The sequence below is a fragment of the Mustela putorius genome, unplaced genomic scaffold, assembly GCF_011764305.1.
Source record: "Mustela putorius furo isolate JIRA1106 unplaced genomic scaffold, ASM1176430v1.1 tig00000479_pilon_pilon_pilon, whole genome shotgun sequence".
NCBI classification, from domain to species: domain Eukaryota; kingdom Metazoa; phylum Chordata; class Mammalia; order Carnivora; family Mustelidae; genus Mustela; species Mustela putorius.
In genome coordinates this window covers 380-144,558 of record NW_025421396.1, presented here as the reverse complement: position 1 = coordinate 144,558, position 144,179 = coordinate 380, and the positions used below count along the sequence as shown (strand labels likewise).

At 41.1% G+C, this 144,179-nt stretch overlaps 1 protein-coding gene across 1 annotated transcript; it reads left to right on the top strand.

Moving 5' to 3' along the window:
• Positions 1–29,996: 29,996 nt before the first annotated feature.
• LOC123392248 lies at positions 29,997–96,464 on the top strand (the record flags this gene model as incomplete). The annotated part of the gene is made up of 4 exons (XM_045080620.1): positions 29,997–30,104; positions 75,418–75,744; positions 96,021–96,156; positions 96,247–96,464. Coding segments are annotated over exons 1-4 (727 nt in total), but the record flags the coding sequence as incomplete, so codon positions are not given.
• Positions 96,465–144,179: the final 47,715 nt, after the last annotated feature.

Genomic DNA, 144,179 nt, shown 5'->3' with positions numbered 1-144,179 from the left:
GCTGATAACTTAAAGACATGGGTAATCTTAGAATTAATTACTGACAAATTTAACTTAGTTTCCAATACTGATTTACGTTCCACCTGGGCCCTGCCCCACTCCACTTTGAATGTTTACCTGAGACATGGGTGGGAAATCTGGAGTGGGGGGTGTTAGGGAGGTCCAGGGGGCTTGATTTTCTTGCTCCTTGACAGTGAAGAGTAGAAGGAGCCATAGTGCAATGATCTAGAGGCTAGTCGTGCAGTCTTGCATGCACATTGGTCAGGAAACAAAAGGGGGAAACAGAGAAACAAAGTGCTGCCAGGAGGCAGAGAAAGGATTCCTGGTTTTTTTTGTGAGCTGATAAGTGTAAGCCCCAACAGAGGAGCAGACCCCATGCTTTCCCTCCAACAAGGGGGGAGGGGGTTAAGCAGTCCCAAGCCAGGCCACGAGAACCAACAGGGAAACTTCCCCGTAAACAAAGGAGAGTTTCGGCAGCTGCTCAGGAATATTCCTTACGGTCTCTGTCTCGAGTTAGATTAACCCCCAGTTGGCTTCCAGTTTAAATAGCCATTAACACGGGAAGTGAGTGAGGGAGAAGCCCCACATCTATTAGAGAAACAGAGAGAAATAAAGTCAGAGTCCCCCTTTTGCTAGAGATGGCCCAGCAACCTGGGTTTTTACTAACTGACTCATTTGGGCAAAACACATTCCGCAAAAAAACCCCCTTCGTCTGTGGTCCTGGTGTAGAGCAATGAAGGCCTAAGTATGATCAGTGAAGGTCCTAGGTCCATTTTCCCTGTTTCCTGCAGAGGAGACCTAACTGATAGATCCCACTGAGGCCATTCAGTGTTACAGGAGCTCAGTCCTTTCCTAAATTTTGAAATCCAAATTATTTCCAGTGGGTTAAAAGGCATCCCAAGGTAGAGTCCTTAGGAACTGAAAAAGCCTACCCAGGCCATGGTCCCAGAAACGTAAAGAAGGTCCATCACCAAATCCCCTCTGACTCCTGGGTGGCAACCCACACAGGATATGTCAGAGGTTCCAGTGTGTTAAAAGCGACCGGAGGCATCCCTCAAGATATCGCTATTGATCACCAACCTGCCTTCCCTAGGAAGGTTCGCGATTTCTGCCATAAAAGGCCCTGGAGGGGTTGCCGGTGTCCCTCCCCTTCCCTATCGCATCTAGGCTGCCAATGGGTGCCTGGTGAATGGACCAAAATACTTGTGCCATGCCATGCCAGTCTGTCCTGAAGACTGCATACTGTTTTGCCATTTTAACCCATGGAAATACTAGAACAGTTTGGCAAGGGGAAATTACCCAATTTTATAGCCTTAAGTAGTCTGTAGAAGACACTGACGAGAAACATCATGATCTATGCGACATTCCAACACATGTACTCCTTACAGGCAACTTCCCTAGGAAAAGGACCCCGGTTGAGTTTCAATTCAATCGGGTACTGGTTTTGGCCAGCTCCCGCAGCCAAAAGTGGCTAGACCAGGGATGTGGAGGGTATCACATTAGATCAATCAGGAGGAAACCTCACATGGGAGTCTTAAGACTGGCAGCCGTCCTGGTGACTTAGGTGGCTGTCCCGTGCCCAAGAGACAACTTTATGTAAGAACAGGAATAAAGAGAGGGTATCAAGTTTCTGGGTCTTATTGCCATTCCAGCCAGGGTACTAACTTACAGCCAAAAGGCAGACGCTCTCCTCCCCGTGAGTAGCCACGGGCTAGAGGATTACAGCCTGAGCAACTGACATACAAGTGGTCCAATAAGACCAAACTCCTTGAAAAGCCCTGAAATGAGAGTAAAGGAAAAGGAGAGAAAGTACTCACCAATTTTGCACCGAAGCTCAGAGTCCAAATGTAAAGACTCACAGCCCCACGTTTGGGCACCATATGATGAAGTTCTAGAACCTAAGTGAGGTTCGGTGGGCTGAGGTCCGGAGCTGATGACCAAGAAAGAACTCTTGAGACATCTTTCGTGCAAAATGGTGATTTATTAAAGCACGGGGACAGGACCCATGGGCAGGAAGAGCTACTGCCTTTTGGGAGGTTTTTTTATCACTGCTTCAATCTCGTTACTAGATATCAGTCTATATTTTCTTGCTTCAAAAAATGGTGTGATAAGTACCCAGTGCTTTATATATTCAGGCTCAAAATGGCATTCTGCTGCTTTATTTCAGAATATCTTACCTTATTTCCGTTCCTTCTCTGATCCAGTGATCCTATGAACCCAACTACTGTTTTAATGTGGAAAGCCCAGTGAATATTATTCAATAAGTATATCATTCTGCAGTAAGTGACTGTTGCCACTTGAGGTCCAGACACATACTCTCACCCAACAAGTCACAAGGAGAAGAAAGCATTTGTCAGCAATGAGACAGTCACATTGAGCAGGAAGTCAGAGGTGCTCCAAAAGGACGAGAAAAGCAGGGATATGGTCAGCAGCACTCAGTATCCCAGTGCAGTGGACATTGCTGCATTGTGAATGTTTTGGCTGGATGGCAGTGTTCTTGATGCACAGGATCCTTTCAGGAATGGAAACTCCTGGATCTGGAGACAGAACACAATCTCTTCTGCTCACCCTGTGGGGTCAAAGGGACTGATCTAAAAAATCTAAATTGAGGTTGATCAGAATTTGCACCTGAAACTGAATTCCTCCATCTTGTCATATTCTCTAAGATTCTACCTTCTTTTTTTTTTTTTTTTATTATTGTTTACAGCAGCATAACAGTATTCATTATTTTTGCACCACACCCCAGTGCTCCATGCAATCCGTGCCCATTCTAATACCCACCACCTGGTTCCCCCAACCTTCCACCTCCCCGCCACTCAAACCCCCTCAGATTGTTTTTCAGAGTCCATAGTCTCTCATGGTTCACCTCCCCTTCCAATTTCCCCCCCCAATTCCCTTCTCCTCTCTAACTCCCCTTGTCCTCCATGCTATTTGTTATGCTCCACAAATAAATGAAACCATATGATAATTGACTCCCTCTGCTTGCATTATTTCACTCAGCATAATCTCTTCCAGTCCCTTCCTTCTTTGGGTGTACTACAAAACGCAGTTATGTTGAGGGGTGGCGATTCAGAGAGATCTCTGGGTGTGTACTGGGTGTGTACTGTGTAGTGTTTTGTTCTCTGCTGTTCTGTTTTAGCAGGAATTGCCTTCAGGCCAGTTGTCTACAGAGCCCCTTCTAACCCGCAGTGGTCTGTGTTCAGTCCTTGGACAGAAACTGGGGACTTTTAAGTAGGTGTGCTCTGCTGGGCTTGTTAAATGAGAACTGATGCCACCACACATCCTTAGAACTGAGGCCCTGAAGAATTCCCTGGTTAGGAGATTTGGAGGGTGCAGGGTGCAGCCACTATGAAAAACAGTGTGTAGATTCCCCAAATACGTAAAAGTAGAACTACACTATGATCCAGCAATCACACGACTGGATATTTACCCAAAGAGTACAAAAAAGACTAGTTCACAGAGAACCTCACACCCCTTATAGTCACAGCAGCATTATTTATAATAGCCAAAGTATGGAAACAGCCCACGTGTGCACTCATTGATGAATGATAAAGAAGAGGTGGTATATGTAGAGACAGTGGAACGTTAATCACTCATACAAAGAATGAATCTTTGACATTTCTAATGACTGGGATGGAGCTGGAGAGTTTTATGCTATGTGTATTAGTCAGTGAGACAAATATTATATAATTTCACTCATATGTTGAATTTTAGAAACAAAATGAAAGAGAAGGGGGGAAGAAAGAGAGAAAACAAGAAACACACTTTTTAAAATTTTTTCAAGTTTTTATTTCTATTCAGCGTAACAGTATTCATTGTTTTAGCACCAAACCCAGTGCTCCATGCAATCCATGCCCTCTGCAGTTCCCACCACCTGGTTTCCCCAACCTCCCACCCCCGACCCTTCAAAACCCTCAGAATGTTTTTCAGAGTCCACAGTCTCTCATGGTTCACCTCCCCTTTCAATTTCCCTCAACTCCCATCTCCTCTCCATCTCCCCTTGTCCTCCATGCTATTTGTTATGCTTCACAAATAAGTGAAACCATATCATAATTGACGCTCTCTGCGTGATTAATTTCACTCAGCATCATCTCTTCCAGTCCCGTCCATGTTGCTACAAAAGTTGGGTATCGTCCTTTCTGATGGAGGCACAATACTCCATAGTGTATACAGACCACATCTTCCTTATCCATTCGTCCTTTGAAGGGCACCTTGGTTCTTTCCACAGTTTGGCCACCGTGGCCATTGCTGCTATAAACATTGGGATACAGATGGCCCTTCCTTCACTACATCTGTATCTTTGGGGTAAATACCCAGTAGTTCAATGGCAGGGTCATAGGGAAGCTCTATTTTTAATTTCTTGAGGAATCTCCACACTGTTCTACAAAGAGGTTGCACCAACCTGCATTCCCACCAACAGTGGAAGAGGGTTCCCCTTTCTCCTCATCCCCTCCAACACAAATTAACTGTCTTGTTAATTTTGGCCATTCTAACTGGTGTAAGGTGATATCTCAATGTGTTTTTAATTTGAATCTCCCTGATGGCTAGTGATGATGAACATTTTTTCATATGTCTGATGGCCATTTGCATGTCTTCATTGAAGAAGTGTCTATTCATATCTTCTGCCCATTTTTTAAAATTTATTTTTTATTTATTTTCGGCATAAAGTATTCATTATTTTTTCACCACACCCAGTGCTCCATGCAATCCGTGCCCTCCATAATACCCACCACCTGGTACCTCGACCTCCCACCCCCCGCCCCTTCAAAACCCTCAGATTGTTTTTCAGAGTCCATAGTCTCTCATGGTTCACCTCCCCTTCCAATTGATTGTCTCTTTTGTGTATGTTGATTTTGAGGAGTTCTTTAAAGATCCTGGATATCAACCTTTTGTCTGTACTGTCATTTGCAAATATCTTCTCCCGTTTCGTGGGTTGCCTCTCTGTTTTCTTGACTGTTTCCTTGGCTGTGCAGAAGCTTCTGATTTTGATGAAGTCCCAAAAGTTCATTTTCTCTTTTGTTCATTTTCACTTTTGTTTCCTTTGCCTTTGGAGATATATCTTGAAAGAAGTTGCTGTGGCTGATACCTAAGAGATAACTACCTATGTTCTCCTCTAGGATTCTGATGGACTCCTGTCTCATGTTGAGGTCTTTTATCCATTTTGAGTTTATCTTTGTGTATTTTTTAAATTTCCTTTCAGTTTTTTATTATGTTATGTTAGTCACTATGCAGCACATCATTAGTTTTGATGCAGTGTTCCAACACTCATTGTTTACATATAACACCCAGGGTTACATGCAATACATGACCTCCTTCCTGTCCATCATCGGGCTGAGCCATTCCCCTAACCCCTACCCTCTAAAACCCTCAGATTGTTTCCTGGAGTCCACAAATCGCATGATTCATCTCCCCTTCTGATCTGCGCTCCCTTCACTCGTACATTCCTTCTCCTAATGTCCACTATAACATTCATGATATTCCAAAAGTGAGTTAAACCATACAATAATTGACTTTCTCTGCTTGACTTATTTCATACAGTATAATCTCCTCCAGTCCCGACCCCATTGATACAAAAGTTGGGTATTCATACTTTCTGATGGTTAAGTAATATCCCATTCTATACATGGACCACATCTTCTTTATCCATACATCTTATCTCGTTCCACTCTGGACATTGCTGTTATGAACATTGGGGTACAGATACCCCTTCTTTTCGCTACATCTGTATCTTTGGTGTAAATACCTAGCAGAGCAATAAGAGTCACACAAATGGGATTGACTCCTTAATTTCCCTTTCTTCTGTCTTGCTGTTGGTGTAGAGAAATGCAACTGATTTCTGTGCATTGATTTTATATCCTGACACTTTACTGAATTCCTGTATAAGTTCTAGCAGTTTTGGAGTGGAGTCTTTTGGGTTTTCCACATATAGTATCATATCATCTGCGAAGAGTGATAATTTGACTTCTTCTTTGCCGATTTGGATGCCTTTAATTTCCTTTTGTTGTCTGATTGCTGAGGCTACGACCTCTAGTACTATGTTGAATAGCAGTGGTGATAATGGACATCCCTGCCGTGTTCCTGACCTTAGCGGAAAAGCTTTCAGTTTTTCTCCATTGAGAATGATATTTCCGGTGGGTTTTTCATAGATGGCTTTGATGATATTGAGGTACGTGCCCTCTATCCCTACACTTTGAAGAGTTTTGATCAGGAAGGGATGCTGTACTTTGTCAAATGCTTTTTCAGCATCTATTGAGAGTATCATATGGTTCTTGTTCTTACTTTTATTGATGTGTTGTATCACATTGACTGATTTGCGGATGTTGAACCAACCTTGCATCCCTGGAATAAATCCCACTTGGTCGTGGTGAATAATCTTTTTAATGTACTGTTGAATCCTATTGACTAGTATTTTGTTGAGTATTTTCGCATCTGTGTTCATCAAGGATATTGGTCTATAGCTCTCTTTTTTGGTGGGATCCTTGTCTGGTTTTGGGATCAAGGTGATGCTGGCCTCATAAAATGAGTTTGGAAGTTTTCCTTCCATTTCTATTTTTTGGAACAGTTTTAGGAGAATAGGAATTAGTTCTTCTTTAAATGTTTGGTAGAATTCCCCCGGGAAGCCGTCTGGCCCTGGGCTTTTGTTTGTTTGGAGATTTTTAATGACTGTTTCAATCTCCTTACTGGTTATGGGTCTGTTCAGGCTTTCTATTTCTTCCTGGTTCAGTTGTGGTAGTTTATATGTTTCTAGGAATGCATCCATTTCTTCCAGATTGTCAAATTTATTGCCGTAGAGTTGCTCATAGTATGTTCTTATAATAGTTTGTATTTCTTTGGTGTTAGTTGTGATCTCTCCTCTTTCATTCATGATTTTATTTATTTGGGTCCTTTCTCTTTTCTTTGATAAGTCGGGCAGGGGTTTATCAATTTTATTAATTCTTTCAAAGAACCAGCTCCTAGTTTCGTTGATTTGTTCTATTGTTTTTTTGGTTTCTATTTCATTGATTTCTGCTCTGATCTTTATGATTTCTCTTCTCCTGCTAGGCTTAGTGTTTCTTTCTTGTTCTTTCTCCAGCTCCTTTAGGTGTAGGGTTAGATTGTGTACCTGAGACCTTTCTTGTTTCTTGAGAAAGGCTTGTACCACTATATATTTTCCTCTCAGGACTGCCTTTTTTGTGTCCCACAGATTTTTGAGCCGTTGTATTTTCATTATCATTTGTTTCCATGATTTTTTTCCATTCTTCTTTAATTTCCCGGTTGACCCATTCATTCTTTAGAAGGATGCTGTTTAGTCTCCATGTATTTGGGTTCTTTCCAAACTTCCTTTTGTGGTTGAGTTCTAGCTTTAGAGCATTGTGGTCTGAAAATATGCAGGGAATGATCCCAATCTTTTGATACTGGTTGAGTCCTGATTTAGGACCGAGGATGTGATCTATTCTGGAGAATGTTCCATGTGCACTAGAGAAGAATGTGTATTCTGTTGCTTTGGGATGAAATGTTCTGAATATATCTGTGATGTCGATCTGGTCCAGTGTGTCGTTTAAGGCCTTTATTTCCTTGCTGATCTTTTGTTTGGATGATCTGTCCATTTCAGTGAGGGGAGTGTTAAAGTCCCCTACTATTATTGTATTATTGTTGATGTGTTTCTTTGATTTTGTTATTAATTGGTTTATATAGTTGGCTGCTCCCACGTTGGGGGCATAGTTATTTAAAATTGTTAAATCTTCTTGTTGGACAGACCCTTTGAGTATGATATAGTGTCCTTCCTCATCTCTTATTATAGTCTTTGGCTTAAAATCTAATTGATCTGATATAAGGATTGCCACTCCTGCTTTCTACTGATGTCCATTAGCATGGTAAATTCTTTTTACAATTGCACCCAAAACCATAAGATACCTAGTAATAAACCTAACCAAAGAGACACAGAATCTATACTCAGAAAACTATAAAGTACTCATGAAAGAAATTGAGGAAGACACAAAGAAATGGAAAAATGTTCCATGCTCCTGGATTGGAAGAATAAATATTGTGAAAATGTCTATGCTACCTAAAGCAATCTACACATTTAATGCAATTCCTATCAAAGTACCATCCATCTTTTTCAAAGAAATGGAACAAATAATGCTAAAATTTATATGGAACCAGAAAAGACCTCGAATAGCCAAAGGGATATTGAAAAAGAAAGCCAACGTTGGTGGCATCACAATTCCGGACTTCAAGCTCTATTACAAAGCTGTCATCATCAAGTCAGCATGGTACTGGCACAAAAACAGACCCATAGATCAATGGAACAGAATAGAGAGCCCAGAAATAGACTATCAACTCTATGGTCAACTAATCTTCGACAAAGCAGGAAAGAATGTCCAATGGAAAAAAGACAGCCTCTTCAATAAATGGTGCTGGGAAAATTGGACAGCCACATGCAGAAAAATGAAATTGTACCATTTCCTTACACCACACACGAAAATAGACTCAAAATGGTTGAAGGACCTCAATGTGCGAAAGGAATCCATCAAAATCCTTGAGGAGAACACAGGCAGCAACCTCTTTGACCTCAGCCGCAGCAACATCTTCGTAGGAACAACGCAAAAGGCAAGGGAAGCAAGGGCAAAAATGAACTATTGGGATTTCATCAAGATCAAAAGCTTTTGCACAGCAAAGGAAACAGTTAACAAAATCAAAAGGCAACTGACAGAATGGGAGAAGATATTTGCAAACGACATATCAGATAAAGGACTAGTGTCCAGAATCTATAACGAACTTAGCAAACTCAACACCCAAAGAACAAATAATCCAATCAAGAAATGGGCAGAGGACATGAACAGACATTTCTGCAAAGAAGACATCCAGATGGCCAACAGACACATGAAAAAGTGCTCCATATCACTCGGCATCAGGGAAATACAAATCAAAACCACAATGCGATATCACCTCACACCAGTCAAAATGGCTAAAATCAACAAGTCAGGAAATGACAGATGCTGGCGAGGATGCGGAGAAAGGGGAACCCTCCTACACTGTTGGTGGGAATGCAAGCTGGTGCAACCTCTCTGGAAAACAGCATAGAGGTTCCTCAAAATGTTGAAAATAGAACTGCCCTATGACCCAGCAATTGCACTATTGGGTATTTACCCTAAAGATACAAACGTAGTGATCCAAAGGGGCACGTGTACTCGAATGTTTATAGCAGCAATGTCCACAATAGCCAAACTATGGAAAGAACCTAGATGTCCATCAACAGATGAATGGATCAAGAAGAAGTGGTATATATACACAATGGAATACTATGCAGCCATCAAAAGAAATGAAATCTTGCCATTTGCGACAACATGGATGGAACTAGAGCGTATCATGCTTAGCGAAATAAGTCAAGCGAAGAAAGACAACTATCATATGATCTCCCTGATATGAGGAAGTGGTGATGCAACATGGGGGCTTAAGTGGGTACGAGAAGAATAAATGAAAGAAGATGGGATTGGGAGGGAGACAAACCATAAGTGACTTTTAATCTCACAAAACAAACTGAGGGTTGCTGGGGGGAGGGGGTTTGGGAGAAGGGGGTGGTATTATGGACATTGGGGAGAGTATGTGTTTTGGTGAGTGCTGTGAAGTGTGTAAACCTGGTGATTCACAGACCTGTACCCCTGGGGATAAAAATATATGTTTATAATATTCAAAAAAAAAAGAGTCACACAAATGTAAGACGCAAAGATGTGAGCAAAGCAGAAAACTCTGAAACCTTTGGAAAGATCAACAGTAAATTTGTGAAGAATGATAATAAAAAGAAGCATGGGTTTGTGGAAATAGATTAGTAAAGATATAAGGTTTGTTTGTAAAGTATCCGGGCTCTTAAAATCCTAATCTGGTGCTAAGGACATCTCTCTCTTTCTGGTACAGAGAGGGAGCCTTTCCCATTTGACACTTATCTTCAGGTTCAGGGTGATGGGCCATCTCAAGTAATTTAATTCCAGAGGCACATGTGGGGTGACATGTCCTGCTTCCCTTTGCCATGTAATATTGGAGTAGAAACACTGCAGTAAATACTCCATGAGCCAGGACAGCATCCTCCCTGCAGGACAGGGTGCACCTTGACTGCACACGATTAATACATCCAGCTACATCTGTTCAGTCATCTCCCACCAAAATGACTGAGAAGAGGAATGCCCAACAGAAGAAAAATAGAGTGGATGGATCTTCTGCAACAGAGCTAATGGCTATCAACATAGACAATATTTCAGAAAGAGAATTAAGGCTAACAATTATCCAGGCAATAACTAGGTTGGAGAAAGCCATGGATGACCAAACGGAATTGATTAGGGCCAAGCTGAAATGAAGAGAGATGATATTCACAATGTTAGGGCGGGGCTTAAAGCTACCAGGGAAGAGGTTCACAATCTCTCAATAAGTTCCAATCTAATCTAAACTCTCTCAAAGCTAGGGTAACTGAGACAGAAGATAGAATTAGTGATCCGGAAGACAAACAGATAGAGAGAAAGGATCAGGAGGAAACCTGGGCAAGCAGCTTATAAAATATGGAAACAGAATCAGGGAAATAAATGATGCCATAAAACGTTCCAACGTCAGAATTATTGGAATCCCTGAAGGGGAGGAGAAAGAAAGAAGTCTAGAAGATATAGTGGAACAAGTCCTTCATGAAAATTTCCCAATCTCGTGAATGGAACCAGCGTTCATGTACTAGAGGCTGAACGGACTCCACCCAAGATTATACATTCCAAAAAAACATCACGATACCTGATAGTCAAATTGAGGAATTTTAATTGTAGGTATAATCTCTTGAAAGCCGCCAGGGCAAAGAGGCTCCTTACTTACAGAGGGAAGCCCATCAGAATAAAGTCAGACCTGTCCACAGAAACCTGGAAAGCCAGAAGAGGCTAGCAAGATATATTCAAGGCACTAAATGAGAAGAACATGCAGCCAAGAATACTTTATCCAGCAAGACTGACATTCAAAATGGATGGAGAGATAAAGAGTTTCCAAGACAGGCAAGGCTTAAAAGACTATGCAACCACCAAGCCGACACTGCAGGAAATATTAAGGTGGGTTCTATAAAAGAGGAAAAATCCCAAGAATAGCATTGAACAGAAATATAGAGAAAGTCTACAGAAAGAAAGACTTCAAAGGTAACTCGATGTCAATAAAAACGTATCTATCAATAATCACTCTCAAAGTGAATGGCCTAAATGCACCCATAAAACAGCACAGGTTTGCAGATTGGATAAAACGACAAGACCCATCCATATGTTGTCTAAAAGAGACCCATTTTGAACCTAAAGATACACCCAGACTGAAAGTGAAGGCATGGAGAAGCATTTTTCACCCCAATGGGCCTCAAAAGAAGGCTGGGGTAGTGATTATCATATCAGATAAATTAGATTTTAAACTAAAGACTTTAGTCAGAGATACAGAAGGACACTACATAATCCTTAAAGGGATTATCCACCAAGATGATCTAACAATTTTAAATATCTATGTCCCCAATATGGGAGCAGCAAATTACTTCAGAAACTCTTAATCAAGATAAAGAGTCATTTTGATATGAATACACTAGTCGTAGGAGATCTTAACTCGTCTCTCTCAGAAATAGATCATTGAAGCAGAAAATCAAGAAAGAAACAAGAGCATTGAATGACACATTGGACCAGATGGACCTCATAGATATATACAGAACATTCAACCCTAAAACAACAGAATACTCATTCTTCTCAAGTGCACATGGAACCTTCTCCAGAATAGACCACATACTGGGTCACAAATCAGGACTCAACTGATACCAAAAGACTGAGATGATTCCCTGCATATTCTCAGATCACAATGCTTTGAAACTGGAACTCAATCATAATAAAAAGTTCAGAAGGGACTCAAACACCTGGAAGCTAAAGGCCACCTTGCTTAAGAATGCTTGGATCAACCAGGAGATCAAAGAAGAACTGAAACAATTCATGGAAACCAATGACAATGAAGACACTTCGGTCCAAAACCTATGGGACACAGGAAAGGCGGTCCTAAGGGGAAAATACACAGCCATCCAAGCCTGCCTCAAAAAAATGGAAAAATCCAGAACACGGCAGCTGTCTCTACACCTTAAAGAACTGGCGAAAATAAACTTTTGGGACTTCATCAAAATAAAAAGCTTCTGCACAGCAAAGGAAACAGTCGAGAAAACAAAGAGGCAACCCACGGAATGGGAGAAGATATTTGCAAATGACAGTACAGACAAAAGGTTGATATCCAGGATCTATAATGAACTCCTCAAACTCAACACACACGAAACAGGTAAACATATCAAAAAATGGGCAAAACATATGAAGAGACACTTCTCCAATGAAGACATACAAATGGCTATCAGACACATGAAAAAATGTTCATCATTTCTAGCCCTCAGGGAGATTCAAATTAAAACCACATTGAGATATCACCTTACACCAGTTAGAATGGCCAAAATTAGCAATACAGGAAACAACATGTGTTGGAGAGGATGTGGAGAAAGGGGAACCCTCTTCCACTGTTGTTGGGAATGCAAGTTGGTGCAGCCTCTTTGGAGAACAGTGTGGAGATTCCTCAAGAAATTAAAAATAGAACTTCTCTATGTCCCTGCCGTTGCACTACTGGGTATTTACCCCAAAGATACAGATGTAGTGAAAAGAAGGGCCATCTGTACCCCCATGTTTATAGCAGCAATGGCCATGGTCCCCAAACTATGGAAAGAACCAAGATGGCCTTCAATGGACAAATGGATAAGGAAGATGAGGTCCATATACACTATGAAAAATTTTTTTAAATGTGTATTCCAGGGTTGGCTGTTTTCCACTTTTCCACATCATCAATACTCGGTCCATTCTCATGTCCTTTGTTTTTGTTTTTTTGGTTTTTTTCATAGACTTGTTAAGAGTTGTGGGGTGCTATCTCACTGGTGTAGGGTTGGGTTTCACTGATGATTAGTGACGTTTATCACTGATAGACATTTGGTTGTATTCTTTCCCTAAGATTTTTTTTTTTTATATGAGGGACAGATATCATTTCATCAAGTGCTCAGAGGTACAGAGAGAGAGGGAGAAACAGATTCATAGGGGATGGCAGAGCCAATGTGCGACTCAATTCCAGGTCATAATTTGAGCTGAAGTCAGATAATTAATAAACTGAGTCACCTAGAAGCCACCATTTTTTAAATCTTCTATAGAGAAATGAATATGGAAGACCTTGGCCCAAGTTTTTTGAAATATATTATTTATATATGTGAAAGAAAGAAAGCATGAAAAGAGGAGCAGATGGAGAAGAGAGAAAATGTCCAATAGATTCCCAATGAACACAGAGCCTGTGACAGGGCGCAATCCCAGGACCTTTGTCATTACCTCATCAGAAATCAAAAGTTGGACTCATAATCTACTGAGTCATTCAGATGCCCCATCCTTGCCTGAATTTTTTAATCTTGTGATTTGTTAATTTTTATTTATGTGTTTTTGGTAGTTTCTGTTGAGGTTAAGGAGTCACTTCTGTATTTTGAATGTTAACTCATTCTCAATATTTGGTTGAGCACCGTCTCCCATTTCATAGGCTGCCTTCTTGCGCTGTCAACATTTTTCTGCACACTTTGTAGTTTGATGTAGTCCCACCTGTCTGTCTTTGCTTGTTTCCTGTGATTTCACTTTTATAACAAATAAACCATAGCTGAGCAAATGTCATGATGTTTGTTCCCCTTTGTTTTCTTTTCTTTATTTATTTATTTATTTATTTAAATTCAAGCTAGTTAACATAAGGATCCAATATCATGATTTTGCATGTGGATGTCCAACACCATTTGTTATAGACACTATCCTATCCCCATTGTGTTTTCTTAAATAACTTTTGGGGAATATGCTGGCTGTATATGAACACTTTCACTTCTTATCTCCATACAGTGAATTATTAATTTGAGGGGTGGTATTTAGTGATTCATTAGTTGTGTATAACACCCAGTGTTCATTACATGATATGTCCTCCCTAATGCCCATCACCCGGTTATCCATTCTCCCCACCCACATCCCCTCTAGCAACCCTCAGTTCTCTATAGTTGAGTCTCTTATGTTTTTGTTTTTTTCTTTTTTATTTCTTTTCAGCATAACAGTATTCATTGTTTTTTCACCACACCCAGTGCTCCATGCAATACGTGCCCTCCCCATTGTGGGGGTTTTGGGGTCAGGTTTTTTGCTTAAGTCTTTAATTCACTGTGAGATTTCCTTGATCTATATATCTGTATGTTATAAGATAAGGATCCAATATCATGATTTTGCATGTGGATGTCCAACACCATTTGTTATAGACACTATCCTATCCCCATTGTGTTTTCTTAAATAACTTTTGGGGAAAATGCTGGCTGTATATAAACACTTTCATTTCTTATCTCCATAATCCACTGCACTGCCTATGAGTATGATTGTATGCTAGTCATAGACCATTGTAGTTAATATACCTCTGCACTATATTTATAAAGAAGGAATATTATGTCCCCAGGAGTCTCATGATTGTGTTGTCATAGCCATGTACTTTGTATTTCTATATGTTTAAGGAATATTTTCTATTTCTGTAAAGACCATTGGTATTTTTAATGATTTAATTAATATGAAATTATTAGAAGAGAAAAAAACAAATTGAAACTATGCAAATACTAAATCAGGGAGATTGAAATTGGTATTTTGAAGAGACAAATGCAATTTAAAATCGTAGGTAGACTAGAAAAATAGGTAAACCTCAAATAAATACAAGAGTTCAAAGAGAAGAAGTAGCTGACACCAAATAATGAAAAGGAACAAGAAGAAAATACTAAGATATTTACAGAGCAACATTGGAAGAACAAAGGGCAAATTAGAAAATTTCTAGGTTTATCAATATGCCAAGATTGTTTCATGAAGAAATAGAAAACGAACAGAAAACAAACAAACAAACAAACAAAACTAATAAGAAGACCAAATTCATTGCTGCTATAAACATTGGGGTACAGATGGCCCTTCTTTTTACTACATCTGTATCTTTGGGGACTCTGAAAAACAATCTGAGGGGTTTGAAGCAGCAGGGGTTGGGAGGTTGGGGGAACCAGGTGGTGGGCATAAGGGCACGGATTGCATAGAGCACTGGGTGTGGTGCAAAAACAATGAATACTGTTATGCTGAAAATAAAATAAATATTAAATAAGACCAAATTCATAATCTAAAGCCTTCTGACTCAAAAACAAAACCAAATCAAAAGTGAAAAACAGATAAAGATCCGTCCAGGATCAGATTGTTTTACCTATGAATTACACCAAATATTTAACCAAGAATAAATGCCAATATTTCTCAGTCTCTTCCAAATAAAACTGACAGGAAACTAATATGTCCAAATTCATTCTATAAAGCCAGCATTACACCAACAACAAAGCCAGGCAAGGACTCCTCAAGACCTGAAAACTCAGGCCAATATCTCACATGAACACGCCTGTAAAAGTCCAGCCATACTGAATGCAAAGTACATTGAAAGATCATACATGATGACCTAGTTTCCGAATCATCCTTCAGAAACAAAGATCACTCAACATACATAGATCAATAAATGGGACACTCTGCATTAAGACAGGGAAGGATTGGATCTACATAATGCTCTCCGCTGATGCCTAAAACTACCTGAGAAATTTCAACGCATGTTCATTAGAATATCTCAACAATTGAGGAACAGATGGAAATTACTCCACTTGATCATGGTTATAGATGAAAAACCCACACTTTACATCATATTAAACAGTGAAAACCTGAAGCCTTTCCTGTCACATCAGGAGACAGGCAAGGATGCTCACTCCTACCATAAGTATTCAACATGGTATCATGAAGGAGAATAAGATGTACAATTCCAAATATCTCATCTGATCCCTGAGTTACTGTGAACTGAAGTCATTTGAGAACCTGCTAGTGGAAGGACATTCTGAGCCTTCTTTGTCCTCCTGACAGCAGGAAATCAGTCTCCTGTGGGAAAGCTCCCTTCCCTGTACAAGGAGGGGAGAACCATGCCCAGGACCAGAATATGGAACTTAGGGCCCAGAAGACTATGCAAACAAACGTTGTTGGTTCTTCACTAATTTACTGACCCAAATACTTGCCTTCAATCTTTGCAAATCCAATCTTTTGTTATCTAAGTGGCACAAGTGCTGTCTACTTTGGTCGTTTTCTGAGTTCATATTTTAGGGATCTGATGAATGTGCAAAATGAAATTCATTTTCCCCTTACATCTGTCCTGCATCTACTGAATATTTAGACCCAACAAAGAACCCAGAAGATAAGAAGGGAAACCCTTCTACACTGACAACTGGAAGACCTACCAAGAGAAATTAGCCAATAAAAAAATAAATATATTGAAATCAGTAACAGGAAGAATGATTCTTTGTTTGCATATGATATGTGTGTTTTTTTTCCATATTCATTATTTTTAATGTCCAGCGTTGATATGTGTGTTTTTTTAAAGATTTTATTTATTTATTTGTCAGAGAGAGATAGAACAAGAGAGCTAGCACAAGCAGGGAGAAAAGCAGGCAGAAGAAGAAGGGTCCCTGCTGAGCAAGGAACCTGATGTGGGACTCTATACCAGCACCCTGGGATCATGAGCTGAGCTGGAGGCAGAGGCTTAAGGATGGAGCCACCCAGGGGTCCCCGCATATGACATGTTCTTATACAAACACTACAAATGCCACACACAGAGAGACAAAAATCTTTGAACTAAACAACGATATCTGGGAAACTCCAGGATAGAAAATCAACGTACAAAATAAAGCTATGTCTCCACACAATAACAACAAATATATAAAAAAAAAATTAATAAAATCATTCTATATACACTGACACAGGAAATAAAATATTTTGGGTTAACATTCAACAAGGAGTTCAGATACTGTACACTAAAAATGACCTACATTGATGAAAGACTTTTAAAAGTGCATACAGAAATGGAAAGATAACTGTGTTCACAGATTAGAAAACTTCCTCTAGTCACAGTGCCATCCAAACAAAGTGATCTTCAAATGTAATGCAATCTTTGATTTATTAACTAGTAAAGGAATGAATCTAAGCCTGGAGATTGCTATATAGTCAGAAGACATGCAAATAGGGCCCTCCTTTGCTGATTAAAAGATCCCAGCCAGAAACCTGTAGCTGGGAGAGGAGACACTCCCCGGGATTCCCAGGTGTTCCCATTCAGTGATTAGGACAGAACATAGACAACTCATCATGGAGTTTGTGCTTGGCTGGCTTTTCCTTTTTGTTCTTTTTTTTAAAGTTTTATTATTTTTTAAATTATTTTATAAACATATAATGTATTTTTATCCCCAGGGGTACAGGTCTGTGAATTGCCAGGTTTACACTTTTCACAGCACTCACCATAGCACATACCCTCCCCAATGTCCATAACCCCACCACCCTCTCCCAAATCCCCTCCCCAGCAACCCTCAGTTTGTTTTGTGAGGTTAAAAGTCCCTTATGGTTTGTCTCCCTCCCAATCCCATCTTGTTTCATTTATTCTTTTCCTACCCCCCAAGTCCCCCAAGTTCCCTCACAACTTCCTTACATCAGGGAGATCATATATAATTGTCTTTCTCTGATTGGCTTATTTCACTAAGCATGATACCCTCTAGTTCCATCCACGTCATCACACATAGCAAGATTTCATTTCTTTTGATGGCTGCATAGTATTCCATTGTATATATATATACCACACCTTCTTTATCCATTCATCTGTTGATGGACATATAGGTTCTTCCCATAGTTCGGCTATTGTAGACATTGCTGCTATAAAAATTCAGGTGCATGTGTCCCTTCAGATCATTACATTTGTATCTTTAGTGTAAATACCCAGTAGTGCAATTCCTGGGTCATAGGGTAGCTCTATTTTCAGCTTTTTGAGGAATCTCCATGCTGTTTTCCAGAGTGGTTGCACCAGCTTGTATTCCCACCAACAGTGTAGGATGGTTCCCCTTTCTCCGCATCCTCGCCAGCATCTGTCACTTCCTTACTTGTTAATTTGAGCCATTCTGACTGGTGTGAGGTGATATCTCATTGTGGTTTTGATTTGTATTTCCCTGATGCCCAGGGATGTGGAGAATTTTTTCATGTGTCTGTTGGCCATCTGGATGTCTTCTTTGCAGAAATGTCTGTTCATGTCCTCTGTCCATTTCTTGATTGGATTATTTTTTCTTTGGGTGTTGAGTTTGCTGAGCCCTTTATAGATTTTGGATACTAGTCCTTTATCTGATATGTTGTTTGCAAATATTTTCTACCATTGTGTCAATTGTCTTTGAGGAAGACACAAAGAAATAGAAAAATGTTCCATGTGCATGGATTGGAAGAACAAATATTGTGAAAATGTCTATATTACCTAAAGCAAACTACACATTTAATGCAATCCCTATCAAAATCCAATCCTTTTTTTTTTTTTTTAAAGAAATGGAACAAATAATTCTAAAATGTCTTTGGAACCAGAAAAGACCTCAAATAGCCAAAGCAGTATTGAAAAAGAAGCAAGTGGGTGGCATCACAATTCCAGACTTCAAGCTCTATTACAAAGCTGTCATCATCAAGGCAGTGTTTCACTGGCACAAAAACAAACAATCGATCAATGGAACAGAATAGAAAGCCCAGAAATATATCCTCAACTCTATGGTTAACTAATCTTGAAAAAAGCAGGAATGAATGTCCAATGGAAAAAAGACAGTCTCTTCAAAAAATGGTGTTGGGAAAATTGGACAGCCACGTGAAGAAAAATGAAATTGGACCATTTCCTTACACCACACCTGAAAATAGACTCAAAATGGATGAAGGACCTCAATGTGACAAAGGAATCCTTCAAAATCCTTAAGAACACAGGCGGCAACCACTTCAGCCTCAGCCATAACAACTTCTTCCTAGGAACATCACCAAAGGCAAGGGAAGCAAGGGAAAAAATGAACTATTCAGACTTCATCAAGATCAAAAGCTTTTGCACAGCAAAGGAAACAGTTAACAAATCCATTTTGCTCTTTTAAAAGGTAATTTGTGGAGAATAATGGACATTAAGTATGCAAGTGAATGTGTGTGAGGGAAACAGTGGGTATGTGACAGTTTCCAAACTAGGATGTCTTCTGTCTGCAGGTGTCCAGTGTGAGGTGCAGCTGGTGGAGTCTGGAGGAGACCTGGTGAAGCCTGGGAGGATCCCTGAGTCTCTCTGTGCAGCCTCTGGATTCACCTTCAGTAGCTACTTTATGAACTGGGTCCGCCAGACTCCAAGGAAGGGGCTGCAGAGGGTCCCAGATATTAGCAATGATGGAAGTAGCACAAGCTACACAGACTTTGTGAAGGGCCGATTCACCATCCCCAGAAACAATGGCAAGAACATGTTGTATCTGCAGATGAACAGCCTGAGAGCTGAGGACACAGCTGTGTATTACTGGGTGAGAGACACAGGGAGGGGACCTCAGTTTGAGCCCAGAGACAAACCTCACTGTAGGACAGGATCTGGACCACCAGGGGGTGCACAACACTCACGAATTCTATCTTTAGAATTTAGCCAGGAGCAGCTGCAGATGGTGGTTATGAGCAGGTTTCCTGTCAGGGTCTGGGGCCTCCTCTCCATAGAGCAGTTTCCCCGCAGGAAGCCTCTCTGGACACATGATTCTGTGCTTACTTCTTCACTCTCTGACTTAGAAAATTTGTTCTAATGGGAAAACAACTACACACACACACACACACACACAAAGATATAAATACACAAAATACAGAATCAGTTACATTGTTTATTCCCATCCCTAAGTACCAAAGGATTACAAATATTCTGGTGCTCATCAACTGAACCTTTACAAGAATCCCAGCAGCACTCAGTATGCTTCCCATGTCCACCCAGCTCACAGTGCAAACTTGCTAGCAGGAACATCCATGCTGGACATGAGGATACAGAGACATTGAAAATACAAAGCAATACAAGAACGGCCGACCCGTAATAGGGTCACTGTCTTGAACCATGCTCACAGCATCAGTCTGATAAAACACAGATGGGGAGACAAGATGGCAGGGAAGTAGGAGGAGGCACCCATTCAACCTGCACCCTAAGTGAGCTGATTACCTTCCAAAGAACTCCAATCACCCTCGAAATCAGCCTGAGATCAGAATTATACACGTCTGGATATCTACTGGAGCAGAAGACGCCAGTGGGCCAGTAAAGCAGATTGGCAATGTCAGACTAATATCGGAAGATAAACAAAAGGGGGAGGGAGCAACCAGAGGCAACTGGTTGGAAAGTAATACCCCAATACAAGAGTGCCCTGCGTCTGGGAACCAGCATTAACTTGGAGTCTGGTTGAAAGCACTCAAAAAAAGCAAAGGATCGTGGGGAGAAATTGTGGGAATCAGGCCAGTAGGGTAAAGGGCTTAAGACCCCAGACCAAAAAGAGACACCCCTGGCCCTGAACTAGAGAGAGTGTGGTGGAGAAACCAGGTCTTGGTCCCTGAGCCTCCAGCACCCCCAAGAACATAGGGTGTCTGGCTCCCCTGAGGGGCTGTGATCCTGGACAGACAGCAGAAAACCTCACCTTGGTATCAGAGTCTGAGACGGGCAAGCCCCATACCCTCCCCTGAGAGAGGTGTGCTCAGGCACCACCAGCCTGGTGCTCTCGACCCAGAAAGACCAGGTACTCCCAGCCCAGGACATCGGGAAAATCTCAGTATGCGATCACTGCTTGGAACCTCCCTGGCGGTCTGGAGCTGACCAGACAGCCACCACTGCCCTGGTCTTGGGTACAAGCACTAGATCCTGTGTCCCCAAGGACTGCGACTTGGAACCTGCTCTGCCAGCAGTCCAAGGGGAACTTATGTACTCTGGGGCACCCAGAGGGGAACAGACTGAGGCTTCTCTTTTAGAGAGAGGTTGGGATGCAGTTTGCTTTCCTCTAAACCTCCAAAAACCATAAAAGCTGTCAAGGAGAGAGAAAACAAATGAACAAACATCAAAACCTCCAGAAAACAAGACCCTGAAAAACCGGTTTCCTCAGAGCCTACCCCCTTGAGGGGGGTGGGAGGACTTAACTCAGAGAACATCATTGACTGAAAACCCACGTGGCACGCCCCTCCCCCAGAAAACCAACCAGGTGGGGGAAAGATGACAAGAGAACAAACACCACTACTTCATAGATACAACTTTTATTTTAACTCGTTTCCACTATTTTGGTTCATTTTTTTATATAGATATTTTTTTAACCTATTTACCATCACAGTGAGATGTCCAGTACATCAAATTCCATAATAAACTTTTAACCTGAACATTTTGATACATATACCCGTGTTTTTCTTTTGCTTTTCTCTTTTTTTAAATTTTTTTAAATTTTTTATTTCTTTTCAGCATAACAGTATTCATTGTTTTTTCACCACACCCAGTGCTCCATGCAATCTGTGCCCTCTATAATACCCATGATCTGGTTCCCCCAACCTCCCACCCCCCACCCCTTCAAAACCCTCAGATTGTTTTTCAGAGTCCATAGTCTCTCATGATTTACCTCCCCTTCCAATTTACCCCAACTCCCTTCTCCTCTCTAACTCCCCATATCCTCAATGATATTTGTTATGCTACACAAATAAGTGAAACCATATGATAATTGACTCTCTCTGATTGACTTATTTCACTCAGCATAATCTCTTCCAGTCCCGTCCATGTTGCTATGAAAGTTGGGTATTCATCCTTTCATATGGAGGAATAATACTCCATAGTGTATATGGACCACATCTTCCTTATCTATTCATCCTTAAAGGGCATCTTGGTTCTTTCCACAGTTTGGCGACCGTGGCCATTGCTGCTATGAACATTGGGGTACATATGGCCCTTCTTTTCACTACATCTGTATCTTTGGGGTAAATACCCAGTAGTGCAATGGCAGGGTCATAGGGAAGTTCTATTTTTAATTTCTTGAGGAATCTCCACACTGTTCAAGGTTTTATAGCTTGTAGGGTTAGGGAGTTACTTGCCTATTTTTAAATTTTGCTTCTTGACTGTTCATTTACTTTATTTTAGTTTTTGTATAGTTGCCTTCTGTTTATGTCCTTTGTATATGACAGAAGAATAGAACAACACAACCAGTAAACATTAACATACTCTATGTATCTCAACTCTACTCAGTTAAACCAGTAACACCGGGAAGCTCTTGGAAAGGTGCAGATGACATCCTATGAGGGGCAAGACTAAGGTCCAGTCCTGAGGCCCTGAACATGGAAGGGCTGGTCCACGTGTCAGGTGTGGTAGAAGAAATGAGACTCTGTTGGAGATGCTACAGTGTGAAATCATGTGGTGTGTATGCTTGTCACCATTGCATTTTATATTTCAAAAATTTATGATTCTCTGTATTATGTGGTGTGTTGTATTTTTCTAAAATAAAAAAATTAAAGCAGGCATTTTTGACAGCTAATACAGAAAATCTACACTCACATGTTGAGTGAGTGTTTTTAAAGTTTCAGAATAATTTGAATAGTTTCTCTAATTTAGGTAGAAAGAGAGAAATTATGTCCCAAAGGTCATAACCATTGGGATCTAGAGTAATGACACTCAACTTTTTGGATTTATCCATTTTCTCCCTGACCGGTTGTGGACATAATTAACTAAAACAGTCATGACTCTCTGTGCGGTGTAGTATGGGTTGGCATTTCCTAACTTCTCTGTGCCCACACCTCACTGGCAGCTGTCCAAACACCCTGCATCCCACATCCTGCCCAAGTGTGGTCGTCCTGAGCTCTTGGGACAGGCTGGATCTCAGCGGTGCATCTCAGAACTCATGAAGCATGAACAATTGACAGCTGGCCTTCCCTTGCACCTCCCATTCCTCCACAGGGAACAAGCCCGAGCTTGAGGATGAATGTTTACGATGTTTTCCCTGGTCCTCACTGCCTGACACCACACATGTATTCCTGGACCTGCTGATTGTTTCTTATTATTTTTACTTTAAATTTTATTAGTTACCACACAGTGTAATATTGGTTTCTGGAGTATAATTCACTGATTCATCCTTATGTACAACACCTAGTGTCATCAAAACTGGTTCCTTCTTTCATGCTCATCATCCATCTCTCCAATCCTCACTCATCTCCCTCCAACAATCTGTGGTTTGTTCTCTATTACTAAGACTCACTTGTGGTTGTTTCCCTCCCACAGTTTTTTCTTTTCCCACTTCCCTCATGTTCATCTGTTTTCCTTCATAAATCCCACATATGAGTCATAATTGTGGGAAGATATTTGCACAAGACATATCTGATAAAGTTTAATATCCATAATCAATAAAGACTTTACTACAATCAATACCCAAGAAATGCAGTTAGGGAATGGTCAGAAGAAAGGAGTAAACACTTATTGAAAGAATACATCCAGATGACTATCAGATACATTAAAAGATGCTAAACATAAGTCATCATCAGGGAAGTACAAATCAAAACCATGGCAAGATGTCACCTCATACCTGCCTGAATGACTAAGATCCAATACCTTCTGAAGACAATTCTCAGATCAATGGCAACTTCATTAGTGATTCACATCAAATATAATTGGAAACATATGGAGACGTGGTTTATAGGACTAATCCTCCAAGAAAAACAGCTGACCCTCCCCTTACTGAGACAGGAGATGTTTCCCATACAATAGAAACTACAAATTTATACCAACAGAAGGGAAAGACCTCACGGTGTGCGGCCACCTTATAGATCACAGGGAATTGATCCAAGATTCCTGCTCACCTCTGAATACAATAAATATAGTTGGATGTTGTAGCCTAAGGAGCTGAGTGAGGAGCTCAAGTAAAGGAGGTAAGTATGAGGACATGTCATTTCAACAGGACAGTCTGTAGTAGTTACACTGAGAGAATAACTCCTCACATGCTGGATAAACAGAGAAGGGAAAAGAGGAGTCCCTGTATCTCTGCAAGGGTCTGTGACACCTGCTGCTGTACTAAGACCAACAGGGTGCACTCACAGTTCCTCTGACTCAAGAACCACAGAGCTCAAGATCCAGGACAAGAGGTTGTTTGATGGTTGGTCTCCTCTCTAGGGTTTCTAGCTAAATGTTCTGTTAACTTCTCCCAGACAGAAATGCAGCAAACAGTTTGTAAGTCTCTGGAAATAGAGAAGAGTCCTACATGTTTTGATTAAGCCATCAAAATGGCAATAATCAAACTTGCCAAGGGTGAAGAATTGGGATAAATACAATTGATATCATCATGGCAATAAATATGAATGTAGAAGTACGATGATCTCCATTTCAGAAATGAAGAATTGTCTTTAATTAGCAACATACTTTCTGATCTCAGGTGTTCTGATGTTAATTATTTAACAAATAATTCCATTATTTTATCTTTATTGAAGTTTTCCATTGATGTGTACAGAGAGAACAGGTGTAAATGCCCCTTGTGTTTGTTGGTAACCCACAGTGTCTTCAGCAGTTCTATAAGTCTCTGTCAAAGCTTCTCAGTGTCTCTATGTTTCTGTGACAGAAAGATCTGGTCTCCACACATCAGTCTACTGGGAATTCTGGAAATTAAGGAAGCCTGCAAATCTCATGTCCACCTCTGTCCTGCAGGATGTTTAAAGGAGCAAATAGATCCCATGGTGAGAAGCACAGACACAGACACTGGGGCTTAATTTCACTTGCTGTCCTCACCTGGAAATTCACACAACCATTCTGTGCTGCAGAGTGTACATACCCACCTGTAAAATACTGGTAAAATTGGTACCTACATCACGATGATGGGGTGCATATGTGAAAAAAGGAAGATTCTAAGCAGTTTCTAAAGGTTCTAAGCAGTTTCTCTAGCAAAATTACAAAATAAAAGGGTGTGGTTTCCTCAAAGATATCACGGTGACCAAACTCCCCCAGGACCTTCAGAACTGCTCTAGGTCTCTGCCATCATGAGGATGCTACCTTGAAAATTTGTTATATACTCAAAGAACATACAAATAGGGCCTTCCCTCTGTGGACTAAAAGAGCCCATCCCTGACTGTGTAGCTGGCAGAGGAGCCCCAGCACCAGGATTTCCAGCTGTTACAATCAGTAATCAAGACAACACAGACAACTCACTATGGAGTTGGTGCTTGGCTGTGTTTTTATTGTTGCTCTTTTAAAAGGTAATTCATGGTGAACAAAAGACCTTGAGTGTGAGAGTGAATATGAGTGGGAGAAACGGGTCTGCAACAATTTCCTAACCAGGATGTCTTGTGTCCTCAGGTGTTGAGTGTGAGGTGTAACTCAAGGAGTCTTGGGGAGACCTGGTGAAGTGGGGGGATCCTGAGACTCTCATGTGCCACTTCTGGATTCACCTTCAGGAGTTACCACATGAGCTGAGACCTCCAGGCTCCAGGGAAGGGGCTACAGTGGGTCACATGGATTAGCTATGATGGTAGTAGCAAAAGCTACACTGACTCTGTGAAGGGCCAATTCACTATCTCCAGAGACAATGGCAAAAATATACTGTTTCTGTAGATGAATGGCCTGAGAGCCAAGGACACATGCCATGTATTACTGTGCAATGACAGAGTGAGGAGACATCAGTGTGAGCCCAGACAGAAACCTCACTGTAGGAGAGGATAGGGACCACCAGAGGGTGCACACTCCTCACCAATTCCGTCTTTAGGCCCAGGAGAAGATGCAGATGGTGGTTATGGGCAAGTTTCCTGTCAGGATATGGTGATTCCTCTCCAGAGAACACTTTCTCTCAGGGCCTTCTCTGCACACATGATTCTGTGCTTAACTCTTCACCCTCTGACTTCGAAAATTTATTCTAATGGGAAAACAATTATACTAAAATGCACAAAATACAGAGTCACTCACGTTGTTTATTCCTGTCCCTAAATGCCAATGAATCACAAATATCCTGATGCTCATCAACTGAGATTTACAGGAATCCCAGAGGCACTCAGTATGCATCACAGTTCACCCAGCTCAATGTGAAAACTTGATAGAAGGAGCATGAAGTGCATGCTGCACATGAGGGCACAGAGACATCAACAATCCAAAGTAAAAGAGGAAAAGGTCTTTGGAAAAGAGTGTCACTGTCTTAAACAAATCTCAGAGCATCAATGTTAGTGACAACATCAGAAAGCAGTGAAACCCCACCAGGTGTGTTGTGGATGTGGAGACTGAACATTAAACACACACACACACACAAACTCACACAAAAGTATAAAACGTTCATCACTTCTACTTAATTAACAAGGGTGATCCTAAGACAGAAATACACAGAATACAAGAAGACCTCAAGAAGCAAGAAAAATCTAAAAGACACCACCTAACATTACATCTAAAGGAGCAGGAGAAAGTACAATGACTAAATACAGAAGAAGGAAGGAAATACTAAAGACTAGAGCAGAAATAAATAATATAAAAACCAAAAATTGACAGGACAGATTAAAAAAAACAAGGTCTATTTCTTTGGAAAAAAAATAAAATAAAATTTAGAAACCTCTGCCTAGATTTATCAAAAGATAAGAGAAAGCCCCAAATAAATAAAACCAGAGGGGTGTCTGGGTGGCTCCTTGGGTTAAGCCTCTGCCTTTGGCTCAGTTCATGATCTCAGGGTCCTGGGATTGAGCCTCGCATCAGGCTCTCAGCTCAGCGGGGAGTCTGCTTCCCTCTCTCTCTCTGTCTGTCTCTCTGCCTACTTGTGATCTCTGTCTGTCAAATAAATAAATAAAATCTTAAAAATAAATAAATAAATAAAACCAGAAATCAATATGTTTCTCTGTGAAACAAACATGGTTTTGGAGGGGTGGGGTCAGGGGATGGGGTAACTTGCGTATGGGAGATAAGGAGGGCACATGCTGGGAGGAGCAGTGGCCGTTATACACAAATAATGAATTGTTGAACATTACATTAAAAATTAATGATGTAAAAAAAACTAATGATGAACTATTTGGTAGCTAATTGAACATAATTTTAAAAATAATTTAAGCAAAAAAAGAAAGAATTTAAGCAGATAATGTTCTGATAAAATAAATAAATAAAGCTATAATTCCAGGATGGACATTCCCCAATCCAAATCCTGAAAGTATAATAAAAATTTTGTGTTTAAACTAGAGGTGGCTATGGGGGATGGGGTAACTGGTTGATGGACATTAAGGAGGGCACTTGAAGGAATGAGCACTCGGTGTTATATGCAACCAATGAATCACTAAATCTACCTCTGAAACCAGTAAAGCCCTGTGTGTTAACTGAATTGAATTTAAATTAAAATAATTTAAAGCATAATATAAGAAATCAGTCTGATCAAGTGTGTCATTCAAAGTCCTTGTATTGAAAAATGCCGGTGGAATTTTCATCGGGATGTCACTGAAAGTACAGATTGCTCCGGGCAGTATAGATATTTTAACAATGTTTACTCTTCCAATCCATGAGCATGGAACATTTTTCATTACTTTGTGCTGGAACAAAAAATTGCAAAAACTTGTATGGAATCAGACAACACCCTAAATTGCTAAGGAAACGTTGAAAAGAAAAAACAAGCTGGAGGCATCATGTTTCCTGATTTCAAGATATACTACAAACTTATTGTCACAAAGACATCATGGTACTGGCACAGACACAGAAACATAGACCAATGGAACAGAATAGAGAGCCCAGTAATGGACCTGCAATTCTACGATCAAATAAACATCAACAGACCAGGAAATGATATCCAGGGGAGCAGAAGGGAAACAGTCTCTTCAATAAATGGTGCTGGGGAAATTGGACAGCTGTGTAGAAGAATGAAACTTGGCCATGCTCTTACACAAAGATAAACTCAAAATGGATAAAAGGCCTCAATGTGAGGCAGGAATCTATCAAAATTCTAGAAGAGAACATAGGCTGTAACCTCTTCGACATCAGCCACTGCAACTTCTTTCAAGACATGTCTCTGAAGGCAAAGGAAACAAAAGTGAAAATGAACTCTTGGGACCTTTGTCAATTTCAAAATCTTTTGTACTTCAGAGAAAACAGTCAACAAAACAAAGAGGGAACCCATGGAATGGGAGAACATATTCACAAATGACGTTAGACAAAGGATTGATGTCCAAGATCTATAGAGAACTCCTCAAACTCAACACACACTAAATGGATAATGATGTCAAAAAATAATGGGCAGGAGACATGAACAAACGCTTCTCCAATAAAGACATACAAATGGCTAACAGACACATGAAAAAAGGTTCATCATCATTAGCAGTCAGGGAGATTCAAATCAAAACCACATTGAGATACTACCTCACACCTGTTAACACCAGTTTAACACCAGTTAAAGTGGACAAAATTAACAAGATAGTAAACAAGTGTTGGTGATGTGGAGAAAGGAGAACCCTCTTACACTGTTGGTGGGAATGCAAGTTGGTGCAGCCACTTTGGAAAACAGTGTAGAGATTCTTTATGAAACTAAAAATAGTTTCGCAGACCTGTACCCCTAGGTCTAAAAGTACATTTTATGTTAATAAGAAACAGAAATTTAAAATAGAGTTTCCCTATGACCTTGCAATTACACTCCCGGGCATTTACCCCAAATATACATATCAAGTGAGGAGAAGGGCCATCTGTACCCCAACGTTCATAGCAACAATGGCCACAGTTGCCAAACTGTGGAAAGAACCCAGATTCCCTTCAATGAAGGAATGGATAAGGAAGATGTGGTCCAGGTGTACATGGAGAATTGTGCCTCCATCAGAAAGGATGAATACCCAACTTTTGTATCAACATGGACGGGATTGGAAGAGATTATGCTGAGTGAAATAAATCAAGCAGAGATAGTTATCACATGGTTTTACTTACTTGTGGGGTTTAAGAAATAACACGGAGGACATGGGGAGATGGAGAGGAGAAGGGAGTTGGGAGAAAATGGAGGGGGAGATAAACCATGAGAGACTGTGGTCTCGGAGGAACTACTGAGTGTTTTGGAGGGGAGAGAGGTGGGAGGTTGGGTAAGCCTGGTGATGGGTACTAAGGGGGCACGTATTGCATGGACCACTGGGCGTGGTGCATAAACAGAGAAATCTGAACACTGAAAAGACATTTAAAATAAATAAAAGAAATTTAAAAATGAAAGAAAGAAAGCAAACAGGCAACTAAGCCACCTGGAGTCACCACACTCCAATTTCAAGCTAGATTACAAAGCTCTTGTAATCAAAACAGTATGGTGCTGGCATAAAAACAGACACACAGGACAATGGAATACAAGAGAAAACTTGGAAACTGATAATCCTAGTACTTTTACAAAGTTTATTCATTCATATTAAAGGTATATTTGAACTTGGCTCTGATGGAATTCTTAACATGAATGGGAATTTATAATATTGATGTCCTTTTCCAATATTTTCTACCAAAAAAATGCAGTTTTTAAAGATTGGATTTATTAGACAGACAGAGATCACAAGTAGGCAGAGAGGCAGGCAGAGAGAGGGGGGTGGTGATGCAGGTTCCTGGACAAATAGAAATACCGATGGGGGGCTTGATCCTAGGAATCTGGGATCATGACATGAGCCAAAGGCAGAGGCTTTAACCCACTGAGCTGCCCAGGCACCCAATAAATGCATTTTTTAAACAAACAACAAAGAAAGAATACTGCATATTGTCAAACGATACTGCATATTGTCAATCTAAACGAAGCGATCCAGAAACAATGCAATCTTTTTTTTTTTTAAGATTTTATCTATTTATTAGTCAGAGAGAGAGCGAGCGAGAGCAAGCACAGGAAGACAGAATGGAAGGCAGAGTCAGAGGGAGAAGCAGGCTCCCTGCAGAGCAAGGAGCCCGATGCGGGACTCGATCCCAGGACGCCGGGATCATGACCTGAGCCGAAGGCAGCTGCCTAACCAACTGAGCCACCCAGGCGTCCCCAATCTTTGTTTTTAACTTGTAAAGAATTGAACCTGAGTCTGGAGCTAACTATATACTCAGAGAACATGCAAATAGGATCTTCCCTCCACTGAATAAAACAGCCCAGCCCGGACCATGCAGCTGGGAGAGGAGCCCCAGGCCTGGGATTTCCAGGTGTCCACATTCACTGATCAGGGCAGAACACCAAGAACTCACCATGGAGTTTGTGCTTGGCTGGGTTTTCCTTGTTGCTCTTTTAAAAGGTAATTTATGGAGAACAAGAGACATTGAGTATGTGAGTGGATATGAGTGAGAGAAACCATCAGTTTGTGATGGATTCCTGACTAGGATGTCTTGTGTCTGCAGGTGTCCAGTGTGAGGTGCAGCTGGTGGAGTCTGGGGGAGACCTGGTGGAGCCTGGGGGGTCCCTGAGACTCTCCTGTGCAGCCTCTGGATTCACCTTCAGTAACTATGACATGAACTGGATCCACCAGGTTCCAGGGAAGGGGCTGCAGTGGGTCGCATGGATTAGGAGTGATGGAAATAGCATATACTATGCAGACTCTGTGAAGGACCGATTCACCATCTCCAGAGACAATGGCAAGAACACGCTGTATCTGCAGATGAACAGCCTGAGAACCGAGGACACGGCCATGTATTACTGTGCAACAGACACAGTGAGGGGATATCAGTGTGATCCCAGACACAAACCTTAGACTACAAAGGCATAAGACCAGCAGAGCGTGCACACTCCTCACCAATTCTGTCTTTGGTCCCAGGAGCAGGTGCACATGGAGTCTAGGGCATGTTTCCTGTCAGGGTCTGGGGTTTCCTCTCCATAGAGCAATTTTCCCAGGGGAGCCTCCTTGACATTATTCTGTGCTTACCTATTCACTCCCTGACTTAGAAACTTAGTTGTAACAGGAATAAAAATATACTAACATGCAAAAAAAAATCAGTTACATTACTTTCCTCTGGTCCTTAAATACTAATAAATTACAAATATCGTGATGCATGTCAACAAAACCTTTATAAGAATCTCATTGGCACTCACTGTGGATCACATGAACCTCCAACAGACCCAGAATATCACAGACGTGCACACACACACACACACACACACACTAAAAGACCCCGCTCCCTTTGCTAAAGGCTTGTTTAAGTAACCTGATGTCCCCAAAGCACCCCCTATCCCCTTGCTGAAGGCTTGATTGTTTCCATAGCCGGATGGCAACACATACCAGGATGTCTATTGTCTGTGATCACCCGGTCTGTCAAAAGAAAAGACAAATGAGGAATAGAGTGTACCTGGGACTTTCCAGAATGCTGAGCCAAGGCCCGCCAGAACAACCCTTGTGTCCTTGCCTTAAACCCAGTGCCTGACAATGCTTGATTTAAGTTAACCAATCAGATCCCTGTAACCAAGCATCTGCTTCTGTAAGCTCGCTTCCCGCCACCCCAACCCTTGCCCTATATAATCTGCTCCCCAGTCTATCCCAGCCCACAAGGGCTGATGCATCTGCAGGCACCTGTGTAACCAATAAACCTCTTGCAACTTGCATCCAGTGGAGGCTTGGTGTCTGCTTCTTGAGTGCGGATCGAGGGTCTTTCAACACACACACACACACACACACACACACACGAGTATAAAATCGCCACTGAAAAAATAAAATTAAATCGAAGAAAAGAGTAAAAAACCTTTATCACCATCCTGTAACTTCTCTGCAGCAAAGGTGGTCCCAGGACAGAAATACACAGCATACAGGATCACCTCCAGAAAGAAGAATCTTAAATAAACAACCTAACATTACACCTAAAGATGATTGAGAAAGAGCAACAGCTGAATCCTAAATACAGCAGAAGGAAGGAAATAGCAAGATTAGAGAAGAAAAAGATTATATAGAAACTAAGAAACACAGAACAGATCAAAGAAACCAGGAGCTGCATATGTTTTTTTTTTCTAATTCAATTGGCCAAGTTATAGTACATCATTGACTTTTGATATAATAATCAACGATCTATCTGTTCAGTATAAAACCCTGTGCTCATCATGTCACGTGATACTTCTGGGGGAACAAACGCAATACACCTGGGAATCCTCTACCTCCTTTCTCAAAATGAAAGAAAAAGGTCCCAAATAAATAACTAAGAAGTCTATTTGGTCCAGTGTGTCAAAGCCCTTATTTCCTTGGTGCATAAACAATGAATTCTGTAACACTGAAAAAAATTTAAAAATGTGAAAAAAAGTCTATATTCTCTTTTAATGTTTACTTAGCCAACATATAGTACATGATTAATTTTTGATGTAGTGTTCAAAGATTCATTATTTGTGTATAACACCCAGTGCTCATGACATCACCTGCCCTCCTTAATCCCCATCACCTGGCTGCCCATCCCCCACCACCCTCACTTCTGCAATCCTTGTTTGTTTCCCAGAATCCAGAGTCTCTCATGGTTTGTCTCCCTCTCTGATTTCTTTTTTATTTTATTTTATTTTTCAGTGTTCCAAGATTCATTGTTTATGCACGACACCTACAGCTCCATGCAATACGTGCCATCCTTAATGCCCAACACCAGGCTCACCCATCCCTCCACCCCCCTCCACTCCCAAACCCTCAGTTTGTTTCTCAGAGTCCACAGGCTCTCATGCTTCATATCCCTCTCCAAATTCCCCCAACTCACTTTTCCTTTCCCTCTCCTAATGTCCCTCATTTTATTCCTTTAATCCACAAGTAAGTGAAGCCGTATGATAATTGACTTTCTCTGTGGTCCTCCACACTATTCCTTATGTTCCACATAGAAGTGAAACCATAGGATAATTATCTTTCTCTGCTTTACTTACTCTAGTTGACATAACAGTATTCATCCATAAAAGTATTCATCCTTTCTGATGGTTGAGTAATATTCCATTGTACATATGGACCACGTTTTCTTTATCCACTCATTTATGGAAGGACATCTCAGCTCCTCCACAGTTTCACTATAGTGAACATTAATCCTGTGAACATTGGGGTGCATGTGCCCCTTTTTTCACTACATCTGTATCTTTGGGGTAAATATCCAATAGTGCAATTGCTGAATAATAGGGTAGTCCTATTTTTAAGTTTTGAAGAACCTAGACACTGTTTTCCAAAGTGGCTGTATCAACCTGCATTGCCCCCAAGAGCACAAGAGCATTCACTTTTCTCCACATCCTCTCCAAAATTTCTTGTTCCCTGTCCTGTTGATTTTAGTCTTCCTAACTCATGTAAGGTAATATATCATTGTGTTTTTTAATCACAACATTCCAAACTTTATTGCATTCTTATTCTAGAACTTGTCAAGTGGTTTTAACTTTTTTTTTTATTTTTTTAAATATTTAATTTCTTGAAGTTCAGGAATGTTCCCTCTATCCCTATACTTTGAAGAGTTTTAATCAGGAACAGATGCTGGATTTTGTCAAATGCTTTTTCTGCATCAATTGAGAGAACCATGTGGTTCTTCTCTCTTCTCTTATTAATTTGTTCTATCACATTGATTGATTTGCGAATGTTGAACCATCCTTGTAGCCCAGGGATGAATCCCACCTGGTCATGGTGGATAATCTTTTTAATGTGCTGTTGGATCCTGTTGGCTAGGATCTTGTTGAGAATCTTAGCATCCATATTCATCAGTGATATTGGTCTGAAATTCTCCTTTTTGGTAGGGTCTTGGTCTGTTTGGGGGATCAGGGTAATGCTGGCTTCATAGAAAGAGTTGGGAAGTTTTCCTTATGCTTCAATTTTCTGAAACAGCTTCAGGAGAATAGGTATTATTTCTTCTTTGAAAGTTTGGTAGAATTCCCCAGGGACTCCATCAGGTCCTGGGCTCTTGTTTTCTGGGAGGTTTTTAATCTCTCCTTCAATCTTGTTACTACATATTGATCTATTCAGGTTGTCAATTTCTTCCTGATTGTATTTTGGTAGTTTATAGTTTTCCAGGAATGCATCCATTTCATCTAGGTTGCTTAGCTTATTGGCATATAACTGTTGATAATAACTTCTGATGATTGTTTCTACTTCCTTGGTGTTGTTGTGATCTCTCCCTTTTCATTCATAATTTTATGAACTTGAGCTTTCTCTCTTTTCTTTTGGATTAGTGTGGCCAATGGTTTATCGATCTTATTGATTCTTTCAAAAAACCAGCTTTTAGTTTCATTGATACGCTCTACTGTATCTCTGGATTCTACCTCATCGATCTCAGCTCTAATCTTGATGTTTTCCCTTTTTATGTGTGGAGTTGGTTTGATTTGTTGTTGATTCTCCAGTTCTTTAAGGTGTAGAGACAGCTGCTGTGTTCTGGATTTTTCCATTTTTTTGAGAGATGCTTGAATGGCTATGTATTTCCCCCTTAGGATCGCCTTTGCTGTATCCCATAGGTTTTGGACCAAAGTGTCTTCGTTCTCATTGGTTTCCATGAATTGTTTCAGTTCTTCTTTGATCTCCTGGTGGATCCAAACATTCTTAAGCAAGGTGGTCTTTAGCTTCCAGGTCTTTGAGTTCCTTCTGAACTTTTCCTTGTGATTGAGCTCCAGTTTCAAAGCATTGTGATCTGAGAATATGCAGGGAATCATCTCAGTCTTTTGGTATCAGTTGAGTCCTAGTTTGTGACCCAGCATGTGGTCTATTCTGAAGAAGGTTCCGTGTGCAGTTGAGAAGAATGAGTATTCTGTTGCTTTAGGGTGGAATGTTCTGTCTATATCTATAAGGTCCATCTGGTCCAATGCGTCATTCAATGCTCTTGTTTATTTATTGATTTTCTGCTTCGATTATCTATTTCTGAGAGAGGCATGTTAAGATCTCCAACAATTAGTGTATTTATATCAATATGACTCTTTATCTTGATTAACAGTTTTCTTATGTAATTGGCTGCTCCCATATTGGGGGCATAGATATTTACAATTGTTAGATCATCTTGGTGATAGTCCCTTTAAGAATGATGTAGCGTATCTCTGACTAGATTCTTTAGTTTAAAATCTAATTTGTCTGAGGGGCGCCTGGGTGGCTCAGTGGGTTAAGCCGCTGCCTTCGGCTCAGGTCATGATCTCAGAGTCCTGGGATCGAGTCCCGCATTGGGCTCTCTGCTCAGCAGAGAGCCTGCTTCCCTCTCTCTCTCTCTGCCTGCCTCTCCATCTACTTGTGATTTCTCTCTGTCAAATAAACAAATAAAATCTTTAAAAAAAAATCTAATTTGTCTGATATGAGAATCGCTACCCCAGCCTTCTTTTGAGGCCCATTGGCATGAAAGAATGAAAGATGCTTCTCCATCCCTTCACTTTCAGTCTGGGTGTATCTTTAGGTTCAAAATGGGTCTCTTGTAGACAACATATGGATGGGTCCTGTCATTTTATCCAGTCTGCAACCCTGTGCCATTTTATGGGCACATTTAGGCCATTCAAATTGAGGGCAATTATTGATAGATATGTTTTTATTGACATCGAGTTACCTCTGAAGTCTTTCTTTCTGTAGATTGTCTCTATATTTCTCTTCAATGCTATTCTTGGGCTTTTTCCTCCTTTAAAGAAGCCCCCTTAATATTTCCTGCAGTATCGGCTTGGTGGTTGCACACTCTTTTAAGCCTTGCCGGTCCTGGAAACTCTTTATCTCTCCATCCACTTTGAATGTCAGTCTTGCTGGATAAAGTATTCTTGGCTGCATGTTCTTCTCATTCAGTGCCCTATATATCTTGCCAGCCCTTTCTGGCTTGCCAGGTCTCTGTGGACAGGTCTGACATTATTCTGATGGGCTTTCCTCTGTACATAAGGAGCTTCTTTGTCCTAGCTGCTTTCAAGAGGTTCTGCCTAAAATTATAATTCTTCATTCTTACTACTAGGTGTCTTGAGGACTTTCTAGAATCTGTAATCTTGGGGGAAAACCTTTCAGCCTCTAGTACATGAACGCTGGTTCCATTCATGAGATTTGGAAAATTTTCATGAAGAATTTGTTCCACTATATCTTCTAGATTTCTTTCTTTCTCCTCCCCTTCAGGGAGGGATTCCAATAATTCTGACGTTGTTACGTTTCATGGCACCATTTATTTCCCTGATTCCTTTTTCGTGGCTTCTAAACTGTTTGTTCCAGACTTCCTCCTGATCCTTTCTCTCTATATGTTTGTCCCCCAGATCAATAATTCTATCTTCTGTCTCAGTTACTCTAGCGTTGAGAGAATTTAGATTAGATTGGAACTCATTGAGAGCATTGTGAAGCTCATCCCTGGTAGCTTTCAGCACTTCCCTAATATTGAAAACATGATCTCTGGTCATTTTCAGTTTGGCCCTAATCAATTCCGTTTGGTCACCCATGGCTTTCTCCAACCTAGCTATTGCTTGAATAATTTTTAGCCTGAATTCTCTTTCCGACATATTGTCTATGTTGATAGCCATTAGTTCTGTTGCAGAAGGTCCATCCTCTGTATTCTTCTTCTGTTGGGCATTCCTCCTCCTAGTCATTTTGGTGAGAGATGGCAGAACGGGTGTAGCTGGGTGTATCGACTGTGGTGCAGTCAAGGTGCACCCTGGAATGCTTCTGAGCAATCAGGGTTCCCCACCCAAATGAGAGGAAAAAGAAAAGGAAAAGAAAAAAAGAGAGAGGGAGAGAGACAGGAAAGAAAGGTGAGATAAAAGAGAAGGTTCAGTCCAAACAGGCCCCAAGGTAAGATTTATGAAGTATACAAAGAGACACAGACAAACAAAAAGACTAATAAAAGTATATGACAAGAGAAAAAAATTATATATATATATATATATATATATATATTTGCATATATATATGAAGAACCTTTTGACGAGGAAGAACCTCGTCAAAAAGAACCCCAAGTTTAAGATTTATATACTATTAGGACAAATACAAAAACACAGAAATACTGGTGGAAGAAAAAGATGGGAGAGTGTTTATAAATTCTCAGTGTGGGTGAGGAATGTTGTTTTGATTCTTCTTGGATGTATCTTGATATCTTTGTTAAAAGGACTCAACTTTCCTAAGATAAGGGGGAATTAGGAATTGGTTTACCTATAGGGGTGGCATTGATGGGGGAAAAGGGATTACCTTGAAGTTTAACTCTATATGAATATTAGAAAATAAAAATTAAAAAAGGAATAAACTAGACTAAACTAAAATTTAAAAAAAGAAATTTAAAAAATAGAAATGCAAAAGGAAAACACAAGTGTATGTATCAAAAAGTTCAGGTTAGAAGGTTATTATGGAATTTGATGTACTGGACATCTCATAGTGTCGGTAAGTAGGTTAAAAAATTATCTATATAATAAAAAATTAACTATATTAAAAAATGAGCCAGAATAGTGGGATTGAATTGATAATAAAAATTGTCCCATGAAGTAGTGGTGGTTGTTCTCTCATTGTCTTTTTTTTTTCCTTTCCTGGTTGGTTTTCTGGGGGAGGGGCCTGCCACATGGGTTTTCACTCAGTTAAGTTCCCAGGTCCCCCTCAAGGGGGTGGGCTCTGAGGAAACTGGTTTTTTTCAGGCTTTTGTTCTCTGGAGGTTTTTATATTTGTTCACTTTTCTTTTCTCTCTCACCTTGACTGCTTTTGATGGTTTTGTAGGTTTAGAGGAAAGCAAACTGCACCATGACCTCGCTCTCAGAGAGAAGCCTCAGTATGGCTGCAGAGCCCAAATAAATCCCCCCTTGGCCGCTGGCAGAGCAGGTTCCCAGTCGCGGTCCCTGGGGACTCAGGATTTTTTGCTTGTACCCAAAACCAGGGCAGCAGCGGCTGTCTGGGCAGCTCCAGACTGCCAGAGAGGTTCCAAGCAGTGATCACACACTGAGATTTTCCCGCTGGCCCTGGCTGGGAGTGCCTGGTCTTTCAGGTCTGAGAGAACCCAGCTGGCATTTGTGTGCACCTCTCTCAGGGGAGGGCTCAGGGCACGACTCGGACTGTGATGGCATGGCAGGGCACTCAAGTGGGGACTGCAAAAAGGCTGTGCTTGTTGGCTGGCGAGGCTCCCAACCCCTCAGGGGAGCCGGGCCCCAGGCACTCTCAGGCATGCTGGTGGTTCAGTCAGACCCTAACACCAGATTCCTGCAATCCCCCTCCACCCCGTGATCCTTTGCTGTTTTTGAGTGCTTTCTGCCAGACTCTGGAGTTAATGCTGGTCCCCAGGTGCAGGGCACTCTCCTATTGGGATATTACTTTCCAGCGGGTCACCTCTTCTGGCTCCCTCCCTCTTTTGTTTATCTTCAGATATCAGTCCGACTTTCCTACTTAGCTTTACCTGCCCACTGGCGTCTTCTGCTCCAGTAGAGATCCAGACGTGTATAATTCTGATCTCAGGCTGATTTCGTGGGTAATCGCGGAGTTCTTTGGAAGGTAATCAGCTCACTTTAGGGTATAGGTTGAAAGGGCGCCTCCTCCTACTTATGGCCTCTGGAAAATCATATAATTAAAACAATCTCTTTTTACACATTTACCCACATCTTGGGGTGTTTGTTTCATGTTACACCAGAAAGAGTTTTGAACATACACACAAAATTATAGAGGTTGTGTGAGGTGTCCAAGAGCTTGTGTAGTGTGTGAGCCCCAGGAATTGGCCTGGGCTACTCCCTGCCAGACCTGATGTCCTTGAAACACTTGTGGGACAGAATGGGCAGGTTCATGAGAAAGGTGGAAGCTCTGCTGTTGATGGGGACAAGATGATTTTGCTTCTTTTCGATTTTCTCTAAAAAGTAGAGAGAATTAGTGTTTGTGCAGTTCTATTTTCAAGTCTCTAACATTTCAGTATCTCTACGTTCCTCCCAAGTCATTTCTGGGATTATCTGCAACAGCTCTGCTGTGTGTACTTGACACAGGATGAAATGCACAAGTGTAGATTGTGTGATATGATAAACCCTTCTGTCAGAATCGGCATTATCTAGAGCAAGCAAATCAATTTCCCACTAAATTTCCTGTATTTTCTTTGCAATTCTTCCCTCCTCATTCCTTCTTCACTCTGTCCCCGCATTACTATTGATCTTCATGTTACCTTACACTAGCTTTAATTTTCTAGAGTATATAATTTTGTAATTGTAATAAGTGTACCTTTATTTATACTTCTATTGCTCAGTGAAATACTTGACAAGACCATGAAAGACCATGATATTTATTATGTTTTTTTTTTTTATGATGGGCAGCATTCCAAAGAAGACAAAGACCACAATATGTTCACTTTTTTTTTGTAGTGTCTTTTGTACTGATCCATAAATTTATTATTATGTCTGGAGATCTTTATCTCTCAGTTTGTCTTTTTATTTTGTGATGCAACTTTTTTTTTAATTTATCTTTTATTTTCAGCATAACAATATTCATTATTTTTGCACCACACCCAGTGCTCCATGCAATCCGTGCCCTCTTTAATACCCACCACCTGGTACCCCGACCTCCCACCCCCCCTGCCACTTCAAACCCCTCAGATTGTTTTTCAGAGTCCATAGTCTCTCATGATTCACCTCCCCTTCCAATTTCCCTCAACTCTCTTCTCCTCTCTAACTCCCCATGCCCTCCATGCTATTTGTTATGCTCCACAAATAATTGAAACCATATGATAACTGACTCTCTCTGCTTGACTTATTTCACTCAGTATAATCTCCTCCAGTCCCGTCCATGTTGCTACAAAAGTTGGGTATTCATCCTTTCTGATGGAGGCATAATTCTCCATAATGTATGTACCACATCTTCCTTATCCATTCGTCTGTTGAAGGACATCTTGGTTCTTTCCACAGTTTGGCGACTGTGGCTATTGCTGCTATAAACATTGGGTACAGATGGCCCTTCTTTTCACTACATCTCTATATTTGGGGTAAATACCCAGTAGTGCAATGGCAGGGTCATAGGGAAGCTCATAATATCCTTTAAAACTGAAATTCTTTGGTTCATATACCTGCGTTTTTCTTTTGATTTTCTATTTTTTTAACTTTTTATTTATGTTATTATTATTTTTTTAATATTCATATAGAGATAAGCTTCAAGGTAGTCCCCCTTCATCAAAACAATGCTACCCCTATATGTAAACCAGTTTTATTCCCCCTTTATCTCAGGAAAGTTGGGTCCTTTAACAAAGATATCAACATACATCCAGGAAGAATCAAAATAACCAGCCTCACCCACACTGAGAATTTATAACAACTCTCCCAAATTTTTCTTCTGTCAGTGTTTCTGTGTATTTGTTTTTGTCCTAGTAGTATATAATCTTATACTTGGGGATCATTTTAGCTCAATACTTATTTTCATTTTTCTTTTCTTCTCATTTACATTTGCCCGTCTTTTTGTTTGTCTGTTTCTGTTTGTATACTTTATAAATCATAACTTTGGGGCCCATTTGGGCTGTGTCTTCTCTTTTCTTTATTCCTTTTTTCCTGGCTGTCTCTTTCTCTTTATTTTCTTTTTTCTTTTTTATTAGTGGGCACTCCCTATTGCTCAGAAGCATCCAAAGTGCACCTTGCCTGCACCATGGTTGATACATTCAGCTACACAACCATTCAGCAATCTCTCACCAAAATGACTAAAAGGAGGAATGTTCAACAGAAGAAAAATTCAGAGACTGGGCCATCTCTCTCAGAGCTATTGGATATGGACATAGATATTATATCAGAAAGGGAATCCAGGCTAACAATTATCCAGGCAATAGCTAGGTTAGAGAAAGCCTTTAATGACAAAATGGAATTGCTTAGGGCAGAAGTGAAAGCCACCAGGGAAGATGTTAACAATGCTCTCAATGAGTTCCAATCTAATTTAAATTCTCTAAAAGCTAGGGTAACCGAGGCGGAAGATAGAATGTGTGATCTTGAGGACAACAGAGAGAGAAAAAGAATCAGGAGGAAGACTGGAACAAACAGCTTAGAAGCAATGAAAACAGAATTAGGGCAATAAATGATGCCATCGAATATTCCAATGTCAGAATTATTTAAGTCCCTGAGGGGGAAGAGAAAGAAACAAGACTAGAAGATATAGTTGAAGAGATTCTCCATGAAACTTTTCCCAATCTGGTGAATGGAACCATCGTTCATGTTTTAGAAACAGAAAGGGTTCCCCCAAGATCATAGAATCTAGAAAGACCTCAAGACACCTGACTTTGAAAATGATGAATCACAATTTTAGACAGGGGATCTTGAAAGCAACTAGGGGGAAGAGATTCTTTACATACAGAGGAAAGCCCATCAGAATAACATCAGACCTGCCCACAGAAACCTGGCAAACAAGTAAGTGCTGGCAAGAAGTATTCAGGACACTAAATGAGAAGAACATGCAGCCAAGAATACTTTATCCAGCAAGACTGACATTCAAATGGATGGAGAGGTAAAGAGCTTCCAAGACCAGCAAGGTTTTGAGAGTATGTGACCACCAAGTTGGCATTGCAAGAAATATTACAGGAGGTTCTATAAAAGATGAAAAAAAAAAAAAAAACAAGAATATCACTGAACAGAAATATATGGAGAAAATCTATAGAAACAATGACTTCACAGGTAACATGATGTCAATAAAACCTATCTCTCAATAATCACTCTCAATGTGAATGGCCTATATGCGCCAATAAAATGACAAAGGGTTGCAGATTGGATAAAATGACAGGACCCATTCATATGTTGTCTACATGAGACCCATTTTGAACCTAAGGATATATCCAGTCTGAAAGCAAGGGGATGGAGAAGCATCTTTCATGCCAATGGGCCTCAAAAGAAGGCTGAGGTAGCAATTCTAATATCAGATAAATAAGATTGTAAACCAAAGACTGTACTCAGAGATACAGAATGACACTATATCATTCTTTTTTGTTTGTTGGTTGGTTTATATATATTATATATTTATTTTCAGCATAAGAGTATTCATTATTTTTGCACTACACCCAGTGATCCATGAAATCGGTGCCCTCTCTAATACCCACCACCGGGTACACCAACCTCCCACCTCCCGTTCAAAAACCTCACATTGTTTTTCAGAGTCCATAGTCTCTCATGGTTCACCTCCCCTTCCAATTTCCCCCAACTCCCATCTCCTCTCTAACTCCCCATGTCCTCCATGCTATTTGTTATGCTCCACAAATAAGTGAAACCATATGATAATTGACTCTCTCTGCTTGACTTATTTCACTCAGAATAATCTCTTCCAGTCCCATCCATGTTGCTACAAAAGTTAGGTATTTGTCCTTTCTGATTGAGGCATAATACTCCATAGTGTACATGGTCCACATCTTCCTTATCCATTTGTCTGTTGAAGGGCATCTTGGTTCTTTCCACAGTTTGGCGACCATGGCCATTGCTACCATAAACATTGGGGTACAGAATGGCCCTCTTTTTATGACATCTGTATCTTTGAGGTAAATACCCAGGAGTGCAATGGCAGGGTCATAGGGAAGTTCTATTTTTAATTTCTTGAGGAATCTCCACACTGTTCTCCAAAGAGGCTGCACCAACTTGCATTCCAACCAACAGTGGAAGAGGGTTCCCCTTTCTCCACATCCCCTCCAACACATGTTGTTTCTTGTCTTGCTAATTTTGGCCATTCTAACTGGTGTAAGGCGATATCTCAATGTGGTTTTAATTTGAATCTCCCTGAAGGCTAGTGATGATGAACATTTTTTTCATGTATCTGATAGCCATTTGTATGTCTTTACTGGAGAAGTGTCTATTCATATCTTCTGCCCATTTTTTGATATGATTATCTGTTTTGTGTATATTGAGTTTGAGGAGTTCATTATAGATCCTGGATATCAACCTTTTGTCTGTACTGTCATTTGCAAATATCTTCTCTCATTCTGTGGGTTGCCTCTTTGTTTTGTTGACTGTTTCCTTTGCTGTGCAGAAGCTTTTGATTTTGATGAAGTCCCAAAAGTTTCTTTCTGCTTTTGTTTCCTTTGCCTTTGGAGACATATCTTGAAAGAAGTTGCTGTGGCTGATACCGAAGAGATTACTGCCTATGTTCTCCTCTAGGATTCTGATGGATTCCTGTCTCACATTGAGGTCTTTTATCCATTTTGAGTTATCTTTGTGTACGGTGTAAGAGAATGGTCGAGTTTCATTCTTCTACATATAGCTGCCCAGTTTTCCCAGCACCATTGATTGAAGAGACTGTCTTTTTTCCACTGTATATTTTTTCCTGCTTTGTCAAAGATTATTTGACCATAGAGTTGAGGGTCCATATATGGGCTCTCTACTCTGTTCCAATGCTCTATGTGTCTGTTTTTATGCCAGTACCATGCTGTCTTGGGATCACAGCTTTGTAATAAAGCTTGAAATCAGGTAACATGATGCCCCTAGTTTTATTTTTGTTTTTCAACATTTCCTTAGCGATTTGGGGTCTCTTCTGATTCCATAAATATTTTAGGATATTTGCTCCAGCTCTTTGAAGAATACCGGTGACATTTTGATGGGAATGGCATTAAAAGTATAGACTGCTCTAGGCAGTATAGACATTTTAACAATGTCTATTCTTCCGATCCAAGAGCATGGAATGGTCTTCGATCTTTTTGTGTCTTCTTCAATTTCTTTCATGAGTGTTCTGTCATTCCTCAAGTACAGATCCTTTACCTCTTTTGTTAGGTTTATTCCCAGGTATTTTATCGTTCTTGGTGCTATAGTAAATGGAATGGATTCTCTAATTTTCCTTTCTGTATTTTCATTGTTAGTGTATAGGAAAGCCACTGGGTATTTACCCCAAAGATACAGATGTCGTGAAAAGAAGGGCCATCTGTACCCCAATGTTTATAGCAGCAATGGCCACGGTCGCCAAACTATGGAAAGAACCAACATGCCCTTCAACGGACGAATGGATAAGGAAGATGTGGTCCATATACACTATGGAGTATGATACCTCCATCAGAAAGGATGAATACCCAACTTTTGTAGCAACATGGACGGGACTGGAAGAGATGATACTGAGTGAAATAAGTCAAGCAGAGAGAGTCAATTATCATGTGGTTTCACTTATTTGTGGAGCATAACAAATAGCATGGAGGACATGGGGAGTTAGAGAGGAGATGGGAGTTGGGGGAAATTGGAAGGGGAGGTGAATCATGAGAGACTATGGACTCTGAAAAACAATCTGAGGGCTTTGAAGGGGCAGGGGGTGGGAGGTTGGTGTACCAGGTGGTGGGTATTAGAGAGGGCATGGATTGCATGGAGCACTGGGTGTGGTGAAAAAATAATGAATACTGTTATGCTGAAAACAAATTTAATTTTAACAAATAAAATAAATAATGAATACTGTTATGCTGAAAATAAAAAAATAAATTTTAAAAAAGAAAATCATAAGGAAGATAAAGTAAAAAAAAATCATTGAAATAATAAATAAAAAAGAGTTGAAACACACCCAAAAAAAAGAATAGTGAGAATGAATTTTTTAAAAATAGTTGTATCTATGAAATATATAGATTTTAGGGCCATACTGGAAGCTTAATATATTGTTTTTCCCTGATGTGGTATTACAGTTTTTTTAAAAAAGATTTTATTTATTCATTTGAAAGAGAGAGATCACAAGTAGATGCAGAGGCAGGCAGAGAGGGAGGGGAAAGCAGGCTCCCTGCTGAGCAGAGAGCCCATGCGAGACTCGATCTCAGGACCCTGAGATCATGACCTGAGCTGAAGGCATCGGCTTAACCCACTGAGCCACCCAGGTGCCTCAGAGTATTGCAGTTTTATGGGAACCTTGTGGTGGTTGTCCTCTTGTTCTTTTGGTTTGCCTTCTGGGGGAGGTGCCCACTGCACTGTTTTTCAGTCAGTCTTGCTTGGATTGAGTCATCCTGCCCCTTATGTAGGGGCTGGGCTCTATGGAAACTGGTTCTTTGAGCTTCTGTATTTTGGAGGTTTTGTTTTTTGCAGCTTTTTGGAGGTTTAGTGGAAAGCAAAATGTACCCAGACCTCTGCTTCAGAGAGAAGCCTCAGTCTGCTCCCCTCTGGGTGATCCAGAACATACAATCCCCCTTGGCAAACTGCATTGAACAGCACAAATTTATGGTGTGGGCGGTGTGGGTCCCCAGACACTGTCTCAGGGGTCACCCAAAGTGCCTGCTTGTCTCTGCACCCCCTGGCCACTAAAACTGTGAGTGATATTGGTCCAGGGAGCCCCTTTTTGGTCGCTGCCTTTACCAAGACTGCTGTATAGGGACCAGGCCCACACCACTCAGTCATCCAGGTCACAGAAGGCTGCCGCCACTGAGGGATCCCAACCAGAGATCTCGCCGAGTTCCTTCAGGCATGGTCTAGGAGAATTCAGAGCCTTGGCTGATCCTAGAAACCACTGGAAAACTCTCACACCAAGCTCTCTCATGCATGGGCAGGGTTGCAGGCAGATCCCGGTTGTGCAGTGTGGGCAGAGCACAAAAGGGTGTGGTTCTAGAGAGTTCAGGCTGGCGCCCACACCAGACTCCCTAATGCACAGGTGGGAGTGCACCAGCTGAGTGGTAGTGCAAGCAGTGCACAGCCAGGGTCTCAGGGACCAGGAATTGGAGGCTCAGTTGCACTCTCTCTGGCATGGGTGGTCAGCAGCAGTGGCCATCCAGGTCCATGGGCTTAGGCCCATGCTCATGACTCTCTGAATCCAAGTTGTCCCTTAAGATCTTTTGCTGTTTTTGAGTGCGTTTAACCAGACTCCAAGTTAATGCTGGTCCTCAACTATAGGGATTGCTTCTGGTGTCACCCTCCTCATTCTATTTATCCTCCAGTATCAGTCTGAGCATTCCCACTCCACTTTACTTCTCCACTGATGTCTTCTGTCCCATAGATACCCAGAAGTATACAATCCTACACCTCAGGCTGATTTCATGGGTGCTCACAGTGCTTTGGTAGATACTTAGCTCACTTTTGGGAACTGGTTGAAAGAGGGTCTCCTACTTCTCTGTCATCTTGCCCTTCCTCCTCTTTTCAATTTTTTTTATTTTATTCTTGTGTATTAGTTTCCCTTTGTTTTTTCAATGGTGGCTTCCAAACACTCTGGATATTGTTAAGGTGCATCCTGCTTGGGTCATGGTTGATATTTTTTACTCGATCCATTCACTCAACCATCCATGGACATAATGACTAGGAGGAGGAAATCCCAACAACAAAAAAAGAACAACAGGCAGCATCCTCTGCCACAGAACTAGTGGATTCAGATATAACCAAGACATCAGACACAGACTTCAGGATAGCAATCATGACGTCAATAGCTAGGCTTGAAAAAAATCATTTATGGCAATACAGAATCCTCAAGGACAGAAATGAGATCCAATCAGGCTGAGTTTTAAAATGTTGTGAATGAAATAGTGCGTAAACTGGATTCTCTGACAACCAGGGTAAATGAGGCAAAAGAATAATTAGTGACCTACAAGATAAGCTGAGACAGAGGAAGGAAACTGAACAAGACAGGGATAGGCAGTTAGTGGCGCATGAAATTAGACTTAGGGAGAACAATGCAATGAAAGGCTCAAAGTCAGAATTACTGGGATCCCCAAGGGGATAGAGAAACAGAGAAGACTAGAAGGTATATTTGAACAAGTCACATCAGAGAATCTCCCTAATCTGGAGAAGGAAACAAATATTTGAAACCAAGAAGCACAGAGGACCCCTAAAAAAATCAACAAAAGTAGATCAACACCCTGACATGAAATTGTGAAACATGTAAATCATAGAGCCAGGGAAGATATCCTTAGAGCAGAAAGGGGGAAGAGTTTTCTTACATACAGAGGGAGTAACATCAGAATAACATCAAACTATCCACAGAAACCAGACAAGCCAAAGGGGATGGTAGGATAGATTCGAGGTATAAATAGAAAGAACATGCAGCCAAGAATACTTTATTCTGCCAGATTGTCATTCAGAATGGATGCAGAGATACAGCTTTCAGGGAAGGCAGAAACTAAAAGACTATGTGACCAAGACAGACCTGCAAGAAATATTAAATGGGATTCTGTAAGGCACAAAAAAGTGGAAGACCATTCCATGTTTGTAGATCGGAAGAATAAACATTGTAAAAATGTCAAAATTTTGACAATCGATACTTTCCATGCCATTCTGATCAAAATTCCACCGGCATTTTTCAAAGGGGTGGAGCAAACGATCCTAAATTTTAAAATCAGAAGGAACGCTAAATTGTTAAGGAAATGTTGAAAAAGAAAAACAAAACTGGGGGCATCACGTTGCCTGATTTCAAGCTTTACTACAAAGCTGTGATCACCAAGACAGCATCGTACCACAAAAAAACAGTAACATAGATTAGTGGAACAGAGTAGAGATCCCAAATATGGACCCTCAACTTTACTGTCAACTAATCATTGACAAAGCAGGAAAAAAGTCTCTTCAATAAATGTTGCTGGGAAAATTGGACAGCTATATGTAGAAATGAAACTCGATGACTCTCTTACACCATACACAAAGATAAACTCGAAATGGATAAAAGACCTCAGTGAGAGGCAGGAATCCATCAGAACATAGAGGAGAACATAACCAGTGACCTCTTCAATATTGGCCACAGCAACTTGTTTCAAGATATGTCTCCAAACAGTGTGGAGATTCCTCAAGAAATTAAAAATACAACTTCCCTATGACCCTGCAATTGCACTACTGGGTATTTACCCCCAAAGATACAGATATAGTGAAAAGAAGGGCCATCTGTACCCCAATGTTTATAGCAGCAATGGCTATGGTCTCCAAACTGTGGAAAGAACCATGGATAAGGAAGATGTGGCCCATATACACTATGGAGTATTATGCCTCCATCAGAAAGGATGAATACCCAACTTTTGCAGGAACATGGACGAGACTGGAAGAGATTATGCTGAGTGAAATAAGTCAAGCACAGAAAGTCAATTATCATATGGTTTCACTTATTTGTGGAGCATAACAAATAGCATGGAGGATGAGGGGAGATGGTCAGGAGAAGGGAGTTGAGGGAAATTGGAAAGGGAGGTGAACCATGAGAGATTATAGACTCTGAGAAACAATCTGAGGGTTTTGAAGGAGCAGGGTGAGGGAGGTTGGGGGAATCAGGTGGTGGGTATTATAGAGGGCATGGATTGCATGGAGCACTGGGCGTAGTAAAAAAAATAATGAATACTGTTATGCTGAAAATAAATTAATTAATTTTAAAAAAATTAAAAAATTAAACATAAATTAAATAAATAAATAATTTTTAAAAGATGAAATAAAATCTCTGGGAAAAAAGTGGGGGAAGATTCTGCAAATAAAAAGAAACTACAAAAGTATTATGGACCAGAAAAAAACAGAAAGCCTATAGAAACAGGGACCTTATGGCCATACAAAAGCAGTAATTTCATATCTTACAAAAGTTCCTCTCAACATGAACCAAATGAATACTCTCATTTAGAGACACAGGGTTTCAGATTCAGTAAAAAGCAAGACCCATGCATATGCTGTCTACAAGAGACTCATTTTGATGCTAACGATACCTCTTGATTGAAGGTAAGGGGATGGAGAATCATTTATGCCAACAGAACTGAAAAAAAAAAAAAAAGACAGGGTAGTAATTCTCATATCAAACAAATTTGACTTTAAGCCAAAGGCTATGCTGAGATGTAGAGAGACACTATATCACACTTGAAGGATCTATCAAACTATAGAACTATTATGAAAGAAATTAAGGAAGACCCAAAGGCATGCAAAAACTCTCCATGCTCACAGATTGGAATAATAAACATCATCAAAATGTCTGTGCTGCTGAGCACAATTTACACTTTGAATACCATTTGTATCAAAATGCCATCGACAACTTTCACAGCACTGGAACAAACAATCCTACAATTAGATGGAGCCCAAAAAGACATCAAATCACCAGGGAAATGTTGAAAAACAAAACCAAAGCTGGGGCCATCACAATGCCTGATTTCAAGTTCTATTACCAAGTCGTAGTCATCAAGAAAGTATGGTATTGGTGCAAAAACAAACACGTAGGTCAATGGAACAGAATGGAAACCCCAGAAATGGACCCTCAATTCTATGGTCAACTAATCCTTGAAAAATCACAAAAGAACCTACAATGGAAAAAAGACAGTTTTTCATAAACGGTTCTTGGAAAACGGGACAAACACATGTAGAAGAATGAAACTGGACCATTCTCTTACACTATTCACAAACATAAACTCCAAATGGATGAAGGACCTCAATGTGAGACAGAAATCAATCAAAATGCTAGAGAACACAGGTAGTAACCTCTTTGCACTGACCACAGCATCTTCTTTCAAGACACCTCTCTAAGGCAAGGGAAAGAAAAGCAAAAATTAACTTTGGGGACTTCATCAAGATAAAAAGCTTTTGCACAACAAAGTATACAGTCAACAAAACTAAGAGTGAGTCCACAGAATGTGAGAAGATATTTGACATTACAGAAAAAGGGCTGGTATCCATGACCTATAAAGAACTTATCAAAATCAACACCCCCCCAAAAAAAAGCAGTTAATCCAGTCAAGAAATGGGCAGAAAATAAGAACAGACATTTCTCCAAAGAAGACATAGAAATGGTTAATAGACACAAGAGAAAATGTTCAACATCACTAGCCCTCAAAGAAATGCAAATCAATACCACAATGAGATATCACGTTTTATCTGTTAGAATGGCCAAAATATACAAGACAGGAAACAAAGAACATTGGTAAGGATGTGGAGAAAGGGGAACTCTCTCACGCTGTTGGTAGGAATCCAAGCTGGTATGGCCACTCTGGAATACAGTATGGAGTTTCCTCATGTACGTAAAAATACTCTGAAAAACAATCTGAGGGTTTTGAAGGGGCAGGGAGTGGGAGGTCGGGGTACCAAGTGGTGGGTATTATAGAGGGCATGGATTGCATGGAGCACTGGGTGTGGTGAAAAAATAATGAATACTGTTATGCTGAAAATAAATTAAAAATAAATTTAAAAAATAGAGCTACCTTTCAACCCAATTGCACTACTGAGTATTTATCTCTAAGATACATTGGTAGTGAAAAGAAGGGACACTTGCACTCCAATGTTCATAGCAGCAATAGCCACAACTGTGGAAGGAGCTGAGATGCCCTTCCACAGATGAATGGATAAAAAAGATGTGGTCCATATACACAATGGAATATTATTCAGCCAACAGAAAGGATGAATACTTACCATTTACATCGATAGAACTGGATGGTACCAGGCAAAGTGAAATAAGTCAATCAGAGAAAGACAGTCATCATATGGTTTCACTCATATGTTGAATAGAAGAGACAGAGCAAAGGATCCTAAAGGATAGGAGGAAAAACTGAAAGGGAAGAAATCAGAGAGAGAGAAAATCCTAGGAAACTCTTACCTCTGGGAAACAAAGTGAGGGTTACAGAAGGGAGTGGGTGGAAGTATGGGGAAGCTGGGTGGTGATTAAGGAGGACATGTGTTTTAATAAGCATTGAGTGTTATATGCAACTAATGAGTCATTGAACATTGTGTCAAAAACAAATGATGTACCATAAGTTGAATAACTGAACATAATTATAGAAAAGTCCTTGTTTCCTTATTGATCTTTGTTTAGATGATCTGTGTTGGGCACAGCAAAGATGGCGCTGGCCTGCCTTCTCTTCCGGCTAGAAAAGGCACCACCGTGGCAGTATTGGCGCCAACATGGCGGTTTCGGTTCCGCATATCTCTGATATTTCCTCCTCTCGCCCAACACACCCTACCCAGTTACTGACTACGTAACCAAACCCCATAGGCTCTCTCCCCGCTGACCTCATTTCCCATCCCCTACCCAATATAAGCTGCAACCCCGCTCAATAAAGTGAGATCCTGCTTTGACAGATCCTCCGAGCCTGGTGTCGTCCGTTGGTGCGTCCGGGTTTGCGACACTCGCCATCCCGCTCAGCCCCGGGAAGGGGCCTCCGGCTGGTCCGGTCGCCTCCACCCCTCTGAGGGAACCCCAACAGATCTGTCCATTGCTGTGAGTGGGGTGTTAAATATCCTACTATTATTGTACTATTATCAATGTGCTTCTGCATTTTTTTTTAATTTTACTTTTTTTCAGCGTAACAGTATTCATTGTTTTTGCACCACACCCAGTGCTCCTTGTAATCTGTGCCCTCTATAATACCCACCACCTGGTACCCCGACCTCCCACCCCCCCACCACTTCAAAACCCCAGATTGTTTTTCAGAGTCCATAGTCTCTCGAGGTTCACCTCCCCTCCCAATTTCCCTCATTTTGATATTAATTATTTATATACTTGACTGCTACCAGGTTAGGGGCATAAATATCTACAATTTTTAGAAATTCTTATTGGCTAAACACTTTTATTATGATATAGTGCCCTTCTTCATCTCTTATTATTATCATTGGATTAAACACTATTTGTCTGACATAAGCATGGCTACCCTGCTTTCTTTTGATGTCCACTGGCATAATCAATAATTCTCCATCACCTTAAGTTCAAACAGAAGGCATATTTGGCTCTAAAATTAGTCTCTTGTAAGCAGGAAATGATGGGGCTTGTCCCATAAGATCTGGAACCTGACAGGTATGTCCACTCTCACTACTTCAAGGTAGTACTGGAAGACTAGCCTCAGCAATCAGAAAACAAAAAGAAATAAAAGGCATCCAAACTGGAAAAGTAGAAGTCAAACTTTCATGCTTCACAGATGACATGAAACTCAATATAGAAATCCCAAAAATTTCTGGAAAAAATTTGCTAGAACTGATGCAGCAATTCAGCAAAGTGACAGGATATACAATCAATGACCAGAAATCAACTGCATTTCTATACACTAACAGTGAGGCAGAATAAGGATAATCAAGCAATTGATCCCCTTGATGATTGGGCCAAAAAAAAAAAAAACACAAAAACAAAACAAAACAAAACAAAACCACCTAGGAATAAACCTAAACAAAGAGGTAAAATATCTGTACTCTAGCAACTACTGAACACATATGAAAGAAATTGAGAAAGACATAAAGAAATGGGGAAAACTTCCATGTTTTTCCATTTTAAATAAAGCAGGAAAAAATATCCAATGGAAAACAGTCCCTTCAGTAGATGGTTTGGGAAAGCTTGACAGCAACATGCAGAAGAATGAAACTGAACCATTCTCTTACACCATACCCAAAAATGAACTCAAAATGGATGAAAAGCCAAAATGGGAGTCAAGAATTCATCAAAATCTTAGAGCAGAATGCACGCAGCAACCACTTTGATCTCAGCCCAGGGAAATTCTTGACAGTCACATTTCCAAAGGCAAGACAAACAAAGGAACAATGAATGATTCGACTTAATCAAGATAAAGAGCTGCCCAGCAATGGAAACAGTCTACAAAGCTAAAAGGCAACCTCAGAGTGAGAGAAGATATTTGTAAATGCCTTATAAATAAAGGGTTAGTATCCAAGTTCTATAAAGAACTTAAACTCAGGGTGCCTCGATGGCTCAGTGGTTTAAAGCCTCTACCTTCAGTTCAGGTCATGATCCCAGGGATCTGGGATTGAGCCCTGCATCTGGCTCTCTGCTCCACAGGGAGTCTGCTTCCTCTTCTGTCTCCCTACATCTCTGCCTACTTGTGATCTTTGTCTGTCAAATAAATAAATAAAATCTTAAAAAAAAAAAAAAAGAACTTAAACTCAACACCTCAAAACACCCAAATAATCCAGGCAGGAAATGGGTAGAATACACAAATAGATATTTCTCCGCAGAAGACAGACAAATGGTTAACAGAAGCAAGAAAAACTGTTCAATATCACTTGGCATCAGGTAAAAAGAAATAGAAAAACCTTGAGATACCACCTCACCCTAGTCAGAACAGCTAAAATTAATTGAGTCAGGAAACATTGGTTGGCAGAGATGCGAAAAAAGTGTAAACCTCTTGCACTGTTGCTGGGAATGCAAGCTGGTACAGCTACTCTGAAAAACAGTATGGAGTTTCCTCAAGACGTTAAATATAGGCCTACCCTACAACCCAGCAATTCCACTACTAGGTATTTACCCCATATTACAGATGTAGTGAAAAGAAGGGACACATGCTCCCCAATGTTCACAGCAGCAATGTCTACATTAGCCAAACTGTGTCAGGAGCTCAGATGTCCTTCAACAGAGGAATGGATAAAGAAGATGCAGTTCATATATACAACGGAATATTGCTCAGCCTCCAGAAAGGATGAATACCTAACATTTGTATCAACATAGAGGGAACTGGAGGGTATTATCCTAAGTGAAATGAATCAGGCAGAGAAAGATAATTATCACATGGTTTCACTCATATGTGGAACATAAGGAATAGTGCAAAGGACAATAGGGGAAGGGAGGGAAAACTGAATGGGAAGAAATCAGAGAGCGAGACAATCCATAAGAGACTCTGGACACAGAGTAACATGTTGAGGGTTCAGAAGGGAAGAAGATGGGGAGATGGGGTAAGAAGGTGATGGATATTAAGGAGGTGACATGATCTAATGAACACTGGGGGTTAATGCAACTCATTAATTACTGAACACTCCAATGATGTAAAAAAAAATTAATGATGTACTATATGTTAGACAACTGAACTTAATAAAAGAAGGATTAATACCTAAAAGCTACAAAGAACTTACCAAACTCAACACCCAAAAATAAATTAATCCAGTCAAGAAATGTGGAGAACACAAGAACAAACATTTCTCCAAAGAAGACATACAAATGGCCAAGAGACACATGAAAAAATCCTCCACATCATTCAGCATCAGGGAAATACAAGTCAAAACCTCAATATGATATGACAACACAGGTGACAAAGGCTACAATGACAAGACAGGAAACAACAAATGTTGGCAAGGAGGTGGCGAAAGGGGAACCCTCTTGCATTATTGGTGGGAATTCAACCTGGTGCAGCCACTCTGGAAACAATATGTCGGTGCACATCCCAGAGCTCAGGACACCCTGGGAAGTAAGACCATGGAATGACAGGTAGTGTCTCTGAAGGAGAGGAGGAATATGGTTACTTGGGGACCTCAGGGCCCTCTGAGCACGAGTCCCAGCCACAGGTGGGGGTGCAGACAGAAGCTGGGAAGTGACAGGTTCCTGTAGGGCTCTGTAGTGTCCAATGATGGGAACAAACCCATGCTTAGGGCTCCTCTGTATTCCTGCCTCTGAGTCACAATTTCCCTTATAACCTCACACTCTGGGGAAATGGTTTAGGTATTCCTGAACCTTCATGATTCAGGCATTGCAAGATGCTAAATAATACAAATAATCTTATTTACGTCCTCTCCATTTAAAGATGTGGTCCTGCTTATATAATGATTTAGGTTTCAAAGGAATATTGCATGGGCTGTTATAGGGGAAGATCTGCTCCAGAGCTTAGACAAAATTACACAACATTCAAAATCTACAAAGAGGCATCACCACCCTAAGTGGAAACTCTGCTTATTCATTAAAAAAACTAACACATACCCTTACTTGGGTGTCAACATAAAGTTGACACCAAAATATTCTTTCACCATGAAAATATGGTTTTAAAAACATTGAAAATTATGGACATTTCATTTGATGTATCTTTAATGACACGATTCCTCTCTAGTGTCTTTTAAAATGCTATAACCTTATCTAAGTATCCATCTGTCATTTATCTGTACTATGGGCATCTGATCTCTATTTGAAGTCTACTCATCTATCTCAGCATTTATCTTCTTGCCGCAGGTCTTTCAGGAATATGAACATAACCTGCAAAATCTCTTATTAGACCTCTAATGTTTAGATCCTAATAATCTCTGGGTTGTTAACACCATTTCCTTCACGGTAGTATTTGAGTGTCATTAACTCCATGCCTGAATTAATGATCATCTCTGTGCTGCATAAGAGCAAATTTACCCACTTTTCTTTAAATCAAGATCCTCCTCCTCCCATAAGTAACAGTCCCCTGTGTGAGGTGGATTTCTCAGGACCAGGGAGGCACCCTCCCAACATAGGAACTGTAACTGCAAAACACAGAGTAGGTGCCTTGTATTGGTGTCCATGCACTTGAGGACAGAGATATCACTTACACGTTTTGCAGACATCTTGGCAGACAAAGCCCATCAGCAGAGACCATTGGGATCAAAGGTCCCCAGGTGCACCCATGCTGTGCAGATAGTTGTTCATTTGGAGAGCTGTAGCTACAAAGTGTGGATCCCATTAATATCCTTTTGAAAAATAGTTCAGGTTAAAATGAATTTTGAATCACTCATTTATTCAACATTTATTCTTATGCTCAAAAAGTGAGGCCATCTATTGACCTGCTTCCAACACAGCTCATAGACCCAGGGCTCACCCATCCCAGAACAACGTGCCTTATGAGTTCAACAAGGAGATACCCACAGGTGGTCTTGAAAGGTCCAGAGGAACCTGACTCTGTCCCTGTTGACTTCCAAGGACAGGCTCCCTCCCAAACATGAAAACTTCTCAACCTCTAGGGTAAAATTCACTCTCTGGTGTGGGAGCTCACAGCTCTCTCTTCAGACAGGGTGAGGTCTCTGGGGAAGAAAGAGCTGTGGTCTGGAGGAAAACAAGTTTCTAGGTCCTTCTCTGTGGCTGGTGACAGATCTTCAAGTAGATGGTCCAGATGTCAGACATGGGACCATTGGGATGGTTGTGAGTGTCATGAGTGGCGGGGCCTTGTGCCCAGGTGTCCTGTCCCAGGTGCTGCTTCAGGAGTCAGGCCCATGACTGGTGAGGGGATCACAGACCCTGAACCTCACCAATGTTGTCTCTGGATGCTTTGTGTCATGCAGTAATTTCTGGTGGAAATGAATCCACCAACACCAAGTGACTGGAGGCAGTGAATTGGTTTATAAATCATAGGTAAAGCACACATGACAGCACATCCAATAAGAGCCACATGTCCTTCTCTAGAGTCACATCCAAGAACGAGTTCTTGCAGCTGACTGATCTCAGTGCCACCAAGGTCCTGGCCATGTATTACTGGTAGAGACATAGTGAGGGAATGTCAGTGTGAGCCCAGAGGCAAACCTCCCTTCAGGAACACAGGAGAGGCTGGGCTACAGGAACAGTCAGGACAACAGGGAGCGCTGGTGTCACCAGCGGGGGGCGCTTGGGTCACTAGGGGGAACTCAGGACACCAGGGGGCGCTCAGGCCCAGCAAATACAGGGTGAGTCTAGCCACAGGTGAATTGTTTTCCTTCTCAGCTAGAATAATACCTACTGGGCTTGGGAGTCTGGATTTTTACAGGTTCCGACATTTTATTAGTATTGTATGTTATAATCATTGAGTTTCAAGGTGAAATAATTTTTACACTAAAATATATATTATATCTTCTTTGGAAATAAAAGATGAAAAAAATATATATTCTAAAGAAATAATGTGCAACAATTTCCTCTTATCCTTTCAGATTTTACAAATATTTATTGATATTTCTAACTACAAAGCACTTGGATTTTAATGTATAATTGTAAATAAATGCATAGTTTAAAAATCTGAGGTAATCTATTTATTAAATATTTTAATTAGGTATTATTATTAAGTATTTTAATACTATTTAATGTTTTTAAACACTCATTAAATATTTCAATAAAAGATTCTATAAATAGTTCCTAAATAATAAGAATGAATGATGGACAAAGTATCAGTATTTGGGATTATCCATAACTGACTTCAATACTGACTTCAATATATCCACATACTATACATGAATTAATTTTTAATTTTTCACTTCAAATGTACTCATTCAGTAGACTGTTCCTTTGACAAAACCATTATTGTTCTGTGTTTTGAAAAGATGACATCATCCTGAATGCTCATCTGCACTCTTGCTTCTGTAAGGCTCTAAGAATAGCCCCCAGGATAAATGGAAGCAGGTTTCTCCCAACAGTGTCCAAGGACCAGGGGTCTCTCCCTTCTTAGATCTGGCGATTTCTTCATCATCTCTTCACTCCTCATTATCCCCACCCAGCTCTTGTCCCAAACACACAGCATGACACTTCATTCATAGAACTTTGATTGTTAGGCCTTCATATGTCTGACATAGTTTGGCAGTTACAGTTAACCACAAGACATACTAGAATCTCCATGTATTAGTCATAGTTCTCCTGAGGAACAGAAAACATAGCTCACTGGCATAGATCACTGGAGAGGCTGAGAAGTCCCATGATCTACTGCCACAAGGTGGAGACCCAGGATGGCCAGTGATGTAAATCTCATCAAATTCTCAGTGGGGTCTAGCAGAGAACCTGGGGACCTGAAGGTGTAACTGCATCCAAGGGCATGGGGTGACCAGTGTCCCTGCTCAAGCATGCACATGGGAAGTAAACATGGAATTCCTCCTCCCACAGCCTTTTATTCTACTTAGAACTGTAATGGTTTGGATGATGCCCACGTCCATAGAGGCCATGGATTCAAACACCAATCTCTTCTAGAAACAACATCACAGACACCCAGAGCAACAATGTTCAGTCCTCTCACCCATGTCCTAGTCACTTTCATACATTAAGTTAACCATCAACCATCAATGTCCCATAAGCTGGGCCTCCATACTCATTGCCTTAATCACACTCATTCTGCAAAAAAAGAAAATAACACAGTCACAATTTCACCACATATTATACAAATATCCTGCATAGAAAAATTTTAAAAAAGAAAAAAGAAAAAGAAAAAACCACTCCAAACCCTTGCCCAGAAGAGGAGGTGAAGAACTTCAGTGGCGTTTTCTCTTCTCATTTATATCCTTAAGTTGAAATATTATTATGGAAAGTTAAAAATTCTTTTTTTTAATTTATTTGACAGACAGATCACAGGTAGGCAGAGAGGCAAGCAAAGAGAGGAGGAAGCAGGCTCCCTGCTGAGCAGACAGCCCAATGTGGGGCTCAATCCCAGGACCCCAGGATCATGACCTGAGCCGAATGCAGAGGCTTTAACCCACTGAGCCACCCAGGCACCCCAAAAGTTAAGAATTCTTAAATAAAATGATATAAAGACAATGCATCTTATGTTACATGGCAAATAAAAAAGACAGGGAACAAAACAAAGACATACACATATTCACTTTAAAAAATAAGGAGGACATGAGCATGATAACTAAGATCATTTCTGTAACTGGAAAGGACTGAAAACTAGGATATAGAGCCGCTTTCATACTCTACCAATGATGTATTCTCCCTGTTGTCAGTCAAATCTTCAAGCTGTGCCAGACCATTACCTGACAGGATGACCAACATCTTCATTCCAGAAGGATCTCGACTTAACCTCAAATTTGCAAGATGTTGCCACTGAATTAATGCTGTAATCCTGTCTTCATTAGGGAATTTCTGTCATATAAAACAGGCGCTCCAGGGAGATGGAGAGCACGGTAAGACTAGTGAGTTCTTCCTTTAACTGGTGTCTGAATATCATGCAGAAACAAATGTGAACCAGGTCCAACTTTTTCTTTCCCTCTGGGGTAATTGTAAGACTCTCCCCATGAGGCCATATATGTTGGTTGGGAGAGAGGAAAGCAGTATAGCAGGACGGAGGATCATGGGCATGTGGAAAATACTTCATGTGACTTGCTTGTATCTTCAGGATCTTTTCAGACACCATCATTTCTTCCATTGGCTGATGGAGTATCACTGCACATGCTCCACTTAATGGCTTGGACATTCAAATAACACCCACTTCAAGATGGACAGCTCAATTTCCATGGCAACTTAGTGACTCGGGCTTGAACCTATAGTTCCTAAGATCCAGGAACAGGCTTCCAGCTATTTCTCAAAAGAAAAATCATGATCTGCAAAGAATGGTGTGTCTTTACTCCAAAGTTTTAAAATCCAGTACTGTGATTTGCCTATAGAGGTCTGCTACAGCTCTTAACAAATTGTGCAGCACAAAATTCACATGCAAATGGGCATGGAGTGACCATCTCCACCCCTACATCCTCTATATCCATGATGGTAGCACTAATCTTAGCAGTTCTTCAAGGAACATGTATCAGCATAATGTCCTATTCTTCTAGAAAGAAGTAATTATATATGTCAGTATGTTCATCCTCACAAGATACCACTACACCTGCACTGAGAATGGCTACAATACAGAAAGGCTGACAATACCATATGCCAACAAGCATGTACAGAATGGAGGGTTATTATTCATTTCCAGCTGAAATTTCACCTGCAGAAAGAACATATGAAATTAGATCCCATGGTAAGAGAGCCTGAGAAGTCTGAGGCTCCATTCTCTACAAGCTGGTGGGGATGGTGGAGTAAATCATTCTCAGGCTTTTAGATGGAGAACCAGGGAACCCCTGGATGTATTTCTCAGTCCAAGAGTAGGATAGGAAAAGAGGAGATGAGCAGTTCAGGCAATGAGATTGAAATAAAAGGGTGACTTCCTCTTTCTTACACCTTTGTTCTCTTCAGAATCTCAGTGGGTTGGAGGATACGCACCTCCACTCAGAAAGGAAATCTGTTACACAGCAGGGATACAATGCTAATCTCACCTAGAAGCACACTGACTCCTATGGAAATTCAAGGTTTCTCTGCAAGACTTGTAGAATCAGCCAGGTCTGTGCGTCTCTGTAGTGTGGGGATGGACACGTCTGTGACCTCAACTTTCTAAGGGGACCAAGAAATGTGTCTTCCTTTTTCAATATTTTCAATATTTTCTTGCTTCAAAGATGGTGTAATAAGTACCCAGCGCTTTATATATTGAAGGTCAAAAGGCACTCTGCTGTTTTATTTCAGAATATCTTACCTTTATTTCCCTTCCTCCTCTGACCCAGTGGTCCTATGAGCACTACCTCTGTCTTAATGTAGAAAGCCCATTGAATATTCTTCAATTAGTATATCATTTTGCAGCAAGTGACTGTTGCCACCTGAGGTCAAGGCACATAATTTCACAAAACAAGTCACAACAAGAAGAAAGCATTTGTCAGCAATGAGACGGTCACTTTGAGCAGAAAGTCAGAGGTTCTCCAAAAGGACGAGAATGGCAGGGTTAGTATCCCAGCACAGCAAATACTGCTGCATTGTGAATGGTTTGGCTGGATGGCAGTGTTCCTGATGCACAGTATCCTTTCAGGAATGGAAACTACTAGATCTGGAGACAGAACACAAGTCTTCTTCCCACCTTGTGGGGTCAAAGGGACTGATCTAAGAAAAGCTAAATTGAGGTTGATCAGAACTGCACCTGAAACTGAATTCCTCCATCTTGTCATTTTCTCAAAGATTCTACCTTCTTCTGTGTATTACAAAAGGCAGCTATGTTGAGGGCTTGGTACTTCAGAGAGGACTCTGGTGTGTACTGGTGTGTACTGTGTATTGTTTGTTCTCTGCTGTTCTGTTTTAGCAGAAATTACCTCCAAGTCAGTTGTCTACAGAGCCCCTCCTTGCCTGCTGTGGTCAGTGTTTGGTGCTTAGGCAGAATGTGGGAGTTTTAAGTAGGTGTGCTCTGCTGGGCTTGTTAAATGAGACCTGATACCACTTACTCAGAACTGAGGCCCTTCAGAATTCCCTGGCCAGGAGATGTGGAGTGTGCAGCCACTCTGGAAAACAGGGTGTAGATTCCCCAAATACTTAAAAGTAGAACTACACTATGATCCAGCAATCTCACGACTGGATATTTACCCAAAGAGTACAAAAAGACTTGTTCACAGAGAACCACACAGCCTATATTAACAGCAGCATTATTTACAATAGCCAAACTATGGAAACAGCTCACTTGTCCACTCACTGATTAATGATAAAGAGGTGGTATATGCAGAGAGAGTGGAGCGTTACTCACTCATACAAAAGAATGAAATCTTGCTATTTCCAATTACTTGGATGGAGCTGGAGAGATTTACACTAAGTGTATTAGGCAGTGAAAGACAAATACCATATTATTTCACTCATATGTTGAATTTAAGAAACAAAATAAATGAGGAAGGCAGAAAAAAAAAGAGAGAAAACAAGAAACACACTCTTAACTACAGATAACAAACTGATGGTTATCAAGGTGTGGCAGGTGGAGGTGGGTTATGTAGGTTTTGGTCTTGTTAAATATGCCCTATGTTAAATAACTGTAATTTAAATAAAAACTTAAACAATAACTACAAACAGTGGTTGTATTCATTCTCCTGAACTTCACAACACACCACAGAAGGATTTTTCCATTAAACAAAGCTGATATTATTAAGGGATTTACTAATTACCACTTCTGTGAAACTGAATGATTAACAAGAACTCCTATTGGAGAGGGACACAAGATGGCGAGGAAGTAGGAGGAGTGCCTTTTCAACCTGTACCCTAAAGTGAGCTGATTACCTACCAAAGAACTCCGATCACACATGAAATCAGCCTGAGATCACAATTATACACGTCTGGATCTCTACAGGAGCAGAAGACGCCAGTGGGCAGGTAAAGCAGAGTGGGAAAGTCAGACTGATAAACAAAAGGGGGAGGGAGTCACCAGAGGTGACTGATTGGAAAGTAATACCCCTAATACGAGAATGCCCAACATCTGGAGACCAGCATTAACTTGGAGACTGGTTGAAAACATTCCAAAAGAGCAAAGGATCGCGGGGGGGGGGGGATTGTGGGAATCTCGGGGCAGCTAGGGACAGGACCTTAAGTCCCTGGACCCAGGACATCCTCCCCTGGCGCTGATCCACAGAGAGTGCAGCGGAGAAACCAGGTCTTGGTCTCTGAGCCACCAGCGCTCCCAAAATTGCATGGTGTCTGGCCCCTGTGAGGGGCTGGGAGACATGCCAGACAGCAGAACGCCAAGCCCTGCTACAGACCCTAAGACATGCGTGCCCCTCACCCTCCCCTGAGAGAGGTGCACAATGGCTGACCCCATGCACTTAGACCCTCACCATTGTTTCAGAGCCTAAGATGCATGCCCCAAACTCTCTCCAGAGAGAGGTGCACGAAGGCCCAGCCTGGTGCTTTTGGACCTGCGCCCCTCTCCCAGAGCCTGAGACGTGTGCGCACAACCCACAGCCTCCCCTGAGAGAGGTGCGCACAAGTAGGGTGCTCTTAGACCCAGAAAGATTAGGCACTCCAGGCCAGGGCCAGCAGGAAAATCTGAGGGTGCAATCGCTGCTTGGAACCTCTCTGGAGGTCTGGAGGTGCCCAGACAGCTGCTGCTGCCATGGTTTTGGGTACAAGCAGAAGATCCTGCGTCCCCAGGGACCTTGACTCAGAACCTGCTCTGCCAGCGGCCAAGGGGGAATTTATATGGGCTCTGCAGCCAGACTGAGGCTCCTCTCTGAAAGGGACTTCAGGGTGCAGTTTGTTTTCCTCTAAACCTACAAAAACCATCAAAAGTGGTCAAGGTGAGAGGAAAAAAAAAAAAGTGAACAAACATAAAAACCTCCAGAGAACAAAAGCCTGAAAAAAACCGGTATCCTCAGAGTCCACCCCCTTGAGGGGGGCAGGAGGACTTAACCCAGGGAACATAATTGACTGAAAACCCACATGGCAGGCCCCTCGCCCAAAAAACCAACCAGGAAAGAAAAAAAAAAAAAAGACTACAGGAGAACAATCACCACTACTTCATAGGACACCTTTTATTTTTAATTTGTTCTCACTATTCTAGCTCATTTTTTTTATGTAGATAATTTTTTAAACTATTTACCATCATAGTGAGCTGTTCAGTAAGTCAAATTCCATTATAACCTTCTAAACTGAACTTTTTGATACCTACATCTGTGTTTTTCTTTTGCATTTCTATTTTTTGAATTTTTTTATATTTAGTGTAATTTAGTTTATTCCTTTTTTATTTTTATTTTCTAATATTCATAGAGTTAAACTTCAAAGTAAACCTCTTTCCCCAATCAATACTACCCCTATAGGTAAACCAATTTTTAATGCCCCTTTATTGTAGGAAATTTGAGTCCTTTAACAAATATATCAAGATACATCCAGGAAGAATCAAAACAACCTTCCTCGCACACACTGAGAATTTATAACCACTCTCCCATCTTTTTCGTCCACCAGTGTTTCTGTGTTTTTGTGTTTGTCTTGATAGTATATAAATCTTACACTTGGGGTTGTTTTTTACGAGGTTCTTCCTTTATTTGCTTATATATATATATATATATATATATATATATATATATATATATATATATATATATTTCTCTTGTCATATACTTTTGTCAGTCTTTTTGTTTGTCTGTTTTTGTTTGTATACTTCCTAAATCTTACCCTGGGTCCCATTTGGGCTGAACCGTCTCTTTTTTCTCCCCTTTATTTCCTCTCTCTCTCTTTTTCTTTTTCTTGTTCTTTTCTTTTTTCTCTCGTTTGGGTGGCGAATCCTGATTGCTCAGAAGTGTTCCAGGGTGCACCTGGACATCACCACGGTCGATACATCCAGCTACATCTGTTCAGTCATCTCTCACCAAAATGACTAGGAGGAGGAATGCCCAACAGAAGAAAAATACAGGGGATGGACCTTCTGCAACAGAGCTAATGGCTACCAACATAGACAATATGTCAGAAAGAGAGTTCAGGCTAACAATTATTCAGGCAATAGCTAGGTTGGAGAAAGCCATGAATGACCAAATGGAATTGATTAGGGCCTAGCGGAAAGCAACCAGAGATGATGTTCACAATGTTTGGGCAGAGATGAAAGCTACCAGGGATCAGCTTCACAATGATCTCAATGAGTTCCAATCTAATCTAAATTCTCTCAAAGCTAGGGTAACTGAGACAAAACATAGAATTAGTGATCTGGAGAACAAACAGATAGAGAGAAAGGATCAGGAAGAAGCCTGGAACAAACAGCTTAGAAGCCACGAAAATAGAATCAGGGAAATAAATGATGCCATGAAGTGTTCCAACGTTAGAATTATTGGAATCCCTAAAGGGGAGGAGAAAGAAGTCTAGAAGAATAGTGGAACAAGTTCTTCATGAAAATTTTCCGAATCTCGCAAATGGAACCAGCGTTCATGTACTTGAGGCTGAATGGTCTCCACCCAATATTATAGATTACAAAAAACATCAAGGCACCTCATAGTCAAATTGAGGAATCATATTTGTAGATATAATCTCTTGAAAGCCTCTAGGACAAAGAGGCTCCTTACTTACAGAGGAAAGCCCATCAGAATAACATCAGACCTGTCCACAGAGACCTGGCAAGCCAGAAAGGACTGGCAAGATATATTCAGGGCACTGAATGAGAATATGCAGCCAAGAATACTTTATCCAGCAATACTGACATTCAAAATGGATGGAGAGATAAAGATTTTCCAAGACCGGCAAGGCTTAAAAGACTATGCAATCACAAAGCAAACACTACAGGAAATATTAAGGGGGGTTCTATAAAAGAGGAAAACTCCTAAGAATATCATTGAACAGAAATATAGAGACAATCTACAGAAAGAAAGACTTCAAAGGTAACACGATATCAATAAAAGCGTATCTATCAATAATCACTCTCAATGTGAATGGCCTAAATGCATCCATAAAATGACACAGGGTTGCAGACTGGATAAAAAGACAGGACCCATCCATATGTTGTCTATAAGAGACCCATTTTGAACCTAAAGATACACCCAGACTGAAATTGAAGGGATGGAGAAGCATCTTTCATGCCAGTGGGCCTCAAAAGAAGGCTGGGGTAGCCATTCTCTTAGATAAATTAGATTTTAAACTAAAGACTATAGTCAGAGATACAGAAGGACACTACATCATTCTTAAATAGACTATCCACAACATGATCTAACAATTGTAAATAACTATGCCCCCAATATGGGAGCAGCCAATTACATAAGAAAACTGTTAATCAAGATAAAGAGTCATATTGATATGAATACATTAATAGTAGAAGATATTAATGCCTCTCTCAATAATAGACAGATCATTGAAGCAGGAAATCAATAAAGAAACAAGAGCATTGAATGACACATTGGACCAGATGGACCTCTTTGATATATACAGGACATTCCACCCTAAAACAACAGAATACTCATTCTTCTCAACTGCACATGGAACCTTCCCAAGAGTAGACCACATACTGGGTCACAAATTAGGACTCAACTGATACCAAAAGACTGAGATTAGTTCCTGCATATTCTCAGATCACAAAGCTTTGAAACTGGAGCTCAATCACAAAGAAAAGTTAAGAAGGAACTCAAACACCTGAAAGCTAAAGGCCACCTTGCTTAAGAATGCTTGGATCCACCAGGAGATCAAAGAAGAACTGAAACAATTCATGGAAACCAATGAGAATAAAGATACTTGGGTCCAAAACCTATGGGATACAGCAAAGGTGGTCCTAAGGGGGAAATACACAGCCATCCAAGCATCTCTCAAAAAAATTGAAAAATCCAGAACACAGCAGCTGTGTCTACACCTTAACGAACAGGAGAATCAACAACAAATCAAAACAATTCCCCACATAAGAAGGGAAAACATCAAGATTAGAGCTGAGATCAATTAGGTAGAAACCAGAGATACAGTAGAACGTATCAATAAAACTGGAAGCTGGTTTTTTGAAAGAATCAATAAGATCTATAAACCATTGGCCACACTAATCCAAAAGAAAAGAGAGAAAGGCCAAATTTATATAATTATGAATGAAAAGAAAGAGATCACAACTAACACCAAGGAAATAGAAACAATCATCAAAAGTTATTATCAAGAGTTATATGCCAATAAGCTAAGCAACCTAGATGAAATGGATGCATTCCTGGAAAACTATTAACTTCCAAAATTGAACCAGGAAGAAATTAACAAACTGAATAGATCGATATCAGGTACCGGGTGGTGGGTATTATAGAGGGCACGCATTGCATGGAGCACTGGGTGTGGTAAAAAATGATGAATACTGTTATGCTGAAAATAAATAAATTAATTAAAAAAAAAAGAATTGCTTTACCTATAGGGGTGGCATTGATTGGTGAAAGGGGATTACCTTGAAGTTTAACTGTATATGAATATTAGAAAATACAAATTAAAAAAAGAAATAAACTAGACTAAACTAAACTAATTTTTTTTTTATTTTTTATAAACATATATTTTTATCCCCAGGTCTGTGAATCACCAGGTTTACACACTTCACAGCACTCACCAAATCACATACCCTCCCCAATGTCCATAATCCCACCCCCTTCTCCCCAACCCCCTCCCCCCGGCAACCCTCAGTTTGTTTTGTGAGATTAAGAGTAAACTAATTTTTTTTAAAAAAGAAATTTAAAAAATAGAAATGCAAAAGGAAAACACAGATTTAGGTATCAAAAAGTTCAGGTTAGAAGGTTATTATGGAATTTGATGTACTGGACATCTCACTGTGATGGTAAATAGGTTTAAAAAGTATCTATATAATAATAAAAAAATTACCTTAAAAAAATGAGCCAGAATTGTGGGAACGAATTAATAATAAAAATTGTCTTATGAAGTAGTGGTGATTGTTCTCTTGTCTTTTTTTTTTTTTCCTTTCCTGGTTGGTTTTCTGGGGGAGGGGTCTGCCACGTGGGTTTTCAGTCAATGGTGTTCTCTGATTTAAGTCCTCCCGCCCCCCTTAAGGGGGTGGGCTCTGAGGAAACTGTTTTTCTCAGGCTTTTGTTCCCTGGAGGTTTTTATATTTGTTCACTTTTGTTTTTCTCTCTTGCCTTCACTGTTTTTGATGGTTTTTGTAGGTTTAGAGGAAAGCAAACTGCACCCTGACCTCCCTCTCAGAGAGAAGCCTCAGTCTGGCTGCAGAGCCCAAATAAATCTCCCCTTGGCCGCTGGCAGAGCAGGTTCCCAGTTGAGGTCCCTGGGGACTCCGGATTTTTTGCCTGTAACCCAAAACCAGGGCAGCGGCAGCTGTCTGGGCAGCTCTGATGCCAGAGAGGTTCCAAGCAGCGATGGCACACTGAGATTTTCCCGCTGGCCCAGGCTGGGAGTGCCTGGTCTTTCCAGGTCCGAGAGCACTGGGCTGGCGCCTGTGCGCACCTCTCTCAGGGAAAAGCGCGGGGCGCGACTGGGACTCTGATGGCGGGACAGGGAACTCGCGTGGGAACTGCAAAAAGGCTGTGCTTCTGTTGGCTGGCGAGGCTCCCAGGCCCTCACCGGAGCCTGGCACCAAGCACTCTCAGGCGCGCTGGTGGTTCAGGGACCAAGACCTGGTTTCTCTGCTGCACTCTCTATGGCTCTGTGCCAGGGGTGGCTGTCCTGGGTCTGGGGACTTAAGCCCCTGTCCCTAACACCCCGATTCCCAGAATTTCCTCCTGGTGATCCTTTGCTCTTTTTGAGTGCTTTCTACCAGAGTCAGAGTTAATGCTGGTCCCCAGATGCAGGGCACTCTCATACTGGGATATTACTTTCCAATGGGTCACCTCTGGTGGCTCCCTCCCCCTTTTCTTTATCTTCCAACATCAATCTGACTTTCCCACTCTGCTTTACCTGCCCACTGGCGTCTTCTGCTCCAGTAGAGATCCAGATGTGTATAATTCTGATCTCAGGCTGATTTTGTGGGTGATCAGAGTTCTTTGGAAGGTAATCAGCTCACTTTAGGGTACAGGTAGAAAGGGCGCCTCCTCCTACTTCCCCGCCATCTTGTCTCTCCCCTTAATATCTTTTTTTTTTTAAGATTTTATTTATTCATCAGATAGAGATCACAAGATGCAGAGAGGCAAGGCAGAGGGAGACAGAGAATCATGTGGGGCTCAGTCCCAGGACCCTAGGATCATAACCTGAGCCTAAGGCAGAGGCTTTAAACCACTGAGCCACCCAGGCACTCCTCCCTAGTTACTATTTTAAAAGCTAATTTATGTTGAACTAGAGACATTGAGTATGTGACTGGATATGAGTGAGAGAAACAGTGGAGATCTCGTGTCTGCCGGTGTCCATGTGAAGTGCGGTTGGTAGAATCTGGGGGAGAGGATACCTTGTGAAATCCTTGGAATCCCTAAAACTTTCTTGTGCAACCTGTGGCTTCACCTTCAGTATGTACAGGATGAGCTGGGTCTGCCAAGCTCCAAGGAAAGGGCTGCATGGGTCTAATATATTAGCTTTGTTGAAATAGCATAAGTTGGAGAACCTGGAGATTTGAAAGAGTAATTGTCTCCAAAGGCAGAAGGACAGGACTGTTCCTGTTCCAGATCAACCATGTTCCAGATCAAGCATACAGGAAAGAGAATGAGGGAGTTCCTCCCTCTGCATTTCATTCCATTCAGAACCTTAGTGGATTGGATAGTGCCCACTGGCCCAGAGACCATGGCTGCAAATACCAGTTTCTTCTGGAACAGCATTATAGGCACCCACAGAAGCAATGTTTAATCTGGGCACCCATAACCCAATCACTTTGACACATAGACTTCACCATCACACATCAACCTTCTATAAATGTGGGCATCAGTATGCATCTTCTTAAATCAAACTCATTCTGAATATAGAGAACATAACATGGTCATAATTTCATCTTATATGAAATAAGTATCCTGCATATAAACCAAAACGTGAAACCATATGATACTTGACTCTCTCTGCTTAAATTATTTCACTCAGAGAGGAGAAGGGAGTTGGGGGAAATTGGAAAGGGAGGTGAACCATGAGAGACTATGGACTCTGAAAAACAATCTGAGGGTTTTGAAGGGGCGGGGGTGGGAGGTCGGGGGGTACCAGGTGGTGGGTATTATAGAGGGCACGGATTGCAAGCAGCACTGGGTGTGTGCAAAAATAATGAATACTGTTATGCTGAAAATAAAAAATAAATTAAAAAAATAGAGGTGTCCATGTATGTATGCCATGGACTGATATATTAAAATTGTGGACTCTGAAAAACAATCTGAGGGGTTTGAAGTGGCGGGGTGGGGGAGGTCGGGGTACCAGGTGGTGGGTATTAGAAGGCACGGACTGCATGGAGCACTGGGTGTGGTGAAAAGATAATGATACTGTTATGCTGAAAATAAATAAATTTTTTAAAAAAAGAAAAAAAATTTTATCTGTTAAAAAAAAAAAAAAAAAGAAACCTCTTTCCAGAGCAGGAGGTGAGGCTCTTGAGTGTTGTTTGCTCTTCTTCTCAATAAACTGTAACTGAGCTATTATGATGTACAATTAAGAGTTCTTAAATGCACTGATCAAGCAAGATGGTAAAAGAGTTGGAGATTTCATTTCCTCTGCTTCCCTGAATTTAGCTACATAACTATCTAATCACACTGAACATCTATGAGTTCAACCTGAGAGGTACGGAAAAAAATGCTTGAATTCTATAAATGGAAAAAGAACCACTTTTTTCAAGGAAGGAGGGCCAAGAAGTGAAACAAAGGAGATATATCAACGGTGGAGGGAGAGAAACAATGGGGAGGGAACTTCAGAAAGCCAGCCAACATAAGGGACATTGCCCCTGACAGCAAACCAGAACCTTTAGAAATCTGCTCCAGTGAGAGAAATTCCTGCTTGAAAGGTGAAGGCGGGGGGGGGGGGCAGAATTTTAGGTGGGACTTGTGGTCTCAGGATCATGGAGACACAGACAAATGGCAATGCCTGAACCTGCAGAGTTCCTCAGCATTGGAGCAGGAAAACTGATTATGGTCTGAGAACTTGGGAGGGGCTCCCAGCTTACTTCTCTATAAACCCGGAGCCCTGCCAGCTCTGGGTGACAGATCTCAGTGTGGGGGAGGGATGTTGAAAACGCCAAAAAAAAAAAAAAAAGTGGTGGCCCACCACCATCCCACAGGAGGAGTGGCTCAGGAGTGCACATGACCAGGTGACCACTCTCTGTGGGGGATCTTGAGAACAGAAACTCATGACCTTCCACCTACGAAGAAGGACTGGTGCAGCTGCACACCACAGGAGTCTAGACAGTGGCACATACAAAAGGGAAGACCTCTTATCTCTGAGTGTTAACTGCAGAAAGGAGCTGGGATCATTCAGCTCCGAGGCTGGAGAGCACCATATGGCTATTTTTATTCTCATCCTCTAAAGAGACTCAAATGCCTTCAGGGAATAAAAGCCACATAGAAAAACTAAAAAAACATTACACTCACTCCGATCTCTGCAAGGGGTTGTACAACTTCACCAACACAGAGACACATGAGAATCAGTGCATCAGGCCCCTCAACCAGAAAACAGGTGGAAGAACACGGAACACAACGTGTACAAAGCACTCAGCGCTGCACAACTGCAGTTCTAGGAGAAAATACTAGAGAGAATTTGAGGTTATTTCTCATGATTCGTTGCTATTTCAGTTTAAAATTTTCCTTTTATTTTTTCTTTTCAACTTTTTTTCTATATTTTTTCCTTTTTTTAAATTTTTTCAATTTATTTATTTTCAGAAAAAGAGTATTCATTATTTTTTCACCACACCCAGTGTTCCATGCAATCCTTGCCCTCTATAATACCCACCAACAGGTACCCCAACCTACCACACCCCCGCCACTTCAATCCCCTCAGATTGTTTTCAGAGTCGATAGTCTGACATGATTCACCTCCCCTTCCAATTTACCCCAACTCCCTTCTCCACTCTAACACCCCTTGTCCTCCATGATATTTGTTATGCCCCACAAATAAGTGAAACCATATGATAATTGACTCTCTGATTGACGTATTTCACTAAGCATAATCTCTTCCAGTCCCGTCCATGTTGCTACAAAAGTTGGGTATTCATCCTTTCTGATGGAGGCATAATACTCCATAGTGTATATGGACCGCATCTTGCTTATCCAATCGTCCATTGAAGGGCATCTTGGTTCTTTCGATAATTTGGTGACTGTGGCCATTGCTGCAATAAACATTGGGGTACAGATGGCCCTTCTTTTCATGACATCTGTATCTTTGTGGTAAATACCCAGGAGTGCAATGGCAGGGTCATGGGGAAGTTTTATTTTTAATTTCTTGAGGAATCTCCACACTGTTCTCCAAAGAGGCTGCACCAACTTGCATTCCCACCAACAGTGGAAGAGGGTTCCCCTTTCTCCACATCCTCTACAACACATGTTGTTTCCTGTTTTGTTAATTTTGGCCATTCTAACTGGTGTAAGGTGATATCTCAATGTGGTTTAATTTGAATCTCCCTGAGGCTAGTGATGATGAACATTTTTTCTTGTGTCTAATAGCCATTTGTATGTCTTGATTGGAGAAGTGTCTGTTCATATCTTCTTCCCATTTTTTGATATGTTTGCCTGTTTCCTGTGTATTGAGTTTGAGGAGTTCATTATAGATCCTGGATATCAACCTTTTGTCTGTACTGTCATTTGCAAATATCTTCTCCCATTCCATGTGTTGCCTCTTTGCTTTCTAGACTGTTTCCTTTGTTGTGCAGAAGCTTTTGATTTTCATGAATTCCCAAAGGTTCATTTTCGCTTTTGTTTCCTTTGCCTTTGGAGACATATCTTGAAAGAAGTTGCTGTGGCTGATATCGAAGAGATACTGCCTATGTTCTCCTATAGGAGTCTGATGGATTCCTGTCTCACGTTGAGGACTTTTATCCATTTTGAGTTGATCTTTGTGTATGGTGTAAGAGAATGGTCGAGTTTCATTCTTCTACATATAGCTGCCCAGTTTTCCCAGCACCATTTATTGAAGAGACTGTCTTTTTTCCACTGTATATTTTTTCCTGTTTTGTAGAAGATTATTTGAGCATAGAGTTGAGGGTCCATATCTGGGCTCTTTACTCTGTTCCACTGGGTCTATGTCTCTGTTTTTATGCGAGTACCATGCTGTCTTGGTGATCACAGCTTTGTAATAAAGCTTGAAATCAGGTAACGTGATGCCCCCAGCTTTATTTTTGTTTTTCAACATTTCCTTAGTGATTCGAGGTCTCTTCTGATTCCATACAAATTTTGGGATTATTTGCTCCAGCTCTTTGAAGAATACCGGTGGAATTTTGATCGGAATGGCCTTAAAAGTATATATTGCTCTAGGCGGTATAGACATTTTAAAATGTGTATTCCTCCAATCAAAGAGCATGGAATGGTCTTCCATCTATTTGTGTCTTCTTCAATTTCTTTCATGAGTGTTCTGTAATTCCTTGAGTAATGAATTCCTCAAACTCAACACACACAAAACAGGCAAACATATCAAAAAATGGGAAGAAGATATGGACAGATGTTTCTCCAATCAAGACAAACAAATAGCTATCAGACACATGAAAAAATGTTCATCATCATTAGCACTCAGGGAGATACAAATTAAACGACATTGAGATATCACCTTACACCAGTTAGAATGGCCAAAATTAACAAAACAGGAAACAACATGTGTTGGAGAGGATGTGGAGAAAGGGGAACCCTCTTCCACTGTTGGTGGGAATGCAAGTTGGTGCAGCCTCTTTGGAGAACAGTGTGGAGATTCCTCAAGAAATTAAAAATAAAACTTCCCCATGACCCTGCCATTGCACTCCTGGGTATTTACCACAAAGATACAGATGTCATGAAAAGAAGGGCCATCTGTACCCCAATGTTTATTGCAGCAATGGCCACAGTCACCAAATTATCGAAAGAACCAAGATGCCCTTCAATGGACGAATGGATAAGGAAGATGTGGTACATATACACTATGGAGTATTATGCCTCCATCAGAAAGGATGAATACCCAACTTTTGTAGGAACATGGACGGGACTGGAAGAGATTATGCTTAGTGAAATAAGTCAATCAGAGAGTCAATTATCATATGGTTTCACTTATTTGTGGGGCATAACAAATATCATGGAGGACAAGGGGTGTTAGAGTGGAGAAGGGAGTTGGGGTAAATTGGAAGGGGAGGTGAATCATGAGAGCCTATGGACTCTGAAAAACAATTTGAGGGGTTTGAAGTGGCAGGGGTTGGAGGTTGGTGTACCAGGTGGTGGGTATTATAGCGGACACAGATTGCATGGAGCACTGGGTGTGGTGAAAAAATAATGAATACTGTTTTTCTGAAAATAAATAAGTTGAAAAAATTTAAAAAACAAAAAGAAGTCCTCAATGTGAGACAGAAATGCATCAGAATCTTAGAGGAGAACATAGGCAGTAATCTCTTCAATATCAGCCACAGCAACTTCTTTCAAAATATGTCTCCAAAGGCAAAGGAAACAAAAGCGAAGATGAACTTTTGGGACTTCATCAAGCAGCCATCAAAAGAAATGAAATCTTGCCATTTGCGACAACATGGATGGAACTAGAGCGTATCATGCTTAGTGAAATAAGTCAATAGAGAAATGCAATTATCATATGATCTCCCTGATATGAGGAAGTGGTGATGCAACATGGGGGCTTAAGTGGGTAGGAGAAGAATAAATGAAACAAGATGGGATTGGGAGGGAGACAAACCATAAGTGACTCTTAATCTCACAAAACAAACTGAGGATTGCTGGGGGGAAGGGGTTTGGGAGAAGGGGGTGGGATTATGGATATTGGGGAGGGTATGTGCTTTGGTGAGTGCTGTGAAGTGTGTAAACCTGGTGATTCCCAGACCTGTACCCCTGGGGATAAAAATATATGTTTATAAAAAATAAAAAATTAAAAAAAAATCAAAAGCTTCTGCACAGCAAAGGAAACAGTCAAGAAAACAGAGGTGGTGGCGTGGGAGGTCGAGATACCAAGTGATGGGTATTATAGAGGGCACGGATTGCATGGAGCACTGGGTGTGGTGAAAATATAATGATACTGTTATGCTGAAAATAAATAAATTTAAAAAAAAAAAAAGCAAAAAGAACAACCCACGGAATGGGAGAAGATATTTTCAAATGACAGTACAGACAAAAGGTTGATATCCAGGATCTATATTGAACTCCTCAAACTCAACACACACAAAACAGGCAATCATTTCAAAAAATCGGCAGAAGATATGGACAGACACTTCTGCAATAAAGACATACAAATGGCTATCAGACACATGAAAAAATGTTCATCACTATCTATCAGGGAGATTCAAATTAAAACAACATTGAGATATCACCTTACACCAGGTAGAATGGCCAAAATTAGCAAGACAGGAAACAGCATGTGTTGGAGAGGATGTGGAGAAAGGGGAACCCTCTTCCACTGTGGGTGGAAATGCAAGTTGGTGCGGCCTCTTCGGAGAACAGTGTGGAGATTCCTCAAGAAATTAAAAATAGAACTTCCCTATGACGCTGCCATTGCACTCCTGGGCATTTACCACAAAGATACAGATGTCATGAAAAGAAGAGCTATCTGTACCCCAATGTTTATACCAGCAATGTCCATGGTCGCCGAACTCTGGAAAGAACCAAGATGCCCTTCAATGGACGAATGGATAAGCAAGATGTGGTCCATATACACTATGGAGTATTATGCCTCCATCAGAAAGGATGAATACCCAGTTTTTGTAGCAACATGGACGGGACTCAAAGAGATTATGCTTAGTGAAATAAGTCAATCAGAGAGAGTCAATTATCATATGGTTTCACTTATTTGGGAGCATAACAAATAGCATGGAGGACATGGGGAGTTAGGGAGGAGAAGGGAGTTGGGGTAAATTGGAAGGGGAGGTGAATCATGAGAGACTATGGACTCTGAAATACAATCTGAGGGTATTGAATTGGTCGGGGTTGGGAGGTTGGGGTACCAGGTGGTGGGTATTATAGAGGGCATGGATTGCATGGAGCACTGGGTGTGGTGAAAAAATAATGAATACTGTTTTTCTGAAATAAATAAATTGAAAAATTAAAAAAAAACACATTGAGATACCACCTTACACCAGTTAGAAAGGCCAAAATTAATAAGACAGTAAACAACAAGTGTTGGGGAGGATGTGGAGAAAGGGGAATCCTCTTACATTGTTGGTGAGTATCCAACTTGCTGCAGCCACTTTGGAAAACAGTGTGGAGATTCCTTAAGAAATTAAAAATAGAGTTACCCTATGACCCTGCAATTGCACCTCTGGGTATTTACCCCAAATATACAGATGTAATGAAATGAAAGCCACCTGTACCCTAATGTTCATAGTAGCAATGGCCACAATCGCCAAACGGTGGAAAGAACCAAGATGCCCTTCAACAGATGAATGGATAAGGAAGATGTGGTCCATATACACTATGGAGTATTATGTCTCCATCAGAAAGGACGAATACCCAACTTTTGTATCAACATGGATGGGACTGGAGGAGATTATGCTGAGTGAAATAAGTCAAGCAGAGAGAGTCAATTATCATATGGTTTCACTTACTTATAGAACATAAGGAATAACATGGAAGACATTGGGAGATGGAGAAGAGAAGTGAGTTGGGGGAAACTGGAGGGGTACACAAACCATGAGAGACTGTGGACTCTGAGATACAAACTGAGGGTTTAGGGGTTTGGGGGGGTGAACCAGGTGCTGGGTATTATGGAAGGCACATATTGCATGGAGCACTGGGGGTGGTGCATAAACAATGAATTTTAAAACACTGAAAAATAAAATGACATTAAATTTTAAAAAATCTACATACTGACACAGTGCCATCTGAACAAAGTGATCTACAAACAATGCAATCTTTGTTTTTAACTTGTAAAGAATTAAACCTACATCGGGAGCTAACTATATACTCAGAAGACATGCAAATAGGATCTTCCCTCCTCTGAATAAAACAGCCCAGTCCGGACCATGCAGCTGGGAGAGGAGCCCCAGTCCTGGGATTTCCAGGTGTTTACATTCACTGAGCAGGACAGAACACAGAGAACTCACCATGGAGTCTGTGCTTGGCTGGGTTTTTCTTGTTGCTCTTTTAAAAGGTAATTTGTGGAGAACAAGAGACATTGAGTATGTGAATGGATATGAGTGAGAGAAACCATGGGTGTGTGATGAATTCCTGACTGGGATGTCTTGTGTCTGCAGGTGTCCAGTGTGAGGTGCAGCTGGTGGAATCTGGGGGAGACCTGGTGAAGCCTGGGGGGTCTCTGAGACTCTCTTGTGCAGCCTCTGGATTCACCTTTAGCAGTTACCCCATGAGCTGGGTCCGCCAGGCTCCGGAGAAGGGGCTGCAGTGGGTCGCATATATTAGTAGTGATGGAAGTAGCACAAGCTATGCAGACTCTGTGAAGGGCCGATTCACCATCTCCAGAGACAACAGCAAGAACACGCTGTATCTGCAGATGAACAGCCTGAAAATCGAGGACACGGCCGTGTATTACTGTGCGAGAGACACAGTGAGGTGCCCTCCGTGTAAGCCCAGACACAAACCTCAAACTATAAGTGTATTAGACCAGTAGAGGGTGCACACTATTCACCAATCATGTCTTTAATCCCCAGGAGCAAATGCAGTTGGAGTCTATGGCATATTTCCTGTCAGGGTCTGAGGTTTCCTCCATGGAGCAGTTTCCACAAGGGAGCTTCCTTGACATTGTTCTGTGCTTACCTATTCACTCTCTGACTTAGAAACTTAGTTGTAACAGGAAGAAAAATATACTAACATGCAAAAAAAAAAAAAAGTGAGAGAGAGAAAGAAAGAAGAGTTGGTAACATTAGTTTCCTCTTGTCCTTAAAAACCAATAAATTACAAATATCCAGCTGCAGGTCAACAAAACCTTTATAACAATCTCAGTGGCACTCACTGTGGATCACAAGAACCTCCAGCAGAGCCAGAAGACCACACACACACACACACACACACACACACACACACACGAGTATAAAACCTCCACTGAAAAAATAAAATTAAACTTAAGAAAAGAGTAGAAAACCTCTATAACCATCTTGTAATTTCTCTGCAGCAAAGGTGGTCCTAAGACAGAAATACACAGTACATAGAAATACCTCAAGAAGCAAGAAAAATCTCAAATAAATAACCTTACATTACACCTAAAGGTGCTAAAGAAAAAGCAATAGCTGAATCTTAAATATAACAGAAGGAAGGAAATAACAAGGTTGGAGCATAAAGAGATTATATAGAAATTAAGAAACACAGAACAGTTCAAAAACCAGGGTTTAAATAATTTTTCTTTTTTTTGAATTTATTTATTTATTTTCAGCATAACAGTATTCATTATTCTTGCACCACACTAAGTGCTCCATGCAATCCATGCCCTCTATAATACCCACCACCTGGTACCCCAACCTCCCAACCCCCGCCACTTCAAACCCCTAAGATTGTTTTTCAGAGTCCATAGTCTCTCATGGTCTACCTCCCCTTCAAATTTCCCCCAAATACCTTCTCCTTTCTAACTCCCCATGTCCTCCATGCTTTTTGTTATGCTCCACAAATAAGTGAAACCATATGATAATTGACTCTCTCTGCTTGAATGATTTCACTCAGCATAATCTCTTCCAGTCCCGTCCATGTTACTACAAAAGCTGGGTATTCATCCTTTCTGATGGAGGCATAATACTCCATAGTGTATATGGACCACATCTTCCTCATCCATTCGTCCACTGAAGGGCATCTTGGTTCTTTCCACAGTTTGGCGACCATGGCCATTACTGCTATAAACATTGGGGTAGAGATGGCCCTTCTCTTTACTACATCTGAATCTTTGTGGTAAATTCCCAGGAGTGAAATTGCACGGTCATGGGGAAGTTCTATTTTTAATTTCTTAAGGAATCTCCACACTGTTTTCTAAAGAGGCTGCACCAACTTGCATTCCGACCAACAGTGCAAGAGGGTGCCCCTTTCTCCACATTCTCCCCAACACATGTTGTTTCCTGTCTTGCTAATTTGGGTCATTCTAAGTGGTGTACGGTGGTTTCTCAATGTAATTCTTATTTGAATCTTCCTGATGGCTAATTATGATGAACTTTTATTCATTTTTCTATTAACTGTTTGATCTTTTCTTTGGATAATTGTCTGTTCAGGTCTTCTGCCCATTTTCTGACATGATTATGTGTTTTCTGTTAGTTGAGTTTGAGGGGTTCTTTATAGATCTTGGATATCAGCCCTTTGTCTGTACTGTCAATTGTGAATACTTGCCTATTCTGCGGGTTGCCTATTTGTTTTCTTGACTGCTTCCTTTGCTGTGCACTACACAAAGATAAACTCAAAATAGATGAAAGACCTCAGCATGAGGCAGGAATACATCAGACTCGTACAGCAGAACATAGGAAGTAATTTCTTCAACACCGGTCACAGCAACTTCTTTCAAGATATGTCTGAAAAGGTGGGATTCATCCCTGGGCTACAAGGATGGTTCAACATTCGCAAATCAATCAATGTGATACAACAAATTAACAAGAGAAGAGAGAAGAAGCACATGGTTCTCTCAATTGAGGCAGAAAAAGCATTTGACAAAATCCAGCATCCGTTCCTGATTAAAACGCTTCAAAGTATAGGGATAGAGGGGACATTCCTGAACCTCATAAATCTATCTAGGAAAGACCCACAGAAAATATCATCCTCAATGGAAAAAAACTTGCAGCCTTCCCGTTGAGATCAGGAATACGACAAGGATGCCTACTCTCACCACTCTTGTTCAACATAGTATTAGAAGTCCTAGCAACAGCAATCAGACAACAAAGAGAAATAAAAGCTATCCAAATTGGTAATGAAGAAGTCAAACTCCCTCTCTTTGCAGATGACATGATTCTTTATATGGGAAAACCCAAAAGACTCCAACCCCAAATTACTAGAACTCATACACAATTTAGCAACGTGGCAGGATATAAAGTCAATGTGCAGGAATCAGTGGCTTTATTATACACTAATAATGAAAATACATAAAGGGAAATTAGAGAATCGATTCCATTTACTATAGTACCAAGAACCATAAGATACTGGGTATAAACCTAACCAAAGAAGTAAAGGATCTGTACTCGAGGAACTACAGAACACTCATGAAAGAAATTGAAGAAGACACAAAAAGAAGGAAGGCCATTCCATGCTCTTGGATCAGAAGAATAAACATTATTAAAATGTCTATACTGCCTAGAGCAATCTATACTTTTAATGCCATTCTGATCAAAATTCCACTGGTATTCTTCAAAGAGCTGGAGCAAAGAATCCAAAATTTTGTATGGAGTCAGAAAAAACCCCGAATAGCTAGAGAAATGTTGTAAAACAAAGATAAAACTGGGGGCATCACGTTACCTGATTTCAAGTTTTACTACAAAGCTGTGATCACCAAGACAGCATGGCATTGGCATAAAAACACACACACATAGAGCATTGGAACAGAGTAGAGAGCCCAGATATGGACCCTCAACTCTATGGTCAATTAATCTTCGACAAAACAGGAAAAAATATACAGTGGAAAAAAGACAGTCTCTTCAATAAATGGTGCTGGGAAAACTGGGCAGCTATATGTAGAAGGATGAAACTCGACCATTCTCTTACACCGTACACAAAGATAAACTCAAAATGGATAAAAGACTTCAACGTTTGACAGGAATCTATCAGAATCCTAGAGGAAAACATAGGCAGTAATCTCTTTGATATTAGCCACAGCAACTTCTTTCAAGATATGTTGCCAAAGGCAAAGGCAACAAAAGCGAAAATAAACTTTTGGGACTTCATCAAAATCAAAAGCTTCATGTCCTCTGCCCATTTCTTGAGAGAATTATTTGTTCTTTGGGTGTTGAGTTTGCTAAGTTCTTTATAGATTCTGGACACTAGTCCTTTATCTGATATGTCGTTTGCAAATATCTTCTCCCATTCTGTCAGTTGCCTTTTGATTTTGTTAACTGTTTCCTTTGCTGTGCAAAAGCTTTTGATCTTGATGAAATCCCAATAGTTCATTTTTGCCCTTGCTTCCCTTGCCTTTGGGGTTGTTCCTAGGAAGATGTTGCTGCAGCTGAGGTCGAAGAGGTTGCTGCCTGTGTTCTCCTCAAGAATTTTGATGGATTCCTTTCGCACATTGAGGTCCTTCATCCATTTTGAGTCTAATTTTGTGTGTGGTGTAAGGAAATGGTCCAATTTCATTTTTCTGCATGTGGCTGTCCAATTTTCCCAGCACCATTTATTGAAGAGGCTGTCTTTTTTCCATTGGACATTCTTTCCTGCTTTGTCGAAGATTAGTTGACTGTAGATTTGAGGGTCTATTTCTGGGCTCTCTATTCTGTTCCATTGATCTATGTGTTTGTTTTTGTGCCAGCAAGAAGATGTGGTATATATACACAATGGAATACTATGCAGCCATCAAAAGAAATGAAATCTTGCCATTTGCGACAACATGGATGGAACTGGAGCATATCATGCTTAGCAAAATAAGTCAAGCAGAGAAAGACAACTATCATAAGATCTCCCTGATATGAGGAAGTGGTGATGCAACATGGGGGCTTAAGTGGGTAGGAGAAGAATAAATGAAACAAGATGGGATTGGGAGGGAGACAAACCATAAGTGACTCTTAATCTCACAAAACAAACTGAGGATTGCTGGGGGGAAGGGGTTTGGGAGAAGGGGGTGGGATTATGGACATTGGGGAGGGTATGTGCTTTGGTGAGTGCTGTGAAGTGTGTAAACCTGATGATTCACAGACCTGTACCCCTGGGGATAAAAATATATGTTCATAAAAAATAAAAAATTAAAAAAAAAAATCAAAAGCTTCTGCACAGCAAAGGAAACAGTCAAAAAACAAAGAGGCAACCCATGGAATGGGAGAAGATATTTGCAAATGACAGTACAGACAAAAGGTTGATATCCAGGATCTATACAGAACTCCTCAAACTCAATACACACAAAACAGTCAATCATATCAAAAAATGGGCAGAAGATATGAACAGACACTTCTCCAATGAAGACATACAAATGGCTATCAGACACATGAAAAAATGCTCATCATCACTAGCCCTCAGGGAGATTCTAATTAAATCCACATTGAGATATCACCTTACACCAGTTAGAATGGCCAAAATTAGCAAGACAGGAAACAACATGTGTTGGAGGGGATGTGGAGAAAGGGAAACCCTCTTCCACTGTTGGTGGGAATGCAAGTTGGTGCAGCTTCTTTGGAGAACAGTGTGGAGATTCCTCAAGAAATTAAAAATAGAACTTCCCTATGACACTGTCATTGCACTCCTGGGTATTTACCCAAAGATACAGATGTAGTGAAAAGAAGGGCCATCTGAACCCCAATATTTATAGCAGCAATGGCCACGGTTGCCAAACTGTGGAAAGTACCAAGATGCCCTTCAATGGACGAATGGATAAGGAAGATGTGGTCCATATACGCTATGGAGTATTATGCCTCCATCAGAAAGGACGAATACCCACTTTTGTAGCAACATGGACGGGACTGGAAGAGATGATGCTGAGTGAAATAAGTCAAGCAGAGAGAGTCAATTATCATATGGTTTCACTTATTTGTGGAGCATAACAAAAAGCATGGAGGACATGGGGAGATAGAGAGGAGAAGGGAGTTAGAGTAAATTGGAATGGGAGGTGAATCGTGAGAGACTATGGACTCTGAAAACAATCTGAGGGTTCTGAAGAGGTGGGGGATGGGAGGTCTGGGTACCAGGTGGTGGGTATTATAGAGGGCATGGATTGCATGGAGCACTGGGTGTGGTGAAAAAATAATGCATACTGTTTTTCTGAAAATAAATAAATTAATTTAATTTTTAAAAAAGTAAAGAAAGATGAATCAGAAAATAAATCAAAAATAAAAAAAAAAACCTTCAGAATCAAAAGAATGAAAGCTAAGCCCACTTCTCCAGGAACTGGAAGTGTACCACATTTTATGATCATTAAACTTGATGAGTTGGAATTGTCCTGTGGATCTTCTGGGGAAGGTGCCTGCTCTGATTATTCTCAGGGGTTTTGCCCTCATGGAAATGCACATCTTGGAAGCTGGGGACAGAGCTTGGTATAAGCAGGTCTGCCCTCCACTAGGTGCCATTATTTTGCTTCCTGATGGCACTGATGGGTAAGTTGAATATGGCATCTGCTCTCTATGCAGGGGTTGAAATTTCACATACACCGCACTCTTTATTGAGCCCTCACAGAAGAGCAATCAACCCCTTTCTCTCCAATGTTTCCATCAGAAACCCAAGTTCACCCTACCTGTGTCTGAGCTGTTGCATCTGAGGCACATTATTGAGTTTCAAAACTTCAAAATTAGAGGTTCCTTTGGTGTGGACCCATGCTATTCCTCCAGGGTAGAGTCTTATACATTTTGCCATTTGCCCACAGGTCTCAGGAAAGAGATAACGTGACCAGATTGTGGTTCACTGTTCATGGGAAATCAGAGCAGAAACTTTCACTTAGACTCACTGTTCAACAGGGTTCCAGGCTCTTTGCCTAGCATCTGTGCATCACAATGGTACTACACTTCCTTCTTGTGACTCAGCAGACCTCAGACCCTGGGATTCTGCCCCACTTTGCCACTTCAGCACCTTTATTCCGGCCATATCCCCACAGTAGCACACTTCTAAAAGTTCAGATTTTGTGCTTTGCTGCTACAATACATCATGGTACCTTCCAGAAGCAGGCTCCATCCCTGATGTCACCCCCACAGCTCTATCTGTCCCAAGGCAACTCTCTGCACCTCCTACATAACAAAAGGAGGTCAGTTTTCTATTTGAAGACTTGCAGGTTTTGTTCCTCAGACCTCTGATTGACTTCTTGGCTGCTCAGAATGATTTGATGACTACCTAGCTGTGTTCCAGAAATCCAAGCCTAGCTACCCCCTCTCCACCATCCTAACTACTGCATCCCAGATTTCCTTGTAGCCAAGAGGGTGTGATAAATTTCTTCTTCTGTATATGCTGAAGCTCAAAGTTGAAATCCAGTGTTTTATTTAATTCTCTAAATAATTTAGTTCTAATTTAGTTCTCTCTGCTCTGATCTGGTTGTCTTATGGTTCAATTGCTCCTTGAATGAGAAATTCAATTAAATATTATGCAATTATTATATTATTTTGCATTAATGGTTGACATATGTTATCCACATACATAACATCACTCACTAGGTGTGGGAGGCTGCAATAAGGCTTGAGATGAGGACCAAACCAGGCCCTGACTGTTGCCTCCTTTAAAGTCTGAATAACCTAACAAAAGGTTTAGGACAGGAAAAGTTGAGTAGCGCTGAGAAAGGGTCTGTGCTATGTGTTGTGCCCTCACCTACATGACTTCCCACATGCTTGCTAAACCAATGAGAACAATTTGGTTGGGGTCTTAAGTTTGTGGCTGGTCCTTGCTGCCCTAGTACAGCCCATAAATTATTTTCAGGTTTGCTGTATCAATACAGAACACTTGACCTGGCATCAGACATTTGGCGTCACGAGGTCTGCTTATAGTTAAATGTGAGGCTTATTATGGGAACTCGTGGTTGTTTAACTAGACACAGGTGTATTTTTTACCCTATTATCGCTACATATATGGTCTTAATGCTTTGAATAAACTTAGCACTGTTGGACATCCTCCACAGTGTTCCTCCTGTCCCCATCTCTCTGCTTCTCAAGTTCTTTTCTTCATCCTCTTACCCTCATGTCCTGGTGGATTTGTTGCATCAGCCGTGACAAGTGGTACCTGAACAGGGACCTGAGAACATTTCAAGGGAGTGCACATACAGGGAAGTATTTGCCAACAGTCAGGTAAGAAGAGCCTGGGTTGACGGGTGACAGCAGAAGTAAAATAACATGGGGTGATCGCAGTCTATGGAACAGGTCTATTTTATGACCACTTTGCAGGCCCTTATGAAGCAAAAAAGGCCCAAGGTCTCTAAAAGGGCTTTGCAGATAATTACATAAATAAGCCTTCTTCTAGTATACCCAGTTTGCTGGGCCATCCCTAGCAAAGGGGACTCTGACTTTCTCTCTCTCTGTTCCCACTAACAACCATGGGGGGCTTCTCTCTCACTCATTTCCTGTGTTAATGGCTACAACTGAAGCCAACTGGGGTTAGTCTAACTCGAGACAGAGACTGTAGGGAATATTCCCAAGCAGCTGCCGAAACTCTCTTCGTTTTGGGGAAGTTTCCTGTCTTCTCTGGCCTGACTTGGACTGCTTAATCCCTTCCCCCTTGCTGGTGGGAAAGCACGGAGTCTGCTCCTCTCTTGGAGCTGATGAGCTCTAAAACTGGGAATTCTTTCTCTGCCTCCTAGCAGCACTTTATTTCTTCTGTCTCCTCCTTCTCCTGTTTCTGCACCAACATGCATGCAGCCTGCATGACTAGACTCCAGATCATGCACCATGGCTCCTTTTCTCTTCACTGTCAAGGAGAAAGAAGAGCACCCCCTGTGCCTAATGCCCCCCACTCCAGATCTCCCACTCGTGTCTCAGGTAAACATTCAAAGTGGAGTGGGCCCAGGTGGAACATAAATCAGTATTGGAACTAAGTTAAGTTTGTTGGTTTAATTAAGATAGACATGTCTTTGAAGTTACAGCAGTAAATGTGAAGCTTTTATTTTATCAAAGTTTACAGAAGGCCAAATAAGCTCATGTTATTTGATAAAATCTGTTAGCAAAGAAATGACTAAACTGATAGTTAATTGTCTGTCTCAAGGTCTTAATGGGTACATAAGTGGTTAATACTTAGTCTTCACTAAAGATTAAGGAGTTTCTAAGAGTACAAAATTCTACTAACTGTAAGACTGATAAAAATAAAGTAAGCAACTCTATGGAAAACTAGATGATATGTAAGAAATATTTAAGGGATGGAAATACATTTTATTAAAAATAATTTTAATAAAGGTAATTTCATCCTAAATAAGATGGTTGTTTGGAAGAAAATGGCTTGGGACAAAATCAAAATGCAGAAGAAAGTTGTAGAAGGTTTATGAAGGGAAATCTTCAGAAAAGGAGAAAAAGACCAGAAGCCTGATCCTGTCCTCCACAGAGGATGCGATTTTGTTTGTGTTTTTCCTCAGGGAGAGGATACCCCACGCTGGCTTCCAGAAAGGTGGTGCCAAATCCTTGTGTCTCCAACAGAGGATGGCTCGCCTCACGTTGAATGGCCAGAGCAGAGAGAAATAAAGATGCCCCCCCCCTTACAGCTGGAGGGATGCTTCATGCAGAACTCTGGAAACTGGTTGCTGCCCTGGGACCAATTGGAGTGCAAATAGACAGAAATGGTTATACTTCCACAAAAGAATTCAATCTGACTTTGCAGGCCTGTGTTCCTAGGTCGTTTTTACTGGTAGTGGGCTCAGGATCAATAGTTCTCACTTCTTTCCAAGGGGGACATCTATTGTATAATATCCATTGTGACCATTGTGTATTAACAAATTGTCTACCTGTGTCCCTGCCTTCATCAGGCAGATGGGACTTCAACAGGTCCCATGATAGTGTTTGTAACTATGCAACCTCCATATCTGTTATTACCTGTGGAAGTAGAAGGACCTTGGTATGCTAATTATGGTTATCAGTTTGCCCTTGAATTGCAGTTGCAGCTCAAACAAGTCAAACGTTTTCTGGGTCTATTGATAGCAGGAAGAGCAGCACTAGTAACAGTCATTCTAGTTGTTTACTGGACTCTTCATTATACTGCCTGCTTTTGTTGTAATACAATGCATTGTACAGATTAGTACTAGGACAGCAATTATTACATGCACAAGCACAAATTCATATGCTTGACTTATTTAAAAAGGAAGGGGGAGATGTGGGAGGCCGCAGTAAGGCTTGAGACGAGGACCAAACCAGGTCCTGACTTGAACCTCCTTTAAAGTCCCAATAACCTAACGAAAGGTTTAGGATGGGAAAAGTTGAGCAGCATTGAGAAAGGGTCTGTTCTATGTGTTGTGCGCTCGCCTACATGACTTCCCACAAGCTTGCTAAACCAATGAGAACAATTCGGTTGGGGTCATAAGTTTGTGGCTGGTCCTTGCTGTACTAGTACAGCCCATAAATTACTTTCAGGTTTGCTGTATCAATACAGAACACTTGACCTGGCATCAGCCATTTGGCGTCACAAGGTCTGCTTATAGTTATTTGTGAAACTTATGGGAACTCATAGTTCTTTAACTAGACACAGATGTATTGCTTCTACTATTATAATATCACTATATATATGGCCTTAATGCTTTGAATAAACTTAGCGCTGTTGGACATTCTCCACAATGCTCCGCCTGTCCCCATCTCTTGGCTTCGCAAGTTCTTTTCCTCATCCTCTTACCCTCACATTCCTGGTTGATTTGTCACGCCGGTCATAACGACTAGGAGACTCAGAGAGGAATGCACCTCCTGGTAGTGAGTCCAGGGCTAGGATCAAGTTGTGAGGGGTGCTCCCCAAGGACAAGAAGTGCAGGAATATTACTAGCACCACTCCATGTCTCTGATCAGTGAACACAGGTGGATTTTGGATGGCATGGCGAGTTTGCAGTCTTCCTGATGCACAAGATCCATTCAGGGAAGGAAACTGGAGGATCTGGAGACAGAGCAGAGGTCCTGTACTCATCTGGCAAAGTCAAAGAGTCTGAGCTGAGAAAATGAAAACAGAGATAGATCAGAGCTGCACCCCGAAGGTGAACTGGAATTGAATTTCCCCTGCTACGTTTGTTGTCAAAAGTCCCTGTAAATCCTTCAAACAGGTTGAAGGGCAGCATTATTTATTTATTTATTTATTTAGCACTCCCATTAGGTAGAATTTATTAATTGAAAGTCAAAGGACATGGAAAACTAAAAAAAAAAAAATTAAAAAATTTTAAAAAGATAGTTAAAGAAATTCATCAAAAACTCACAGTGAAAAATGTTCATCACTAGCCCTCAGGGAGATTCAAATTATTTCCCTGATTCTGTTTTCGTGGTTTCTAAGCTGTTTGTTCCAGGCTACCTCCTGATCCTTTCTCTCTATCTGTTTGTCCTCCAGATCACTAATTCTATCTTCTGTCTCAGTTACCCTAGCTTTGAGAGAGTTTAGACTAGATTGGAACTGATTGAGAGCATTGTGAACCTCCTCCCTGGTAGCTTTCAGCTCCACCCAAACATTGTGAACATCCTTCTGGTGGCTTTCAGTTCAGCCCTAATCAATTCCGTTTGGTCATCCATGGCTTTCTCCAACCTAGCTCTTGCCTGGATAATTGTTAGCCTGAATTCTCTTTCTGACATATTGTCTATGTTGATAGCTGTTAGCTCTGTTGCAGAAGGTCCATCCTCTGTATTTTTCTTCAGTTGGGCATTCCTCCTCCTAGTCATTTTGGTGAGAGATGACTGAACAGATGTAGCTGGATGTATCAACTGTGGTGCAGTCAAGGTGCACCCTGTAACACTTCTGAGCAATCAGGATTCCTCACCCAAACGAGAGACAAAAGAAAAGAAAAAGAAAAAGGAAAAAAAAAGAGAGAGAGAGAGAGACAGGAAAGAAAGGGAGGATGAAAGAGAAAGTTCAGCCCAGATGGGCCCCAAGGTAAGATTTATGAAGTAGACAAACAAAAACAGACAAACAAAAAGACTGATACAAGTATATGACAAGAGAAAAAATATATATATGCAAGTAAAGGAAGAACCTCGTCAAAAAGAACCCCAAGTGTAAGATTTATATGCTATCAGGACAAACACAAAAACACAGAAACACTGGTGGAAGAAGAAGATGGGAGAGTTCTTATAAATTCTCAGTGTGTGCGAGGAAGGTTGTTTTGATTTTTCCTGGATGTATCTTGATATCTTTGTTAAAGGACTCAACTTTCCTAAGATAAAGGGGATTAAAAATTGGTTTACCTATAGGGTTAGTATTGATTGGGGAAGGAGATTACTTTGAAGTTTAACTCTATATGAATAATAGAGGATAAAAATAAAAAGGAATAAACTCGACTAAACTAAACTAAAATTAAAAAAGAGGAATTCAAAAAATAAAAATGCAAAAGAAAAAGATAGGTGTATGTATGAAAAAGTTCTGGTTAGAAGGGTTAGAAGGGTATTATGGAATTTGCTGTACTGTACAGCTCACTGTGATGGTAAATAGGCTAAAAAATTACCTGGGGATAAAAATATATGTTTATAAAAAGTAAAAAATTAATTAAAAATTTTTTTAAAAATTTTTTTTAAAAATTACTTATGTTTAAAAAAAAAAAGAACCAGAATAGTGGAAACGAGTGAACAATAAAAGTTTTCCTATGAAGTAGTGGTTGTTCTCTTGTAGTCCTTTTTTTTTTTTCTCTCTCTTTTTTTTTTTTTTTCTTTCTTGGTTTGTTTTCTGGGGGAGGGGCCTGCCACATGGGTTGTCAGTCAATGATGTTTCCTGAGTTAAGTCTTCTGCCCCCCTCAAGGGGGTGGGCTCTGAGGAAACTGGGTTTTTTTTTCAGGCTTTTGTTCTCTGGCGGTTTTTATGTTTGTTCACTTTTTTTTTCCTCTCACCTTGACCGCTTTTGATGTTTTTTGTAGTTTTAGAGGAAAACAAACCGCACCCTGATCTCCCTCTCAGAGAGAAGCCTCAGTCTGGCTGCAGAGCCTAAATAAGTTCCCCCTTGGCTGGCAGAGCAGGTTCCAAGTTGCAGACCCTGGGGATGCAGGATCCTTTGCTTATACCCAAAGCCAAGGCAGTGGCGGCTGTCTGGGAGCTCCCTACCGCCAGAGAGGTTCCAAGGGGTGGGGGGGCAACAAGATGGCAGAAAAGTAGGAGGAGGCACCTTTTCAGCCTGTACCGCAAAGTGAGCTGATTACCTACCAAAGAACTCCATTCACCCATGAAATCAGCCTGAGATCAGAATTATACACGTCTGGATCTCTACAGGGGCAGAAGACGCCAGTGCGCAGGTAAAGTGGAGTGGGATCAGCGGACTGATATCAGAAGATAAACAAAAGGGGGACGGAGCCACCAGAGGTGACAGGTTGGAAAGTAATACTCCAATACGAGTGAGAGTGCCCTGCGTCTGGGGACCAGCATTAACTTGGAGACTGGTTGAAAGCATTCCAAAAGAGCAAAGGATCACAGGGGGAAATTGTGGGAATCGGGGAGGCTAGGCACAGGGGCTTAAGTCCCCGGTCACAGGACAGCCTCCACTGGCACTGAGGCAGAGACAGTACAGCAGAGAAACCAGGTCTTGGTCCCTAAGCCCCCAGCGAACCCGAGAATGCATGGGGTCCTAACTCCTGAGAGAGGATGGGAGCCACGCCGGTGGGCAGATCGTGCGAGCCCTGCTACAAAGCCTGAGATACACGCGCACGTCCCTCATGTTCCCCTGAGAGAGTTACAAAGGCCAGGCCAGTGCTCTTTGACCCGCGCCATTGTTTCAGAGCCTAAGCCGCATGCCCCAAACTCTCCCCTGACAGAGGTGGGTAAAAGCCCAGCCTGGTGCTTTCGGACCTGCGCCCCGTTCTTAGTGCCTGAGATGCGTGCGTGACCCTTAGCCACCCCTGAAAGTGTTGCGTGCAAGAAAAGAGGCTTAAGGTGGCACTCTTAGACCCAGCAAGACCAGACACTCCCAGCCCCGGGCCAGCGGGAAAATCTCAGTGTGCGGTTGCTGCTTGGAACCTCTCTGAGGGTTGTTCAGATTCAAATTAAAACCACATTGAGATATCACCTTGCACCAGTTAGAATGGCCAAAATTAACAAGACAGGAAACAGCATGTGTTGGAGAGGATGTGGAGAAAGGGGAACCCTCTTACATTATTGGTGGAAATGCAAGTTGGTGCAGCCTCTTTGGGGAACAGTGTGGAGATTCCTCAAGAAATTAAAAATAGAACTTCCCTATGACCCTGCCATTGCACTCGTGGGTATTTACCCCAAAGATACAGATGTCGTGAAAAGAAGGGCCATCTGTACCCCAATGTTTATAGCAGCAATGGCCACGGTCGCCAAACTGTGGAAAGAACCCAGATGCCCTTCAAGGATGAATGGATAAGGAAGATGTGGTCCATATACACTATGGAGTATGATGCCTCCATCAGAAAGGATGAATACCCAACTTTTGTAGCAACATGGATGGGACTGGAAGAGATGATGCTGAGTGAAATAAGTCAAGCAGAGAGAGTCAGTTATCATATGGTTTCACTTATTTGTGGAACACAACAAATATCATGGAGGACAAGGGGAGTTAGGAGGAGGGAGTTGGGGTAAATTGGAAGGGGAGGTGAACCATGAGAGACTAGGGACTCTGAAAAACAATCTGAGGGGTTTGAAGTGGCAGGGGGTTGGGAGGTTGGGGTACCAGGTGGTGGGTATTATAGAGGGCATGGATTGCATGGAGCACTGGGTGTGGTGCAAAAATAATGAATACTCTTATGCTGAAAATAAAAAATAAATTTAAAAAATAATGAATAATGTTATGCTGAAAATAAATAAAAAATAAATTTAAAAAAAAGACTCACAGTGGACAGATTCTTTTTTTAGTTTAGGAGGGATATGATGCATGAATCCATTTTAAATGTCCCACAGCAGAATGCTATAGGACAGAGATTAGAGTTGGAAAAAAATTTCTTAAATATGTGGTTTCTCCAGGTTCCATCACAGGGATATCAGGCATGTGCTCTTGAGTCCATTGACCACTACCCATCAGTGCCAGTAGGAGTATCTTTGGACAACAGAGTCAATGCATCTCTCAGAGATTGTGTAAATTTACTTTAGGGATGCTCTTTCTCAACCTTTCCAGGAGACTGTGGGTATGATGATCATGTGGTATCTGACTCTGAACCACACTGTGAACCATTGTCCCACCATGACAGCTGTCAGGTGTGAACATCAGCCATTGGATATGAAAGTAGGTATAACCCAGCATGGAAACACAAATCAAGAAGACTTCCGTCTGCAGGAAGGGATGGTGTCTCTGCTTCAGGAATGACTTCACAATGTAGAAAAGTGCACATACAAGAAATAAAACATATCCATGTGCCACGGACGGTGGGCATGGGATTAAGTCCATCTACTTGTGTTCTATGGGCTTCTGAAGACTGTTTTCTCACAGTGTTCCACCTGTCAGGCTCCCCAGGACAGGACTTTACCACTGAAGATGACACATGAGAAATAAACATTCTGACTCTCTTTCTTAGTTTCCTTCCAAGTACGAATCAAGATTGTAACCAGTTTGTCACTATGCTTCACCATGTTACAACATAACATTTAACTAACAGGCTTTTATATCACCTGGTGGCACAAAAGAGGTGAGAGTCTGTAGATGATCTGATGGAACTGACAGCCAGACTGCTTCTAATATCGTGATATAAGATCAATTTTATGGCACTTCCAAATTCTGGGTAACCCCCATTATGGGTGGATATAGTGGCAGCATTCCCAAAGGTGACAGGCAGAACTAAACAGGGACTTGGAGAAGGGAGAGGTTCTTCTGAAAGTATCTTCTGAAGAAGTACAAAATTCCCAACAGACCTTCTTCTGTCTCCCTGACCAGAATCATCTCATTGCCACAGAGACACAGATCCCAGATAAGACATAAGATTGTGTCCACAAGGTTGATATTATTTCCACATAAAATTAGACTCACCAACTCCCTTAATGGGCAGGAGTTTTAATTATATGCTGATTCTTTAACCCATTGCTATAAATGATACTCTGGATTTCTGCTCCATGGTTACCCCCTAGTATAGTTATGGGCATAAAGCTTTTCCAAAATACCTTAAACTAATTGCATAAACATATTCCACATGTACTTAAAGCATCTTCACAGAAACATCCTAATTTTAACTATGTTTTATTTATATTCCCATGTTTGATATTGAGCTTTCAAAAACACCCATGTAAAGTAGGATCTTAACAGGGCAGAGAAACTAACATATTGATGCAAAATTGTTCCTCTGCATCTTCTTCAGGCTCATGGTTGTTGTGGAAAGCATATAAATAACACATTTTTGAGCTCCTCAGCTACATATCTAGGGTTAGAAGGAACTTCATTGTAATATCAGACACTGGAAACAATTCCAACCCCAACCAACTACTTCAGAAAGTAAAATCCTGCTATGTCCATTCTTTGGAGAGGTGTTAGTCATTAACAGCAGTAATCCTTTTTTAAGGTCTACATTATATTACTTGTTTCAAAACACATTGTATTTTGGTAGTTCTTACTTAAAAAAGAAAGAAACATCTTTAATAACTGAAATCTGACCTCCAACAGGAATATCTATATTCCCCCAGTACTTATCCTGTCTCACGTTAGTCAGTCATATCTTATCTTGTATTGCAATGAGGTGTGAATGTCTCCTCTCCATTAAACACTGGAGCAGCTACAATGGAGACCTGTCTATCAAGCAAAGCTCCACTTTGCAGTGACATCCTGTGGAGAACCTCTGGATAAAACAAAATAGCATTTAAGTTTGCAACAACAGAGAGTCCTTCCCAGAAATTGTAGTAATTCTAACAACCTACATATGTGCATGAACTAGGAGCTTTGCAAAATGGATAAGCATAGAGTGACAGATGTATTTCTCAGGAAAAGTCAGTAAATTCCTATCAGAGTATGTGTTCATTGCTCAGGAAAATTTCAGAGTGACTTCTGGGTGTGCCAAGACAAGCTCCCTCTAGGTTATGGCCTGAAAGGAACAAGATACTGACATTCTCTGGTGGATAAAAGTGCAGATTTTGAGCTTCAGAACGAAGGGGAGGTTGTACCATAAATGACGGTGACCCAATGTGGTCCTGAGAGAAAGAACAAAATTCTAGGCAGAACATGATGGGGAGACATACATGGCCACTCAGAAGCAGAAGAACTACAGGAATCAGGAGGCAATTGATGCCTGTGTCTCAATTCTAAGCTGTTTGCTCTGGTATAAACCCTCTGGACTGTCACACATGACCACCTCATCATGGGTGTGTCTGGAGGGAGTAGTTTGGAATGGAGAGAATGGGGTAGAAGTATCCTCCCCATCCATACTTCTCAGTGACACTCTTTCCAGAAACCTCAACATCAGGGCTGTATTTATTCTCCTACCTGAATCAACCAAAAACAAAAGAGGGCAAAATATATTACAAAAATTAAACCAGATGGAAATACATGAATGATAGTCATGCAACAAATACCTGTAAATACAAGGTGCAAGGTGGGCTTGAGAAGATTATAGAGGACAGATAGACAGACAGAAAGGACCAAAACATGGACAGAAGAAGAAAGAGCAAAGCCAGAGATAATGAGACACAGTGAGAAAAACCTACAGGAATCCACAAGAGATAAGAGGACTGGGGTGGAACAGCCCTTCTCACAGGGTGAGAGACCTTGAACTCTGGGGCTGAGAGCTGAGTGCTCCCCTTAACCGCCTTTTTCTCTCACTCCATTGCCAATTAGTCAGCAAGTCTTGCCGGTGACAAGTTCAAGACACATTCAGAATCCAACCATTTCTCACCCTTTTGCTGCTGCCAACCTGGACTGAGCTCCTATCAGTTTTCACTTGGACACCAGCAAGAATCTCCTCACCTTCCAGATAGTATACTCCCATGTCCCTGTCTCACTCCTAACTACTCTCCACACCAGAGGCAGTCAGAGAATCCTTTATCATATGGAGAAAAAGAGGATTGTTACTGGTGTATGGTCTGTCTTCTCTCCTCAAAGGTAAGCCCCACGAAGGCAAGTTATTCTATTTCTGTTCATTGCCATATTCACAAAGACCAGGCAAAGCTACAGTTTGTGCAGTTAGAATCAAATAAATATTAGTTAAAGAACTACACAAACAGTTACAGAACTGTACACTAGACTTCTGGTTAAAGAATAAAAGATCTGCATTTTGTATTCATTTGTGGGTCTTCAGAATGGTCAGGATCTGGAAATCATGTTTTCTGTTTGTTTGTTTGTTTTTTGTTTTTGTCCTCATCACTGAGACTACAATGGCCTCTCCATAACGTTTACTGCATGAACTAGTGGAAAGAATTTCTGATAGGTTGACTACCTTACATGGTGCCTAGAACTGGCCTGGGGAGAATATGGATGCTGTTCTGTCCCCACACACAAGAGCAGGTACATGTAAAGAGTAGAGGTCATAAGCAATGGCCAGTCTGCAGGAAAACTACTATTCAACATGGGCTGAATGAATTCTGCACCAGTGACACACGGTGCAGAGGTGACGAAGATAACTATTGTCTTTGAGGACTAAGAAAATTGTAGGCATCTCTGCTTCTTCTAGCTTGTGAACAAGTACCATGGTGGTATATGTGTTCTGAGGGAGATGCACACAGGGAACATTGGGAGCCTTGAGAAGTAAGTGATCATCTTACCTGAAGAGGCCACATGGTCAAGGAAGGACTAGGGCTTATGAGAAAGTTTTTACCTGAGCTGAACCAAGGCTTAGGACAATGTCTAGCAGATGAGAAAAAGCACAATGAGGGAAGAAGGCAGAGACTGTGTGAAGCCCAGCACACATGGTTGCCTTCCCAAGTGGATCCTAGAAGGAAGTTAACAAAACGGGGAAGGACAGGAAACCCTTATAGCACATGTTCCTCTAAGGAGAGAACCTGTGCTTTCCAATGCTCATGGACAATCCTCCTCTCAAAATAATCATTTCCTTCCCTAGAAAGGTGACCAATAAAGGGGCTCAACTGAGTTAAAAACATTGGGAAACAAAATCAGAAAAGGGAATCAACTATCTGGCTTTCACTCCAATTTATGGGAGGACTGATGCATGTGTGTAGTGCACAATGTTCCCTGTGATTGTCAGCACTTACAAGGAAGAATGTGGCTTCACACCAGCTCTGTCCCAAAGCATGAAATGGCTTCCTGGAGGTTCCATGTGGAGCAACACAGTCTTCTTCCTGGTTGTGCAGTTCTGAGGCATGCCCATTTGAGTTCTGCTCCTTTGTTCTAAAGACACTGTACAAAGAAACAGACAGAATCTGAAACAGAGATCATGTTTTCAGGAAAGCATAATGGTTCTTATTTTCTGATTAGAATAGAAAAGCAGGAGGGTGGCAGAGTGGCCATACATTTGCACTGTTTTGACAGAGGCTACATTCTACTCACAGTTATTACCCACAGTCAAGATCCACAGTGGCTCAAAAGTAAGTAAGTACTTGGAGTCAGTAGGAGACACACATATGTTGAGTCTCCTAATGAGCTTCAGTAAAGCAGGGAAATTATTTTCAATAAAAGGAGATTCCAGACGTGTCAGTACACTCTGTGGGACTGTGGGCAGGTGTGGCTGCAGAAATGGGTCCTCTCCACACACTGGTGACAAGGAAAGAAGGCTCCTGGTTTGAGGCAAAGAGCAGCTGCTGTTCCCAGGTGGTGACTGCAGCTCACAGCTGAGGTTAGCAGTGGAGCTGAGTGGAGAATGTGGGAGTTATGGGCCTAGTCCGAGGCTGGCCACTTGACATGACATCCACAGACTGGTGCCTGAGTGCCGGATTTGTTCCTGCACAGGTTTCTTCTGCAGCAGGACAGCTCCTCCAATGCTGTGCTTCCTCCTGGTGCCTCACATATTCCATGGACAGGTCTTTCTGAGCTTCTAACTTAACCTTCTCTGGTCCACCTCTTCCTGTCTTTAGTTCTCTTCTCCACAGCCAGCAGAATCGGTTCCTGAACAACAAGGGAGTTCTTCTCTTTTTTGGGACAAAGAACTCCTGGGTCAAGAGGGTGTGTGGATGAGGCTGAAGCAAGTGGCTTCTGTCTGCTCTTTCAGATCTTCCTCCAGCTGATGCTTCCAACTGCTGCCTTCAGAGCTGTCAGTCATTAAAACCAGTGATTCCTGATCCAGACAGCAACACTACTGTACCCACAATGATTAATTCTGGGGAAAATAAGCCCTACAGAGAAAGTACATAGAGTACAATACCCCATTTATGAATTCTACAGAATTAAAGCTAGTATAAAGTGACATGAGGAAGAACAATAGCTATGTGGGGACAGGGTGAACAAGGGAAAGGGAAGGAGGAATTCCAGGGGGAAATGCTGGAAATTATAGGGAAAATTGAAGCACTCACTGTCAATAATGTTCATTGTAACACCTGTGTTTATCATATCACATACTCCGTATGTGGGCCATTGATATTGTGTCAAATATACACATCGAACTTATTATAGGTAATAACAAAGGTGATTCTGGAGGGATGCAGAGAAAGTGAAATGTTAAATACATGAAAATACACGTACACGATGCTGATTTTCTCCATATTTATGATAAAACATTAAAAAAAGCAAAATAAATCCATCCCCATTAGAGGATGGGCTCCACATACCTCATAGCCTGACACTCTGTCCTGTGGATGATTCAAGGTGGGAGGCAGCAGCTCCAGTTGGAGAGAGCACTGACCTAGACCTGGGGTCAACCTCACCCCATATGTGTTCATGGACACCCACTGGAAAGTTATATAATAAAAAAACTTTTTTTTTTCAAAATTGGTCATTAGCACGAAATTAAACGCATTCACAACTGCTTGGGTCAACTCCTCTCTGTCCGATTAGATCCCCAAGCTGAATATATAGCTAGAGGACATGCAAATAGGGCCTTCCCTCTGCTGATTTAACCAGCACAGCCAAGACCCTGCAGCTGGGAGAGAAACCCCAGGCCTGAGATACCCAGGTGTTCATTCAGTGATCAGGACAGAATGTAGAAAACTCGCCATGGAATTTGTGCTTGGCTGGGTTTTCCTTGTTGCTCTTTTAAAAAGGTAATTCATGGTGAACAAGAGACTTTAAGGATGTGAGTGGATATGAGTGAGAGAAATCATTGGTGTGTGACAGTTTCCTGACAAGGATGTCTTGTGTCTGCAGGTGTACAATGTGAGGTGCTGCTGGTGGAATCTGGGGGAGACCTGGTGAAGCCTGGGGGGTCTCTGAGACTCTCCTTTGCAGCCTCTGGATTCACCTTCAATAGCTATGGTATGATCTGGATCCACCAGGCTCCAGGGTAGGGGCTGCAGTGGGTCACAGGTATTAACAGTGGTGGAAGTAGCACATACTATGCAGATGCTGTGAATGGCCGATCTACCATTTCCAGAGACAATGGCAAGAACACGCTGTATCTGCAGATGAACAGCCTGAGAGCTGAGTACATGGCCGCGTATTACTGCGCAAAAGACACAGGTGACATCAGTGTGAGCCCAGACACAAACCTCACTTTTGACACAGGATGTGTTGAGCTGCAGGGGCACTCAGGGCAGCAGAGAGTGCTCAGCATCCACAGCAGAGATCAGATCCAGGAGCATATGCAGTTGGGTAGGACTTCCTTTTGAGATCAGAGATTTCCTCTCAAGACTCTCAGCTGTCCACAGAGATATTTAATTTAATTTTATTCCATCTCTAATACCTCCTGTTCTCCGTGCAGCCAGCCACAGAAATATAACTTTGCCTCCACACAGCTGAGGTCTCTGGGGAACTTCCCTTCATCAACCTCTTCTATGTCCCATTTTCATTCTCCACAGAAGCACATGCTGCAAATTACCAAGTCCTTAGAAGCACCTGCACAGCCCAAGCTCTCTGTGTACTGAGTGCCTGTTCTCTGCCCTCAGGGGGCACACACTGTCGCCACATGTTTATGAGCTTTCCCCAGGATGACTGTCCAACTCGGTTCTTGTCCTCCCAGCTTCAGTGTATTCTCTAGCTCATTATATGTGTGGACAGACACAGGTGATCAGGAACCGCCCCTCTGTAGGCACAGCTCCATTTCCTGGATGGAAAACAAACCCACCTGCTCTGAGGGGCTCTCAGACTTCCCCAAGAAAGTGGTGGGATGACAAACCAGAGAGAGAAACCCATCCCTGTCCTGCTGGGTCCTGTTATGGTGGGAAGCGTCCATGAAGGCATCCTTGATGACTGTGTTTGAGACGTGTTTCCTGGTTTCTACACAGAGAATCCATATGAATCCTGAGATCCAGCTGGCCAGTCCCAATTCTGTTCTGCCCCTGTTCTGTCCCTTGAATATACATCAGAAACCACCCCCAACCTCACTCTCTCCTTCTTCTGACTTCTCCCTCAACCTGTCCTTGACCCTGAGCCCCATGGGGCTGGATCCCTGTTACACTGCCCAGATTTTCACCAAGTGCCAGATGGAGAGAGGCTCAATAATGAATGTGTACCATGATGGCAGAGCCCTATAGTGGGGCTGAAATGGGGATCTGTGCCCCAAACCATGCTCCAGAAACAAAATAATATATCAGCTACTATATGAGACAATACTGTCGTTTCTTCTCATGTCCCTGCTTTTGTCCCATTGATGGGCCAGGATTTCCCCTAGAGAACTCATAAATAACTTCTGGAATGTTTGCTGTCTTGATTTCCCATGAAACCAGTCCTGAACTCAACACATCAGAGGAGTCACAGGAATGACCCTTCCACTCAGAGTCCTTCTATTCTTGTAACATAGAAGAGGGTCTGCATGGAATCCATCTTTTGTGCCTGAGGCAAATCTGTGCCCCTGTAGCTGGAGCAGGGTCAGGCCCAGTCCTCACCTCAGCTTGAAGCTCCTTGGGATGTTCAGTCCCAAGAAAAGGGAAACTCATTAGGGGGGTTTCTGTCTGTTGGCAGCTGTCTTTCGTGTGTATTTCAGACATTTCAGGAATATCTAAGAAGAGTTTCTAATCATGTACCTGCCTCTGTGAGTCTTCTTGTGTTGCATTCACTGGTCCAGATTAGCCTGGACAAGGTGTCCCTGGTGTGCAGACCCTCACAGACTCTCATTTACCTGTGTCATGACCGAGTTCTCTTGAACAACTGTGGACCTTAAATAGTCTCCATTGTTCCCCAAATCTCATCTCTCAGTTTGTTCTGTGCATAATCAGCAGGCTATCCTCAGCTGTGTTTCTTGTAAGCTATACCTACATTTCTTTCTGTTCTAATATACAAGCATTGGCAGAAAATGTGTTAGATGCATGGTCTCATTGTAATATCCAGCTTCCCGTAATATCCTTGGTATGATGAATTTACTGAAAATTTCTGAGGAATTATTATACCTATAAATCCATATATTATTAGATTCTGTTACTTCTAGAAGTCTTATTATAATTACTTGCATAACTGGTAATATATTTTACAACAAAAATAGTTCACATAATTATATTTAACAGATGAATTTACTGTGCAATATAACTTATAAAAAACAACCTAAAGTAACAATCTGCTTGGGATTTTCATTCAAGATATTATAATACCCAATTCCCATTATTTTTAGTATTTGTACAGTTATCTAGTATAAAATTTCAATCATAATAGTGAAATAAAATCTATTGATTTTCCTCTGAATTAAATATCACAAATTCTTGAACAGTAATTGATTAGGAAATTATTTAATTTCAAATCCATGATTAACTGCTTCAGAACTTACATTGGATAAGATTTTATCTCATAATTCATGAAATATGTACAACATATGAATTCCATAACAGGATTTTTACATCAGGTACTAGTTAGAATACTTTTGATTGTGGAGGAAATCTTGTAAATTGTACCAGATGCATGCTATTTGCCTCACAGACACATGATTACAGAAAATACTGAATGAACACCAATATCCATATATTCCCCCTTCCAGGACACTCAGAGGATTGTACTTTCCCAACACCACCTGCATTTAGGTGTGGCCACATCCTGTGACCACCTTGCAGGGAGGGCTTCCAGTTGGCTTGGCCGTCAACTCAGAACAGTACAGGAGGACAAGAAGAGAACTCTGGTGTAAAACCAGCCCTTCTGTCTATTGGGACCTTAGTGTTCCAGACAGTGGCTGACCCAGTGAACCCAGAACATGCACTGGAAATACAAGATTATCTTCATGATAATGTAAGAGCGGGTCTTGTAGAAAATCAAGAACCCTCATGCCAGACACACAGACTTCTGGAGTCTTCACTAGCACACAGGGTTGTGGGTTTCAAGTCTGGTGCTGATGTCTTCATTGAAAAGTGCACTGTGGCTGAATGCAGAGTCTAGTGAGGGTAAGGGGAGGAAGAATTTCCCTCAATCACAGGTTCTGGTGGACAAAGAAGTAAGTTGACATGAGACGGATTAAGAGGATAAAGAAAACAACATTTTATTACATGTGCACAGAAGGCATGTAGTGAAACCGAAACCCAGAGAGATGAATAGGCAGGCAGTTATTTTTTTCATACTTTGGACAAATAGATGATACATTTTTGAGGAATTTACAGGAAAACAAAAATGGGTATTTGGAAGCTTTACTTAATGAAGAATCCTAGGCATAATTTGTCCTGAGGTAGTATATTAGTTAAAGACTAGCAAGGTCTGTTTCTCCAGCTTTCTCAGATAGAAAGTCTATCTCTAGTGAGAAGGATGTTTTTACTTGTTAGTACAGGATGGGAATTCTTCAAGTGGCAGAATTACTCCTGCCTTAAGGGGCACAGAGGAGGGCCTGAGGGGTTTTGCAACAGGTGTTTCCTAATTACATTCCATACAAAACAATGAATCTGCTCTTGGCGTACATTTGGGGCAACCTGCCATAGGCCCTACAGAGGATGTTTGGAGCGTGTGTCCCAGCATGGACGGGTTCAGTGATCAAGGTCCTTCCTTCAGGTCGGACTGTGTTTCCCTGTGCCTGCCACAGAGAAGATTCAGAGGTGCAGGGAAAGGCATTTCACAACTTCCCCAGGATAAAAAGGGCACTGGAACTGAGCTAGGTGCTGCTGGTGGCAATCCAAAATGGCACCCTGTACAAAATATGGGCCACTCTTTTGTGAGGTGTGTCACATACTTGACCTCATGACCAGTGACACCAACTGTAGCCTCAGAACTAAGTGAAATTATACCACCTGTGCACTCAAAACATGCACACAGATGCTTATATGGGCTGTCTTTGTAATTCCTACATCATGGACACCACTAAGCTTTCTTCTTATAGGGGATGGCTAAACACTAAAATACTAGTTGAAGACAATAGAAGCATGAGCCTGAACATGGATGACTTTCACATTCACGGCCCTACATGGGAGAAGCCACTGCCTGAAGTTACATTCTGCATCGTCCCACCTGCACAGTATGCAATCTGCAAGGCCACGTGCATAGAAAACTAACTGGTGTGGAAGGACAGGTTTGGACAGACGTAAGAATGACCATTTCCTTAAGCTGTGCTTACTGAGTTGTCCTGTAACTTGATTTTTGTCTGGTTACATGGATATAGTGCATAGGTGAGAGTAAACTCACAGAATCTTACCTTAAATAAGGTCCAGGTTTCCATATTTGTTACTTCTGTAAACTTCTAATTTCCATGATTATTATATTTTTTTAAGATTTCATGTATTTATTTGACAGACAGAGATCACAAGTAGACAGGCAGGCAGAGAGAGAGAGAGGGAAGCGGGCTCCCTGCTGAGCAGAGAGACTGATGCGGGACTCGATCCCAGGACCCTGAGATCATGACCTGAGCTGAAGGCAGCAGTTTAACCCACTGAGCCACCCAGGCGCCCCGCTCCATGATTATTATATTAATTGTACTAAACTTATATCCAAAAATACTTGCCTCAACACCTTGTGCTGGAGTCCTTTTTGTTTTGTTCTTCTTTTTCAAGGCTACATTTCATTAGTAATTCATGGTCTCCTCTGGTTCCATACAGACTTTATGATTGTTTGCTCTGGCTCTGCTGGAATTTTGATTGGAATGGAATTGGAAGTTCAGATATTTTAACAATGTTTATTCTTCTGAACCAAGAGCATGGAATGCTCTTCCATCTTTTTGTGTCTTCTTCAATTTCTTTCATGAGTGTTCTGTAGTTCCTTGAGTACAGATCCTTTACTCTTTGGATACGATTATTCCCAGGTACCTTATGGTTCTTGGTGCTTAGTAAATGGCATCGATTCTCTTATGTCCCTTTCTGTATTTTCATTCTTAGTGTATAAGAAAGCCACTGATTTCCGAATGTTGATTTTGTATCCTGCTGCATTACTGAATTGCTGTATGAGTTCTAGTAGTTTGGGGTGGAGTCTTTAGGGTATTCTATATAAAGTATCATGTCATCTGTAAAGAGAGTTTGACTTCTTCACTGCAAATTTGGATACCTTTTATTTCCTTCTGTTGTTTAATTGCTGTTGTGAGGACTTCTAAACTATGATGAACAAGAGTGGTGAGAGTGGGCATCCTTGTCATGTTCCTGATCTCAACGGGAAGGCTGCAAACTTTTGCCCATTGAGGATGATATTTGCTGTGGGTCTTTCATAGATAGATTGGATGAAGCTGAGGAATGTTCCCTCTATCCCTATACCTTGAAGTGTTTTAACCAGAAATGGATGTGGATTTTGTCAAATGCTTTTTCTGGTCAATTGAGAAGATCATGTGGTTTTTCTCTCTTCTTTTATTGATTGGTCTATCACATTGATTGATTTGCAAAGGATGAACCACCATTGAAACCCAGGGATGAATCCCACATGGTCATGGTGGATAATTTTTTTTGGGGGGGGTAGTCTTTTTAATATGCTGTTGGATCCTATTAGGTAGGATCTTGTTGAGAAACTAAGCATCCATATTTTTCAGGGATATGGCTCTGGAACTTTTCTATTTGGTGGGGTCATTGCCTGGTTTGGGGATCAGGGCATTGTTGGCTTCATAAAAAGAGTCTGGAAGTTTTCCTTCTGCTTCAGTTTTTAGAAACAATTTCAGGAGAATAGGTATAATCTCTTCTTTGAAAGTTTGGTAGAATTCCCCAGGGAATCCATCAGGTCTTGGGCTCTTGTTTTGGAGGAGGTTTTTGATCACTGCTACAATCTCATTACTAGCTATTGGCCTATTCAGGTTGTCAGTTTCTTCCTGGTTCAATTTTCAGAGTTTATAAGTTTCCAGGAATGCATCCATTTCATCTAGGTTGCTTAACTTATTGGTCATAATAACTTCTGATGATTGTTTCTACTTCCTTGGTGTTCATTGTGATCTCTCCCTTTTCATTCATAATTTTACTCATTTAGGTCCTCTCTCTTTTCTTCTGGATTAGATTGGCCAGTGGTTTGTTGATATTATTGGTTCTTTCAAAAAAACAGCTTCTAGTATCATTGATACATTCTACTGTATCTCTAGTTTCTATCTCATTGATATCTGCTCTAATATTGACTATTTCGCTTCTTGTGTGTGACATTGGCTTAATTTGTTATTGATTTTCCAGTTCTTTAAAGTCTAGAGACAGCTAGTGTATTCTGGATTTTTCAGTTTTTTTGAGTGAGGCTTGAATGAGTATTTACTTCCCCCTTAGGACCGCCTTGACTGTATCCCATAGGTTTTAGATCTAAATGTCTTCATTCTCATTGCTTTCCATGAATTGTTTAAGCTCTTTGACTTTCTTATTGATGCAAGCATTTTTAATCAAGGTGGTATTTAGGTTGCAGGTGTGTGAATTCCTTCCAAACATTCTCTTGAGGTTGAGTTTCAGTTTCAAGGCACTGTGATCTGAGGATATAAAGGGAATAATCTCAATCTTTTGATATTGGTTGAGTCTAGATTTGTGACCCAGTATGTGGCCTATTCTGGAGAAATTTCCATGTGCTCTCGAGAAGAATGAGTATTCTTTTTTTTGTTTGTTTAATTTATTTATTTTCAGCATAACAGTATCATTATTTTTTCACCACACCCAGTGCTCCATGCAATCCATGCCCTCTATAATACTCACCACCTGGTACCCTGACCTCCCACCCCCCCCCGCCACTTCAAACCACTCAGATTGTTTTTCAGAGTCCATAGCCTCTCATGATACACCTCCCCTTCCAAATTACCCCAACTCCCTTCTACTCTCTAACTCCCCATGTCCTCCATGCTATTTGTTATGCTCCACAAATAAGTGAAACCATATGATAACTGACTCTCTCTGCTTGACTTATTTCACTCAGCATAATCTCTTCCAGTTTCATCCATGTTGCTACAAAAGTTCGGTATTTGTCCTTTCTGATGGAGGCATAATACTCCATAGTGTATATGGACCACATCTTCCTTATCCATTCATCCGTTGAAGGGCATCTTGGTTCTTTCTGCAGTTTGGCGACCGTGGCCATTGCTGATATAAACATTGGGGTACAGATGGCCCTTCTTTTCACGACATCTGTATCTTTGGGGTAAAGACCCAGGAGTGCAATGGCAGGGTCATAGGGAAGTTCTATTTTTAATTTCTTGAGGAATCTCCACACTGTTCTCCAAAGAGGCTGCACCAACTTGCATTCCCACCAACAGTGGAAGAGGGTTCCCCTTTCTCCACATCCTCTCCAACACATGTTGTTTCCTGTCTTGCTAATTTTGGCCATTCTAAATGGTGTAAGGTAATATCTCAATGTAGTATTAATTTGAATCTCCCTGGTGGCTAGTGATGATGAACATTTTTTCATGTGTCTGATAGCCATTTGTATGTCTTTATTGCAGAAGTGTCTGTCCATATCTTCTGCCCATTTTTTGATATGGTTGCCTGTTTCATGTGTGTTGAGTTTGAGGGGTTCATTATAGATCCTGGATATCAACATTTTGTCTGTACTGTCATTTGAAAATATCTTCTCCCATTCCATGGGTTGCCTCTTTGTTTTCTTGACTGTTTCCTTTGTGTGCAGAAGCTTTTGATTTGATGAAGTCTCAAAAGTTCATGTTCACTTTTGTTTCCTTTGCCTTTGGAGACATATCTTGAAAGAAGTTGCGGTGGCTGATATCGAAGAGGTTACTGCCTATGTTCTCCTCTAGGATTCTGATGGATTCCTGTCTCACATTGAGGTCTTTTATCCATTTGAGTTTATCTTTGTGTACGGTGTAAGAGAATGGTCGAGTTTCATTCTTCTACATATAGCTGCCCAGTTTTCCCAGCACCATTTATTGAAGAGACTGTCTTTTTTCCACTGTATATTTTTTCTTGTTTTGTCAAAGATTAGTTGAGCATAGAGTTGAGGGTCCATATCTGGGCTCTCTATTCTGTTCCACTGCTCTACGTGTCTGTTTTGATGCCAGTACCATGGTGTCTTGCCGATCACAGCTTTGTAGTAAAGCTTGAAATCAGGTAATGTGATGCCTCTAGTTTTATGTTTGTTTTTCAACATTTTCTTAGCGATTCGGGGTCTTTTCTGATTCCATACAAATTTTAGGATAATTTGCTCCAGCTCTTTGAAGAATACCAGTGGAATATTGATCGGAATGGCCTTAAAAGTATATATTGCTCTAGGCAGTATAGACATTTTAACAATGTTTATTTTTCCGATCCAAGAGCATGGAACGGTCTTCCATCTTTTTGAGTCTTCTTCAATTTCTTTCATGAGTGTTCTGTAGTTCGTCGAGTACAGATCCTTTACCTCTTTGGTTAGGTTTATTCCCAGGTATCTTGGTGCTATAGTAAATGGAATCGATTCTTTAATATCCCTTTCTGTATTTTCATTGTTAGTGTATAACAATAAGTATTGTGTCATTTTAGGGTAGCATGTTCTGTATATATCAATGAGGTCGACATGGTCCAATGTGTCTTTTTTTATTAATTTATTTTTTTTAATTTTCAGCACAACAGTATTCATTATTTTTTGCACCACACCCAGTGCTCCATGCAATCCGTGCCCTCTGTAATACCCACAACCTGGTACCCCGACCTCCCACCCCCCTGCCCCTTCAAAACCCTCAGATTGTTTTTCAGAGTCCACAGTCTCTCATGGTTCACCTCCCCTTCCAATTTACCCCAACTCCCTTCTCCTCTCTTTCTTCCCATGTCCTCCAGGCTATTTGTTATGCTCCACAAGTAAGTGAAACCTTATGATAATTGACTCTCTCATTGACTTATTTCACTCAGCATAATCTCTTCCAGCCCCGTCCATGTTGCTACAAAAGTTGGGTATTAGTCCTTTCTGATGGAGGCGTAATACTCCATAGTGTATATGGATCACATCTTCCTTATCCATTTGTCCATTGAAGGGCATCTTGGTTCTTTCAATAATTTGGTGACCGTGGCCATTGCTGCTATAAACATTGGGGTACAGATGGCCCTTCTTTTCACTACATCTGTATCTTTGGGGTAAATACCCAGGAGTGCAATGGCTGGGTCATAGGGAAGTTCTATTTTTAATTTCTTGAGGAATCTCCACGCTGTTCTCCAAAGAGGCTGCACCAACTTGCATTCCCACCAACAGTTTAAGAGGGTTCCCCTTTCTCCACATCCCCTCCAGCACATGCTTTTTCCTATCTTGCTAATTTGGGCCATTCTAACTGGTGTAAGGTGATATTTCAATGTAGTTTTAATTTGAATCTCCCTGATGGCTAGTGATGATGAACATTTTTTCATGAACTCCTCAAAAAATGGGCAGAATGTATGGACAGACACTTCTCCAATGAAGATATACAATGTGTCTTTTAAGGGTCTTGTTTCTTTATTGATTTTCTGCTTAGATTATCTGACTATTACTGAGAGTGGCGTGTTAAGATCTACGATTAATGTATTCATATCATTATGACTCTGTAATTTGATTAACAGTTGTCTTACATATTTGACTCTTCCCATAAGGGGGTGAGCATAAATATTTATAATTGTTAGATCTTCTTGGTGGATAGACCCTTTAAGAATGATGTATTGTCTTTCTGTATCTCTGACTACAGTCTTTAGTTTAAAATCTAATTTGTCTGATATGAGAATCGCTACCCTGACCTTCTTTTGAGGCCTATTGGCATGAAAGATGCTTCTCCCTCCCTTCACTTTCAGTCTGGATGTATCCTTAGATTCGAAATCAGCCTTCTGTAGACAACATATGGATGGGTCCTGTCATTTTATCCAATCTGCAACCCTCTTTCATTTTATGGGTGCATTTAGACCATTCACGTTGAGAGTGATTATTCAGAAATACTTTTTATTGACATCGTGTTACCTTTGAAATCTTTCTTTCTGTAGATTGTCTCCATATATTTCTGTTTTATGCTATCTATTCTTAGGATTTTTCCTCTTTTATAGAACCCCCCTTAATATTTCCTGCAGTGTCGGCTTGGTGATCACATACTCATTTAAGCCTTGTTGGTCTTGGAATCTCTTTATCTCTCCATCCATTTTGAATGTCAGTCTTGCTGGATAAAGTATTCTTGGCTGCATGTTCTTCTCATTGAGTGCCCTGAATATATCTTGCCAGCCCTTTCTGGCTTGCCAGGTTTCTGTGGAGTGGTCTCATGTTATTCTGATGGCCTTTCCTCTGTACGTAAGTAGCTTCTATGTCCTAGCTGCTTTCAAGAACTCCTGTCTACAATTATGATTCATAATTTTCACTATCAGGTGTCTTGAGGTCTTTCTATGCTCTATGATCTTGGGGAGAGACCTTTCTGTCTCTAGTACACAAACGTTGGTTCCATTCATGAGATTGGGAAAATTTTTATTGATAATTTGTTCCACTATATCTTCTAGTCTTCTTACTTTCTCCTCCCACTCAGGGATTCCAACAATGCTGATGTTGGAGTGCTTCATGTCATCATTTACTTCCCTAATTCTGTTTTTGTGGTTTCTAAGCTATTTGTTCCAGGCTTCCTCCTGATGCTTTTTCTCTATATGTTTCTCCTCCAGCTCACTAATTCTATCTTCTGTCTCAGTTATCCCAACTTTTAGAGAATTTAGATTAGAATGGAACTCATTGAGAACATTGTGAACGTCATCCCTGGTGGCTTTTACTTCTGCCCTAATCAATTCCATTTTGCCATTCAAGGTTTTCTCCAACCTAGCTATTGCCTGGGTAATTCCTAGCCTGAATTCCCTCTCCGACATACTGTCTATGTCCATATCCAATAGCTCTGATGCAGAAGGCCCAGTCTCTGAATTTTTCTTCTTTTGGGCATGCCTCCTCCTAGTCACTTTGGTGAGAGATGGCTGAACGGATGTGTAGCTGAATGTATCGACCCTGGTGCAGGCAACGTGCACCCTGGAATGCTTCTGAGCAATCAGGTCCCCACCCAAAAGAAAGAAAAAAGAAAAGAAAGAGAGAGATACAGGAAAAAAAGAAAGATAAAATAGAAGAGAAGACCCAGCCCAAATAGGTCCCAAGGTAAAATTTATGAAGTATACAAACAAAAACAGATAAACAAAAAGACAGACGAAAGTAGATGACAAGAGAAAAACAAATAAATAAGAACAAAACAAAACAAAAAGAACCTCATCAAAAAGAACCCCGATTATAAGATTTATATACTACCAGGACAAAAACAAATACACAGAAACACCGGCAGAAGAAAACGTTGGGAGGGTGGTTATAAATTCACAGTGTGGGTGAGGAAGTTTATTTTGCTTCTTCCTGGATGTATCTTGGTATCTTTGTTAAAGGACTCAAGGTTCCTAAGATAAAGCTGCATTAAAAACTGGTTTACCTATATATAGCGGCCCAGTTTTCCCAGCACCATTTATTGAAGAGACTATCTTTTTTCCACTGTATATTTTTCCCTCTTTTGTCAAATATTATCTGAGCATAGAGTTGAGGGTCCATATCTGGGCTCTCTACTCTGTTCCACTGGTCTATGTGTCTGTGTTTTTTTTTTTTTTTTGAAATTTTAATATAATGTTTTATTTTTTATAAACATATATTTTTATCCCCAGGGGTACAGGTCTGTGAATCACCAGGTTTACACACTTCACAGCACTCACCAAAACACATACCCTCCCCAATGTCCATAATATGTGTCTGTTTTTATGCCAGTACCGTGCTGTCTTGGGATCACAGCTTCGTACTAAAGCTTGAAATCAGGTAACGTGATGCCCCCAGTTTTATTTTTGTTTTTCAACATTTCCTTAGAGATTCGGAGTCTCTTCTGATTCCATACAAATTTTTGGATTATTTGCTTCAGCTCTTTGAAGAATACCGGTGGAATATTGATCGGAATAGCATTAAAAGTATAGATTGCTCTAGGCAGTATAGACATTTTAACAATGTTTATTCTTCCGATCCAAGAGCATGGAATTGTCTTCCATTTTTTTGTGTCTTCTTCAATTTCTTTCATGAGTGTTCTGTAGTTCGTCGAGTACAGATCCTTTACCTCTTTGGTTAGGTTTATTCCCCGGTATCTTATGGTTCTTGGTGCTATAGTAAATGGAATCGATTCTTTAATATCCCTTTCTGTATTTTCATTATTAGTGTATAAGAAAGCCACTGATTTCTGTACATTGACTTTGTATCCTGCCACGTTGCTAAATTGCTGTATGAGTTCTAGTAGTTTGGGGGTGGTGTCTTTTGGGTTTTCCATATAAAGAATCATGTCATCTGCAAAGAGAGAGAGTTTGACTTCTTCATTACCAATTTGGATACATTTTATTTCTCTTTGTTGTCTGGTTGTTGTTGCTAGAACTTCTAATACTATGTTGAACAAGTGTAGTGAGAGTGGGCATCCTTGTCCTGTTCCTGATCTCAACGGGAAGGCTGAAAGCCTTTTCCCATTGAGGATGATATTTTCTGTGGGTCTTTCATAGATAGATTTGATGAGGTTCAGGAATGTTCCCTCTATCCCTATACTTTGAAGCGTTTTAATCAGGAATGAATGTTGGATTTTGTCAAATGCTTTTTCTGCATCGATGAGAGGACTATGTGGTTCTTCTCTCTTCTCTTATTAATTTGTTCTATCACATTGGTTGATTTGCAAATTTTGAGCCATCCTTGTATCCCAGGGATGAATCCCACCTGGTCATGGTGGATAAACTTTTTAATGTGCTGTTGCATCCTGTTGGCTAGGAATCTTGGTATCCATTTTCATCAGTAATATTGGTCTGAAATTCCTCCTTTTAGTAGGGTCTTTGCCTGGTTTGGGGATCCGGGTAATGCTGGCTTCATAGAAAGAGTCAGGAAGTTTTCCTTCTGCTTCAATTTTTTGAAACAGCTTCAGGAGAATAGGTGTTATTTCTTCTTCGAAAGTTTGGTAGAATCTCCAGGGAATCCATCAGGTCCTGAGCTCTTGTTTTTTGGGAGGCTTTTGATCACTGCTTAAATCTCATTACTAGATATTGGCTTATTCAGGTTGTCAAGATCTTCCTGGTTCAATTTTGGGAGTTTATACTTTTCCAGGAATGCAACCATTTCATCTAGGTTGCTTAGCTTATTGGCATATAACTGTTATAATAACTTCTGATGATTGTTTCTACTTCCTTGGTGATCATTGTGATCTCTCCCTTCTCATTCATAATTTTATGTATTTGAGCTTTCTCTCTTTTATTTTGGATTAGTTTCACCAATGGTTTATCGAGGAATGAAACTCGACCATTCTCTTACACCATACACAAAGATAAACTCAAAATGGATAAAAGACCTCAATGAGAGACAGGAATCCATCAGAATCCTAGAGAAGAACATAGGCAGTAATCTCTTCTTTTGAGATATGTCTCCATATGATAATTGAGTCTCTCTGCTTTACTTATTTCACTCAACATAATCTCTTCGTGGAGCATAACAAAAAGCATGGAGGACATGGGGAGTTAAAGAGAAGGGGGTTGGGGTAAATTGGAAGGAGAGGTGAACCATGAGAGACTATGGACTCTGAAAAGCAACTTGAGGCGTTTGAATTGGCGGGGGGGGTGAGAGGTTGGGGTACCAGGTCATGGGTATTATAGAGGGCACGGATTGCATGGATCACTGGGTGTGGTGCAAAAATAATGAATAGTTATGCTTAAAATAAATAAATTTTTAAAAAAGGAAAAAATAGAAAAAAAAAAAAGAAAACAAAGAGGCAACCCACGGAATGAGAGAAGATATTTGCAAATGACAGTACAGACAAAAGGTTGATATCCAGGATCTATAATGAACCCCTCAAACTCAACACACACAAAACAGGCAATCATATCAAAAAATGGGCAGAAAATATGGACAGAGAATTCTCCAATAAAGACATACAAATGGCTATCCGACACATGAAAAAGTGTTCATCATTACTAGCTCTCAGGGAGATTCAAATTATAACCACATTGAGATATCACCTTACACCAGTTAGAATGGCCAAAATTAACAAGACAACAAACAACATGTGTTGGAGGGGATGTGGAGAAAGGGAAACCCTCTTCCACTGTTGGTGGGAATGCAAGTTGGTGCAGCCTCTTTGGAGAACAGTGTGGAGATTCCTCAAGAAATTAAAAATAGAACTTCCCTATGACCCTGCCATTCCACTCCTGAGTATTTACCCCAAAGATACAGATGTCATGAAAAGAAGGGTCATCTGTACCCCAATGTTTATAGCAGCAATGGCCACGGTCGCCAAACTGTGGAAAGAACCAAGATGCCCTTCAACAGATGAATGGATAAGGAAGATGTGGTCCATATACACTATGGAGTATGATGCCTCCATCAGAAAGGACGAATACCCAACTTTTGTAGCAACATGGACGGGGCTGGAAGAGATTATGCTGAGTGAAATAAGTCAATGAGAGAGTCAATTATCATATGGTTTCACTTATTTGTGGAGCATCACAAATAGCATGGAGGACATGGGGAGAAAGAGAGGAGAAGGGAGTTGGGGTAAATTGGAAGGGGAGGTGAACCATGAGAGACTATGGACTCTGAAAAACAATCTGAGGGTGTTGAAGGGGTGTGGGGTGGGAGGTCGGGATACCAGGTGGTGGGTATTATAGAGGACACGGATTGCATGGAGCACTGGGTGTGGTGCTAAAATAATGAATACTGTTATGCTGAAAATAAAAAAAAATAAATTTAAAAAAATAAAGAAGTAAATTGAATAAATAAACAAACAAACAAAAAGACTGTGGTTCTGATGGCTGGAAATGCTGCCTCAACCTCACGGATACCTTCTCCCAGATGCTCTCATGCACTATGGCAACTCAGGGACCAAGCCCTGGCTTTTTTGCTGCACTCTCTCTGGCTCAGCCCCAGCGGTGGCTGTCCTGGGTTAGCTGACTTAAGACCCTAACCCTAACAGCCCTATTCCCAAAATTTCCCCACAGGATCCTTTGCTTTTTTTTTTTTAGTACTTTCAACCAGACTCCAAGTTAATGCTGGTCCCCAATCACAGGTCACTCTTGTATTGGGGTATTACTTACAATGGGTGGCTTATGGTGGCTCCCTCTCCCTTTTGTTTATCTTCCAATATCAGTCCAATGTTCCCACTCTGCTTTACCTGGCCACTGGAAGCTTCTGACCCTGTAGAGATCCAGAAGTGTATAATTCTAATTTCAGGCTGATTTCATGGGTGATCAGAGTTCTTTGGTAGGTAGTCAGCTCACTTTAGGGTTCACTTTGAAAAGGTGCCTCTTTCTACTTCCCCGCCATCTTGTCTACTCTCCAACTGATGTTTTAATGTGGAAAGCCCATTAAATATTATTCAATTAGTATATCATTTTTCAGTAAGTGAATGTTTCCTCCTGAGGTCCAGGCACATAATCTAACCCAACAGGTCACAAGTAGAAAAAAGCATTTCTCAACAAAGAGACAGAAACTTTGAGCAGGAAGTCAGAAGTGTCCAAAAGGATGAGAATGACAGGGATATTGTCATTAGCACTCAGTATCACTGTGCAGCACTGCTGCATTGTGAATGGTTTGGCTAGATGGCAGTGTTCTTGATGAACAGAATCCTTTCAGGAATGGAAACTACTGGATCTGGAGACAGAACACAAGTCTTCTGCTCACCCTGTGGGGTCAAAGGGCCTGGTCTAAGAGAACCTGAATTGGGGTTGATAAAAATTGCATCTGAAATTGAATTCCTCTATCTTGTCATTTTCTCTAAGAGTCTACCTTCTTCTGTGTGTTACAAAGTGAGGTATGTCAAGGGCTTGGTGCTTCAGAGAGGACTCTGGTGTGTACTGGTGTGTACTGTGTATTGTTTGTTCTCTGCTATTCTGTTTTAGCAGAACTTGCCTTCAGGCCAGTTGTCTACAGAGCCCCTCCTTGCCTGCAGTGGTCAGTGTTTGGTCCTTAGCCAGAATATGGGAGTTTTAAGTAGGTGTGCTCTGCTGGGCTTGTTAAATGAGACCTGATACCACTTCCTTTGAACTGAGGTCCTGCAGAATTCCCTGGTGAGGAGATGTGGGGTGTGCAGGGTGCAGCCACTGAGGAAAATAGGGTGTAGATTCCCCAAATACTTAAAAGTAGAACTACACTATTATCCAGCAATCACACAACTGGATATTTACCCAAAGAGCACAAAAAGACTAGTTCTCAGAGAACCTCATACCCATATATTAACAGCAGCATTATTTACAATAGCCAAACTATGCAAACAGCCCACGTGTCCACTCATTGATGAATGATAAAGAGGTGGTATATACAGAGAGAGTGGAGCGTTACTCACTCATACAAAAGAATGAAATATTGACATTTCTAATGACTTGGGTGGAGTTGGGGAGTTTTATGGTAAGTATATTAGTCAGTTAAAGACAAATACTATATAATTTCACTCATATGTTGAATTTAAGAAACAAAATAAATGAGGAAAGGGAGGAAAGAAGGAGACAAAATAAGAAACACACTCTTAACTACAGATAACTAACTGATGGCTACCAGAGAGGTGGCAGATGGAGGTGGGTTCCATAGGTTAGGGTCATGTTAAATATTTGCTATGTTAAATAACTGTAATTTAGATTAAAAACTTAAAAAATACTTGCAAACAGGGATTGTGTTCATTCTCCTGAACTTCGCAACATACCACAGAAGGATTTTTCCATTAAACAAAGCTTATATTATTCAGAGATTTACTAATTACCACTTCTGTAAAACTGAATGGTTAACAAACTACCAAGGTCCAAATTCCTGAACTCCTATTAATATAAAGTGACTCATTCTGGGAAACATAACTAGTCCTTAGATTTTTATGCTTTTATAGCTTGTAGGGATAGAGAGTCACTTGCCTATTTTTAAATTTTTCTCCTTTACTATTTATTTGCTTTATTTTAACTTTTGTATAGTTGCCTTCTGTTCATGTCCTTTGTACGTGAGAGAAGAAAGGAACAACACTACCGGTAAACATTAACATACTCTATGTATCTCAGCTCTACTCGCTTAAACCAGTAACACCTGGAAGCTCTTGGAAAGGTGCAGATGACATCCTATGAGGGCCAGGACTAAGGTCCAGTCCTGAGGCCCTGATCATGGAAGGGCTGGGCCACATGTCAGATGTGGTGGAAGAAATGAGACTCTGTTGGAGATGCTTCAGTGTGAAATCATGTGTATAAGTTTGTCACCATTACATTTCAAATATTTAAGATTCTACATATTATGTGGTGTGGTTTTTTTTTCTAAAATAAACAATTAAAGGAAGGCATTTTTAATGACTAACAGAGAAAATGTATGCTCATATATTTAGTGAATGGTTTTAAAGTTTCAGAATAATTTTTTAAATTAATTTATTTATTTTCAGCATAACAGTATTCATTGTTTTTTCACCACACCCAGTGCTCCATGCAATCCATGCCCTCTATAATACCCACCACCTGGTACCCCGACTTCCCACCCCCCTGCCACTTCAAACCCCTCAGATTGTTTTTCAGAGTCCATAGTTTCAGAATAATTTTAACGTTTTCTCTAATTAAGGTAGAAAGAGAGAAATTACGTCCCAAAGGTCATAACCATTGGGATCTAGAGTAATGACATTCAATTTTTTGTATTTATCAATTTTATTCCTGACCGGTTATGGACATAATTAACTAAAACAGTCATGACTCTCTGTGTGGTGCCATATGGGTTGGCATTTCCTAACTCGTCTGTGCCCACACCTCACTGGCAGCTGTCCAAACACCTTGCATCCCACATCCTGCCCAAGTGTGGTCGTCCTGAGCTCCTGGGCCAGGCTGGCTCACAGCGGTGCATCTGAGTACTCATGAAGCATGGACAAGTGACAGCTGGCCTTCCCTTGCACCTCCCATTCCTCAGCAGGGAACAAGCCCGAGCTTGAGGATGCATGTTTATGGTGTGTTGTTCCTTAGTCCTCACTGCCTGACACCACACATGTCTTCCAGTACCAGCAGCTTTTTTCTTATTTTATATTTAATTAAATTTTATTAGTTACCACACAGTGTGCTATTTGTTTCTGCAGTATAATCACTGATACATCACTTACATACAACACCTAGTGTTCATCACAACAAATGCCTTTTTTCATGCTCATCATCCATCTCTCCAATCCTCACTCATCTACTTCCATCAACCTACAGTTTGTTCTCTATTACTAAGAGTCATGTATGATTGTTTCCCTCCCTCCTCTTTGTTCTTTCCCCACTTCCCTTATGTTCATCAGTTTTCCTTCATAAATGCCACATAAGAGTCATAAATGGGAGACGATATTTGCAAAAGGCATATGTGATAAATTTAATATCCGTAACCTATAAAGACTTTACCACACTCAACACGCAAATAATGCAGTTAAGAAATGGGCAGAAGAAAGAAATAGGCACTTATCCAAAGAAGACATCAGATGGTTATCAGGTACATGAAAAGATGCTCCACATCAGTCATCATCAGGGAAGCACTAATCAAAACCATGGAGAGGGGGGAGGAGTCAAGATGGCGGAGAAGTAGCAAGCTGAGACTGCTTCAGCTAGCTGGAGATCAGCTAGATAGCTTATCTAAAGATTGCAAAAACCTGAAAATCCATCGGCAGATCGAAGAGAAGAAGAACAGCAATTCTGGAAACAGAAAATCAACCACTTTCTGAAAGGTAGGACCGGCGGAGAAGTGAATCCAAAGCGACGGGAAGATAGACCCCAGGGGGAGGGGCCGGCTCCCGGCAAGCGGCGGAGCAACCGCGCACAAAATCAGGACTTTTAAAAGTCTGTTCCGCTGAGGGACATCGCTCCAGAGGCTAAACCGGGGCGAAGCCCACGCGGGGTCAGCGTGGCCTCAGGTCCCGCAGGGTCACAGAAGGATCGGGGGTGTCTGAGTGTCGCAGAGCTTGCGGGTATTGGAACGGGAAAGCCGGCTACAGAGACAGAGCTGACAGTAAGCTCGCAGCTCCGTGTTACCTTGAACCGGTCGCAGGCTCGGTGAGCTCGGAGCGCGGCCGGAGGTCAGGCAGACGGGAGTAACTGGGCGCTGTTCTCTGAGGGCGCACTGAGGAGTGGGGCCCTGGCTCTCGGCTCCTCCGGGCCGGAGACCAGGAGGCCGCCATTTGTATTCCCGTCCTCTGGAACTCTACGGAAAGCGCTCAGGGAACAAAAGCTCCTGAAAGCAAACCCGAGCGGATTACTCACCCCAGCCCCGGGTAAGGGCGGTGTAATTCCGCCTGGGGCAAAGACACTTGAGAATCACTACAACAGGCCCCTCCCCCAGAAGATCAACAAGAAATCCAGCCGAGACCAAGTTCACCTACCAAGGAGTGCGGTTTCAATACCAAGGAGAGCAGCAGAATTCCAGAGGAGGAGAAAGCCAAGCACGGAACTCATGGCTTTTTTCCTGTGATTTTTTTTAGTCTTGCAGTTAATTAAATTTTTTTTTTTTCATTTTCATTTTTTTTTTTCTCGCCTTCGGGTAAAATTTTTTTTTTTTAACTGTTACCTTTTTCTTTTTTAACGATTTTTTACTAGTTTATCTAATATATATATATTTTTTTTTTACATTTTTCTTAGGTGTTTTCTTTTTTAAAAATTCTTTTCTTTTCTTTTTTTTTTTTTTTTCCCTCTTCCTTTTTGAACCTCTTTTTATCCCCTTTCTCCCCACTCACGATTTTGGATCTCTTCTAATTTGGTTAAAGCATATTTTCCTGGGGTTGTTGCCACCCTTTTAGTATTTTACTTGCCCCTTCATTTACTCTTATCTGGACAAAATGACAAGACGTAAAAATTCAACACAAAAAAAAGAACAAGAGGCAGTACCGAAGGCTAGGGACCTAATCAATACAGACATCGGTAATATGTCAGATCTAGAGTTCAGAATGACAATTCTCAAGGTTCTAGCCGGGCTCGAAAAAGGCATGGAAGATATTAGAGAAACCCTCTCGAGAGATATAAAAGCCCTCTCTGGAGAAATAAAAGAACTAAAATCCAACCAAGTTGAAATCAAAAAAGCTATTAATGAGGTGCAATCAAAAATGGAGGCTCTCACTGCTAGGATAAATGAGGCAGAAGACAGAATTAGTGATATAGAAGACCAAATGACAGAGAATAAAGAAGCTGATCAAAAGAGGGACAAACAGCTACTGGACCACGAGGGGAGAATTCGAGAGATAAGTGACACCATAAGACGAAACAAACATTAGAATAATTGGGATTCCAGAAGAAGAAGAAAGTGAGAGGGGAGCAGAAGGTATACTGGAGAGAATTATTGGGGAGAATTTCCCCAATATGGCAAAGGGAACGAGCATCAAAATTCAGGAGGTTCAGAGAATGCCCCTCAAAATCAATAAGAATAGGCCCACACCCCGTCACCTAATAGTAAAATTTACAAGTCTCAATGACAAAGAGAAAATCCTGAAAGCAGCCCGGGAAAAGAAGTCTGTAACATACAATGGTAAAAATATTAGATTGGCAGCTGACTTATCCACAGAGACCTGGCAGGCCAGAAAGAGCTGGCATGATATTTTCAGAGCACTAAACGAGAAACACATGCAGCCAAGAATACTATATCCAGCTAGGCTATCATTGAAAATAGAAGGAAAGATTAAAAGCTTCCAGAACAAAGAACAACTGAAAGAATTTGCAAATACCAAACCAGCTCTACAGGAAATCTTGAAAGGGGTCCTCTAAGCAAAGAGAGAGCCTACAAGTGGTAGATCAGAAAGGAACAGAGACCATATACAGTAACAGTCACCTTACAGGCAATACAATGGCACTAAATTCATATCTCTCAATAGTTACCCTGAATGTGAATGGGCTAAATGCCCCTGTCAAAAGACACAGGGTATCAGAATATATATGATATATGATACAAGTATCCAGCATACAACCAAAACCATCTGAAACCTTCCCCAGAAGAGGAGGTGAAGCTCTTCAGTGGTGTTTTCTCTTCTCACTGATATCATTCAACTGAAATACTATGATGCATAATTAAGAATTATTAAATGCAATAATATAAAGTCAATACATCTTATGTACATGGCAAAGAAAAAAGACAGAAACAAAACAAAAACATACGCAACTTTAAAAAAAAAAAAGGAGGACGTAAGCATGATAGCTAAGGTCCTCATTTCTGTAACTGGAAAAGATTGAAAACTGGGATATAGAGCTGCTTTCATACTCTACCAATGATGTATTCTCCCTGTTGTCAGCCAAATCTTCAAGCCATGCCAGGCCATTACCTGACAGGATAACCAACATCTTCTTTCCAGAAGGATCTCAACTCTGCCTCAAATTTTCAAGACGTTGCCACTGAATTAATGCTGTAATCCTCTATTCATTAAGCAATTTCTGTCGTATAAAACAAGTGCTCTGGGGACGTGGAGAACATGATAAGACAAGTCAGTCCCTTCTGAGGAACTAACTGAAGGTTTTGGAGGCGACTGGCGTAAGAGGTTGGCTGAGCCTGGTGGTGGATATTGTAGAGGGAACGTATTGCATGTAGCACTGGGTGGGGTACATAAACAATGAATTCTGTAACACTGAAAAGAAATTTTAAAAATAAATAATTCAAAAAAAAGAAATTTAAGAGAAATAAAATTTTTCAAAAAAGACTAGTGAGTTCTGCCTTTAACTGGTGTCTGAATATCATGCAGAAACAAATGTGAACCAGGTTCAACTTTTTCTTCCCCTCGGAAGTAATTGTAGGACTCTCCCCATGAGGCCATATATGTAGGTTAGGAGAGAGAAAGCAGTATAGGAGGATGGGGGAATCATGGGCATGTGGAAAATACGTCATGTGACTTACTTGTGTCTTCAGGATCACTTCAGACACCATCATTTCTTCCATCAGCTGATGGAGTATCACTGTACATGCTCCACTTTATAGCTTGGACATTCAAATAACACCCGCTTCAAAATGGACAGCTCAATTTGCATGGCAGCCTGGTGACTCAGGCTTGAACCTATAGTTCCTAAGATCCAGGAACAGGCTTCCAGCTATTTCTCAAAAGAAGAATCATGATCTGCAAAGAATGGCAGGGCTTTCCTCCAAAATTTTAAAGTCCAAGACTGTGACTTACCAACAAGCATCTGCCACAGCTCTTAACAACTTGTGTGGCACAAACTGTACATGGGAATGGGCAGGGGGAGAACTTCACCATCCCTACATCCTCTATATCCATGACGATAGCACTAATCTTAGCATTTCTTCAAGGAACATGTATCAGCATAATGTCCTATTCTAGAAAGAGGTAATTATATACATCAGTGTGTTCATCCTCACAAGATACCACTACACCTCCACTAGGAATGGCTAAAATACAAAAAGGCTGACAATACCATATGCCAAGAAGCATGTACATAATGAAGAACTATTATTCATTTCCAGCTGAAATTTCACCTGCAGAAAGAACATATGTAATTAGATCCCATGGTAAGAGAGCCTGAGAAGTCCCAGGCTCCATCCTCTACAAGCTGCTGTGGATGGTGGAGTAAATTATTTTCAGGCTGTTGGATGGAGAACCAGGGGATCCCTTGATGTATTGCTCAGTCCAAGAGTAGGGAAGGAAAAGAGGAGATGAGCAGCTCAGGCAATGAGATTGAAATGAAAAGGGTACCTTCCTCCTTTTTACGCCTTTGTTCTCTTCAGGTTCTCAGTGGGTTGGAGGATACTCACCTGCACTTGGAAAGGAAAACTGTTACACAGCAGGGATCCAATGCTAATATCACCTAGAAGCACACCGATTCCTATGGAAATGAAAGGTTTCTGTGCAAGACTTGTAGACTCAGCCAGGTCTGTGCCTCTTTGTAGTGTGGGGGATGGACTCCTCTGTGACCTCAACTTTCTAAGGGGACCAAGAAATGTATCTTCATTTTTTAATATCTTCGACATTTTTTTGCTTCAAAGATGGTGTCTAAGTACCCAGTGCTTTATATATTGAGGTTTAAAATGGCACCCTGCTGTTTTATTTCAGAATATCTTAACCTTATTTCCCTTCCTCCTCTGATCCAGTGGTCCTATGAGCACTACTGCTGTTTTAATGTGGGAAGCCCATTGAATATTGTTCAATTAATATATCATTTTGCAGTAAGTGACTGTTGCCACCTGGGGTCCAGGCACATACTCTCACCCAACAAGTCACACAGAGAAGAAAGCATTTGTCGACAATGAGACAGGCACTTCAAGCAGTCAAGGGTGCTCCAAAAGGATGAGAATAGCAGGTATTTTGTCCACAGCATTTAGTATCCCAGTGCAGTGGATATTTCGGCATTGTGAATGGTTTGGCTGGATGGCAGTGTTCTCGATGCACAGGATCCTTTCAGGAATGGAAACTACTGGATCTGGAGACAGAACACAAGTCTTCTGCTCACCCTGTGGGGTCAAAGGGACTGATCTAAGAAAACCTAAGCTGAGGTTGATCAGAATTGCACCTGAAACTGAATTCCTCCATCTTGTCATTTTCCCTAAGATTCCTTCTGGGCTTGTTAAATGAGAACTGATGCCACCTCCTTAGAACTGAGGCCCTGCAGAATTCCCTGGTTGGATGTGGGGTGTGCAGGGTGCAGCCACTCTGGAAAACAGGGTGTAGATTTCCCAAATACTTAAAAGTAGAACTACACCTTGACCCAGCAAACACATGACTGGATATTTACCCAAAGAGCACAAAAAGACTAGCTCACAGAGAACCTCACACCTGTATATTAACAGCAGCATTATTTACAATAGCCAAACTATACAAACAGCCCACGTGTCCATTCATTGATGAATGATATAAAAGATGTGGTATAGGTAGAGAGAGTGGAACGTTACTCACTCATACAAAAGAATGAAATCATGACATTTCCAATGACTTGGATGGAGCTGGAGAGTTTTATGCTAAGTGTATTAGTGACTGAAAGACAAATACCATATAATTTCACTCATATATTGAATTTTAGAAATAAAATAAATGAGAAAAGGGGGGGAAAGAAAGAGAGAAAACAAGAAATATACTCTTAACTACAGATAACAGACTGATGGTTAACAGTGGGGAGGCAGATGGGTTATGTAGGCTTGGGTCTTGTTAAATATGCCCTATGTTAAATAACAGTAATTGAAATAAAAACTTAAAAAATAACTGCAAACAATGATTTTGTTCATTATCCTGAACTTCACAACATACCACAGAAGGATATTTCCATTAAACAAAGCTGATATTATTCAGGGATTTACTAATTACCACTTCTGTGAAACTGAATGGTTAAAAACAACCAAGATCCCAATTACTGAACTCCTATTACTATAAAGGGACTCAATCTGAAAAAAAAAAAAAAAAAACTAATCCTTAGATTCTTAAGGTTTTATATCTTGTAGGTTTAGGAAGTCACTTGCTTATTTTTTTAATTTACTTTTTATTTATTTTCAGGATAACAGTATTCATTATTTTTTCTTTTTTCTTTTTTTTTTTTATTTATTTATTTTCAGCATGACAGTATTCATTATGTTTTTACCACACCCAGTGCTCCATGCAAATTGTGCCCTCTATAATACCCACCACCTGATACCCCGACCACCCACCCCCTGCCCCGTCAAAACCCTCAGATTGTTTTTCAGAGTCCATAGTCTCTCATGATTCACCACCCCTTTCAATTTACCCCAACTCCCTTCTCCTCTCTAACACCCCTTGTCCTCCATGATATTTGTTATGCTCCACAATTTTTTATTTTCAGCATAACAGTATTCATTGTTTTTGCACCACACCCAGTGCTCCATGCAATCCGTGCCCTCTCTAATACCCATCACCTGGTTCCCCCAACCTGCCATCCCCTGCCCCTTCAAAACCCCCAGTTGTTTTTCAGAGTCCATAGTCTCTCATGGTTGACCTCCCCTTCCAATTTCTCCCAACTCCCTTCTCCTCCCTAACTCCCCATGTCCTCCATGCTATTTGTTATGCTCCACAAATAAGTGAAACCATATGATCATTGACTCTCTCTGCTTGACTTTTTTCACTCAGCATCATCTCTTCCAGTCCCGTCCATGTTGCTACAAAAGTTGGGTATTCATCCTTTCTGATGGAGGCATAATACTCCATAGTGTATATGGACCACATCTTCCTTATCCATTCGTCTGTTGAAGGGCATCTTGATTCTTTTCACAGTTTGGGGACTGTGGCGATTGCTGCTATGAACTCTGGGGTACAGATGGCCCTTCTTTTCACTACATCTGTATATTTGGGGTAAATACCCAATAGTGCAATTGCAGGGTCATAGGGAAACTCTATTTTTAATTTCTTGAGGAATCTCCACACTGTTCAAGTAGGGTTAGGGAGTTACTTGCCTATTTTTAAATTTTGCTTCTTGACTATTCATTTGCTTTATTTTAACTTTTGTATAGTTGCCTTCTGTTTATGTCCTTTGTATGTGACAGAAGAATAGAACAACACAACCAGTAAACATTAACATACTCTATGTATCTCAACTCTACTCAGTTAAGTCAGTAACACAAGGAAGCTCTTATAAAGGTGCAGATGACATCCTATGAGGGGCAAGACTAAGGTCCAGTCCTGAGGCCCTGAACATGGAAGGGCTGGTCCACGTGTCAGGTGTGGTAGAAGAAATGAGACTCTGTTGGAGATGCTTCAGTGTGAAATCATGTGGTGTGTATGCTTGTCACCACTGCACTTTACATTTCAAAAATTTATGATTCTCTGTATTATGTGGTGTGTTTTTTTCTAAAATAAAACAATTTTTGACAGCTAATACAGAAAATCTGCACTCACATGTTGAGTGAGTGTTTTTAAGGTTTCAGAATAATTTGAATAGTTTCTCTAATTTAGGTAGAAAGAGAGAAATTATGTCCCAAATGTCATAACCATTAGGATTTAGAGTAATGACACTCAACTTTTTGCATTTATCCATTTTCTCCCTGACTGGTTGTGGACATAATTAACTAAAACAGTCATGACTCTCTGTGCGGTGCCAAACGGGTTGGCATTTCCTAACTCGTCTGTGTCCACACCTCACTGGCAGCTGTCCAAAGACCTTGCATCCCACATCCTGCCCAAGTGTGGTCGTTCTGAGCTCTTGGGACAGGCTGGATCCCCGCGGTGCATCTGAGAACTCATGAAGCATGGACAAGTGTCAGCTGGCCTTCCCTTGCACCTCCCATTCCTCCACAGGGAACAAGCCCGAGCTTGAGGATGCATGTTTACGATGTGTTGTTCCCCTGGTCCTCACTGCCTGACACCACACATGTATTCCAGGACCTGCTGCTTTTTTCTTATTATTTTTACTTTAAATTTTATTAGTTACCACACAGTGTAATATTAGTTTCTGGAGTATAATTCACTGATTCATCCTTACGTACACTGGTAGTGTCATCAAAACCAGTGCCTTCTTTCATGCTCATCATCCATCTCTCCAATCCTCACTCATCTCCCTCCATCAATCTGTGTTTTTTCTCTATTACTAAGACTCACTTGTGGTTGTTTCCCTCCCACAGTTTTTTCTTTTCCCACTTCTCTCATGTTCATCTGTTTTCCTTCATAAATTCCACATATGAGTCATAAATGTGGGAAGATATTTGCACAAGACATATCTGATAAAGTTTAATATCCATAATCTATAAAGTCTTTACTACAATCAATACCCAAGAAATGCAGTTAGGGAATGGTCAGAAGAAAGGAGTAAACACTTATTGAAAGAAGACATCCAGATGACTATCAGATACATTAAAAGATGCTAAACATAAGTCATCATCAGGGAAGTACAAATCAAAACCATGGCAAGATGTCACCTCATACCTGCCTGAATGACTAAAATCCAATACCTGCTGAAGACAATTCTCAGATCAATGGCAACTTCATTAGTGATTCACATCAAATATAATTGGAAATATATAGAGATGTGGTTTCTAGGACTAATCCTCCAAGGAAAACAGCTGACCCTCCCCTTACTGAGACAGGGGACGTTTCCCACACAATAGAAACTACAAATTTATACCAACAGAAGGGAAAGACCTCACGGTGTGTGGGCACCTTATAGTTCACAGGGAATTGATCCAAGATTCCTGTTCACCTCTGAATACAATAAATATAGTTGGATGTTGTAGCCTAAGGAGCTTAATGAGGAGCTCAAGTAAAGTAGGTAAGTATGAGGACATGTCATTTCAACAGGACAATCTGTAGTAGTTACACTAAGAGGGTAACTCCTCGCATGCTGGATAAATGGGGAAGGGAAAAGAGGAGTCCCTGTATCTCTGCAAGTATCTGTGACACCTGCTGCTGTACTGAGACCCAAAGGGTGCACTCACAGTCCCCCTGACTCAAGAACCACAGAGCTCAAGATCCAGGACAAGAGGTTGTTTGATGGTTGGTCTCCTCTCTAGGGTTTCTAGATAAATTCTCTGTTAACTTCTCCCAGACAGAAACACAGTAAACAGTTTGTAAATCTGTGGAAATAGAGAAGAGTCCTACATGTTTTGATTAAACCATCAAAATAGCAATAATCAAACTTGCCAAGGGTGAAGAATTGGGATAAATACAATTGATATCATCATGGCAATAAATATGAATGTAGAAGTACGATGATCTCCATTTCAGAAATGAAGAATTGTCTTTAACTAACAGCATACTTTCTGATCTCAGGTGTTCTGATGTTAATTGTTTAACAAATAATTCCATTCTTTTATCTTTATTGAAGTTTTCCATTGATGTGTACGGAGAGAACAGGTATAAATGGTATAAATGCCCCTTGTGTTTGTTGGTAACCCACAGTGTCTTCAGCAGCTCTGTAAGTCTCTGTCAAGGCTTCTCGGTGTCTCTCTAAGTTTCTGTGACAGAAAGATCTGGTCTCCACACATCAGTCTACTGGGAATTCTGGAAATTCAGGAAGCCTAAAATCTCATGTCCACCTCTGTCCTGCAGGAGGTTTAAAGGAGCAAATAGATCCCATGGTGAGGAGCACAGACACAGACACTGGGGCTCAATTTCGCCTGCTGCCTCACCAGGAAATTCACACAACCATTCTGTGCTGCAGAGTGTACATACCCACCTGTAAAATACTGGTAAAATTGGTACCTACATCACGATGATGGGGTGCATATGTGAAAAAAGGAGGCTAATGGGTTTTAAGGGGTTTCTCTAGCAAAATTACAAAATAAAAGGGTGTGGTTTCCTCAAAGATATCATGGTGACCAAACTCCCCCAGGACCTTCAGAACTGCTCTAGGTCTCTGCCATCATGAGGATGCTACCTTGAAAATTTGTTATATACTCAAAGAACATACAAATAGGGCCTTCCCTCTGTGGACTAAAACAGCCCAGCCCTGACTGTGCAGCTGGGAGAGGAGCCCCAGCACCAGGATTTCCAGGTGTTTCAACCAGTAATCAAGACAGAACACAGACAACTCACTATGGAGTTTGTGCTTGGCTGTGTTTTCATTGTTGCTCTTTTAAAAGGTAATTCATGGTGAACAAAAGACCTTGAGTGTGAGAGCGAATATGAGTGGGAGAAACAGTGGGTCTGCAACAATTTCCTAACCAGAATGTCTTGTGTCCTCAGGTGTCGAGTGTGAGGTGTAACTCGAGGAGTCTGGGGGAGACCTGGTGAAGTGGGGGGCTCCTGAGACTCTCCTGTGCTGCCTCTGGATTCACCTTCAGGAGTTAACACATGAGCTGAGTTCTCCAGGCTCCAGGGAAGGGCCACAGTGGATCACATGGATTAGCTATGATGGAAGTAGCAAAAGCTACACTGACCCTGTGAAGGGCCGATTCAGCATCTCCAGAGGCAATGGCAAGAATATACTGTTTCTGTAGATGAACAGCCTGAGAGCTGCAGACACAGCCATGTATTACTGTGCAATGACAGAGTGAGGGGACATCAATGTGAGCCCAGACAGAAACCTCACTGTAGGAGAGGATAGGGACCACCAGAGGGTGCACACTCCTCACCAATTCTGTCTTTAAGCCCAGGAGAAGATGCAGATGGAGGTTATGGGCAAGTTTCCTGACAGGATCTGGCGATTCTTCTCCAGAGAACACTTTCTCTCAGGGCCCTCTCTGCACACATGATTCTGTGCTTACCTCTTCACTATCTGACTTCGAAAATGTATTCTAATGGGAAAACAATTATACTAAAATGCACAAATACAGAGTCACTCACGTTGTTTATTCCTGTCCCTAAATACCAATGAATCACAAATATCCTGATGCTCATCAACTGAGCTTTACAGGAAACCCAGAGGCACATAGTATGCATCACAGTTCACCCAGCTCAATGTGAAAACTTGATAGAAGGAGCATAAAGTGCATTCTTCACATGAGGGCACAGAGATATCAACAATCCAAAGTAAAAGAAGAAAGGGTCTTTGGAAGAGGGTGTCACTGTCTTAAACAAATCTCAGAGCATCAATGTTAGTGGCAACATCAGAAAGCAGTGAAACCCCACCAGGTGTGTTGTGGATGTGGAGACTGAACATTAAACACACTCACCCACACAAACTCACACAAAAGTATAAAACCTTCATCGCTTTTACTTAATTAGCAAGGGTGGTCCTAAGACAGAAATACACAGAATACAAGAAGACCTCAAAAAGCAAGAAAAATCTAAAAGACACCACCTAACATTACATCTAAAGAAGTTAGAGAAAGTACAATGACTAAATACAGAAGAAGGAAGGAAATACTAAAGACTAGAGCAGAAATAAATAATATAAAAAACCAAAAAAAATGACAGGACAGATTTTAAAAAACCAAGGTCTAGTTCTTTGGAAGAAAATAAAATAAAATTTAGAAACCTCTGCGTAGATTTATCAAAAAGATAAGAGAAAGCCCCAAATAAATAAAACCAGAGGAGTGTCTGGGTGGCTCCTTGGGTTAAGCCTCTGCCTTTGGCTCAGTTCATGATCTCAGGGTCCTGGGATCGAGTCCCGCATCGGGCTCTCTGCTCAGCGGGGAGCCTGCTTCCCCCTCTCTCTGTCTGTCTCTCTGCCTACTTGTGATCTCTGTCTGTCAAATAAATAAATAAAATCTTAAAAATAAATAAATAAAGATTCACACACCTGTACCCCTGGGGATAAAAATATATGTTTATAAAAAATAAAAAATTAATTAAAAAATAAATAAATAAATAAATAAAACCAGAAATCAATATGTTTCTCTGTGAAACAAACGTGGTTTTGGAGGGGTGGGGTCAGGGGATGGGGTAACTTGGGGATGGGAGATAAGGAGGGCACATGCTGGGAAGAGCAGTGGCTGTTATACACAAATAATGAATTGTTGAACACTACATTAAAAATTAATGATGTAAAAAAAAACTAATGATGAACTATTTGGTAGCTAATTGAACATAATTTTAAAAAGAATTTAAGCAAAAAAAAAAAAATTAAGCAGATAATGTTGTGAGAAAATAAATAAATAAAGCTATAATTCTAGGATGGACATTCCCTAATCCAAATCCTGAAAGTATAGTAAAAATTTTGTGTTTAAACTAGAGGTGGCTATGGGGGATGGGGTAACTGGCTGATGGACATTAAGGAGGGCACTTGATGGAATGAGCACTCGGTGTTATATGCAACCAATAAATCACTAAATCTACCTCTGAAACCAGTAAAGCCCTGTGTGTTAACTGAACTGAATTTAAATTAAAATAATTTAAAGCATAATATAAGAAATCAGTCTGATCAAGTGTGTCATTCAAAGTCCTTGTATTGAAATGCCAGTTAAATTTTCATTGGGATGGCACTGAAAGTACAGATTGTTCTGGGCAGTATAGATATTTTAACAATGTTTATTCTTCCAATCCATGAGCATGGAACATTTTTCATTACTTTGTGCTGGAACAAAAAATCCCAAAAACTTGTATGGAATAAGACAACACCCATAATTGCTAAGGAAACGATGAAAAGAAAAACCAAGCTGGAGGCATCATGTTTCCTGATTTCAAGATATACTACAAACTTATTGTCACAAAGAGATCATGGTACTGGCACAAACACAGAGAAACATAGACAAATGGAACAGAATAGAGAGCCCAGTAATGGACCTGCAACTCTATGATCAAATAAACTTCAACAGAACAGGAAAAGATATCCAGGGGGGCGTAAGGGAAACAGTCTCTTCAATAAATGGTGCTGGGCCAGTCAGAGAGGCTAAAATCAACAAGTCAGGAAATGACAGATGCTGGCGAGGATGTGGAGAAAGGGGAACCCTCCTACACTGTTGGTGGGAATGCAAGCTGGTGCAACCACTCTGGAAAACAGCACGGAGGTTCCTCAAAATGTTGAAAATAGAACTGCCCTATGACCCAGCAATTGCACTACTGGGTATTTACCCTAAAGATACAAACGTAGTGATCCAAAGGGGCACGTGCACCCGAATGTTTATAGCAGCAATGTCCACAATAGCCAAACTATGGAAAGAACCTAGATGTCCATCAACAGATGAATGGATCAAGAAGATGTGGTATATATACACAATGGAATACTATGCAGCCATCAAAAGAAATGAAATCTTGCCATTTGCGACAACATGGATGGAACTAGAGCGTATCATGCTTAGTGAAATAAGTCAAGCAGAGAAAGACAACTATCATATGATCTCCCTGATATGAGGAAGTGGTGATGCAACATGGGGGTTAAGTGGGTAGGAGGAGAAACAATGAAACAAGATGGAATTGGGAGGGAGACAAACCATAAGTGACTCTTAATCTCACAAAACAAACTGAGGGTTGCTGGGGGGAGGGGGGTTGGGAGAAGGGGGGTGAGGTTATGGACATTGGGGAGGGTATGTGCTTTGGTGAGTGCTGTGAAGTGTGTAAACCTGGCGAGAATCACCTTACAAAGTTGTGTTATACTGATTTCCATGAGGTGTGCCCCTGTCATTGAATGTTCTGTTGTCAACCCATGTCTGACTTGAAACCCACCTGCATCTGTGACTCTTCCTGGTGTCATGATGGTAGGGTCCACATGCTGTGCTCAATACTGGAAACACTCAACGGCACCCACATTACCTGTTGACATTTTCACTCTTTAGTTGTCTGCAATACTTTTTCTAATGGTTCTCTACACTAACCAGGGAATACGACCTACTATCCAGCCAGAGTTGTCGTTGGTAATGTCCACACCATCAGAGGCTCCTGGGCACCCCAAATGTCTGTTGCCTAGAATCCCACCTCCACCCATATAAACATAAGCACATATGTTACACATTCTTCACTTTGAGCTGGTCTCTGTTCAGGTCCACACACACCCTGAGTGTCATGTACACTCATCAAGGCTATTGCCAATAACCACAGAGATGACTCTGGCCGAATGCAGAAATAACAAAATATTAGAAACTAGAAAATGCAACTCCATGAAACATGATTCTCTATTTCAGGTAATCTCTAGAACAAGCAAAATCATCCTGTCCCCATTACAGGTGGGGTTCCACATTCCTCATGAGCCTGAAAGCAAACCCGAGCGGATTACTCACCCCGGCCCCGGGTAAGTGCGGTGTAATTCCGCCTGGGGCAAAGACACTTGAGAATCACTACAACAGGCCCCTCCCCCAGAAGATCAACAAGAAATCCAGCAGAGACCAAGTTCACCTACCAAGGAGTGCGGTTTCAATACCAAGGAGAGCAGCAGAATTCCAGAGGAGGAGAAAGCCAAGCACGGAACTCATGGCTTTTTTCCTGTGATTTTTTTTTAGTCTTGCAGTTAATTTAATTTTTTCTTTTTCTTTTTTTTTTTTTTTCTTCTCGCCTTCGGGTAAAATTTTTTTTTAACTGTTACCTTTTTCTTTTTTAACGATTTTTTACTAGTTTATCTAATATATATATTTTTTCTTTTTTACATTTTTCTTAGGTGTTTTCTTTTTTAAAAAATTCTTTTCTTTTCTTTTCTTTTTTTTCTTTTTCTTATTTCTTTTTTTTTTTTCTTTCTTCCTTTTTGAACCTCTTTTTATCCCCTTTCTCCCCACTCACGATTTTGGAACTCTTCTAATTTGGTTAAAGCATATTTTCCTGGGGTTGTTGCCACCCTTTTAGTATTTTACTTTCCCCTTCATTTACTCTTATCTGGACAAAATGACAAGACGTAAATATTCAACACAAAAAAAAGAACAAGAGGCAGTACCGAAGGCTAGGGACCTAATCAATACAGACATCGGTAATATGTCAGATCTAGAGTTCAGAATGACTATTCTCAAGGTTCTAGCCGGGCTCGAAAAAGGCATGGAAAATATTAGAGAAACCCTCTCGAGAGATATAAAAGCCCTTTCTGGAGAAATAAAAGAACTAAAATCTAACCAAGTTGAAATAAAAAAAGCTATTAATGAGGTGCAATCAAAAATAGAGGCTCTAACTGCTAGGATAAATGAGGCAAAAGAAAGAATTAGTGATATAGAAGACCAAATGACAGAGAATAAAGAAGCTGAGCAAAAGAGAGACAAACAGCTACTGGACCACGAGGGGAGAATTCGAGAGATAAGTGACACCATCAGACGAAACAACATTAGAATAATTGGGATTCCAGAAGAAGAAGAAAGAGAGAGGGGAGCAGAAGGTATACTGGAGAGAATTATTGGGGAGAATTTCCCCAATATGGCAAAGGGAATGAGCATCAAAATTCAGGAGGTTCAGAGAATGCCCCTCAAAATCAATAAGAATAGGCCCACACCCCGTCACCTAATAGTAAAATTTACAAGTCTCAGTGACAAAGAGAAAATCCTGAAAGCAGCCCGGGAAAAGAGGTCTGTAACATACAATGGTAAAAATATTAGATTGGCAGCTGACTTATCCACAGAGACCTGGCAGGCCAGAAAGAGCTGGCATGATATTTTCAGAGCACTGAACGAGAAAAACATGCAGCCCAGAATACTATATCCAGCTAGGCTATCATTGAAAATAGAAGGAGAGATTAAAAGCTTCCAGGACAAACAACAACTGAAAGAATTTGCAAATACCAAACCAGCTCTACAGGAAATATTGAAAGGGGTCCTCTAAGCAAAGAGAGAGCCTACAAGTGGTAGATCAGAAAGGAACAGAGACCATATACAGTAACAGTCACCTTACAGGCAATACAATGGCACTAAATTCATATCTCTCAATAGTTACCCTGAATGTGAATGGGCTAAATGCCCCTGTCAAAAGACGCAGGGTATCAGAATGGATAAAAAAACAAAACCCATCTATATGTTGCCTCCAAGAAACTCATTTTAAGCCCGAAGACACCTCCAGATTTAAAGTGAGGGGGTGGAAAAGAATTTACCATGCTAATGGACATCAGAAGAAAGCAGGAGTGGCAATCCTTATATCAGATCAATTAGATTTTAAGCCAAAGACTATAATAAGAGATGAGGAAGGACACTATATCATACTCAAAGGGTCTGTTCAACAAGAAGATTTAACAATTTTAAATATCTATGCCCCCAACGTGGGAGCAGCCAACTATATAAACCAATTAATAACAAAATCAAAGAAACACATCAACAATATACAATAGTAGTAGGGGACTTTAACACTCCCCTCACTGAAATGGACAAGTCATCCAAGCAAAAGATCAGCAAGGAAATAAAGGCCTTAAATGACACACTGGACCAGATGGACATCACGGATATATTCAGAATATTTCATCCCAAAGCAACAGAATACACATTCTTCTCTAGTGCACATGGAACATTCTCCAGAATAGATCACATCCTCGGTCCTAAATCAGGACTCAACCGGTATCAAAAGATTGGGATCATTCCCTCCTTATTTTCAGACCACAATGCTCTAAAGCTAGAACTCAACCACAAAAGGAAGTTTGGAAAGAACCCAAATACATGGAGACTAAATAGTATCCTTCTAAAGAATGAATGGGTCAACCGGGAAATTAAAGAAGAATTGAAAAAAATCATGGAAACAAATGATAATGAAAATACAACGGTTCAAAATCTGTGGGATACAACAAAGGCAGTCCTGAGAGGAAAATATATAGCGGTACAAGCCTTTCTCAAGAAACAAGAAAGGTCTCAGGTACACAACCTAACCCTACACCTAAAGGAGCTGGAGAAAGAACAAGAAAGAAACCCTAAGCCCAGCAGGAGAAGAGAAATCATAAAGATCAGAGCAGAAATCAATGAAATAGAAACCAAAAAAACAATAGAACAAATCAACGAAACTAGGAGCTGGTTCTTTGAAAGAATTAATAAAATTGATAAACCCCTGGCCCGACTTCTCAAAAAGAAAAGAGAAAGGACCCAAATAAATAAAATCATGAATGAAAGAGGAGAGATCACAACTAACACCAAAGAAATACAAACTATTATAAGAACATACTATGAGCAACTCTACGGCGATAAATTTGACAATCTGGAAGAAATGGATGCATTCCTAGAAACATATAAACTACCACAACTGAACCAGGAAGAAATAGAAAGCCTGAACAGACCCATAACCAGTAAGGAGATTGAAACAGTCATTAAAAATCTCCAAACAAACAAAAGCCCAGGGCCAGACGGCTTCCCGGGCGAATTCTACCAAACATTTAAAGAAGAACTAATTCCTATTCTCCTAAAACTGTTCCAAAAAATAGAAATGGAAGGAAAACTTCCAAACTCATTTTATGAAGCCAGCATCACCTTGATCCCAAAACCAGACAAGGATCCCACCAAAAAAGAGAGCTATAGACCGATATCCTTGATGAACACAGATGCGAAAATACTCAACAAAATACTAGCCAATAGGATTCAACAGTACATAAAAAGATCATTCACCACGACCAAGTTGGATTTATTCCAGGGCTGCAAGGTTGGTTCAACATCCGCAAATCAGTCAATGTGATACAACACATCAATAAAAGAAAGAACAAGAACCATATGATACTCACAATAGATGCTGAAAAAGCATTTGACAAAGTCCAGCATCCCTTCCTGATCAAAACTCTTCAAAGTGTAGGGATAGAGGGCACATACCTCAATATCATCAAAGCCATCTATGAAAAACCCACCGCAAATATCATTCTCAATGGAGAAAAACTGAAAGCTTTTCCGCTAAGGTCAGGAACACGGCAGGGATGTCCATTATCACCACTGATATTCAACATCGTACTAGAGGTCCTAGCCTCAGCAATCAGACAACAAAAGGAAATTAAAGGCATCCAAATCGGCAAAGAAGAAGTCAAATTATCACTCTTCGCAGATGATATGATACTCTATGTGGAAAACCCAAAAGACTCCACTCCAAAACTGCTAGAACTTATACAGGAATTCAGTAAAGTGTCAGGATATAAAATCAATGCACAGAAATCAGTTGCATTTCTCTACACCAACAGCAAGACAGAAGAAACAGAAATTAAGGAGTCAATCCCATTTACAATTGCACCCAAAACCATAAGATACCTAGGAATAATCCTAACCAAATAGACACAGAATCTATACTCAGAAAACTATAAAGTACTCATGAAAGAAATTGAGGAAGACACAAAGAAATGGAAAAATGTTCCATGCTCCTGGATTGGAAGAATAAATATTGTGAAAATGTCTATGCTACCTAAAGCAATCTACACATTTAATGCAATTCCTATCAAAGTACCATCCATCTTTTTCAAAGAAATGGAACAAATAATGCTAAAATTTATATGGAACCAGAAAAGACCTCGAATAGCCAAAGGGATATTGAAAAAGAAAGCCAACGTTGGTGGCATCACAATTCCGGATTTCAAGCTCTATTACAAAGCTGTAATCATCAAGACAGCATGGTACTGGCACAAAAACAGACACATAGATCAATGGAACAGAATACAGAGCCCAGAAATAGACCCTCAAATCTATGGTCAACTAATCTTCGACAAAGCAGGAAAGAATGTCCAATGGAAAAAAGACAGCCTCTTCAATAAATGGTGCTGGGAAAATTGGACAGCCACATGCAGAAAAATGAAATTGGACCATTTCCTTACACCCCACACAAAAATAGACTCAAAATGGATGAAGGACCTCAATGTGCGAAAGGAATCCATCAAAATCCTTGAGGAGAACACGGGCAGCAACCTCTTCGATCTCTGCCGCAGCAACATCTTCCTAGGAACAACGCAAAAGGCAATGGAAGCAAAGGAAAAAAATGAACTATTGGGATTTCATCAAGATCAAAAGCTTTTGCACAGCAAAGGAAACAGTTAACAAAATCAAAAGACAACTGACAGAATGGGAGAAGATATTTGCAAACGACATATCAGATAAAGGACTAGTGTCCAGAATCTATAAAGAACTTAGCAAACTCAACACCCAAAGAATAAATAATCCAATCAAGAAATGGGCAGAGGACATGAACAGACATTTCTGCAAAGAAGACATCCAGATGGCCAACAGACACATGAAAAAGTGCTCCATATCACTCGGCATCAGGGAAATACAAATCAAAACCACAATGAGATATCACCTCACACCAGTCAGAATGGCTAAAATCAACAAGTCAGGAAATGACAGATGCTGGCGAGGATGCGGAGAAAGGGGAACCCTCCTACACTGTTGGTGGGAATGCAAGCTGGTGCAACCTCTCTGGGAAACAGCATGGAGGTTCCTCAATATGTTGAAAATAGAACTGCCCTATGACCCAGCAATTGCACTATTGGGTATTTACCCTAAAGATACAAATGTAGTGATCCAAAGGGGCACATGCACCCGAATGTTTATAGCAGCAATGTCTACAATAGCCAAACTATGGAAAAAACCTAGATGTCCATCAACAGATGAATGGATCAAGAAGATGTGGTATATATACACAATGGAATACTATGCAGCCATCAAAAGAAATGAAATCTTGCCATTTGCGACGACATGGATGGAACTAGAGCGTATCATGCTTAGCGAAATAAGTCAAGCAGAGAAAGACAACTATCATATGATCTCCCTGATATGAGGAAGTGGTGATGCAACATGGGGGCTTAAGTGGGTAGGAGAAGAATCAATGAAACAAGATGGGATTGGGAGGGAGACAAACCATAAGTGACTCTTAATCTCACAAAACAAACTGAGGGTTGCTGGGGAGAGGGGGTTAGGGAGAAGGGGGTGGGATTATGGACATTGGGGAGGGTATGTGCTTTGGTGAGTGCTGTGAAGTGTGTAAACCTGGTGATTCACAGACCTGTACCCCTGGGGATAAAAATATATGTTTATAAAAAATAAAAAATTTAAAAAAATGGAAAAAGAAAATGGACTAAAAAAAAAAAAAAAAACATGGAAAGGTGTCACCTCATACCTGACAGAATGACTAAAATCAAATACCTGCTGAAGAGAATTCTCAGACCCATGGCAATTTAATTAGTAATTCACACCAAATGTAATTGGAAAAATATAGAGAAATGGTTTCTAGGACTACTCCTCCCAGGACAAGCAGTTGGCCCTCACCTTACTGGGAGAGGGGACATATTCCATACAAGAGAACCTATGAATTTGTGCCATCAAGAGGGAAAGGCCTCAGCAGTTGAGGGCACCTTTTTGTAGGGACTTGATTCAGGATTCCTGCTCACCTCTGATTACAGAAAATATATATGGATATTGTAGCCAACGAACAGAGTGAGGAGCTCAATTATAGCAAGTAAGTACGAGGAGATATCCTTTCAACAGGAAAATCCAGTGGTGGTCACTCTGGTAGGGTAACTCCTCGCATGTTGGATAAAAGGGAAAGGGAGAACAGGAGTCCCTGCAAGGGTCTATGACACCTATTGGTGCACTGAGACCATCAGGGTGTGCTCACAATCCCTCTGACTCAAGAAGCATGGAGGTCAAGACCCAGGACAAAAGGTGCAGGGAGGCTGGTCTCCTCTCAAAGGTTTCCAGCTCTATGCTTTGCTAACTTCTCCTGGATGAGAACAGAGTAAATAGTTTGTAAATCTGTGGAAATACAGAAGAGTATTCCATTTTTTAATAAGCCATCAAAATGGTAATAACCAAACTTGCCAAGGGTGAAGCATTGGGATAAATATAATTGATAACATCATGGCAATAAATGTGAATGTAGAAGTATAATGATCTCCATTTCAGAGATGAGGAACTGTCTTTAACTAACCACAGGCTTTCTGATCTCAAGTGTTCTGAAATTAATTGTTTAATAATTCTATTCTTATATCTTTATTGAGTATTTCCATTGATGTGTACAGAGAGATCAGATGGAAATGCCACATTGTGTTGATAGCCCACATTGTGTCCAGCACCTCATTGAGTCTCTGTAAAAACTTCTCAGTGGCTCCAGGTTTCTGTAACAGAAAGAACTGGTCTCCACACATCAGTCTATTGGTATTACTGGACATTCAGAAAGCCTGCAAATCTCATGTCCACCTCTGTCCTGCAGAAGGTTAAAGGGAGAAAACAGTTTCCATGGAGAGGAGCACAGATTCACACTCTGTGGCTTAATTTCACCTGTTGTGCACACCTGGATACTCACACAAGCAATCTGTACTACAGTGTGTACATATCCACCTGTAAAATAGTGGTAAAATGGGCACCTACATCACAATAATGGGGTGCATATGTGATAAATGGAAGATAATGGGTGTTAAGAAGTTTCTCTAGCAAAATCACAAAATAAAAGATTGTAGTTCCTCAAAGATATCATGGTGAACAAACTCCCCCAGGACCCTCACAACTGCTCTAGGGCACTGCCATCCTGAAGATGCTACCTGGAAAATGTGTTATATAATCAGAGAAGATGCAAATAGGGCCTTCCCTCTGCTGACTAAAACAGCCCATCCCTGACTCAGCAGCTGGGAAAGGAGCCCAAGCCCAGTATTTTCAGTTGGTCCAATCAGTAATCAAGACAGAACACAGACAACCCACCATGGAGTTTGCGCTTGGCTGGGTTTTCCTTGTTGTTCTTTTAAAAGATAATTCAGGGTGAGAAAGAGACATTGAGGATGTGAATGGATATGAGTGAAAGAAACTGTAGATGTGTGACAGTTTCCTGACAGAGATGTCTTGTGTCTGCAGCTGTCCAGTGTGAGGTGCAGCTGGTGAAGCCTGGGGGGGGTCCCAGCCTCTGGATTCACCTTCAGTAGCTACTGGATGAACTAGGTCCGCCATGCTCCAGGGAAGGGGCTGCAATGGGTCGCACGTATTAGCAATACTGGTAGTAACACATACTATGCAGACTCTGTGAAGGGCCAATTCACCATCTCCAGAGACAACGGCAAAAACACGCTGCATCTGCAGATGAGCAGCCTGAGAGCCGAGGACATGGCTCTGTATTACTGTGCAAAAGACACATTGAGGGGACTGCAGTGTGATCCCAGACACAAACCTCATTGTAGGAGGTGATCCGGACCACCAGGGAGTGGACACTACTCTCCAATTATGTCCTTAAGCCCCAGGAGCAGTTCAGGTGGTGTTTATGGGTAGGTTTCCTGTCGGAATCTGGCAATTTCTCTCCAGAAAACACTTTCCCTCATGGACCTTCGCTGTACACATGATTCTGTGGTTACCTCTTCACTCTCTGACTTTGAAAACTTGTTCTAATGGGAAAACAATTATACTAAAATGCACAAAATACAGAGTCACTCACGTTGCTTATTGCTGTCCCTAAATACCAATGAATCACAAATAAACTGGTGCTCATCAAGTGAGCCTTTACAGAACTCCCAGATGCTCTCACTGTGCATCACAGGTCCACCCAACTCAACGTGCAACATTGCTAGAAGGAGCATAAAGTGCATGCTGGACATCAGGCCACAGAGGCATCAACAATCCAAAGTAAAAGAAGAAAGGGTCTTTGTTAGGGAGTCACTGTCTTAAACAATGCTTATAGCATCAATGTTAGTGACAACATGGGAAAGAAGTGGACCCATTCTAGGTGTGATGTGTAGTCTGGACATTACACACACACACACACACACACAGAGAAGTATGAAACCTTTTTTCATTTCCCCCTAATTATTCTGCAGCAAAATTCGTCCTAAGACAGAAATACAGAGCATACAGGAAGACCTCAAGAAGCAAGAAATATCTGTAGATTGTGGCCATTGCTGCCATGAGCACATGGACAGAAAAGAAACAATCTAACGTTACACCTGAAGAAACTAGAGAAGGTACGATGACTAAATCCTAAATACAGGAGAAGGAAAGAATTAGTGAAGATTAGAGCAGTAATAAATTATAGATACAGATATAGATATAGATGATATAGATAAAACAGAACAGACCAAAAATCAAGGTCTAGTTTATTGAATAATAATTAAAAAAACGATAAAATTGAGAAACCTCTGCCTAGATTTATCAAAAGGAAAACTAGAAAACCCCAAATAAATGATACCAAAATCAATATGTTTCTCTGGGGAACAAACAGGGTTTTGGAGGGGTGGGGTTAAGGGGATGGGGTGACAGGATGGACGAAAGGAGGGCACATGCTTGGAGGAGCAGTGGGAGTTACACACAAATAATGAATGTTGAACACTAAATCAAAAACAAATGGTGTATGTCTTGCTTGGAGAAGTGTCTGTTCAGATCTTCTGCCCATTGCTTGATATGTTTGCCTGTTTCATGTGTGTTGAGTTTGAGGAGTTCATTATAGATCCTGGATATCAACCTTTTGTCTGTACTGTCATTTGCAAATATCTTCTCCCATTCTGTGGGTTGCGTCTTTGTTTGCTTGACTGTTTCCTTTGCTGTGCAGAAGCTTTTGATTTTGATGAAGTCCCAAAAGTTTATTATCACTTTTGTTTCCTTTGTTCACCTGCTTTTGAAAGGGCCATTTTTTGTTAATTTTCAGCATAAGAGTATTCATTATTTTTGCATCCTAAAGTGCATGCAGGACATGAGGCTACAGAGGCATCAACAATCCAAAGAAGGGAAGTAAGAGCCCTGTGTCATTGCCTAGAATCGTTCTCACAGCATCAATATTATTGACAGACTGGCAAAGCAGAGAGAAACCAACCAGGACACGGTGTGGATGTGGAGTCTAAAGACCACAAAGAGACACACACAGATGACACAGGTACGAGAACATAAAACCATCACCGCCCTCTCCACTATGTCTTCTGAAAACAAGGAAGGTCTATCAGCAAGCCATAAATTCTTCATGAGTCAGGGAAGGACACTGTTTCACTGTGTGTGATGTGGGTCAGTGGCAGGGATGGGGTCATGCTCATTGGAGGCCCTTCTGTAGAGCCAATCTCCCACCTTCATCAAAGGAGGGCGAACTCAGGGGTTTTTGTTGGATTTCCCATATGTGAGGTGGGAGGAGAAGAGTGAGGAATGAAGGTCAAGGAACTTGCAGGCAATAATCCAAGGATACTTCGTGATGACTGACTCCACTAAACGAGGATGAAAACTAGGAGAATAAACTAGAGAGATTGCTGTTCTAAGTAGACAATGGGCCAAATCCTTGGAAAATGAGAAGAATTTCATAGGGAAGCAGCCCAAGTTATACAATAAAAGTAGAAGTGGACAGAGGTCTTATCCAGTGTCCCAGGTAGAAGCTGTCCACTCCATAAGGTCACCATATGGTTCTGAAGATTATGTGTTCACTATGTGCATGTAAACACCAGCTTCTGCTGGATCCATGAGAATCTTTAAGTAGACCTACAGGATGGAAGGGACCTGCAGGAAATAGCTAATTGATCCTTCAATTGCTGACATCAGCTCATTGTGTGTGACCTTACTATCTCTAGGTAGAAACCTATATGTCGATATGATGGGGAAACTAGGTGAGACCTTAGATCAGGAGGGTGCAGACTCATTATGAGATTGATGTCCTTATACACCGGTACTGGGAATCCTCACTGCACTCTGAACCCATGTGAGGTGACTGTGAAAGGACAGCTTAGGATGTGGGTGCTCTCCAGACACCAAATATGTCTGTCCCTGACCTGGGACTTGCCAGAATCCAGAACTGTGGAAAATCAGTGTCTGTTGTTTAAAACCAACCAGTTCATGTACATTGTTATAGGAGCTGGAACAGACAAAGACATAAATGACATGTAAACCTAAGCACGGATGCACTAGAGTCTCTCTGCTGTGTTTGTTCTGAAAAGTACATGATAAGGTCCTCCAATAGGGACAAGGGTAGACTTCTCACATATTCCCTCCTGAATGTAGAACTAACCAGTTGACTATCCTAGGACTCTGTGAAAAAGACACAGTGCACACACGGAAGAAGAACCTTTACACAGGGGAATCACAGTTTTGAAGAGAGTGTGAAACTTCATTGAAGGATGTGATTTTTCCAACCTTTCCAGAATATGTGGACATAATAAGCCTGTGGGATTTGAGTCTGAGCATCTCCTTACAGAGTGGTGTTGTACTGTGACTCTCCCTCAGACTGAGAGGGTAGATTACACTGGCCATGTTTGTTACTGGAAACCATCAACTACCTGTTGAAATTTGCTTGTTTTATTAGTGTGGAATCCTTTTTTTAATGGGTTCCTGCACTAACCATGGAATATGTCCTAGGCTCAAACCAGATATTGTGGCAATGTGCACAAAAATCACAGACTCCCATTAGCCACACATACGTGTTGTTTGGTTCCTGGGGATGAGCACCCCTAGAAAACCACCCACACCGACATAAACATAAGCATGCCTGTTACATTTCCCTCTCTGTGAGCCGTGATGTCAGCTGCTCTCCATGCAGGTTCACACACACCCTGGAGTCAGAGTGGACACTCACCTCTGTCTGTGCAGATTAAGGTCCCAGAGAACACCTAGTGAGTATGAGACTCCCCTGTGGACCTGGAGGTCAAGATAGTCTCCTCCCCTCTGCAGTCCGACAGCAGGTAAGCCCAGTCTTCCAGGACCTAGCACAGGGTCTAGATGTGTCATCATAATTGGAAATTCCAACATTTCATGGTCTCCAATCCACTCATCATGTGGTACTTTATTTATTATTAAATATACACTAACAACCTACAGGGAGCCAGGAGACAAGATGCTGTAACCATGGTTCTGTTCATGAAGACACAGTGATAAGGGCTTTCACAGAGGAGTGGTTTAAACCACTCAGTGCAGTCACGAGTACACAGGTTAAAGGATGTGACCCACCCCAGTTACAGAGGTGTGAAGTGTCATTGCAGAACCAGAGAAGGTGTTAATGTGTAAATGTGGCACTCAGAGACAAGGGTTCACCCAGAAAACTACAGGGAGGTGACACTGATTGCAGCAATGACAAATGTAACAGCCCTGCCATCCTACTAGCTACTCTACACACGAACGCACCTGGTGGCGAAGCTGCTTCAGAGGGGTGAAGTCCATTCATGAAACGTGAGTCAGTGGGGCAGTGGAGCAGCTCTGACTTACCAGATGCAGTGGAATAACCAGCATTGACAAATTTCACAGGATTTGTACACGTAGCTGCTCTCCCCAAACTTGTACATGCAGGACTTGAACCATGAAAGGATGGAGGAAGGAGTAGTACAAAGAGGCTCCCCAGCAGTGTGGAGCTCCCAGTTTGTGCTGCGGTTTCATAAATGCTGAAGTTGCATAGGGCACTTGGTATTAGATTGTTATTATGTCTTATGGTTTTGTTTCCACCTGTAGATGATCATGTCCTCTCTTTGAAAGGCCTTTGCTGTATTGGGTGTGACTCTCTTCCTGGCTCCATTGCCAAGCTGGAGTTGTCTGGGTAGTAGCGGTGAAATGTGTCTCTGTTGTGGCCAAGCGAGAGTCCAGATCCCTCCAGAAATCCCATTTCTGTTCCCTGACTGGCACTGTGATCCCTTTGAGCTCTCCCATATAGAATCTACTTCTGCTCTTTCCAGGAGACAATCGTTAATGTGGGGGAAGGTGTGGGACCACAAGGATGCTCTAACTTGATGACCCCACCTTAGCTTCCGGTGTTCACTAGGAATCCAGGTCTGGGAAAGGCTTGAACATGCCCTGCTCCTCCGCTAGAGATCCAAGTCCATGTATTCTTGCCTGTCTCTGGGTACACAGTCATTTCTGTTCTTCCCCTTGGTTCCCTCCCACAACTCCACTTGTCCCTGGGTGTCCTCAGCTTTGTTTTCCTACCCTCCCCTGAAGACTAGGGCTTTCATTGCAGGTAAAAAACATGTTTGGTCCTCAACTGAGCACCAGTGGTGACATCAGTTCCTCTCCAGGACCCTACTAGGTTCCACCTGTGACCCCAGGATGCCGCTTCTGAGGGTTTTCCTCTACAGATAAAGTCATTATTTCTGTGGTGGACACAGGGGCCATGGGTCTCCATGCATTCCTGCTCTGAGTCATCTTCCTCCAATTCTGCCACAACCACTGGGATGTGTTTCGGGATTTGTCCCCATCTCACACAAAAAAGCATACATGAGGACAGTATTGGTTTAGTGATGTTGTCCTTGAGAACTTCACAATATATCACACTAGAGCACACTCAATGTCAAGAAACCCATTACATAGTCTAGCTAAATCTTGTGACAGTTTATTTGCCATCAGCAGGCTGTGTCCACAATACGCTAAGATGGTGGTTCATGATCCCCCATAAGCACTTGTCTCTCCCCAGAGTTTAAGTTCATTATTTGTCTCATGACCACAATTATTGGATAGACTTATTTAAATTTGGTGATCTACAGCTTGTCCTATTTATTTTCTTAGCTCTTGCAGCTCCAATCTGAGGCATGACTTTATCATAATACAAAAACCTATACACTATGGAGTATTATGCCTCCATCAGAAAGGACGAATACCCAACTTTTGTAGCAACGTGGACGGGACTGGAAGAGATTATGCTGAGAGAAATAAGTCAAGCAGAGAGAGTCAATTATCATATGGTTTCACTTATTTGTGGAGCATAACAAATAGCATGGAGGACATGGGGAGTTAGAGAGGAGAAGGGAGTTGGGGTAATTTGGAAGGGGAGGTGAACCATGAGAGACTATGGACTCTGAAAAACAATCTGAGGGGTTTGAAGGGGCAGGGGGTTTGAGCTTGGGGGAACCAGGTGGTGGGTATTATGTAGGGCACGGATTGCATGGAGCACTGGGTGTGGTGAAAAAATTATGAATACTGTTTTTATGAAAATAAATTAATTTATTAAAAAAAAATAAAGTCCCATCAATCAGAGAAATAAATAAAGAAAGAAAGAAAACCTGGGAACGATCCCAACCCAATCACCAGCTTAAAAAATGGATACATTGTGCTCTATGTTATCTTTGAAATGTTGCCCATCATTAAAAGAATAGTTTATTGCAGCTTCCTGATGGTGCATAGGAGAAGAATGAGCCACAAGCAAGTCAGCTGCAAGAGAATGGTACCACGGGGCAACAGTAGAAATGACTGTCACCCTGAGCAATTCCTCAGTCTCATATTTATTAGAAAGTAGGTAACAACCAACAAAGAAGATGGAGTAGGTTACACATTGACCATAAGTCTTGTAGATAAGTCATAAGAAAGGAGAAATATGTCTGGTCACATAATACATGACCTTTAGTGACCAAGCCCAAAGAAAAGTCATTGCAATGACTCTCTGGGGTAGGGGACATCACGGAAAAATGTAGCAGGCAAAGAGAAAAGGAGGAATTAGGTTTATCTGTGAGGCAGAAAGAAAAGAGAGGAATGAAGGTCGATGACCTAGCAGGCACTAATTCCACTAAACATGTGCGAAACTGAAAGAAGAAAAGAGGAAACTAACCATTCTAAGTAGAAAATAGTATGAATCCTTGGAAAATTAGAACAATCCATAGAAGCACCACCGTAAAAAGATAATGATAGAAGTAGATTGTTCTCTACCCAGTGTCTGCAGGGGGAGGTGTCCACTCCCCAAGGTCACCAGGTGGTTCTGAAGGTCTTGTGTTCCCTATGTGCACACAGAGACTAGAAGCTTCTACTATATCCATGAGAATCCTCAGGTTGAGATGCTGGATTGGAGGGGCCTTCCGCCTGCAGGGAATAACTAACTGATCCTTCAGTTGTTGCTGTCAGCTCAATGTGTGTGACCTCTACCATCCCAGGGAATCCTAACGACAATGTAATAGGATGAGGAGGAGGAGGAGGAGGGCTCTCAGGGAAGCACTTAGGTCAGGAGACAGCAATCTCATGATGGTATTAGGGCCTTTACCCACCAGGACTGGGAAAGATCCTTGCCTCCTGGCCCCGTGTGAGGTGACAAGGAAAGGACACTCTTAGATGTGTAGGCTCTCCAGTCTCCAGATCTGTCCACACCTTGACATGCGACTTCCAAGACTACAGAAGAGAATGTGGGAAGTAGGTGTGTGTTGTTTAAAGTCACTCAGTCTTTGTACCTTGTTACAGCACCTGGAACAGATGAAGACATTAGTGATGCATGAACCTAAGCACTGATGCTCTGGAGTTTCTCTGCTGCTTTTGTTGTGCAAAGTACCTGATAAGTTCCTTCAGTGAGATTCAGAGTGGGCTTGTCACATGTTCCCTCCCACAGACAGGACTAACCAGTTGACTATCCCAGGGCTCTGTGAAAGGATGCAGTGGACACGCACAAGGAGGACCTTGGTACAGGGAGTCAGGGTTTCCTAGAATTTCTGGAACTTTCACTTAAGGGTGATGATTTTTCAAACTTTCCAGAAGATGTGGATGTGATGGCTCTGTGGGATTTGATTCTGATCATCACATAACAGAGTAGTGTTGTACTGAAAGCCCTAAAGGTTAAGCTCTTTTGTTCCCTAGTTCCTTTCAGGATTCTTTCCTTCTCTGTGTTGTGTTTTGTCAGTTTGACTATGATATGCCTTAGAGATCATCAGCTTTTGTTGCATTTAATGTGAATTCCCTATACTTCCTGGATTTTGATGTCTGTGTCCTTCTGCAAATTATGGAACTTTTCAGCTACTATCTTACAGAATAAACCTAATCCCTCCTTTTCACTCTGTCCATCTCCAGAGACGCTTATGATACAAATATTATTATGTTTTTAAAAGGTCCCTGAGTTCCCTAAGTCTACCTTTGTGGTCCATTATCTTGGATTCCATCATCTTCTCAGTCATTATTTTCTATAATTTTATCTTGAATACCACAAATTTGCTCCTCTCCATCCATCCTTATGTTTTATGGCCTCCACTTGGGATTGTGTCTTGGTTTTAGAGCTTGTTTGTTTGTTTGTTTTTAATTTGGACCTGATTCAATTTTAGTTCATGTATCACTGCAGTAAGGGATTCTTAGTGTCTTCTAACTTTTTTT